The sequence below is a fragment of the Perognathus longimembris genome, chromosome 24, assembly GCF_023159225.1.
Source record: "Perognathus longimembris pacificus isolate PPM17 chromosome 24, ASM2315922v1, whole genome shotgun sequence".
In the NCBI taxonomy this organism is placed as follows: Eukaryota; Metazoa; Chordata; class Mammalia; order Rodentia; family Heteromyidae; genus Perognathus; species Perognathus longimembris.
In genome coordinates, this window is record NC_063184.1 from 18606589 (window position 1) to 18750767 (window position 144179).

The window sequence follows — 144179 nt, forward strand, 5'->3', positions numbered from 1 at the left end:
TACAGATTTAAGGATGCATCTCCATGTTTTAGAATGTGTTTCCTTAACCAGAGTGATAATAAGGAGGTGAGAGATTCCTATTGGAGTAATACCAGGAATTTAGTTATATAGGGGTTGGAAGGGCATTAAGCTTTATAGGAGAAGTTAGTGGAAGGTACAGTGAAGTGAGCAGCAGAAAAGAAGTAGCTAATGTTATGTTGGGTTAGGAAGTATGGAAAGTGAAGAGAGATGGGTATACCCACACAAATAAACAATACAGACACTAGATAACACTAATGATCAAGGAGAATAAGAGAAAACAGGTAAACAAAACAGAAAGGAAGGAAAGAAAGGAAAGAAGGAAGGACAGAGCTGGGCACAGGTGGCTCACACTTATAATCCTAGCTACTCAGGAGACTGAGATCTGATGATTGCCGTTCAAAGCCAGCCTGGGCAGGAAAGACTCTTAAAGTACAAAGTAACCAACAAAACCAGAAGTGGTGGTGTGGCTCAGAGTGGTAGACTGCAACCCTTGAGCAAAGGAGCTCAGGGATAGCACTCGGGCTCTGACTATAAGACCCACAACTGATAGAAACAGGAGGAGGAGGAGGAGGAGGAGAAGGGGGGAGGAGGGGGGAGTAAGGGGGGAGGAGGGGGGAGGGAGAAGGAGGAGGAAGAAAAGAACAGAACAAAAAGGGGAAGTGGTGATGTGACTTAAGTGGTAGAGCACTAGCCTTTTGCTGAGGAGCTCAGGGACAGTGCCTAGGCCCAGAATTCAAACTCCACCACCAACACACACACACACACAGAGAGAGAGAGAGAGAGAGAGAGAGAGAGAGAGAGAGAGAGAGAGAGAGAGAGAGAGAGAGAGAGAGGAGAGAGAGAAAGAAAAGAAAAACAAAGTTGGATTGGCTCACCCCTGTAATTTTATCTATTCAAGAGGCTCAGATCTGAAGATTGCAGTTCAAAGTCAGCTAGGGCAGAAAAGTCCCCAAGAAGCTTTTATCTCCAATTACCACTCAAAAATTGGACAGGGAACTATGGATCCAAGTGCTTTAGCACTAGCCTTCAGCAAAAGTGCTCAGGGACAGTGCCCAAGCCCTGACTTCAACAAGCCCATGACCAACAACAACAAACAACAACAAAAAATAAAAAAATAACAAATGATGTTTAAACAATCTAGTTACCAGGTAAGAGTTTAGGTACAGTGGAAGATTTAGGGGTGGGGAGCCTGGGGTAAGACAATAGCTCCTCTGATAGGTATCTGGAGGAGATAAATAGGAAGGGGTTATGAGAAGGAGATGAAGCTAGTTTGAGGGAGAATCTACAAAGAGAGGTAACAGGGTATAGATATGTTGGTTTTAGGCGAAAGGAAGGGGGAGAAGCCAGTTCCAAGATTAAATGGGAGGGGGTAACAAATCTATGTTAGCATGTATTCATTACAAGATAAACATTCTTTATGAGATTTGCCGAAGAGAAAAAAATGATACAGTTAAACAAACTTGAGTCCATATAAGAACAACACAGGCTTATCTACAAATACAAATGTTCAATTGTTCTTGTATGCCTATATTTGTGTGACTATAACATAGTTTGTAGCAGTCTGCTTTAGGCCTGTGTGGAGGGCTTGGCTTCCCTCAGATGACCTTCCATAGCACAAGGCTTCTGAGTTCAAGCCGATGGCAGATGCTGTCTTAATGGCTAGGCCCAGTGGGGCATCCCAATGCTGCTTTGCTGCAGGATGTGGCGCAACTCTGTCTAGTGGTGGGCTGTGCTGGCCTTTGTCTTTTTTTCTTTCTTTTATTTATTTTGTGCTGATACTGGGGCTTGAACTCAAGGCATAGGCACTTAGCTTTTATACTCAAGTCTACTGCTCCACCCCTTGTGCACAGCTCTACTTCCTCCTTTTGGGGAGGAAGGGGGTAGGTTAATTGGAGCTGAGAGTCTCAGACCCTTTTCTGCTTAGGCTGACTTGAAACCTCAACCTTCAGATCTCAGCCTCCTAAAGTAGCTAGGATTACAGGCGGGAGTCATGGCACAGTGCTTATGCTGGACATTTTTGAGCTGCTGTAACTTGGTGGTGTGCACATTTTCCATGGTGGGACCTATTGCCATTGTCCTTGTGCCTCTGCTGTGCGCCTCTGTCTTCCTGGGACTGTAGGCCACCTGTTTCTCATCACGTCTTGTTTCCTGGCTGCAGCCTGGCTTCCAGCAGCTTAAACTGATGCTGTTCCCTGCCACGGGCCTGCTCTCCCTCTCACACTTCTTATAACTGATTTATACCCATGTTCTGTGGTAAAGTGTCCTGTAGATTGTCAGCTGCCATTGCTTTCAGTCCCTGGGCTCCTAGAGAAACTTTCTCAAGATGGCGATTCTCTGTCACACTTTGTAACATGGCAGACACCAAATGTCTTCTTTCCCACAGTGTAGCATTTCACAGCAGAATCATTCCCTAGCAGGAGTTCCTGGTCTGCTGGTAAGACCTTAAGGCTGTGCTTTTCCTGAAGCTACATTTGGAGATCTCTGGATGAAATCATTTTGTTTAACCTTGTATAGTAAATTCTTAATTACCTACAGCCAGACAGACAGAAAGGCTAAATTCTAGTTCCAAACTCTTTTCCACTTTCCTTCTGCTTCATTGCTTCACTGTAGTTGCCTGGATTTCTCATAAACTCCTTACACTTTCTCCTTTGGTCCTCCCTCTCTCCCTCCTCAGAATCTTCTCCCTTGGGTACCAATGGATTTGTCTCATTTGTGGACAGAAAATAGTAAATGTCTTTGTCATCTTATTCTGTCTCACTTCTAAACTTTATAATGTTTGAATAAGATTGCTTATATTTTGTTGTCCTTTGTACTACTTTAGCCATTAAGGAAAACATAATACCTATGAAGATGAATATTTTTTGGTTATCTACTATCTGAAATCATCTCTCTGAGATGTGTGGGAAGGAGGGCAGAGGATGTGGAACTAAGCCCCAGAAGCTGCCATCTTGAAGTCCAGTGGGGATAAGGCAAGAAGAGGAGAGAAACAAGGCATCTAGAAGTCAAGAAAAGTGTGTGAAGAACACATCACAGAGAAGGCAAAAAAAATCTGCATTTGGTAACTTGACAAATGTTGCAGCGAACTGTTTTGGAGGCCTGATGAGAATAAAAGCCAAATAGAAATGAGTTGGAGACTTGGTGAAAGTCGTCCATCTGCTTAGAAAAGATGATCGTTGAGCTGTACACACGTGGTTCACACTTGTAATTCTAGCTACTCAGGAGCTGAGGTCTGAGAATTGTGGTTCAAAGCCAGCTAGGAAATAGCCAAAAGTGGAGGTGTGGCTCCAGTAGTAAAGTGTCAGCCTCAAGGTATAAAACCTAAGGGACAGCACCAAGGCTCTGAGTTGAATCCCCAGTACCAATACACACACACACACACACACACACACACACACACACACACACACACGGGAGAGGGAGAGAGAGGGGGAGAGAGGGAGAGAGGGAGGGAGGGGAGGGAGAGAGAGAGGGAGAGGGAGAGAGAGGGAGAGAGAGAGAGAGAGAGAGAGAGAGAGAGAGAGAGAGAGAGAGAGAGAGAGAGAGAGAGAGAGAGAGAGAGAGAGAGAGAGGAGGTATTCTTATAGGCTGGGCAAAACTCCACAGTTCTCCTGCCTCTGCCTCCGGAGTGCTGGGATTATAGATGTGCCCCACCAGGTCTACCAACTAACCCTTTTCTCTTTAGTATCTCAGGCAGTTGTTGTGATAATAGAAAGCTCAGAGACACAAGATGGAATGGAAGTTTATCTAAATAAGGCCTAATGTCACTGTGGTGAAGGGAGACTTGGCAGGCATGGAAAGCTGGGCTAGAACTCTCTACTTGTTGAGCCGGTCTACTTCTTCTACTGGTGGAAGTATGTTGGAGACAGATCAAATGCGTTTCCTGTTGCTGTTTATTAAAGGAAAGTTGTCGTTTTTATTTTCAAAGCCCTTTGTAGCTCTTATGTCATTAATTAAATACAAGATCTTTAAAGAACTATTCATTGTCTTTCATGTGGTTGCTTTTTAAGAAGTCAGGACAATGAAAAAAAGTTTTGTCTTCAGTTGTCTCTCCATGATTTACAACTGTTCATTAGTACAGGATGTCTAGCTGGTTGAACAGTTTCTTAAAAAGCTGAGCTCAAGTGCATAGCAACACTAAATACTGACTGCAGAACGTATTATAAATTACGCAACAAAATCCAAGTCACAATAAGCTGCCTAGTGCTTCTTGGTATAGAACACAATTTGCCCGTGTGTGTGTGTGTGTGTGTGTGTGTGTGTGTGTGTGTGTGTGTGTGTGAGAGAGAGAGAGAGAGAGAGCATGCAGGTGCTGGCTCTTGAACCCACTAGGAGTACAGACATGAGCCACTGGCTCACCCATAGGTTTTTAAGGGGATGAAACTCAAATGTTGAAACTGAAAGTCACATAAACAAACTTACCATATGAAAAATAAGACATAAGAATAAAACAATTACTTTTTTCATATTATGAAATGCTTTCCTAACTAGGCTACCTTTTAAGTGGAAATTTTCATGCATTTATTTCATTGTACAAAAAGAAATGTACACTTTACCTGACTTATGTGACTATAACCCCTCTGTACATCACCTTTATAATAACAAGTTAAAAAATTGCATGTCAATGTAGGTAATTTTTCACTGTGTGTGTGTGTATGTGTGTGTGTGTGTGTGTGTGTGTGTGTGTGCGCACATAAGTCCTGGGGCTTGAATTCAAGGTTTAAGCACTGTCCCTGGGCTTTTGTGCTCATAGCACTCTACCAGTTGAGCTCTACTTCCAACATTTTTTTTTGGTGGTTAATTGGAGATAAGAGTATCATGGACTTTCTTGCCCAGGCTGGCTTTGAACCACAATCCTCAGATTTCAGCCTCCTCTAAGTAGCTAAGATTACAAGTAGGAGCCATGGATGCCTGGGTAATTTTTCACTTTTATGAAATAAAAATGGGCTACATAAAGTGTTGTCAATGACAGTTCTTTGTGTTAATATTTCATGTTGATACCAAGCATTAGGGTTGTAAAAGAACCTCATATAGCTTCTACAACTCCATTGTACTCAGAAATGTATTGTTCAGGGTAAATTAGATGAAGGCTTCTTAGCTGAAAAATAAGTCAAGTTCAAGTTGTCTTTCATTCTACTACTTCATCACGACAGCTTATGTTCTGTTTGTTCAAGTTCCTTGCAGTTGATGAATTGTGTTTTTCCTCTGTTCTTCCTACTATCCTTCGTGTCATCTCTTGCCCTCTCCTCTCCCCTTTTTTCCCCTTCAGTGTAAACTCATTTCTTTTTCTAAAACTGATACATTTTTCTCATGCTTGTGGTCTGCAATCTTTTTGTTCTTATATAAAACCCATTGGAGACCTAAAGCAATATTATTTCAAAAGTTCACTTGAAAACATTGTTTTCACTGTTAGAGTAGGACATCAGTTTAATTCTTATTTATTTAACCCAATTTGTTTTCAATATTTATAGATGGTTATTAATTTTTAATAACATTTACCATATACCAAAGCAAAAACCATGTTTGCTTCCATCTCTACCCTTTTTCTGGCAGAAAAAAATTTGAATTTAAGAACATTTTCAGGGCTTAAATTTATCACATTTTACCACTTGAGCTACACTTTCACTTCCAGGTTTTGCTAGTTAATTGGAGATGAAAGAGTCTTGGGCTGGCTTTAAACCATGATCCTCAGATCTCAGCTTCCTGAGTAACTAGGATTACAGGCCTGAGCCACCAGCTCAGGATTTTTTTCTTTTTTTTTTTGGCCAGTCCTGGGCCTTGTACTCAGGGCCTGAGCACTGTCCCTGGCTTCTTTTTGCTCAAGGCTAGCACTTTGCCTCTTGAGCCACAGCGCCACTTCTGGCCATTTTCTGTATATGTGGTGCTGGGGAATCGAACCCAGGGCCTCATGTATATGAGGCAGGCACTCTTGCCACTAGGCCATATCCCCAGCCCCTTTTTTTCTTTTTAAAACAGAAATAAATATGTAGTTTCTTACTCCCACCCTCACACACAGATACCTTTTGCAGCCCTGTATTTCTTTGACTTAATGATGAATGCTAGAGATCACTCCATTGTAGGGTGTAAACATGCTCTTTCTTCATTTTCACAGCTCTCTCTCACTCCACTGCATTGATGGCCCATACTGACTATTCTTTCAGTGATTATTTTCATTTTTTAATGTCTTGCTATTACAAATAATGTAATTTATAACCACATGTGTATGTACTTTTGCATTTTTGCAAAATAAAGTCCTTCTAAAAGTAGCTCACAGCCAGGTGCTGATGGCTCGTGCCTGTAGTCCTAGCTATTCACGAGGCTGAGATCTGAGGATTGGGGTTCAAAGCCAGCTTGGGCAGGAAAGTCCACGAGACTCTTATCATCAATTTAACCACCAGGAAACCAGAAGTGGCACTATGGCTCAAATATTAGAGCAGTAGCCTTGAGCTGAAGCGCTCAGGGACAGGGACTAGGCCCAGAGTTCAAACTCCATGGCCGACAAAAAAAAAAGCTAGTACATATAATCTTAGCTACTCAGGAGGGGGAGATTGAGATAGAGATAATCATGGGTTCAAAGCCCATCTAAGCAAAACAGTTTATGAGACTCCATCTCAACAGAAAAGGCTTGACATGATGGTTTGTACCTACTAACTCAGCTATGATGGGAAGTGGTGATAGGATCATAGCCCATGCCAAGTGGTATAGCACCTGCTGAACAAGCAAGAAGTTCTACACCAGAAACTAAAGAATAGACAAGAATGAAAATAAGATTCTTCCTCTTCTTCTTCTTCTTCTTCTTCTTCTTCTTCTTCTTCTTCTTCTTCTTCTTCTTCTTCTTCTTCTTCTATCTCCTTCTCCTTCTCCTTCCTCTTCTTTTTCATCATTGTCAGTTGTGGGGCTTTAACTCAGGGCCTGGGTTTCTTCTCAAGGCTAGCTCTCTACCACTTTGAGCCACTTCTACTTTTCTAGTGGTTAATTGGAGATAAGAGTCTTACAGATTTTCCTGCCCAGACATGCTTTGACTCAGATCTTAGTAGAGTAGATAGGATTAAAGGCATGAGCCACCAGTGGCCAGTGAAAATAAGAATTCTGTAGTAGAAAATTTATGTCAAAATGTCTTCAAATAAGACTACCATCCTAATAACAATGGATTACATACATACCCTTCATACATAGTTTGTGACTCAAGTTTTATTGTTTGGTAATGCAAAATGCTGTAACAAACAAAATTATGATGGCTTAACACAAAACACAATTTAACCTCTTTTCTTGCCTTGGAATCACAGGTGCAAAAATCTCATATATGGTCAAAGAGGGTAAACAGAAGAGACATGCCTACTTAAAAAAAAAAAAAAAAAACCTGGACATAGAAACGACTTATTACTTCCACACACAGCAGCAAGATCTGTCCCATGGTACCACTGTGCAAAGGAGCAGTAGCTGGGGTGGGATGGAGACAGTGGTGACCCATTCAGCACTCTCATTATCTACTTCACATCCATGAAGCTAACTGGACAGCAAAGTCCACGAGACTCTTGTCTCCAATTAACAATCAAAAAGTTGGAAGTAGGACCATGACCCAAAGAGATGAGTTAGCCTTGGTGTGAAACAAATGGAACCCAGAAGCTATGACAGGTGTAATCCTATAAATGTGTATATTTTTTAATGCTAATAATAGTTCAAATGCTCATTACCAGGCTGGGAATATGGCCTAGTGGCAAGAGTGCTTGCCTCCCAAATGTTCATCACCTATGGGTGGCTTGGGAAGATTTGGCTGTCTCCAAAAATAATGCAGTTTGAATTAAAATGTTTTGTAAATCCAATTTCAAAATATGTATGCCTCCAGCCTTTGAGGCCAATTGATTGACAAAGTCAACCCAGAGGAGTGCTGCAAATATTTCCGATCCTATTTGTTTGGATTTTTCAGGATATCATTAGAAGATGAACAATATCTTGAAAGAACATTCACAAACCAATGTAATAGAGATAAAAAATGCAGACACTTTTAAATATACATCTTAAAATTTATTGAACTTGGAATTCTTTGCAATATTTTATATTATAATATTATTATTATAAATTCCCTTTTGTTTCTGTTTGTTCTTGGCCACATTGGTTAGCAGTATTCTTATATGAAAGTATTACAAATTTGTTACATAATTATGGATCTCATATATACTCTATCTTAAAGTGCTCGAGTAAGTCATAACAGTCACTAATTTACTTTTTTTTTTTTTTTTGCCAGTCCTGGGGCTTGGACTCAGGGCGTGAGCACTGTCCCTGGCTTCCTTTTTGCTCAAGGCTAGCACTCTGCCACTTGAGCCACAGCGCCACTTCTGGCCATTTTCTATATATGTGGTGCTGGGGAATCGAACCCAGGGCTTCATGTATACGAGACGAGCTCTCTTGCCACTAGGCCATATTCCCAGCCCACAGTCACTAATTTAAGTGAGCTCTTTCTGCAAATGAGTCAACTTTTAATACCTTACAAAAACAATGATGGGAAATAGATACTTCCAGAGTAAAACTATGTGCAACGGCACTAATTGCTAGATTTCCCCCCTTTTCCAAGGATTAAAAAAAAACAACAACAACTTTTGAGCTTTCAGTTTAGTTTGGAGACAAAAAGTGACGTTTCATCTTTGAGTATTAAAATGAGCATGCTCTTTTAACGTTAAAACAGGAAATAAAGTCACAAAAACCCAACACGTAAATTTCTATACTCTGTGGTAAAATGATGAATGACACAGACAGCCTTTGCTTAGAGTTGTTGGACTAATCTGATAATGGAGGAAGAGATCTTGAGGTGCTTCCTGTTGGGATTCTGAGTCATTGAGAAAGTTTGCTGAAGAAATTAATGACTGCCTGGCCAAACATTAGGATTCCAGAAGACAGTGAAACCAATATTCATCTAGGATGACACTGATGTCGTAAGTGTTAAAGTTTATGTATTTTCTTTAAGGCAGACAAAATCACAGGCATATGTAGACATCATTAATCAAATCATCTTCAGAGAGGTTTTTAATTCAAAAGCACAAAGCCATAGAAAGAACCATAGAAAGCCATAGAAAGAGTGGAGAAACTGCATCTGGTCCTAATATGTCTCATGATATTCCCTAAGTCCATTTGTTTGACATTTTTAAGTGGTGATAAGCAATGCTCGTGTCTACTTTAAGTGTGCCTGCCTGCCTATACTAGGTCTTAAATACAGTTGAACACTGAACATGGGCACTGTCCATTAGCTGTTGTGCTCAAGGTTGGTGCTTTATCACTTGAACCACATTTCCACATCCAGCTTTTTGGTGGTTATTTGCAGATTTAACTCCATGTGGAAAACCTCATGGGCTTTCTTGTCTGAGCTGGCTTTGAAATGTGACCCTGAGATCACAGCCTCCTGAGTAGCCATTACAGGTGTAGGTTTGGGGAACTTTAGATGTTTTTAGGGGCCTTAGGTGCAAATCCATTGAAAACTCTTCAAATGCCACAGGAATAGAAATGATCAGTAGGGAGGTTTTGTTTTGGAGCATTTGGTCACACCTCAAACATCTTAAACTTTGCACTCTTTGTTCACTATCTGGCCACCATAAATCTTCTATATGCAGTAGTAACACTGTCCTTTCTCATTGCCTAATACTACTAGGTCTCCATAACTATCAACTTGGTAAACTCCTCAAAACAGTTGCAATATTTAAGGATATTCTCTGATACAGAGTAGCTTTCACTCTATTCTACAGTGTTAGCCAATGGCTGATTCTAAACTGTCTCCTCCACACCCACCGCCCTGTGGAAGTCTTTATATGCTTTTTGATCTGGAATCTAAATCTGTGGAAGGGGTGCATAGTCATGTTGACTTTAACTCTTGTATTTCTTTGCTCTCTTTCCTCCATTAGAATAAACAGGACATTTGGACTCCCTTTGGTACTAAGAAAACTGTGGGGAACTTCACATTTACAGAATGGATTTGTCTGTTATCACTCCACTGTAACACAAGGCATAAGATATTTACATAACAATGGAGAGTTTTGGTTAAAATCAAAATTAGCTATAGAGTCTACAGCACTATCATCATCTTCAGTAAGCAGAAGATGGTGTTAAAGATAAAAGTAGATGAACATTAACATCTCAGTGCCACCCCGGGCCCTGGCCATGAATATATAAAAAACACATGGTATACTACAAGGAATTTTCTAAGGTAATGAGATGTCATGGTATGCACCAAAGTGCCAGGCTTTACTCTTCTGCACTGTTTTCTGAATGATTTTCATCTCCCAATTGTATGCATTCTTCCTCTTCCTAGTCTCACCTAGGTCAGAATACTCCCTGGGATATAACTTTCAACACAATTTAAATAACACATAGTAAATGTATACATTTATGGAGTGCACTTTATTTCAACACATATATACAATGTTCAATGATGATAACACAATAGGTTAATCTGCATAGCCAGTGCCTCAAGTATTTATCATTTCTTCCTGTTAGGAACATGCAAACTATTTAAAATGTACAATTAATTGCTGCCAGTTATCCTATCACACTACAGAACAGATACTACTTCTCCCCACACAGCTATACCTGGGTACCTATTAACTAGGCTCTACCCAGCCCACCCATGAGTCCCTGTAATGGCTATCGTATTAAATGTATTGTTACTGCATTCATGTATTCAACAGCCCTTTCATAGTAGCCCACCACCGAGTCCTAATGTCGACATTATGAGCATCACTTCTTATTACTGAGGTACAATATAACATCATAATAAGAAAATGAATGTGTTAAGATGTTTTGAGAGGGACCATGTTCACATACTTTTCATTATAGTTATTGCTCCATTTTGTCATTATTGTCATCTTTCTTCTTATCTTTCTCATGAATAAGAAAACCAGCATATAGTTAGCTGTACTATTTGTGGTTTCAGGCATCCTGCAAGTTTCTTAGAATGTATTCTCTGCCTATCAGCAGGACCACAATTCTATAAGTGGTTAAGTCAGGATTCTGGTGGAAGTGACGGATGAGCTTACATAAAAGTGGCTGAAACAAGATGGGTGCCAGTAGCTCTCTTGCCTATAATCCTATTCAGAAGGCTAAGATCTGAGGATTGAAGTTCAAAGCCACCTGTTGCAAGAAAGTCTGTGATATTGTTATCTTCAATTAACCATCAAAAAGTCATAACTCGAGGTGTATGTAGTTCAGAAATCTAAGGGACAGTGCCCAGGCCCTGAGTTCAAACCCTAGTACCAGTATTTAAAAAGTGATCAAACACAATAGGTATAAATGTAGAGATCCAATGTAAAATAATCCATTGCGACAAAAATCCTGTTCCATCTTATTCTCTCAGGTGTGACCTACATTCCCCACAATTCATTTCATGGTCCAAACTGTTTGTTGTTTTTTGTTGTTGTTTTTTTTTAATCCTAGCTACTCAGCTTCCTGAGTAGCTACAGGAATAGCATCAGTGAGGCACTAGTGCCTGGCTCCAAAATGATTCTTGAGCTTTATCTTCATTCTAGTTATCAAGAAGAAAAGGAGAAGAAATTGACTCATTTTACATAGGAACTTTCTGGACATTGCACTCATCAGTGCTGCTTACATTATTTTGTCCCAAACCCAAAACTTACTTTGATGGCCAAGGGTCATTTTATTCTAATGACTATTGGCTGATTTCAGTGTTTTTCCATCCAATCTCAAACTAATACTGTAAGGATGTTAGGAAGAATGGATTTGGGGAGATGATTGAATCAAGTGGTAACTGTCTACATGAATAGATCAGGAGCTCTATCACCACCCCCCCACTTTTGTGTCCTTTTTTCCACTTCCTTTATTCTTTCTTTTGTGTCAATACTAAGGCTTGAACTCAAGGCTGTAATCTCTGGCTTTTTCACCCAAGGCTGGTGCTCAACTCATTTGAGTCATGCCTCTGCTTGAAGCTTCTTGATGGTTTAGGAGTCTCATGAACTTTTCTGCCTGGAGTGGCTTTAAGTTATGAGTCTCAGATCTCAGTTTCCTGAGTAGCTAGGATTATAGGTGTGAACCACCAATGCCTGTGCCCATAAAAGGCAATGAGGAAAATGTTGCCATGTATTCAGCAGACTCAGCATTGTGGACTTGATTTTTACCTTCTTCCATTCCAGTACTGTAAGAAATCAAATTCTGTTCATTATCAACGATCTACCTCAGGAATTTTCCTATAGCAGCACAAAATGGACAAGGACACCATTTATACTACTGAAAATTGGCAGTTCTAAGACTAATAGGGGATGGGAAAATGTAATGTTATCACCAGGAATCTGCCACATGTGCCTTCTAAACTGCCACTTCTTTATACAACCTGCCATTCCAGCCAAACACCTTCCTTAGTTCCATTCAACATAAGCTCTTCCAAAACATACCAGTTCACAATTGTCCCCATCTTTTAAACTACTAATTTGGCAGCCAATCAGGTACTACCTTGGTAATGGTCTTCCTAATGTGACCTTAATGATTAAAGCATTATCTGAATTGTCCTCCTAGTTTAATGTCTCAGCTAGATTGAGGGAAGGACTCAGACCTATATATCCTGTCTCCCAATTGTTACTGCTTGGCAAATAGAACAACTGGATCTCGATCTTTCCTAACCATCTGGCAAAGCCAAGCTGCTACTGTGACATATTCCACTAGCAGGGAGTGGTTATGTCCTGGGTCTTAATGTATGGCATTGTATTCTGTTTGGCTTTGAAAAAAAAGGACTGAATAGTGCTGGCCTATGACATACATGTATTATCATGTACATGTACACATGTACTATTATGAACACAAATATGGAAAAGATAAGCCAACAACATTAACATGTTTGCATAATACGGCTTTTCTAGGGCAGGGAAAATAGTAGAGCTGTGAAAATAGTCCTTGCTTTAAGTTTTGCCTATATTAAGCTAATTTTGGATTTCAGTTGGAATGTGGATCCCTGGATTTTGTATCCCTGGGGCAGGCTTCAGGTTTGTTTGAATATCAATGGTAGCAAATATACTAGTCAGGGAAGGAGATTGGGGGATAAAAGATACTCTCATCCTTCTCCTAGAACCCAGTGATTTGTTGAGTGATTACTACATTAAGGGGGTTACATGCTATATGTACTTTTTTTCTATGTGCCAGTTCTGGGGCTTGAACTCAGAGCCTAGGCATAGTCAACTTAGCTTTTTTGCTCAAATCTGGTGCTCTGCTACTTGAGGCACACCTTCACTTCTGGCTTTTTGGTCATTAAGTGGAGATTAGAGTCTCATGGACTTCCCTACCCAGGCTGTGATACTTAGATCTCAGCCTTCTATGGTAGCCAGGATTATAGCTGTGAGCCACAGGCATTTGGCTTATCACGCACTTTAAATATCAACTCCATGAATCTTTGAACTACAGTGTGGAAAGCACTACCATACCCTTTCCACAGAAGAACTAGAGGTTGACAAAAGGTAACTATTGTGACACCAGAAGGTACAGCTTCTAGAGGAAGGAGGAGGCTATTCATTGCTTCTGCAATGAAACAACAGTAATTTCCTTTAGATGGACTTTATAGCAGAGTTCATAAAGAATCACTTAAATTCAGATACTCGTGTTGATTTGTGAGGAAACATCAGGAAATCTCACTGGAGCCAGGGATAGTTATTGGGCCAGGCTTCCTAGAGGTAGGGTGTGTGTGTGTGTGTGTGTGTGTGTGTGTGTGTGTGTGTGTACCAGAACCAGGACTTGAACTCAGGGACAGTTATTGGGCCAGGCTTCCTAGAGGTAGTGTGTGTGTGTGTGTGTGTGTGTGTGTGTGTGTGTGTGTACCAGAACCAGGACTTGAACTCAGGGACTTGAATTCTCAGTCCAATTTCTTGTTCCCAGCTGGCCTGCTACCACTCGGGTCATACCTCCAGTCTTGCTTTTCCCTGGTTAACTGGAGATTTTTGTCTCTAGGGACTTTTTTGTCCCAGCTGGTTTTTGTGACTCTCCAGATGGCAACCTCCTGAGTAGCTGAGATTATAGGCCTTGAGTCATTAGCAACTGACTTTCATAGTTATATGTCATACCAACTTGTTGATGATATCAGAACAACTCCTTAGTTCTAAGGAGAAGAATAAGGTTTAGTGTCAAACTTTCTGGGAATCTTTTCGCTAGCATTAATCGCCTAGAAACAGGATGTCTAACAAGATAAAAATCTTTCAAACTGAAACCCAATCTCAGTACCCTGAGTTTGTTTGACAATTCTCTTCACGTTGAAACTAATTACATTAATAGGGTCACACACTATTATGCACTATAAATAGCTAAGGTTCAGACCATTACACTCTCCAGGAGGTCAGAGATGTCCACAGGTGTTATTAATCTATTCCTTAGGAGCCTGAGTAGCTGGCATGATGACAGTGCTGTGTGTGCAACACTATTTCTTTTTAAGCCCACCATTTGTAATTGATTACATGGGCCATCTGTAACTGCTCGCGATTCGTGTTAGTTACCACAATTGGCATTTACCGATCATCCATCATATTAGCAAAATGTTTAGAGCAGAAAAGTTGACACATCATTGCTTTGATGTTTCACTCAATCAACTTCACAGACAGCAGGCTACAGTTACAACTCAATGACATGTAGTTTGCAGCAGAAATGTGGTGGAAGCGGAGGTGGGGGGGGTGGGGAGGAAGGACAAGGAAGGAGGAGGAGGAGGAGGAGGAAGAGGAAAGAATTATTTATCCTCAGCCTAAGCTTTCTACATGAGGATAAAATCATCTTTAGCGACCAATGAAAGTAGTGTTGACTTGGTCCCACCGTTTGTTGCCTCGCAGGGCGGGAAGAGTGGTGAGGCTGAACACCAAGAGACCAAGAGGGTGGCTGAGGACTTGCCCTGAGGAAGAATCAGAAATGTCCATCAAGGTTGTGCTTCGTGGAGGGGTCCGGGAGACCCGAGTTGTTCTCCACCAGACGTGTTCGCGCCACCTGTCAGACAGGAAGAGCCCCCCCCCCCCCCGCACCGAGCGCTAAGGCTGGGGCCGATGAGGGTGACTGCGGAGAGGCAGATCTCAGATGGCTAGGAAATGGGGGAGGACTGGAGTGAGGGTGCTAGACCTGGCGGAGCCTTCACGTCGGTTCCCGGAACCCACACTGTGGCACCGGGTGGGGTAGGTGATACCGTGACTGAGAGCCCCTCTGTTGCCTTTCCAGCTCCTCCTCCCAGACACGTGACCGCGGCGGGCCGGTCTGTTCGCTCCCGCAGCCTCGCTCGCAGTGTTTCTTTCCTCCCGCCGCCTTGCCCTTCTTCTCCCTCTCGTTACCGTCCCTCCGCCTCCCCCACTTCTCCCTCTTGGACCAATCATAGCTCGAGTTGGGAAGCGCCCGCCCCGCTGCCCTCTGCTTCGCTTGCTCATTGGCTGACGCCCCAAGGACGCGTCCCGAGGGCGGGTGGCCGCCATTGGTGGGATGAGCAATCCGAGTTCCCGGATGAGGGAACATTCTGCGGTATAAAGGGAGCAGGGAAGGCGGGAGACAGCGCAGTTTGAATCGCGGTGCGACGACGGAGTAGGTGGCCGAGGCCTCGCCGTGTGTCCGACTAGCCTTTTCTCTGCCTTGCTAGCGTGAGCTTCAGCAGAATTCGAGATGGTAAACTTCGCGGGGGCGCCGGATGACTCCGCGGGTTTTTGCCGGCGGGAGGAAAACCCGTTACCCAGGCGGGGAGGGGAGGGGGATGGGGGTGAGATGGTGACGGTTGGGGACGCGCGGAGCCGGGGTTTGGAGGCGCGGTGGGAGGTGTTTTGTTGGCTGGGAGCGGAGCAGCCTGGGATCTAGCGGCGGGCGGCGGCGGTTGGGTGGCGCGCGCAGCGCCGCTGGGGGCCGGCGGGCTGGCGGCGGCGCGCGGCCGCGGCGGGCGCGCGGCGGGGGCCGGCGGGCGGGGTCGCCCTTGCGGCGCGCGGCGGGCCGGAGACCCCGGCGGGGCGCGGGCGCGCGCGGGCGCCTGGGACGCGCGCGCGGTGGGGGAGGGGCGGGCCGGGCCGCGCCGCCCTGGTAATCCTAGATTTCTCCGTTCCTTCTCCGCGCCCGGGCGTTTGCGCGCCGCAGGCTGGTGGTAAGGCTGGGAAGGACTCCGGAAAGGCCAAGACAAAGGCGGTTTCCCGCTCGCAGAGAGCCGGCTTGCAGGTAGGTAGCTGGGCGCCTGAGGTCGCGAATCGTGGCGTTTGCTTTTGCATCCCCCTTGTTGATCCGAGCTCCAGATGGGCGTTTCGCCTTTGCGTGCGTTCGGGGTCGCCCCTCGGCCTGCCGATTTATCGCTGTGGTAAATCGGGGGCGAGGGGGGCCCCCCGGATCACGTGCGGGCGGGCGCGTTGCAGCGCCGCGGTCCGTGCCCCTTGCATTGGCGCGCGTGCGATTTCCCCATCTTGGACTCGATAGCGTTGTGCATTTGTGTTTGCTTTTTCAAGTTCCCAGTTGGCCGTATTCATCGACATCTGAAATCTAGGACAACCAGCCATGGTCGTGTGGGAGCGACTGCCGCCGTGTACAGCGCAGCCATCCTGGAGTACCTCACCGCAGAGGTAAATGGGTGTATAAGCCTGTAATCTGGAGAAGGTTGGTGGGGGGGGGGGGGGAGCGACAAGAGGGAAGGAAAGTGATGCAAGAAAACTCCCAGACCCTAAGCGCGGCAGGACCATTAAGGACGCTAGAGGGAGCTAAGGGGAGCCTACCGGGCCCGAGTCTGCTGCTCTTGGAATTGTAATTGCGTGCCTCTTGAATAGCCTTTGCAAATCTTTGCCCATTCAGGTAGTGGGAGGCGAATTCCTTAAAGGTTGATTGTGGGCTTTAGTTTTTTGGCAGTAGAGTAGCCTATTCGATTCTGCCTTCTAGGTACTTGAATTGGCAGGAAATGCATCAAAAGATTTAAAAGTAAAACGTATTACCCCTCGTCACTTGCAACTTGCTATTCGTGGAGATGAAGAATTGGACTCGCTCATCAAGGCTACCATTGCTGGTGGTGGTATGTAATCTACAGCAGCTTTAATTTAGAAAGGAGGAAAAATATTTTTAAATTTACATTTGTTTGATACATGGGATTTGGTTTATGTAACTTTTACTTTATATTAGAAGCTGGTATTTTTTGAAGACATCTAAGTTGGATCATAAGCTATCTTGGTTTCATGTATTGTGATTTTAAAATATTGATGAACTGAAAGTAGAATTAATCCCTGTCACTCTCCTAGGTGTCATCCCCCACATCCACAAGTCTCTTATTGGGAAGAAAGGACAACAGAAGACTGTCTAAAGGATGCCTGGATTCCTTGTTATCTCAGGACTCTAAATACTCTTTAACAGCTGTCCAGTGTTGGTGATTCCAGTGGACTGTATCTCTGTGAAAAAACACAATTTTGCCTTTTTGTAATTCTATTTGAGCAGGTTGAAAGTTTAATTCGCTTTCCAACCAACCAAATTTCTGCATTCGAGTCTTAACCATATTTAAGTGTTACTGTGGCTTCAAAGAAGCTATTGATTCTGAAGTAGTGGGTTTTGATTGAGTTAACTGTTTTTAAAAAACTGTTTGGATTTTAATTGTGATGCAGAAGTTATAGTAACAACATTTGGTTTTGTACAGACATTATTTCCACTCCAGTGGATAAGCTCAATAAAGGTCATATCCCAAAGTAGTTGCTTTAAACTTGTCTGATTGTAACAAACTTCTTTTGAAAATCTCCTGTACATCTTCTTAGGAATTAAACGAGTCAATCTGTCAATAAGGTCAGATAACCCAAGCACAATTTTTAAATATTTTATAGTAGTGGGAGCTGTTGAAAGATTATTAAAAATCGGCAGAGGCTAGAAATGGATAGTAGGTATTTGTTCAATTGCCTGTGTGCCATTTGTAAGAGCATAATAGCAATTGTGCACCTCGATGGGTTAGTGGGGAATCCTGGAAGTCGCTGCAGTACAAATTCAGTGTAGACTAGGTACACTGCATGCAGTCGAAATACTAAATAACACTTGAGGGGAATGCTGGTCCTTTTTAAAAAAAGATTTGGTGGTCCTACTGAGTTAGAGTAGTTGCCAATTGACTAATAAAATTGGTAAGATTTGATGTTGGGTTAAGTTTGAGCATTTCCACACCAGGGGTCATGGGGTCAGGCAAGTAGCTCCTTTCACAGAATTTGTGGACACTGATAACAGTGCCGAGCCTCCCGCGATGCCTGGGAGAGGCGGTGTTTCCCCGGGGCAATGTTTGCTTAGGTGAAAGCTTACACGGCTGCAGCTTTTGGTCCTCCACCACAATTGCAGGTTGCACGCGCGCCTGCTAGGGCAGCATAGCCCGGGGGGCGGCAGGGCGGGAAAGTGGTTAGGGTCCCAGCCTGTGGCGCGGCGAGGCGCGCCGGAAGCGCTGGGTTCCCGGCGGCCCCGGAGCCGCCTCCCGCGAGTTCCGAGGACGAGGGTCCGGGTCCCGCGCAGCCCCGCCCTCGTCCCGCCCCGGCCCGCTCGCTCGCTGGGTCCGGGGCCCGGAGGGCTGCGGCTCGCGCCGTCGCGGCCCGCGGGGGGCGGGGAGGCCGCGGAGAGGAGGCGGAGCTGCGAGGCCGGGCCGCCGCCGCGGGGCCCTGCGCTCCGCCCCGCTCGCCGCCGCCCGCCGCCGCCGCCGCCGCACGCCCCCTCCCGGGCCCGCCTCGCCTCCTCCGCCGCGGCGGCGGCTTCTCCCCGCGTAGCTGCGCTACCGGAGGAAACGGAAGAAGGCGCCCGCCATGGAGGGGAACCGGGATGAGGCGGAGAAATGTGTCCAGATCGCACGGGAGGCCCTGGACGCCGGCAACCGCGACAAGGCCCAACGCTTCCTGCAGAAGGCCGAGAAGCTATACCCGCTGCCCGCGGCCCGCGGTGAGCCCCGCGCCCATCCCCGCCCCGGCGCGCCCTCCCCCCCCCCCCCGCTCGCACCCCCTCCCCGCCGCCGCCGCCGCCGCCGCCGCCCCCGGCGGGCCGCACTCCCCCCCTCCGCTTCACTCCGCTCGCCTCCGCTCGCCCCGCACACTTGTCAGGTTGGCTCCTGGCAGCTTTGCGGGTGGGGGCTCGGTGGTGTTTCCCCCCCTTCCCGTCTCCCCAGCCCCCCACCTCCAAAGTGCCCAGGCCCTAAGGGAGGGGGGAGGCCGGGGCAGTCCCGAGGCCACCCTCAGGCTCCGCCGTGTCCGGATTGTGCAGAAAACTGTTCCCAAAGCAAACATCTGGGAACACCTGAGATGACATTGCTTTTCCCGGGGAGAGGGAGCGAGGGGCCGAGGGAGAGGCAGAGCCCTTTAAAAGACCGGAGCGCACGGGCGGCAGGAAGGATCGCGAGTTACTAATGGATTGCTAAATCCTACCTGACTTGTTAGCACCATTACCATCAGCAAATCAGGTAAATGAATCTCCGAGGAATAAGGAAGGAGTTGAATTCACCTCTTTCATTGTCCTACTATCCAGACTTCAAAGTAATACACTGAACCTTGGAATACTTGCAAAGTGCCAAGAGTTCTTCTTGGCATTTTGTGTGAATTATTTCATTTCTTTCTCAGATCAGTCGTATACAGAGGATTCGTTTGATTGGGACTTGGGTGAATGAATGAATGGAGAAAGGAAGAAGGAAGGAAAAAATATCTTACCCAAGGTCACACATTAAGTGACATAGGCAGAAGAGTGGCTGAGCTTTTAGATGCAAAATGCCTTTAGCCAGTACACCATTGCCATGTCAATAGGGTAGCATTTGGCTTCAGGTTCAAAGTACTCCCAGAATAAGGAGGTTAAATGAGAACGTTGGGCTTCCTGTTAGCTCGAAGGCACTGTATCGTCAGAGGACAGGAAATGAAGTGAAAGAAAAGTTAATATTTTAAATTTTAATAAAAGCAACAAATTTTTACCATCATAGCTATTCTTAAAGCATATCATTTAATAGTGTTAAGCTTCTCCACATTGTTGTGCAGGAGATCTTCTGTACCTTTTAGCTCTGAAACTACCAACGAAATCACCACCTACTCCCACATCCTTTCTCCAAACCATAGCAATCACAAAATTATACTTTCAGTTTTTTTGTTTGGTTATCTTACATATCTGGTGCAAGTAGAATCAGTTATACAGTACTTCCATGACTTTACTTAGCCTCATCCATTTTGTAGTATGTGACATTCCCTTTATTTTAAATGCTGAGTAATATTCCATTTGTATTTTATATACATGCCTATTACGTATATTCAAATATATGTGTGAATATATGTCTTACCTACACTTTATTTCCCTATTCCATCTGTCACTGGACATTGGGGTTTCTTCTAGTTCTTGGCTAGAATAATGTGAATGTTGCTACTAAGTGTGAGTGCAAAGGTCTTGCTTTGAATTCTGGCTATACACCCACAAGGGGTTTGCTTGATCATGTGGTGATTCTAATTTTAACTTTTGAGGAACCACCATACGGTTTTCCATAACTGCTGCATCATTTTCATATTCATATCAACAGAGTACTCGAGCTGTATTTCCTCAACACTTAATTTCTGGCTTTTGTTTGTTTTCATAGTAATCTATACTGGGAGGTGATGTTTCTATTTTGATTTGTGTTTCTCTGATGTTTTTCATGTTTTTCATCTGCCTTTTGGCCATTTGTAGAAATCAGGTGATTTACGTATCAGACATATATATAGTTGGATGCTATTTTCTCCCATTTTATAAGTTATCTTTTTGCTGTGCTGATGATTGTGTCATGTGATGATGAAAAGTTTTTAAGTTTTATGTAGTCCCATTTGACCCTTTCTGCTTTGTTTTCTATTTTTGGTGTCATCTCTAAGAAATCATTTTTGGGAGTTATGACTACCCCTTCTGTATGCAATTATGATTTCATTTAGTTGTTGTCTAGTTCTAGAGACACAGTTTTAACCTTAAACAAGTAGGCAGTGTGTAAATAGAATTACATAACTTGAGGCCTGGCCCATTACTACCTAAGAATACTCACTTAAGTTAGACCACCTCTTTAGTCTCTGTCTTTTTTCTTTTGTGTGGAGGAGACAACCATCCCCTTGCTGCTCTGTGGGGATTAAATGGGTAAATACTTAAGTAAATAATCAGTTGAGTTTGACATCATCTCCTTTTTACAAGTTTGAGGATTTGAGAATTTTTAAAAGCTTACGCAGTCTATCATATTTCTATCATATAAACAACACGAACCAATTTATTGTAGGACTTCTTGTATGACCTCGACACTTACTGCTTTTAAAACACCAATGTAAGAGTGAAAGCTAATGGTACAAATATGTTATAATGATGCAGGTAATCACCAAATAAAGAGACGGGGTCTAATAGTGGGGTAGTCTAAAAACCTTACTTCAGATGCATTTTGTCTCTAACATCTTTGTAATCAGGACAAGTTACTTTTTTTCTAAGCTTTAATTATACACAAAGTGGAGATGTTATCGTAGGTTGATGTGACCCAAAATAAAGCTAACTTCCAAGTACTTTGAAAAGTATATTTTACATAAAATATTCCCAGAAAGTATTGATTGGATTTAAGAATTCAAGAGAGGAAAGATCTAGATAGGACATCTGTGAAGATCTTGATAAAAAATTTAGTGTAGAAGGGATTAGAACTGTTGGCTACACTGAGATTTAAAATTTGTATCCCAGAATTCCACCTAGTTTTGACAACTACCAAACTCATAACTCAGAAAGCTGGTGAGCTTTAAGGCAAGAGAAAGTACTGCAGTTTGATTTCCATTTTTTGTGCACTTAAGGAAATAGAGAAGCATGAGACCATATTCTAGATAAGTTCCAAGTATTTTGCCTTCTTAAAATTTTACTCTTGTCAGGCAGGAAAGAAGTCTTATTGATAAAACATTTTAATTAATTGGTGGCAGTTTTCCTTGAGGAAAAATAGTCTCTAAATGGACGTAGAACATTGTTGTTTTCCATGTTTTTAGTTGAGTATGTCATTTTAGTGTACTTGTTTCAATGGATTTCTTGAACTGTATACATTTCAGATGTTATGAAGTTTTGATTTAGGTTTGAAAGTGTTAATATGCATGACAACTGCCAGTTAGAAAATCTAAATATTCTGGTACAGTAATGTCAATGTTAGGCAGAAAATAAGGCAGATTTTGGCTTCTAAAACTGTACTTTTGTTGCATTATTGATGCTTTGAACTTTTTTTTTTCTTAGCAGGGATATAGTCTCATTGTTTTAATGCCTTATTTGCGTTGATATTGTAATCTTTTAATTTTTGTAGTAATTAGAGGACAAATTGAAATAGCTAATTTTTTCTTTTTTTTTTTTTTTTTGCTCTTTTGTTCTAGACATTGAACTCAGGGCCTTCTGTCTGCTAGGAGAGCCCTCTACCTGTTTTCTCCTGTTGCTTCAGGTTGGGTCCTGTGTTTTTTGAGCCCAGTCCAGATCCACCTTCCTGTTGCTTCCCGCATAGCTGGGATTAGAGAAGTGCACACTCACTTTTAAGATATTCTTTTCTTTAACAAACTTATTTCATTATAATGTATGGATTAGTACAGCTTATAAATTCAAAATAATTCCATATCATCAAGTGAACTGATTCAAAATGATTTCCAAATTTCAGTTGGTAGACTCATTCAGGTGTTAAAGTTGAGGGCAGAAATATTAACAGTATGACCTAAGGTATGCCATTTAATCTCTTGAGCCTTAATTTCTTTATCTACAAAAAAGGATTCATTTGTTCAGCTGTGCCAGGCAGTATTCTAGGGGTGCAGTGGATAGTACAGTCTTTGCTTCATAGAGTTCACATTTTAGAGGAAAATTAAGTATCTGGTGGACATAACATTTCCATTCTGTCATTTGGTCTCAGCCTCATTTTTCCTATCTGGAATCTCACAGGATTGTTGTGAATATCTTCATTGCTGTTAACATTGTCATGTATTTATTACATGACAAAGATACTTGGATAGTTTATTACTGTGACAAAACTACTGGGATCATGCCTTGGAGTTCAAAGCAATTTGAGAGGCTGAGATTGGGAGGATTGAAATTTGAGACCAGCCTGGGCAGGAAAGTTTGTGAGACACCCCTCCCACCCCCCTTCTCCATGAGGAGCTGAATGTGGTGGCATGCATTTGATATGATAACTACAAGGTGAAGATCAATATAGGTGATTCAGGCCCAGGCACACACCCAGGCAGAAAGTAAGACCCTAGTTCAAGAAAAACCAGCAAAAAAAGTAGCTCTGGAGGTGTAGCTCAGCATTAAGAGCATCTACCTAGTAAGCACCAGGCCGTGAGTTCAAGCCCCAGTACTGCCAAAAAGAAAAAAAAAAAGTCTGAATAATGAGACAGCTAGGCAGCTAGAGTAATGGATTAAATATATAAAAATGATGTGATTTTGTTTCTTCTGTAGGATTTTTAAGTGATTTTTGTTCGTTATTTAGTATGTATTTGAGCGGAATCATATTAATCTCAGACATTTTCTTCAGTAGTTACTGCAGAAAGATTTCCTAACAGTTTTAAGAATGATGATACTGAAATTGGAGCCTCAGAAATAGAATTTATTCAAATCTAAACCTGATAGAATCAGAGTGTTCAGTGCAAACTTGAGCATGCTCACTCAGCTGTAGTTGGCAGAGAGCCCCTGTGCCTACAGTTGTAAGGAAATTTTCAGAATCATAATTCCTGAAAATCTCAAACAACCATAGCACCGTACCTCAGCTGTATCCAGCGTCCAGCATCTAACATGGATGATGTAAAGAGGAACTTATTTACGCTGAGAATGACAAGGCACAAACTGCACACAGGATTTTCCTGGCCACCTTTTACATTTTAAATATAAGCAGTTTCATGTCTGCTGCCACAATCTTTAGAAAGTAATTACTTCATGTTAGCTGAAACTTGTATTCCCAGCCATTTCTCCCATTGTTTTTATGGTTTAGGGGATAGTCATTATAACTGCAGAATTGCTTTAGTCAGATTTCAAGGAAAGGAGCAGGCTCCCTTTCTTTATCTAAAAATAGCTAGTTAGGACTTTTTCGGTCTTTGGTCAGTGGAAGCCCTTTATCATAGTTCCTGAGTCTGTTCTTTCGGTTCAAGATCCAGACTTGAGCTAGATACCTGATAGTTTTGTATATTGACTACCTCTCCACCAATTGAACCATGCTTCCTATCCCTCCATGATTCAGGCTCTCTCATACATTGCCTGTACTAGACAGTGGAGTCAACCACATCCCTAATAAACTTGATTTCTGTTGAAGTGGTGTCTCAGCACCCTAGAATGGCTGCTGGATGATTATTTGAAGGCTTTTTCATTGCATAAGAATTAGGAAATAAAGCTGGACGCCTGTGGCTCATGCCTGTAATCCTAGCTACTCAGGAGGCTGAGATTAAATATAGCAGTTCAAAGTTAGCCAGGGCAGGAAAGTCCATGAGACTCTTATCTCCAGTTAACCACTAGAAAACTGGAAGTGGTGCTGTGGCTCAAGTGGTAGAGTGGTAGCCTTGAGCTGAAGAGTAGGGATAGTGCCTAGGCCCATAGTTCAAGCCCCACAACTGACACACACACACACACACACACACACACACACACGTAATAAGTGTATTTGAAGATAAATAGCTTATGATTTTATAATATTATTTCAATTCATATTAAGTACTTCAGAGTTTTGCTGAAATTCTCTTAGCTTATATTTCTGTCTCTCTTCTTTAGTAGCTTATAGTAATTGTCTATGCTTAGTTTGGCCTATATTAGTTTTGGTTCTTGAAGACATCGGAAATTACAGATATGTCATGATTACTTATTTGCTTCATGCTGCCATGAACAATAGATTCAAAATGGTATATTGTCGGGCTGGGGATATGGCCTAGTGGCAAGAGTGCTTGCCTCGTTACACATGAGGCCCTGGGTTCAGTTCCCTAGCACCACATATACAGAAAACGGCCAGAAGTGGCGCTGTGGCTCAAGTGGCAGAGTGCTAGCTTTGAGCAAAAAGAAGCCAGGGACAGTGCTCAGGCCCTGAGTCCAAGCCCCAGGACTGGCAAAAAAAAAAAAAAAAAAAAAATGGTATATTGTCAGTACTAACCATTATAATAGTTGAACACACATTTCCTTTATATCTACTCTCCCTAACTTTCCCATTTTAATGTTGTATAGCACAATATCAAGTGTGGACTGCTCATGTAGTGGTGGGTCTTCAAGGCTACACTACTCCATGATGTGAACTTGTGTGCCCTCTGTGTTCCTGAAGTGGCGAAATAGCCTGACAATACTTTTCCTAGGAGATATCCTCATTGTTACTCCATATATGACTATCAATGAAAACAAAGAATAATACACATTCCCATATATTATTCACTTAAGCAAATTGAAATTCTACACACAATTTGTTCTTTATTTCTTGTGTTTTTCCATGTACCAATTAAGTGTCGTTATGGACCTGGTCTGTCACATTATCCCTGCATGATTCAGGTGTATTTTTTTTTTCTTTTTTGCCAGTCCTGGGGCTTGGACTCAGGGCCTGAGCACTGTCCCTGGCTTCTTTTTTTTTGCTCAAGGCTAGCTAGCACTCTGCCACTTGAGCCACAGCAACACTTCTGGCCATTTTCTGTATATGTGGTGCTGGGGAATCGAACCCAAGGCCTCATGTATACGAGGCAAGCACTCTTGCCACTAGGCCATATCCCCAGCCCCCAAAAGCATTTTTGATGACCATAATAACCTAGCTATTTTATAGAATTTCCCTCGATTTATATTTGACACTTCTCATATTTTTTGCCAAGAATACCATAAGGAGTGATGTGTAAGTATATCAAAAGACATATGAGTTTTGATTTGGTCCTTGTTAGTCTGATTACTTTGATCTCTTAGTAGAGTTGGTGATTGCCAAGATTATCTACTATAAAGTTGATTCTCCTTTGAATTGTAATTAGTAAATATTTTCTAAGGATATACTTGAAGTCATAAATGCCTTGTTCCTCAACAGACTTTCACCATTTCCTTGTAGTACCCATAGATACATCTTTCCAGAATTAATTTCTAATAGTTTCCAAGTTTTAATTAAAATTTTTTATCATTCCTTGTACATTTATTAGTTGGCATTTAGTCTGATCAGTGTGGATTCAATACAGATTCCAACTTGCTCTTATCCTTACTTATTTTTATGCTCAGATGTAGTCAGTGGGCACTCCTTCAAGTTGGCTCTTGTATCTTCTGAAATGGCTTCATCTCTTGACCTTAATTTCTAGCACAAACCAATTTTAAGACAATTTATCTGTCATCGGAACCAGCTACCCTCCCAGGGAGCTTGACTCTTTTTAGTAGACAGTGACATTTGGAAACATATAGACACTTGATAATCTCATTTCTATAGAAAGGGTCATTTCTGGGCTGGGAATGTGGCTTAGCAGTAGAGTGTTTGCCTAGCATGCATGAAACCCTGGGTTCAGTTCCTCAGCACCACATAAACAGAAAAAGCCGGAAGTGGTGCTGTGGCCAAAGAGGTAGTTCTAACTTTAAGCAAAAAAAGAAGCCAGAAACAGTGCTCAGGCCCTGAGTACAAGCCCAAGGACTGGCCAAAAAAAAAAAAAAGAGAGAGAGAAAAGAAAGATGGGGCTGGAAATATGGCCTAGTGGCAAGAGTGCTTGCCTCGTATCTATGAAACCCTGGGTTTGATTCCCCAGCACCATATATATAGAAAACGGCCAGAAGTGGCGCTGTGGCACAAGTGGCAGAGTGCTAGCCTTGAGCAAAAGGAAGCCAGGGACAGTGCACAGGCCATGAGTTCAAGGCCTACTGGCCAAAAAAAAAGGAAGGAAGGAGTCATTTCTTCTGGCCCTGTAAGTGTGTAGAACAGGTAACTATGCATAAGCATGAAAGTATGTGTATGTATACATATGCATGTCTGTATGTGTGTTATATTTGTTTCAGTGTTGGCCTTCCTGTGCATTCAATTGCTATAGTAATGTTCCTATATTCAGTTATCTGTAACACACACACACACACACTCCTTTTTCAGTCCAGTACCAGAGTTCATTCTAGTACTTTCCTTTCCTGTGTGCCTACTCCTATTCTCTGACAATGAGAATCATGGTTCCCACTTGTTTATACCTTTCCACTGTGTGTAGCAAGGTGCCTTCTTGACCACTGCTTTCTGCCTTGGCTTTGTTTTTGGCAATAACTATCCTTGGCCCAAGTCTCACAGATGCTGCCAGGCTTGGCTGCGAAAATAAAACTAAGAAGTCATCAAGTAATTTTTATCCCCCCATTTAAAAATTACTTGAACTGTGTCTATAGGATCAGAATGTAACATCATTAACATACTCTATGCCCTCCGAAGTCTTTTAGTCTTGTTTCTGTAACTGCCCATTTGGTCCACTTTACCATTTTGATATAAGCAATAATGTCTATGTAATTTTGGATTCTTGAAGTTTAGTAGATTTCCAAGGAGGGCTTGTGGGAACTGTTTCCTAAATTCTAGAATGTTGAAAACAATTCATCTTGTAGCCTTACTCCCTGAAGTTAGATTGGTGGATACAAAGTCCTTGGCTGGCATTTTCTTTCCTTGAGTATCTAAACATGTCACTCCATTGTTTTGTGCAAATACTACTGATGAGCAAAGCCTGATGACAAACCACTTTTTTATTTCTTGATGTCATTTGACCTTTTTTGCCTCGCCCAGTTAACTTTATTTGAGTATGTATTAATTTTCTTTGTAATGTGCATTACTTGTTATTAGTATTCTTTGATATGTGGTTTTTCACTTTGTTTATGTAGCTTCAGATGTTCTTGTTCATATGTTAGTAATGTTTTTTCCCCCAATTGTTTCATTTGTTGTATTGCCTTACATTTTTCTTTAGGATACTTATTCTATTAATATTGGATTTTTTTAAACTGTCTTCAATATTTAGTACTTTTTTCACATTTAAAACATCCTTTTTAATATATTCTTTTTTGCTAATTGTTTTGTTTTGTTTGCTATATGGTCTCATTATGTATTCTACTTGGGCCTTGAATTTATAATCCAACTGTCTTCTGTCTTCTAGTACTAGTGTTCCAGATGTGTACAATCACATATGCCTTAGTTTGGTCTTTTTTTTCATATTCTTTTCCTGAATTGTACCACCTGATTATGGATAATTTCTGAAATGGTTGTCCTTTCACATGTCCAAAGGTTTTTTTTGTTTGAGTTTGTTTTTTTTCTTCTTTCTTTTTGGTGTTGGGGTTTGAACCTAAGGGCCCAACACTTGGGTGACATTGTTTTTTCTTGGCTGGTGCTCTACCATGTGAGCTATATCTCCAGTCTGTCTTTTTTCTGGTTATGTGGAAATGGAGTCCAGTAGACTTTTCTAACCATCTTTCAGACCTCAGTCCCTTGAGTTGCAAGGATTATAGGCACAAGCTACTGATACCTCGCTATACCTTGTTTTATGGCCTTGTTTTCAAGTAGTTGTTTATAGTGTTCATCTGTTTTGTTGACAAGTCTGTAAATCACTGCTGTGGTTGTCTTTAAAGATTTTTTTAGATATTGGTTTTCTTTTTTCCTTCTAAGAATTTATATCCAATTTTACTTCTGTCATTTTCCTTTACTCATTTTTATGTGCTATTAGTCTTTCTCAATGCACTTTTTGTATTTAAAAATATGTTGCATAGCTACAGAAGAACTTCTCACTTTCATTTCAAGTTTATCTTTTTCCCCCCTCTTGTCCCTGTCTTCTTCCATAGGGATCTTGTTCCCAGCAGTTTCACTTTAAAAGAACTTTGGTTTTGAGAGTTTGTAGTAACTAAAGTGTTTTTGTGCTCTTAAGGCTTAATTGTAGATCCTTGTACTCATGTACTAGTGCAGTAAGCAAATGCTATTCCTTTTACACACTTTTCTCCATTTTGCCTGCCATGGTATAAAGAGAGTTTATTATTTTTCAATTACTGTTATTATTTGGTGTTGGTGGTTCTCAGAGCTGGAAAATACCCCACTCGGAGCCTGCTGCTTCTCATGAAGATATTAGTAGGCGTTTTTGTTGTTTTATCCCTGCCTTATATGGGAATGTTGGATAGGAAGTTTTTTGTGGGTTTCTTTTGGGTGGGGGCATTAGGGTATGAAGTGTTGATTTTGCTACTTAATTGCTTTGAGTTTATGAGAGAAATTATAGATATTTAAATTTTAAGCTCCTGGCTGGGCTCAGTGATAAGACTTCTATAACCCCAGCACTCTGGGATAGAGCAGGAAGATTTTGAGGCCAAGTTGTTGTACTAGATAGTAAGACCCAAACCAAACCAAACAGAAAACGAAGTTAATATCTAAGTTATTGTCATAGCTTTGATTCCAGTACACCCACAAAAATGTTAATGTTTAAATGTGAAAAACTACCATGCTGGTATCCATTGTGATTGTGTTAAGTACAGACTAAACTATAGTTAAGTGTTGTCTATATAATACATACTATATTTGTTTTTGTCAATGGCTAATAGTTTGCTATCTCATTTAGTACTTTTCTTACTGGCTACAACTAGATTGTTTGAAAAAAACCTAATTTTTCTATCTTGGACCGCATTAAATTTATTCGCCAAGAAAATAACATGGTATAAAGAAGTTTATATATATAATAAGTACATATTTGCAAATTTGCCAAAGCACATATATGAGATGTGACTTTTGATATAACATTTGACATATCCAATATTCAGTAGTTTTATTGGGAGTATAATTTGCATGCCATATAATTCATTTATATAAAGTATGTAAATAAATGGCTTTTTAGTATACCCACAGATTGTGTAGCCATTCTGACAGTTTTAAAACATTTTCTTAATTCAGAGAAACCCTTTGGCTGGGGGCATGGCTCACGTGGTTGAGTACCAGCCAGATGCAAGAAAGCTGAGCAAGAGCTCCAGTCCTAGTACCAGAAAAACAAAAAACAGAGAACAAAACCCATGCTCAGTCCTCATGCTTTATTTCTTCCTGGTTAAACTCGCTAATCTGTCTGTTGCCCTGAGAAACAGCTAATCTGCTTTCTGCTTGTGTAGATTTATCTATTCTTTACCTTCCTCCTCCTCTCCCCCCTTATCCCTCTCTCTCCCCCTTTCCCTTCTCTTCTTTGTGCTGGGGATCAAACCCAAGCTCTTTAACATACTAGGTAAGCTACATCCTAGCTTATATGTGTTTGTCATATAATTGAAACCATATACTATGAGGACTTTGGTGACTTCTTTCATTAAACATATTTTCACAGATGTCAATACTTGGTTTCTTTTTGTGGTTTTTTGTTTGTTTGTTGTTTTTTCCATTCCTGGGGCTTGAACTCAGGGTCTGAGCACTGTCCCTGGCTTCTTTTGGCTCAAGGCTAGCACTCTACCACTTGAGCCACAGAGCCACGTCTGGCTTTTTTTCTATATATGTAGTGCTGAGGAATCGAACCCAGGGCTTCATGTATACAAGGTGAGCACTTTACCACTAGGCCATATTCCCAGCCCAATACTTGGTTTCTTTTTATCTCCAAATAATATTCTCTTGTCTGTCAAGTTTATTTTTGACTCATTTGTTGCTAAATATTTTTATTGTCATTATGACTATTGTTGCTATAAATATGCTCCAGTTTTTGTAATGATGTATTTCCAGTTCTCATGGATATTTACCTAGGAATGAAATTATTGACTCAATGTGGCAATGATATCTTTATTGTCATTTAAAGAATCATCGATGCATTTTTTCACCATTTTATTTTCCACGGGTAGCATATCAATATACTAATTTCTCCTCAGCCTTGTTAATACGTGGTATTGTTCATCATTTTATTATAGCCATACTCCTAGTTATGCAGTGGTCTCTCATTGTGGTTTTGATTTTCATTTCCATAATGGCTAATGATATTGAGCAAACAAGTCATGTTCTTACTAGTTTTGTTTATCTCTTTTGGAAAAATGTCCTGATTCTTTTCCCTTTTAAAAGTTTAATTAGTTATGAGCTGAACATTAGTGGCTAATGCCAGAAATCCTAGTTATTCTGGAGGCTGAGATGTGAGGATAGAGGTTTGAAGCCATCCTAGGCAGACAAATCTGAGACTCTTATCTCTAGGACTTTTATCTCCAGTTAACCAGCACAACACTGGAAGTAGACCGGTGGTTCCAGTGGTGGAGTGCCAATCTTGAGTAGAAAAATCCAGGCATGAGTGCCACGACTTCAAGCCCCAGTACTAGCACACATATATACAAAAGTTTACTTATACAATTAAAGACTGTGTTTTACTGTGTTGCCCAGACTGGCCTTGAATTCATGGATTTGGGTGATCCTCTTTGCCTGAGCCTTCTGAGTGATTAGTTGGTACTGTAGGAGCTCACCTCTGAGCTCAGCTCACTGTCCTTGTTTTTAAATTGCATTTTCGTCCATCTTAAATATTGATGTGTAGGGACTTCTAAAAAAATGTGTTTTAGATAGGTTTCGTTTATCAGAAACATGATTTGCAATTTTTTTTCTCCCATCCTGTGGATTGTCCTCTCTGTTGATGATAGGTTTTAAAACCAAAAGTATGAAGTGTGGCTCAGTTGTTGGAGCACCAGCCCATGAGTGAAAGTATCATGTCCCAAGTTTTGAGTTCCAGTCTTAGACCAAAAGCAAAAGTAGTTTAGATGCAGTTCACTTAAAAAAACAAACAACCTTTTTCCCTTTGTCATTTGTACAAATATTTGTAGAATATTTTGCCCAAACCACAGTCACTAAGGGTTATTACTCTCATATTTTCTTCTTAGAGTTCTGTAATTTTAGTGCTTTTTAAAATCTCCTTAGTTCATGTTAACCTGTTAACCCTAGTGGCTGGGATGGCAAGTGCACAACACCACATCAGCTTTTTATTGATTGAAATGAGGTCTTGCTAGCTCTTTGCCTTGGCTGGCCTGGAACAGTAACCATCTAGGTCTCTGATTCCCAAGTAGTTTAGTAGGAACCCTCCATGCCTAGCTAGTTTAGTTTTTAATATGGAAAGTTTCAAGCTTATACAAAGGAAAGAAAGTTCATTAATTAATGATCAGTCCCTATAACATTGATTTTTTTTTTACCAGAATGAATGCCCACTCTTATTTCCTATTTCCCTCTACCCCATGCTGATGCTCTTTTCCCCAAATTATTTTAATGTACGTCTTAGACATAATTATGTCTAATACATCCATTGTTTGTTCCTACATTTTACTTTATTTTTTTCTGCTCATTCATGTTTGCATGCCAGCAAATCTGGAAACATTTTCCCTTCTGTCTGAAATGTAAATATTACAGTATTCTTTAAGGCAAGCGTTCTGTTTTTGTTTTTTAGGTACTGGGATTTGAACTCAGGGCCTTGGCCTTGTTATGTGGGCACTCTTCCACTTGAGCCAGATCCCTACCACTCTAGTGAAAGCCTTTCGGTGATGAAATTTTCTCACGTTTTCATTTGTTTGAAATCGTTTTACCTTGTGTACTTTTTGGAAAAGTAATACAGAACTCAAGTTGAATTAAGTTTGTTTTCCCTAATTATTTTAAAGATGGTATTTCAGTGGTTTTTGGTTCCTCTTGTTCCTGTTGAGAAACAAACAAGAAGTGTAACTCTTCTGTGGTTTTAGGGTTTTTTGGTTTTTTTTTCTGTTTTGTTATTTGGTGGTAGTACTAGGGCTTGAACTCAAGAACTCATACTTGGTAGGCAAGTGTTGTATCAGTTGAGTATGCCCCTAGACCTTGCCAATTATCTCATTTAAAAGCTGTCTTTTTCTTAAGAATTTGTCAGTTTCACTGCATGACTGAAGTATGGTGGTAAAGAAGTAGTAGTTTCAAGTTATTAACTTTTAACTTTCTTCACATTTTACTGCTAGTGGCAGTCGGTATATAAACAGCTAGTTAACTAAGGTAATGCTTCGATTCCAGAGATCTGCTGCAAATCTTTTTGAAGGACACAGCTGTATAACTTCTCACCATCTCAGGTATGTTCCTGGATGTAAACAAGCACAGTAATACTTTTATCTTTCTGCAGCCCTGTTGGAGATAATTATGAAAAATGGAAGCACTGCTGGAAGCAGCCCTCATTGCCGAAAACCACCAGGAAGTGGTGATCAGAGCAAGCCTAACTGCACCAAGGACAGCACTTCTGGCAGTGGTGAGAGCGGGAAGGGCTATACCAAAGACCAAGTGGATGGAGTACTCAGGTATGTGCCAAGATGACTCTGTCTCCACTCAGGCTGATAGTGGTAGAATTAATAGAACAGACACAGAGGGACTAACTCTGGGTGTTTCTTGGCTTCATATTGGTAAAAAAAAAATCAGCCTGTAAAATATTTTACTGTGTGGAAAGTTCCTTTTTTTAAATCAACTATAAGTCACAAAGGTTCTTTGAAATACATTTTCAAGAGAAAAAGTATTTGAACTTTTGGCACAGTAGATTGTTTACGCCATCGTATTGGAAAGGGGATGAATAATTGTTTTGTCTTCAACATGGATGAAAGTGAGAAAATTCATGAAAGGAAAACTAAGGATAATTGCAACAGCGTTTTAAATTTCCTACTTAAAATAATAAAGGATATCCTATTTCTCTTCTTTTTCTAGATTGTCTTTGTAGATGTGCAACTTCCATAATGCCCTCCTTTTTGAATGTTTTCCTCTTATTATTCTCTCTGCTTAGGGCTATTTTAGTCTTACATCATGACACACTTCTTCTGAAAGCAGAGGATTGGATGGACTTGAAAAATTATGAACTGGGTTTTGGAGTTATGGCCATACTCATAAATAAAAACTGTTTTCTGGGAATAAAATGAACCTCTTGAATAGGAAACATTAGAAAACGGACTGTTTTGTTTCTTCCTGCATCTTCAGGATGTTGTCTTGATGTTGTACAGATGGTCTCCCAGGGAAACTGAAGATGGTGGACTCTGAGCAGTGATTAACCTGGTAGTCCTGATAGGGAGTAAACTAAACCGGATAGAGCTAGCTTAAATGAGAGCTGGTTAAAACCAATCAGACTAAGTCTTTCTTTTTGCCCTTTCCTGTTTTCTCTTTTAATTTTATTTATTTTCTCACCCCCTTTTCCTCCATTGTTACTGTTTACATATTGTAACTGTACTTCAAGTGTACGTGGAGGTGCCAGTTTTAAAATTGACCCATTTTATTTGTATTTTTGCTTTTTTCTTTATGATTAAATGCTAAAGCTTAATTTTAACACTTTAACTGTATGTGATAATAAGAATATAAAATTCCCTTTTCTCCTATTAGCGAAGCACTTTTGAAAGTATAAACAAAACCACTAACCATTTTTACTATCATAGTACTGTGTCACATGTGGCTGAGTATATGAGAACAAGCAAGAGATTTTTCTCTGGATTTCTTTCAGAAAAAGCTTAAAGCAAGCAATGTACTAAAATACAACTGGGAAAAATCAACCTGAAACAAACTGCATTTTCTTATAGGCATTCTCAGTGAATAAACTAAATGAAATTAATGGATTATATAACTTTTTTTAATACTTATAGAATCAACCAGATATTTGAAAGTTTTGGAGAATAATTTTGTTTTGTTTTTAATTGACACCTTTATTTCTTCATTTCCTCCATCCTACTCCTGGATGTATACAGAGAGAGTCCAAAAGTATGGTCGAAATTTACAAGGGAGAACAATATTATCTCTTTGTTTTAGCATATATTGTCCAGAAGACTTGGCTGTAGGCAGGGGGACATTTTGAAAATGGAAGATGAAAAATAATGTTAGGTATAAATACACCTGTGTATTATTACCACAGTTGAACAGATGGAGACATAAAACATGGAGAGAGCTTCTGTCTGCTAGCTTCTGTCTTCTCTGTGAGACTGGAGACAAAGTTGTTTTCTTGGAGTTAGAAGAGATGAAAGCTTGAGGAGAGTAGTAAAGTATGCAAAAGGAAAAAAGGCTTCCAACTTAGCACTGAGGGCCCGACCCTGTTTGAGACCCTGAATCCATTATGGATCGAATTACTTTTGTTTGTTTTGCCAGTCCTGGGGTTTAAACTCAGGGCCTGAGCACTGTCGCTGGCTTCTTTTTGCTCAAAGCTAACACTATGCCAACTTGAGCCACATCCCTACTTCTGGCCTTTTTCTATATATGAAGTGCTGAGGAATCAAACCTAGAGTTTCATGTTTATGAGGCAAGCACTCTACCACTAGGCCATATTCCTAGCCCCTCAAATTACTTTAATAGTATATCTGTATTAAAGATTCTCTAAGTGAATGGTTTTATTACATTTTGAAGTTATATGTATTTGTATCTATATATTCCTTCTGGGACCAATTATGATTGGAACATAACTCAGAATCTTTAAGACACTGGCTTATGTGTAAGAGTTGCCTGGTTGAATCATGGGCTACTTATTCATAATTTGGTCTTCATGATGGTTGCTTTAGTGAGGTAGCAGATCAACGGCCAAAATGTACATGCAGTATGTTTTTGGTTTTTGTTTTACCTATACACAAGGGACTTTTCTCAAGAAAGCATGTTATCTTGTTGGTTAGCATGATTATGCAAACAAGTTGCCCAGTGACAATTTGGCTCAATGGGGAGAAGCCATGCAATAATACCACATCCATTGCATAAGTAAGAGCTTGCTTACAGTAAGACTTTTAAAGAACAATTGTGTAGCTTCGTAAACTAACATTCTGTGAAACTGAGTTGAAATATAGTAACATACTTTTTTGAAGATGTTTTTAATATATTACTGTGAAATACCATCTCCTATTTGAAAAATAAGAGCCCATAAAGTCACCAGTTAAGCTATTATATTTATCAGGAAGGAATTTACTGTATAATTTTTACCTCATCTGAATTATGGAGATTTGAATTAAGATTTGATGTAAGTTCTGTTTCTTTAAATACAAAGAAGATAAATCATTGTGCTAAAGTCATAAGAGAAATAATCCGTTGTCTCATGAATTTTGAAGTATTTCCTTAAGCACCAATTAAGTCTGAAGTCTGTTTAAATAATCAGCTGTAGCACATGGATAAAAAGCGAATCGAAAATCTCTTCTCTCCTGAATACTATTCCTTCAAGCATGTAAAAGAAGACAAGAAGTGTGATCCTGACCCACTTTATCCACTACTGCGCTCCAGGCAGATCTTTCTGGTCTTGTACAAAAGTTTTCTTCAGTGATTGGTCATGGGTTACACCTGCCACTGCCTCTGCTCCTCCTCATTTTGGGGATGAGGGGATCTATCTGTTGATGTCTTGCTGGCAGGGCTCCAAGGCACAGCAGGGTATCAAATGCAAAAGACAAGGACAGCACATGTAAGTGAACTGTCCCTTTAATATAGCTTTCTTTCAAAAATTACTTGGAAAGGCTGAAGGTTGACTCTTACAGAAAAAAAAATGGACTTTGAAAAGTGACAAATGCATATCATTGGAGAAAAGGAGCATGATGAATGACAGTACCGAGTAGATGTATAGACAGTAATTTCTCTTTCAGGTGTGACAAAGTAAGCAAATGAGACTCTTTGGAGCCTTGCTTGAAATGTATCATCTTAGCCTAACCACTGGTGGTTATGATTTTATATTCTCTGCTGACTTCTCAAGAATTTTCCCTCTAATATGTCATGAAAAGTTCAGAGCAGGAATAATATGGTAGAACTGGATGCAGCTAGGAATTAGTGCGGTATTTGTTTGTTTGTTTTTTGTCTACCTCTTTATTCTCTCTGTAGCAGTTCTTAGTTTTATCACCCAAACTAGAGCATTGAGAACTCTACATTGTCCTTCCTATGCTATTTAGCAACCCTTCCCTTTTTTCCATTGCTTTACCTTTTGTGTTAAGGAGATATCAATAAAACAATTATAGTATGGAATATAATTAAATATTGTATCCATTCAGATCAAACAATGGCTTAAGGAGTGTTTATCACAACTTTTTATTTTCTCCATTCCAGTATTGTCTTCAGTGTTTGTAGCATTGTTCCTTGTCTCTTTGTTTCCTGCTTTATTTTGTTTCTCCTCTATTCCAAGTGAGTTGTGGTGCCAAGTCCATTTTTTCACTGACATTTATTACCTTAGATCTGAACATGTCCTTTTAGATCCCCTGCAGGTATCCATCCATTCCTGCTGCCCACCTGTCCATCCCTCTATCTGTTTACCTTCCCAACACAGATGGTGAAGAGGATGTAACATCTACATCAGAGAGACTTTAATCCAAAGAGTAGGCAGACAAAAAAACAAAACAAAAACATGGCAAAGCCTTCTGAACTCTGCTATCAAATGCACATAAAGAGGGTACCAAGCCCAAGAATTTGGATACTTGGGGAAAAGAAGAGCTGAGTTCTGAAAAGGATGTAGAAACTAGCTAAGCAAGACAGGAGGCAGAAAAGGAGCTTCTGGCGTCAAGATTTGTAAGAGTTTAGGGACAGCATCTGTGTAAAGTGTGATTGTAAGAAGGGAAGGAGAGAGCCACTGAAGTATGACGAATGCCTTTTCTTCTATGTTCTGGTTCCAAGACAGCAAGATTTTCAAAACAAACAGATTTGAATTTGTATGAGGCTTCTCTGATTACTCTATTTCAAGTATTAGGTCTACTCTTCCATCTGCCATTCTGCTTTGCCACTTGATTTTTTTTCTCCAAATATTCACCATGTGATATCTTTGTATCTAACATATATATATATATATATACATATATATATATACACACATATATATAGTTTGTCCCCCCTCAGCTTAAATTTAATGTGATTAAGGTTTTTATTTTTTCTACTTCATTCACCATGATAGCATCTGAAACAGTGCCCAGCACAAAGTAGGTGGTCAGTATGTTTTACTGAAAAAATAAGTCCTGATTCCCATTTATTACTTGATTTTATGGTAGAGGCAATTTATACAACCATTCTAAGCCTTTGTTTTCTCATTGGTTAATTAGGTAAAATAATACCTATTAATAAAGAATAAATGAGGTATTTTTTGTAAAAATAAATCAATATAATTCTTTAGAGTCTTTTATGTGAAATACTTGTAGTTTAAAATTTAGATGCAGTTTAAAATTTAGAATTCTTTCTCTTCATTTAGAATAAAATTAGACATTATATAATATCTAGCAGTTGGGGCTGGGGATATGGCCTAGTGGCAAGAGTGCCTGCTTCATATATATACATGAAGCCCTGGGTTCGATTCCCCAGCACCACATATACAGAAAATGGCCAGAAGTGACACTGTGACTCAAGTGGCAGAGTGCTAGCCTTGAGCAAAAAGAAGCCAGGGACAGTGCTCAGGCCCTGAGTCCAAGCCCCAGGACTGGCAAAAAAAAAAAAATATCTAGCAGCAATCTATAGCATTTTGGCAGCAAAACATAAAAACATTCACACAAATGAGATAAAGATTTTGTAGTACTTTTTACCCTTTCAAGCAGGTCTTTGGCTCTAAAAGAATTTAAGCCAGGTGTTAGAAGCACTTTAATTTTTCAGAGCTTTATGGATATTGAATATGGACATGGAGTTCTGCGCCTGTTCTGAATGCACATGATTTAGATGTTCTGTAAGCAATTTCCCATGCCCCCCCCCATTCTTCCAATATGTCACACACTTTATTAATATACCTAGCAGAGTGAGTCTCTAAAGATGGAAGTTCTGTTTGTTTGCTGATACAGCTCACAGGTCTAGCACACTGGGACATTCTTGGTAGTCAGTAAGAACTATTGAATAAATAAAGGAAATGTTTCAGTTTTCTAAGAAAAATTGGCTTGTGTTAATTTTAAATATCTAAAGTAGGAAAAAATCCAATATTAAGTACTATTAATAATAGAGGATATGACAATGTTTTGGTGATGTGATTATAAGAAAATGGCTATATACATCTATAATTTTGTACAAAGCCTCATTTTTTTCCACCCAGTCTATAAAGCACATAATGAATGCTTTCACCATAAAGGGAGTGGTAAGGCTTATTCACCTCCAAGATATTTACTGAGAACCTGTATGTGCTAAGCACCATGGTGGTTAATAGGTTTAAGGCTTTTTGTTTTTAATCCAACTTGTCTCTATTATTACCTCCCCCTCCCGCCCCAGATGAAGTCCACCTGGTGCATACGCTCACCACTGAGCTGCTCCTCGATCTATATGCCATGGTTTATATGATGCTCAATTAATCAGGTTGTGAGAGAATGTACATATTGCTCCATATTCCATTCAGAGTATTTCTTTTCCCGTAAATATTACAAGCTTAAATCAGTTTCACATTTAAGGTATAAACCGTGTAAGTCATCTTTAGGAGTGTGTTCATCAGAATGGAAATTGTGTATAAGAAGTATTTTTGAGTTCCATGTTATATTTCATTCACAAAGGATTCATGGCCTTTTTCAGACAGTGACTCAGATGCTTAATGGTCAAATCATAAAGTACTATATAGTTGATTTCTAGACACTAAACTGTTGCTTTTATACTTGGTTAAGTCAACATTACACAATTAACAAAATTATTATAAAGTAATGGATATGTTTTTAGCCATATTAGTTTTGAGGAGCTTAGAATTTACTTTATTCACTTCCATACTATACTTTTTTTTTTCTTTTGTGCTTGAACTAGAGGCCTGCATGCTGTCCCTTAGCTCAAGGCTCTCATTCTACAACTTGAGCCATAGCTCCACTTCTGGCTTTTTGGTGGTAAGTGGAGAAAAGAGTCTCATGGACTTTCCTGCCTGGATTGGCTTTCAGCCATGATCCTCAGATCTCAGCCTCCTGAGTAGCTAGGATTATAGGCATGAGCCACCAGTGCCTGTCTTTATACAATTGTTCTTATATTCTTATTTTAGCCATAGTGAATGAACGACCTTAATCTACAATTATTATGAGCCTTATTTCTCTGTGGTTGTGGAAATTGAACTAAGGACATTTTCATAGCTTATTCCTCTTAGACTAGGAAGAAGTAGAAGCAATGGTCTATAGCCAAAAGAGAGAATAAAGCAATTAAGCCTTAGAGGAATAAGCTATCATTAGACTTTGAGATATAATATAAAAATAGTTCTTTGTACTATTATAATATGTTAAAAATTAGAGATATTACTTGACATTCTTCCTTGGAATTTACATTATAACACACTTGCTTCTTCACAGCATAAACAAATGTAAAAACTACTATGAAGTACTTGGAGTTACAAAAGATGCTGGTGATGAAGATTTGAAAAGAGCTTATAGAAAGCTTGCTTTGAAGTTTCATCCAGATAAAAACCATGCACCTGGAGCAACAGATGCTTTTAAAAGTAAAGTAAACTTTTTAAAACAACTCTTAACTTTTTTTTTAAGAATTTACCTTACAATGTTTCAGAATAGTGAATTCTAGTCTTTTAGAAACTAGCATAAACAAGGGTCTGAACTTTAAGTTTTAATTCTAACTTACTTTACTTGGAGCCAAGCAAATGCAGTTGGGTTGCCCAGCAGTAACATGTCAGCTTGCCATGGTCCTAAGCAGCCCTCCCAGCAGGTAGATGCAGTTTTGCACATGCTTGTGTAGCATAGTGCCCTGTGGTTGAGGTCAACTGAAAGCAATATGCAGTTTTTATGAGGTTGGTTTTGTTTTGTTTTCAGTACTGTGGTTTAAACTCAATGCCTTGCATTTGCTAGGCAGATGGCTTATGACTTGAGCCCCAGCCCCAGTTTTCTTATATTTCCCTTAAACCTGGAGAGTGTTAACATTATTTATATGAGTTTCTAGCTACCATGGTTTTCTTTTAAGAAATTGTTTCTCTTGCTTATATTTTATTTTCTTTCTTAATGATCTTTGGTGGGTTGTTGTTTTTTTTTTTGCCGATTTAGTAAATTAAGGTCAGACACCTGATTTTATCATTTCATTACAATTTATTTGTAAAAGTTAACTTAAAATTCATAGTAAAATACTTGAATTTGTGATAAGCTTGTGAGTTTGACATTCATAGAGCCAGTATATAATGTTTTTAATGTTAGGGTTTTAGAATAAGAGGAAGGAGATGCTCATTTTAAAATGTTTCAAAAAAGGTAAAAGACTCAATTGGTCCTTCATTAAAATATTATTCAAATTATTTACAAAACAGTTTTAAAAGTAATTTTGTTATTATTAAAGTGTTGAACAGAGGGACTACCATTTCCTAAGTCAGGTAATGAGTGCATTTCTTTTTATGGACAATGTCACCTCTTCCTTTACTTTCCCCCCATTTCCCCCCTCCATCCCTGCTCGCAGAGTTACCAGGTCACTTACCACCTAGTGTACACTAAATAGCATGACTGCATTCGTTCACCCTTCCTCCCTCCCTTTCTGTGCTCTTCCCCTTTGCCCCCTCAGAAGAAAAAATAACAATGCAAAAATAAAATACCACTACCACCACCATCACCACCAATAAGAACAACAACAAAAACAACAAAAACCCGTTTTCATTTCCTGGAGTTTGTTTCAATAAATAGTATTTTAAATGCATAGAAAAGTTACATCTTTGTGTTCCTCCCTAAAGGTGTTCTCCTTTAGTCTGACTGTTTATGTGTGAGTGCCTACAGTCTTGTATAGGTACTTTTATTGGGGCTGGGGTGCTTGCTTAGCGTGCATGAAGCCCTGGGTTTGATTCCTCAGCACCACATAAACAGAAAAAGCCAGAAATGGTATTGTGGCTCAAGTGGCAGAGTGCTAGCCTTGAGCGGGAAGAAGCCAGGGACAGTGCTCAGGCCCTGAGTCCAAGCCCCAGGACTGGCCAAAAAGAAAAAAGTATAGGTACTTTTATTTTCTGCAGGAAGTTGTCAAGGAACTATATTGCAATAAAGGCCTTGCTGAAGCTATGCAGCTGGAAGTAAAATACCACTCAGCTGAGCCTTCTCAGTGTACGTTGAAAGTGATATGTTGAGAGTGTAGGAAAAGTTACTTTATCCAAAATGGCAGCTTATGAATCACGTTTTTCTCAGTTCATTATGTGAAGAAGGTGTCCAGAAAACAGGGTCATTATTTTTTGTTTTTTTTCAAATATATACCTTCTGTTATTAACACAGGTAACATAGACAACACTTAAGTAAATTTCCATTGTAATTGTACCACAAGTTGGAAAGTTTCTGATATAATTTTTAAGTAGGATAGATGTTTCATTTGTTTCATTATTGGTGCATTGTTTCTATGAAGAATTTTACATTTTATTTATTTAAATTTTAATAAATGCAACATGCTTTTCATATGTGCAGCCAGAGAAAAACTAGAAATGTGGCATTTTCAACAGCTATTAGCACACATTCCCCTCAAAAGTAAGTTTCATCTTATGAGTAAAAAACATTTAATTTTTTGGTATCTTAAAAATATTTTAGGGCTGGGAATGTGGCCTAGTGGCAAGAATGCTTGACTTGTACACATGAAGCCCTGGATTTGATTCCCCAGCACCATGTACATAGAAAACGGCCAGAAGTGGTGCTGTGGCTCAAGTGGCAGAGTGCTAGAGCCTTGAGCGAAGAGAAGCCAGGGACAGTGCTCAGGCCCTGAGTCCAGGACTGGAAAAAAAAAAAAAATTAAAGTATTTGGCAGGGGGTTATTTTCATGTGTATGTAGGTGCTTTCAATGTGAATTTTTCATTAATGTTAAAAAATGTTAAAATGTTACACTGCTGGATCGAAGGCATGCTAAGCTAGCATTGGTCTGGGACTAATACTGGGTGGTAGTATTTCTTATTTCTACAGCTGCATTTTGAAGAGGTGAAGAGCACAATTATTGCCCCACCACCCCCAAAGCTTGCTAGACAATGTGATTTGACAAAGATGGTTGTATTTTGGTGCGGTCATTCAGAGTTTAATGCTCTACTTTGCAAATAAGAAATAATATTTATCAACATGTTTGGAGGTTACTTATCTCTAGAGGAGCAGCTCATATTATTTAATACACAAGAGATTATCTGTAAGTCAGAATGCCAATTTATTAGTTCCAAAGAGGATCAGAATTGGGAAACTATGAGCCACATTTCATTGTGTGGAAACTACATAGAAAAGCCTGAGTTGGAGGCCAGGAATAGTGGTGCACACCTTGAAATCTCAGTAATTTGGGAAGCTGAAGCCAGAGGATTTCAAGTTTGGGACTGTCTCTAAAAGAAACAAAGCAAAAGAAAACCCAAGTTATAACCCACGGTTTCCAGTGAACAGATGTAATCAGGAAATCTTTTTTTTTTTTTTTTTGCCAGTCCTGGGGCTTGGACTCAGGGCCTGAGCACTGTCCCTGGCTTCTTCTTGCTCAAGGCTAGCACTCTGCCACTTGAGCCACAGCGCCACTTCTGGCCATTTTCTGTATATGTGGTGCTGGGGAATCGAACCTAGGGCCTCATGTATACGAGGCAAGCACTCTTGCCACTAGGCCATATCCCCAGCCCCGTAATCAGGAAATCTTACAAGCTGGTGTCATCAGAACAGAAATGACAAGTTGCATTCCTTAAACACATAAGATTTTGTTCATATTTTCTGAATCATCCTTTTCTTTTTAACCAATCAATTTTAACTTACACTTTTTGAATACTAAGCTGTTTATCTCTAAGCAGAGACATGCTTTGGTCTTTTATGTAAAGCCTAAATTATAGATTGATTGCTCCTAGTTTCGCCTAGAAGACTGATTCTAATTAAACACAGAGCAGAAAACAGGGTGCCTAAAGAAAAGTCAGAAAAATAAAGAAGTAGCATTAAGATCAAAATAATTAGAGAAGGTTCCTATAGTAGGTAAGAATGAAGAGTTTTCTCCAGATAATGATTTCTGTGGCTACAGAAGAGAGGATGGCAAAAGCTGGTAATAAGAATGAGACAGGCAACTGAAAAACCAATGAGGACTTCTACTTTCAGAAATATAGCCTAGATGTTTGTGTCCCTTTTCCTCTCATTAAGTGAAGGTGAAAACCTTGAATATTATACATTAAACAAGTAAGACAGGCATGGGAAGACTGAAAGGTGGAGAGGTAGATGAGTTCAGTACTCTTCAGCCCTAAAGAGGTCAGTGAGTTGCTGAGGTATTTTTGTGAATTTTTAAATTGTGTGTGTCACACGTATTTCAGATTTGGTGCCTTAGGATCTGGCAGCCCCCAAGCCCCAATGGACATAGACATAAAACCTCCAAAGTATCAGGAAAGAGAGACGACAAAGACAAAAAGAGTAATAGCCACTTTGCAGCTACCCCTGAAAAAATATGGCCTCTCCTTGACCCATTCCAGGGAAGGCTCAGTGGTGAGCCTAGAGCCTAGAGCTCTGACTGCTCTCCACGCTGGTGACAGGGAAGCACAAGTCAGGAGCCTTAGTTTTCATACAGTAGAGGGAAAGCAGAGAAAGGGAGGAGCCAGGGTGGGATCTAGCCCCCAAGGACATGACCCTTAATGTCCTACCCTGTAAGCCACACCTCCTACCTTCTACTGCCTCCCAAGACTGCCATCATTTTATGGATCCTTCAAGGAATGAATCCACTAGTTAGGACAGAACCCTCATGATCTTAAGATCTCTGCAAATGCCCTCGAAGCCATACTAGGAGATGGGCCTTAATAATCTTGTGAGGCATTTTTCAGTATAATCACGTTTACAATTAAGAGAACCGTCAGGGTGGTATTTGAAGTGGGGTGGTAGAGTGTTAGAACTTTGAGTACCATTCAGAGGTAACAAAAGCATATTTCATGGTGTCAGTGGAGCTACAGAGAGCAGCAGTGGCATCCCTTCTCCTAACCAGGAGACTTGAGTGGAGTCCTGACTGGAAGTTAAAAGCCCCCATCTGCCTGGCAGTAATAAAAATTCCCAGCCACACTTCTGCTTAGGTTTCAGTCAAAGGGGGGCCTGAATGTACATCTCTACCCCTATTTTGCTGGAATGAATGGTGTTGGAGGCAGAGGTTAAACAAAAAAAGTTAAAAGAGCCAGAGGCTCATAATAACCAAAATACCAATTTTCAGTTGAATGTCACCTTGTTTACACATCTAAAACCCAGAATCTCAATCAAGGTGAATTTTAAAAGTCAGTAACTTAGTTGTGAATACAGTGATAGAAAAGTTAGAATTGCCAAGCAAAGGTTTTAAAGTACATATTATGTAGTTCAGTGAACAATTACAAATATATTAGACAGAGAAGAAATAGAGTCTCAGCAAAGAAATGCAAAATCTAGCATAGAATGAAAGGCATAAGAAATGTGACAACATTGCAACTCAAAAATTGAAAATACCATCGCTTCATGGAATAAACAGAGAGAATCAAATGGTTACAAGAAAGAAATAAGGAGCTAGAAAGCAGAAAAGTAGATATCCCCTTGGAGTAGCAGAGGAAACAAGAGGGCATTACAGAAGACCTAATATTTAGGTTATCCTTGTGAAAGGGGGAGAAAAAGAGAGCTATTAGGAAGTTGAATGGACCCCAAATAGATACCGCCCCCCCCCCCAAATCTATACCAGAACACAACAGTCTTCTGAAAACTGAAGCCACAAAAATCAACTATAGTTAAGAGGTTTCAGGGTCTCCTCAACAATTGGGATGATTAGAAAATCATCAAGGATATAGAACTAAATGATACCTTCACCCAGCAAGATTTACTAAACATTTATAGAACGCTACAGATTAACAGTAAACTACAAATTCAGGTGCTCGTAGAACATACACAAAGGTAGATCACCCCCGAGTCATAAATTTAAAAATGTAAAATCATGTGAATGTGTTCAAACTACAATGAAATTAAAATTAAAAATGAACATCAGGCTGGGTGCTGGTAGCTCACACCTGTAATCCTAGCTGCTAAGGAAAAGGAGGCTCAGAGCTGAGGATTGCTTTGAAGCCAGCTAGGTAGGAAAGTCATTGAGACTTTTATCTCCAATTAAGCACCAAAAAAAAAAAAAAAAAGCCAGAAGTAGAGCTGTGGCTCAAGTGGTAGAACACTACCTTTGAGCAACAAAGTGCAGGCCCCGAGTTCAAGCCTCAAGACTGGCACAAGCATACACACACAAAATCAAATAACAAAACAAAACAAAAAAACAATAGAAAGATAGCCAGTCACTTAGAGTGAACATGCTTTAAAATAATCTATGGGTCAAAGAGGATGTGGCAAAGGAAAAAAAAATTTTTTTTTTTTTTTTTGCCAGTCCTGGGGCTTGGACTCAGGGCCCGAGCACTGTCCTTGGCTTCTTTTTGCTCAAGGCTACCACTTTACCTCTTGCGCCACAGCACTACTTCCAGCTTTTTCTGTTTATGTGGTGCTGAGGAATCGAACCCAGGGCTTTGTGCATGCTAGGCAAGCACTCTACCACCAAGCCACATTCCCAGCCCCAAAACTTTAAAATTTATGGGGGCTGGAATTTCCAGCTGGGGCTGGAAAAGTGGATCAAGCAAGCCAGCCAAGCAAACTCAGGACCCTGAGCTCAAACCCTGGTATAGGCAAAAAGAAAAAAAAAATACATGGAACTGAATAAAAATGAAAACATATCCCAATTTGAGAGGACCAGCTAAAGTAATACTGAAGGCAAATTTATAACCCTAATACATTTAATAGAGAAGAGAAACAGCTTCAAATCAGTTTTCGATGCTTCCACTTAACATATAGGGAAAAAGAAAAACAAAACTGGTTGCAAGAAAAAGAAAAGCAGCCAGTAAAACAGAAACAGAATAACAGTAGTGAGCACCAATGTATCAAGAACTAGTTCTCTGAAAAGATTAATAAATTTGACAGCCAAGGACTGCAAGGAAAATAGAAAATAGCTAGAGTGACCATTATTAGAATGGCATATCATTAGCATCCAAAGAAGAAAGTGAGAATACTATGAACAGTTCCACATATAAATAAGCAGTTTTAGGCTACCTATGGTGGATCAATTCCTCCCCCCCCCCAAAAAAAAATTCAAGTGAGTTTCTCTGAAAGAAATATGTTAATAGTTGTATAGAACTGCTTAATAAATTTATAATTATGAAATCCCCAAATAGAAATTTCCAGGCTCAGATAAATTTCCTGTACAATTTTCTGCCCACACTAATTTTTCATTGAAGCAGGGTCTCACTGTGTAGTCAAGCCAGCTCTCAAACTCTCAGTCCTCCTACCTCAGTCCCCTAAATCCTGGATTATGAACAAATTTTTAGAGAAATAAAAGCAATTCCTCATCACTGTTCCTTGAAAATAGGAAGAGGAGGAGCCCCATTTCACACATTGTGCTCAGATTGAGCTGTTCTTTCCTTCTATTTTAACGATTCATTTTCTTTAAGGCAGGTGACTTGATGAGAGTGGAGACTGTTGGTATTGTCTCCACAATGTCTAGGAGTCCGTCTTTAAGATAATAACTTAATACATTGCTCAGGTTAAGCTGGCCCTGAACTTGGAATCCTGCTATCTCAGTAGCCTCCTTACTTCTGGGACTACAGGTCCAGCCACCAGGTCTGGCTTCATTATGGTTTCAAGCAGGTAGCCCTCAGTTTTCCTGTCTCACTTAGCTATTTCATAATATTTATTTATAAAAATTTTACTCATCAAGTCCCAAGTCCAAAAGCAGTAACAGTACACTGGTTTCAAGAGTATCGTCAGGAGACAATTCAAAAAAGCTGTAATACTTAGCATATAAAAACAGGTACTACCTTATTTTCATACTGACATTTTCTAATAATCATTTCATAGATACAGCTTATATCTTATACTAGATTGCAAGCCTCTTGCAATAAATACAAGCTATTTTAAAAATGCTTTCTGGTTCCCCTGTGGTGGCTGCCATAGGTACTGTCCAAGCAAATAGATGCTCATTAGGTGGTTGTTTTTAGATGACTGCATAGTACGGTGAAATTAATTTTACACAGACACTGTAGGGGAACTTCTATTGTGTTACAGTAACTTGAAACTAGAATTCAAAGAGCTTTCAGGTATTCCACGAGCATCATTCTATGAAATGTTAGCAGATGATTCATCTACCAGAGGAGATCTCAAATGATTTTCAGATTGTGTGTGTGTGTGTGTGTGTGTGTGTGTGCAGCTGGTGATAGAATCCAATGGCTAGGTGAATTTTATGTTTTTAATGTTACTTTAGTGTAAAACCTGAGCCAGAGGTCAAAATATCCTTATAAATCATGTCAAGCTATTAACATACATCTAAAAATGAAGCATAGCAATCCATCTCTGCTAACTGAACCTCTAGTAGTAATATGAGTTTTAGGATTTAACATCAATATACTACTGCCATAGGGTTGTTTTTTTTCCTACTAGCCCCCAGCCCCCCTCCCCTTTTTTTTTCTTTTTGTGGTCAGTTGGGCTTGAACTCAAGGCCTGGACAACATATCTGTCTCTTAAGAAAAAGACTCCAGACTTAATGCTGGACTCCTAGACATTGCAGAGAAAACACCAACACTCACTGTGTCCACTCTGACCGAGTTGAATGCCTTAAGGAAAGTGAGTCATTCCAAACGGAATGAAAGAACCGCTCATTCTGGGCACAGTGTGAGAAAAAAGGTTTCTGCTGTAGGTTGTGTGGAAGAATGGGAGTGTACATGACCTACTAAGAAGCATCTAACTTGAACAATTTACTTAGCCCGTTGAGTTAAGGTCCTCATCTGTACAGTGGGAATAGTAATGAATAATGATATAAAGGACCTGATGCAGAAATAATAGCTACTCAATGAGAGAAATTCTGTTAGTGGTTTGTTGGTTTTTTTTTTTTTTTTTTTGGCCAGTCCTGGGCCTTGGACTCAGGGCCTAAGCACTGTCCCTGGCTTCTTCCCGCTCAAGGCTAGCACTCTGCCACTTGAGCCACAGCGCCGCTTCTGGCCGTTTTCTGTATATGTGGTGCTGGGGAATCGAACCTAGGGCCTCATGTATCCGAGGCAGGCACTTTTGCCACTAGGCTATATCCCCAGCCCCTGTTAGTGGTTTGAACAGTCACCCCACCTGCCCCATTTTTGTTTTTTTGATATGGTTTTCCACTTCAAGGGTAGCCCAGGCCAGCTTTGAATTTGCAATCCTGCTCATCCTCCCAAGAACTGGGATTTATAGGCATGTTTTCACCATGCTCGGCATGACATTTGAACAAGCCTAATAAATGTCTATATTAGGGTTCTCAGAAAGAAGGAGGCAAAATTTTAGAGGATGGAGCACAATTTTAATAAAAGATCATTAAACTTTCCTTTATTTCCAAGGTAGTCAGGCGATTTGCTTGGCTATTATAAAAAGTTACGTTGAGGACTGGGGACATAGCTCAAGAGATAAAGCACTGGCCTAGGCACAGTAATAGAATAAAATCAGTAGTAATTTTGAAAGGGCATGTGTCCAATACTTGAATAAGATAGGTGTAGTTTTTTTTTTATCCTTTTAGATATTGAAAGGATGGTCGTGTCATGGTGTGGTGCACATGTGTAATTCCAGGGCTCTCAGTAGGATTGCAATTTGAAAGTAATTCTGCACTATAAAATGAAATGCAGATGAGCCTGGGCTCTCAAGACTCAAAAAACCAGAAAAAAAACAATGTATATTATAGGTGATATATGTAATTGAAAGAAGCACTTATTTGTAAAAGAAATTACTATAGTATTATAATTTTCTTGACTGGCTTAAAGTTATTTTTTTTAAGTGACACTGGCTTATCTGGAATAACTTCTTTAAAGCACTGTTGAGGTTCCTCAAAAGGCTAAACATACAGTTCCCCCTATGTCCCCGCAACCCCACTTTTGGGCAAGACCACACTAAAGCTACCAGCACAACTATGTTACTGCAGCACAATTTACTATTGCTAAAATATGGAACCAACCCAGATGTCCTTCAGTAGATGAATGGATCAAGAAAATGTAGTGCATATACACAGTGGAGTTCTCTGCTTCTATCAGAAAGAATGACATTGCCCTATTCATAAGGAGATGGAAAGACTTGGAAAAAAATCATACTAAGTGAAGTGAGCCAGACCCAAAGAAACATAGACTCTATGATTTCCCTCATTGGTAATAACTGATGTATGTCTAGGATAGTCCTGGCAGTAGATCACAGTAGCTCAATAGCTATTTACATATGAACACATAAGATGATGCTAAGCGAAATGAACTCCAAGTTATGGAAACAAGCAGTTTATCATTGCTTTTGTTATTTTCAATGTACCACGTGAAATTATTACCTTTTTCTTTTGTCTTTCTTCCCCATGGTTTTACCTCTGATGTTGCTGTAACTGATTTTGGTACCCTGGGTATTGTATATATTTATGGGAATTAGGGAAGGGAAGGGGAACATCAAAATGGAGAGACAAGGGGTAAAAGTTGAGCCGATGCAACAGCAATACTTAGAAGACATTTTGCTGTAAATCAACTGTACAACTTTAAAGGTGGGAGAAAAATGAGGGAGGAGGTAACAAGTTTAATAAGAAATGTACTCACTGCCTTACATATGAAACTGTAATTCCTCTGTACATCACTTTGACAATAAATAAATTAGTTAATTTTTAAAAATGGGTTTGCTAATTTTTGTTCATTTCTTTTTTAGAGATTGGAAATGCCTATGCCGTTTTAAGTAATCCAGAGAAACGAAAACAGTATGACCTCACAGGCAATGAAGAACAAGCCTGTAATCACCAAAACAATGGCAGATTTAATTTCCACAGAGGCTGTGAAGCTGATATCACTCCAGAAGACTTATTCAATATATTTTTTGGTGGGGGATTTCCTTCAGGTACTTTAATACTAGTTATGAATACTATGTTTTGTGATGTTAAGAGTTGTAGTTTAAATTCCCATTAGCTGCTTAGAGATTTATCTACTTTCTCTGCTACATTTTTTTCTTTTTACTGTGTTAGGGTCCTATGATGACGTTCTGTAATGACTGGAGAAAAAAAGTTAGAGTTACTACTTTTACTATAGTCTGCTTTTTCCTAGAACATATTTTTATTAAAACCTGAAGTACAAATATTCTGTATTGTTTTCTAAAGCTGAATAAAAGGATTGTGAGAGGAAATACAGTGGCAATGTCTTACAGAAGCATCCTGATCTATGATGACCATTTGATATTGTTCTCTGGAGATCCCTATAAATACTTGATCAATAACATTATAGTCTACTCATTTATTAGATGGGCCTGGAGGTCCTCATCTGTATTCCCACTAAAATAGTAATTCATCTGATTCATGTATAGTTTTGGGGTTAAAATTTTTTTGTTATTAAGACAGAAATCCTTGACTAGACTATCAAACTGAAACAGTGTAGTAATTAAGTAATTCCACTAAGTAAGTCAATTTTACAGAACCAACATAAGCAGTATTGAATGCTACTTACATTTACTAAGAGTTGCTTGTGTTGGAAGTGAAATGATAGTCCTGGCTTGTTAATAGTTTACTTAAAGTGCTGAGTTAAACATTCAAGATGAGGAGAATCTTTGTGAATATAATATGACTTAACCTGTGGCCCTCACTGACTGTTAAGAAAGGCTGTAATCATTGATGGGATGTTTTTACCAAAGATCCTTGAAAGAAAGAGGATACATGTAATGACTGAAAATACAACCTGCACTTTGGCATATATGAGTACATAATAACTTTGACAGAAAAGTGATCAAAACTAGTAATTTTAGCTAAAACTGTGTTAAGAACAATGAAAGGTCTTTGAGGCAATACTGAACTGCTTTCTATAGCTGATTTGCAGTTATTTGCTGGTTATAATGTAGTTTATTTTACCAGTAATAACTATTGTTGTTCATCACTTTATTTGAAAACAACTTGAATGACCATATGTGGTCCATATATTCTGATATTTTAGACAGTCTTTTTTAATAAACATGAATTAGATTGCTATCTCTTGATTTCGAGCAATGTTTGTGATTCATTTAAGGCCGAAAATCAAACTTTCAGACTAGTGATCTGATCCAAAGCTTGCTTTTTAAAAAAGAAAACAAAACACTATGCCCAGCACTGGTGGCTCGTGCCTGTAATCCTAGCTATTCAGAGAGCTGAGATCTGATCATGTTGGTTTAAATCCCTGCAGGAAAGTCCATGAGACCCTTATCTCCAATTAATGACCAGAAAAAGGCAGGAGAGGTGCTGTAGCTCAAATGGTAGAGTGCTAGTTCGAGTCCCAGGACTAGTGTGGGGGGAAGGGGGACACTACCATAAAAGTATTCATATATGTAAACATTGCTAAGGAATTCTTACCTTGACTTTCATAAAGAATAAACTGTAAGTTTCTGACACCTCTTTAAAGGAGGCAAAAGTCTGGGATGAATCATTCCTATTTCCATTTACTCATCAATCTTAAGAGGAGATAGTATATATCCATTGCTCAAAATAACCATCTCTTTTTCTCAATAATTTTCAAGAAAGAAAATACATTGTTCTGATTAGAATTATGACACCCCTAATTTTACATTGCTTCTAATTTTCTAGGTAGTGTGCATTCATTTTCAAATGGCCGTGCTGGCTATAGCCATCAACATCAACATCGACACAGTGGACATGAAAGAGAAGAAGAACGAGCAGATGTATGTTTGTCATAGCTTAGAAATTATGAAATAGCCATTTTCTGCTTGGGAAAAGCAATTAGGGTTGTCTAAAAATAGGGAAAGCTTTTTCTGACCAGAGAAAGCTTCAACAGAGACTAGAAAATCCCATGGGGCTACTGCAGTTCCGGGTCAGGATACGGGTGTTTGGATAGCATGATAGCTTCAGGTTTGGCATTCCCCAATTCTAGTGAAGATCCACTATGCTACACATGCTTTGAAGCTCCCTTCTTTTTAGTCCTAAAGTGTATAGAATTATGCAGAAACATTTAAATTAAAAGTGACTTTTGTTCTAATGCACTGGTACCTAATTGCCAATAGTAATTAAATTGCATGAGGTAGAGAGAGTTAAAAAGCCTAGACCCTGTTTCCTTCTTCCACCCTCACACCCCAGATAAAACGAGTCTTGTAATCTGCAGTATGTTGGTAGTTTCTATGTGTATGTGAGCGAGAGACAAGGACATCCTCCTCTGTAAAGTGAGGTTGAATTCAAACACTAGAAAGTTATATTTTGAAGGCTCAGAAAGACTTGAAAGCAGTGAAGATGATGATCTTCGTTGATGATTGAAATGTGATAGAAAATATCCGTTTTTGCCAATGAAAGTACATAACTGTTGGATTATTGACAACCTACATTTAGGTTATAATTTGTTGTTTGATTTTTTTTAATAGGGAGGTTTTTCTGTGTTTATCCAGCTGATGCCCATTATTGTATTGATCCTGGTGTCATTATTAAGCCAATTGATGGTCTCTAATCCTCCTTATTCCTTATATCCTAGATCGTAAGTAGCTAAGTTTTACAAAAATTAATTCTTACTCTTTCTTACCTCACTTCTGTTAAAAGGCTTCATGTGCTAAAATTTTTACATGTGCATTTAGTACAGATGTACTAACTTTAAAATTTCAGATTTATGTTTTTAGTTTACATTTATTACACTGTGAATGACAGACGTTCTCTATTAAACTTACGTTTACTATGTTGACCATTATGTTGATAAGCTGTAAAAGAAAAAAAAAACTTTAAAACAAAAAGAGTAATTGATGTTACATAGATTTGTGTTATTAAGTGGGAAATTACTAAGAGGTCAGGACATAACAAGTTTATGCAACACTTCTAGACAACTTGAATGTTATACAGTGAACAGGCAGTGACTTTATAATGACTAAAAAACAAGCTTAGGGCTGGGAATGTGGCTTAGTGGCAGAGTGCTTGCCTTCCATGCATGAGCCCTGGGTTTGATTCCTCAGCACTACATAAACAGAAAGAGTAGGAAGTGGTGCTGTGGCTCAAGTGGCAGAGTGCTAGCCTTAAGCAAAAAGAAACCAGGGACAGTGCTCAGGCCCTGAGTCCAAGCCCAGGACTGGCAAAAAACAAAACAAAAAGTAAGCTGAGTCCACACAAAAATAAATATTTCTTCAAATTAAGACTTCATTAATTAAAAATTGAGAGAACTTTGTAAGAACATAGTATTTTCAAAGTGTAATAATATGAAGTATCATTGTTTTAAGCAATTGAGAGAACATAACTATGATTAATGTTATCAATTTTTATTACTTTAGTCTGTAGTAGCATATTAGAATGTCTACTTTAATTTTTAAAAAATGATCTTGTATCTCTTTTACAGTGGATCAGGGCAAACAATTAAAATGCAGACTGAAAACCTGGGCGTTGTTTATTATGTCAACAAGGACTTTAAAAATGAATATAAAGGAATGTTACTACAGAAGGTAGAAAAGAGTGTAGAAGAAGATTATGTGACTAATATTCGAAATAATTGCTGGAAAGAAAGGCAACAAAGTAAGTCTGTCTAATATTTAACATCTTTTAAACTTTTTAGTCTTTGGGATTGATTACTATAAAATCCCCTCATCAAAAAATGGCTCTGGGGGAATATGGCCTAGTGGCAAGAGTGCTTGCCTCCTACACATGAAGCTCTCGGTTCGATTCCCCAGCACCACATATATGGAAAACGGCCAGAAGGGGTGCTGTGGCTCAGGTGGCAGAGTGCTAGCCTTGAGCGGGAAGAAGCCAGGGACAGTGCTCAGGCCCTGAGTCCAAGGCCCAGGACCGGCCAAAAAAAAAAAAAAGGCTCTGGAATTTCCTAGCACATAATTGGAGTTTAGTACACAAAATAGTTATAGCCAAGTCCTTAAATCGGAGGGCTCCTCGTCTACTGATCCATAGAGACAAACACTTGCAGATCAAAAAGATTCAAGGAGAAAAATTACATCTGTTGTAGAGATGTACACACTTTTTTTTAACCATTCTGTTTTTTTAAAATAGTACTTTGAAATGCACTGATAGAAAGAATATAAGGTCAGGAATTGGAGATTTAGATTTGAACTTAGGTTCTGTTATTCAGGGTGAGCTTTGTTTTATTAACTAAGGGTTTGGGGGCTGGGGATATGGCCTAGTGGCAAGAGCGCTTGCCTCATATACTAAGGGTTTTGGGGGAGTGTGGGGTTGTTGTTTTGGGTTTTCTCCATTTTTATTTCTTTCCTTTTTTCCTCAAGGCTAGTGCTTTAGCACTTGAGCCACATCTTCACTTCCAGGCTTTTTTTATGGGGGAGGGGAGACTAGGGGGTTATTAATTGGAGATGAATCTCATGGGTGACTTTCCTACCTGAGATGGCTTTCAACAGTGATCTTAGCCTCCTCAGTAAGCTAGGATTACAGGCGAGAGCCACCAGTGCCCAGCTAACTGAGGTTTTGTGAAGTCATTTTACCAGTGTATTATTTGTAAGTAAAATGCATAGAGTATTGAGTGAATTGCTAGTCCTAACTCAGCTGATTGAATTATTACAAATGGAATACTACTTTTTTTTTTTTTTTTTTACCAGAGTATATATTAAACAGGGTCCCACTGATACATGTAGACCAGGTGGTCTCTATTTTGGCCACTGTCTTCTATATAAAGCAGTTGCTCTCCCCTCTTCCACTACTCCCTTTTTTATTATGTTGTTTCCAAGTACTCCCACTTTAAAAAAAAATAAGTTTCGGGGCTGGGGATATGGCCTAGTGGCAAGAGTGCTTGCCTCGTATACATGAGGCCCTGGGTTCAATTCCCCTGCACCACATATACAGAAAACGGCCAGAAGTGGCGCTGTGGCTCAAGTGGCAGAGTGCTCAAGGCCTTGAGTCCAAGCCTCAGGACTGGCCAAAAAAAAAAAAAAAAGTTTCAAAATGACTGTTGGCTGACAAGTTAGCAGTGAGATGGCTGAGAGGAACTGAGGATTTCTCTTGTGGCTCGTGTATTTGTCATCAGTAACTGTGCTGTCCTCACACTGGAGGACATACAGAAGTGCTTGCCCGCTCACTGAATGTCACTCTTGTAGTGGTTCAAGCTTTTTCCTCTGTGTTCCTTCAGTACTAGTGTGTATATTTTTATGTAAAATCACAGCAGGATTTTGAACTTTTCTGCTTACGTTTTGGGATTATCTGAAGACTTAACAAAAGATTACAACAAAACCAACCACTGCCTGCATGGAATGGCATGTTTTCAGGGGGAGGCTTTCAAGGGGTGAGTTTCAACCCACTGTGTTCGAGAGTGGGGGGAAGGGTCCCGACAGGCACTAGGCAGGATTCTAAATCCTTATTTCTTTTCTGCTCCGGTGACCTGCTAGACTTTAGGTAAGGTTTTCATTTATAGAAACCTTTTTCTACTAATAATGGATTTTAGTATTGGTACTTGGATTTTTTTTTTAGTCAGCCACTGAATAGAAAGATGTTGAAAATCTTCTATGAAGCATTTGCATGTAAGCAGTTGGGTGATAGGAATTATGACTTGATTCGCAAACATGTTTTTGTTTGCTAACAGAAACAGACATGCAGTACGCCGCCAAAGTATACCGCGATGACCGACTGAGAAGGAAAGCCGATGCCCTTAGCATGGACAACTGTAAGGAGCTGGAGCGGCTCACCAGTCTCTATAAGGGAGGATGAACTGGAATTCATGTTTATACCTTTTAGTATACTATTTATGGTTTCTGTAAATTTAGTTTCATCATGAGAGCTGAAGAAAAAGATTTGATATTAAAAACTCAACTGAGTAGTTGGTTCCTGAAATCCTGGACTATTTATGACCTATTATTGGCTTTTTTAAGTCATAAGAACTGAAGACTAAAATTATTAACATTTCAGTATGCATCTGCAATTATTTTTCATCTTAAAAGCTTCTATGATTCCTAACTAAAAATGTCTGAGAGGATTATCACACCTGTAGCAATTTCCAGTTTTAGTGATTTACCCATTATTTCCCTCATCATGTAAATACTTATGAAATGATCATTTTGTGTACAATACAGGTATTGCCTTTTTATTTATTTTAGTGTTTAGCTTCATGAGACACCTATTTAAGTTGATGGAATACATGCTGTATGACACAGTAACATTTTCCCCGCTAGGTGTTGAGTATATGGAGCTTAAACAGTGATACTTTTTTCAACCAGAAAAAAAAATCCCCAGTTTTAAGTAAAATCTTATAGCATTATCTCCTTAGAAAAAAGCGATATTTTAAATATTACCATTATATCCTGAATACATATTGAGATAAATGAGCTGAGTATGACTTTGCTCTTTAGTTTCATGAATTGCTAAGCCATACATAGAAACAACATGCAATACTTACAGATTTTCAAGAAAATATGAAGAGTTGTCAACAGAGAATTATAGTTATTCCATTTGCAATTCCAGTAACTAAAACTTAGCCCCAAGTGTTTCTTTACCCTGCCTTTGAAGGCTGCTAGAGTTTATGAAGAAAAGGACTAACTTTTCCCCCATGGAAATCTGCATTCCTTAGTGACCATTTTATGCAGGATTCAAAAGCAAGTAGATTCTTCTATGAATAAGTAATGACAAGAATTACTATGAACATACAGCTTTGTGCCTTTTACTGCTGACTCCTAAGTAAATAAGTATATTTATAGTCACTGACTGACCAGAGCATGATTGGTTTGGCCACATGCAACAGTGAGCAGTAACAGTGACATAGCAAGGCATCCGTTAAAAATTCAGAGCTAAAATCTATTCTCCAATGAGCATTTTGGTTAATCTTATAGGAATAAGCTCCTTATAATTAAATCCATAGAATAAATTAGGAAAAAAAGAGTAAGAAGTCAGTTTTGGGTGCCTATATATTAGATATGAAACTATTTGATTTGTTCTGTTTAACAGTTGTATTGTTTTAATGATTTTGCTTCATACAGTTAATGAAACATTAAATATTTTTGGTAGACTTTTTTTTGCAAGTGAGAATATGCTAGGTAGACTGGCTTTGTTATTTTGTTTAAAGAATTTTTCTAGGTCTAGTTGACTCATGGAATCTGTTGAATAAAACCACTATGATAATCTCTTAAAAATGTTCTCTTCTATCCCCTTTTCCATGAAGGTCAATAGAAATGTTTAAGTTAGCAGCTGCAACTAAACTTCTTGTCCTAGAAAAACCTAAACCTTTTCTTGAGCCTATACAATAAGTTTTGTTTATTTACAAGTAAGATTATAGTTGCAATTAATTTTGAAAGTTGAAATGTATCAGAAAGTTTGTATAAATTTGAATGAGAAGAATTATTTACCTTTCCAGTTTTAATGGGAAATTTGCACTTTGATGGATACTAACATAAATTAAACTTTATTGATTGATTTTTTTTTTCTCCTTAAATCCCAGCTTTAAAGGGATAGGTTAACTTGAGTGAAAATAAATACACATCATAATGGCATACCTGGCTTTTGGACAGTATTATGTTTCAGGTTCATTGCTACATTCCATTATATTCCATAATTTATTATAAGAAATGTGTTTGATAGAATAAAAATTTCAGACTATTGTGGGAAGTGATTGAGTGCCTGGCAATTTAAGCTATGTGTAAAGTATGCAAGTAAAGACTGAGTCCTTAATGTCACCTATGTCCTGGTGTAATGGCCCAATAAGTGTCTGAATTTTAGGTTAATTTTACAAAGAAGACTTCAGATAGCCTGAGGTGTAAGATTCCCATGTTTGCTCCTCTTTAACAATTTTTTTTTAAAAAACAGCATTTTTGCTGTTATTTTTAGCTATAAGAACTTTGAAGTTTCATTTGATTGTTTAGTCACTGCTTAATGCCTTTGACTTAGCTTATTAACCTAGTTCTTTAACTTGTATTTTTGTAAGTTTGGCAGCAGTTCTATTTATTAGTGCGTTATATTTTTATCCTTGTGCACATGCACAACACACCACAATATACAGCAAACACATACTACACACCACACACTATTATTATTGGAAAAAGAATGAGTACATTTGTCCTTGTCTTTTGATTTGTTTCCAGATAGACTAGTAGTCAATCATTTGCACATTTCAAATTTATTTTGATCAAGTAAAATGTTTGAATCTTCAATTATGAGAAATTTTAAAGTTCTCCATTTATAATTGATCTAAGTGGAAATAACATCTTTTGAGAACTGGTTGCATTTGAGTACCTAAGTGATCCTAACCATTACTTTTGTGTGTGATTTGCAAACCTTTGGAGGCGGAAGGTGCTGTCCTTTAGGTATATGTCTGCCAGGGTATTCTTCTCTGTTTCTGTGTCAACTTTAATTCCACTTTCATGCTTAATTTTTCTTCCTGTTCAGCTTTTTCCACTAATATGTAAAATAAAGAGAAAAAAATGTGATTTCCCTTATGTGCCCCATATTTTATAATGCAACTATTTAACCCATGACATGCTAATGTTGCTTACTGTATTCCTATTTCATTAAAAAAAAATAAATCTTCTGCCTTTTTAAAGCAGTGAGGACCTGAGAACCAAGAGTCACCTTGTCCATTAAACAAGTATTATCACAGAGGACCAATGGTTCAAAGAGGAAAATGGGTGCACTTATTTAGCATCTTCTGAAGCCTGGTCAGCACGCTACCTGTATTACTATCCATCTTTCTACTGCATGAAGCAACTGAAAGGGAATTTATACTTTCTTTTTTACCTGAACAGGAGAACTAATGAAAATGAACAATAAATATGAAATTTAATCTTCACGAAACGGCTTAAAACTTCTTCTCCAGTGGCCACATGAACTACCTGAAGTTCATAAGATGCCTATAGACTGGTGAAAACAAAATAATAGTCTTGATAAGAACCTCCAAATTTTTCCAAAACTAGTTTTCCAAAACAACAAAAAAGTAGATAGAATCTGGAAGTGGAGGTAGACACTTAACATCCTAGTACCTGGGAGGCTCGGGCAGATGTGAGTTTTGATTCCAGCCTCAGATACATAGCAAGACCCTGTATCAAAAATGACCAAAAAACCCCACAAAAAACCCAGGGCTGAAGGCATAGCTCAGGTAGTACAGCGCCCAGCTTAGCATGTGTGAGATCCTGGGTTCAATGCCCCAAACTGTGTTAAAGTGGGAGGGTGAGGCTCTGAAGGAATTCTTGCACACTCCAACTGGCAGGCGATGCAGTCCAAAAGTACAGATTTCTTTGGTTTCATTTTTACTAAATAGGTACTTCCATATAAATGGAAAAATTCCTCAAAACATTAATTTAAAACATACTCCTTATATTAAGGATTATGTGACCACATTTCTTTTCTGAATTTCCCTGTGTGTAACTTTTTCCTGTTATGTGATTCCTTTAATTATCTGCTGGTGTAGGGGCCAATAGATTTGTGAATATTCTGTGATGTGTCCATGTATAAATGTATATATATTTTTCCAGCTAATACCTCAAATGTGTGATTGTTTAATATATACTACTGTATTTGCACAGAGCAGGGCTTCCATTAGCTATGGGTATTTTTCTGAATTTGAAATCAGTTTCGCGAATTTTATTGGTGTGAATTCTTTGTTGCTTTGTTTTTTTTCATGCTTTAATGCAGATATTCCTACTAGAAGGCCCATACTTGACATATAATTGTATCATTTTCAATCTAGCAATCTGGAAATGTGTAAGGATGTTTCTTGAAATGTTTACTAACCTGTTAAAAATGGGGGTGGTGGTGATTGGTTGCTAAGCTGTCTAGTCATTTACATAGCAGATGACACCCTGTTAGGTTGGAGCAAATCAGTCACATTGGCACAAAACTGCACTTTCTATACTGATACTCTGCTTTGCCACCTGAAGATACCATTCGAATTGTGAGATTTTTCAGCAACATTGTGATATTTTTAGTCTTCACTTTTGAAATGAACTTTTTTGAGTTGAATGACTATAATAGGAAACAATTGTTTTGTAATTTATTTGTTAAATGCTTTTTGTTGCTTTGCTTTTAGTTTTTAGATTGCTCTATAAACCGTTTCCACTTAAAGTTTAATATTAGTTTGTGTTTTTAAAAGCTACAGGTAATTTTCAAGGTGTGATGGGACTTTAATGGAAGCCTTGTATAAGTTAAACTGATGAAAGACATATTACTTTGTCTATAGTGCATTAAAGATTATATAATTAGGCTTAAAAATAAAGTGTCTGATTTATAAAGTATTTAAGGTTATATCAGACTTACATAAAATAAAATTTTGTGAGAACTCTTAAAGGAAATGCATTTGATTTTTAATGAATGTTCTAATGAATGATTTATGATTTTTTTGTCTTTCAGTCTGTAGTTTATCTCAGTATATTAATAAAACAGGTTTGTTCTCATCATAAGATTTGTCATCCTATTTTATACTTTAAATATACTCTTTATTCTTTTTATTCAACTATTCAAAAAACTACGGAGACTATATCCCAGGTAATGAAATAGGTGCTGGGAATTACTCCTTGAATAAGATTTTCTTTTTTAAATCTATGAAGTTGACATAGCAAAGAAACACCAAGTAAACAGTTACAATTTTGATAAACGTGACAAAAAGAGTAGACAGTACAATGAGATCACGTATGCAGGAAGACCTCAAAAAATCTGCTAGAGTCAAGGAAGGTTTCTCGGAGAAAATGAGCTCCAAGTTGAAAGCCGCAGATGAGGTAAGCAGGGGTACAACGAACACCTGTGGTTGAACACCGGTGCAGACCCTGGGCTGAGGCCCTCCGAGACTCCCCACCCCCGCCTTAAGCTTGCAAATCCTGCTTTCTGGAAGCCTAATAGCCAAGGCACCCGAGGAAAGGCCCGGAAGGAAGTCTCAGCTCTGCATAAAAAAGGAGCTCGGGGCACCTAGGGCCCCACCATCTGGAGACAGCTCTGAGTACAGAGCAGGGACGGTGGACCCGAGGGGGGGGGGGGGCAGGCCAGGGCCCCAAAAGCCGGCGTGGGGACAGTGGCTCAAGTGGCAAAGCCTCGAGCACGAAAAGCTTAGGGGCAGCACGCAGGCCCCGAGTTCAAGACCCGGGACAGGCACACACAAAGCCCGGGGAAACAAGTGAAACGGATGCATCTTTTTCGTGCCAACTATGCCCTTTAGCACCAACCGTCCTGGCGACTTCGGCGGAACTCGGAGGGCAGCAGCCCCACGCACGTCCTCCAGCCTACGGCCCCCGCCCTGCGGCGACAGCGCGGCGCGCAGGCGCAGACGGCAGCCCGCCTCCGCCAGGAAGGGGCGGAGCGTGTCGAGCGGCCGCGCGCTGCGCTCGCAGTTCCTGCGCGGGGTTTCCCCGGAAGTTCTGATCCCTTGGCCGGGAAGGCGTAGCAAATGCTTCCGGGAGCGCCGACGAGGTCACGAGTCATGTGACAGCCGCTTGCCGGGGACTCCTGTTTAGCTCCAGTGCGGTGGGGATAGTCCGGTGGCCGAGCAACCCAGGTAACCGGTGCCATTCTGCCGGGTTGCCCGGCCCGGGCCCGAGGGTGGGGAGTTGGGAGGACGAAGGTCGCCCTCACTGCCCCGCGTTAGGCCTGGACTTTAAGGGGCGGCGGCTGGGCTGACGCGGGAGGAGGTGAGCGGGCCTGGCCGGCCACTTGCTGAGAAACTCTAGCTCCTTCCTACTCCCTGGCCCGAGGTCCCGAACCGCGGCCCGGCCTGGACCAGGGCGATCCGGCCTACGCGGGCTGGGCGTGGGAGAGGGGAGAGTCACGGGGAGTTTCTCTTCCAGGCGAGCAAGATTGATCCTGCGAGGGAAAGGGGTTCGTCATGGCGGATGTGAGTTGTCACCCCCACACTAGAGGAAGAGGGGGCGGGCAGTAGGGTTGGAGGAGACTCCTGAGTGTGGAGGTATAGAAATGTTGCTCATTTACCCTGGCCGCCTCTCTTTCCCCATTAGTTATTTCCTCTGCAGAGGATCGCCTGTGGGATACCCAAATAGGAGTGAATTGTCATGGTTCTGACCCGAAGCCTGAGGTTGAGAAAATTCTGTTCTTTCCACCTCCTAGTCTGGCTGGGACATAAGAAAAACTGTATTTAGCATGCGAAATTTGAAACAGTCGTTTCCTGCCCATATGTGGTCAGTAGGACTTGTGCTCTGAGTCATTTTTTTTAAGTAAGTGGTCACACTGTCTTCAGTAGGTGCGTGGTAGCAATCTGAAAAGATCCCTAACTGATACCACTTTAACAACATGGGTTGTTTGTGTATGTATGTGTTTAAGATGAGAGCAGAAGTAAGATAGAGGTGGTACGAGAAATTACCAATTGGAGAACAGAATCTGATTCTTTGGGGTCATAACTGATACTTGGTTTGCCAGTGAAAATTCCCAGAGAAGAGGTTTTTTTTCTAAAGAGGTTCCCTGTTAAATAGTTGACATGTTGTCATTTGATTAGTCATGTGAAGACATTTAGAAAAGTTAAGCAACTTAGTATCATTAGAAATAATGGTAGAGGGTGGTGCTGTTGCTCAAGTGGTAGAGCAACTGCCTGGCAAGTGCCAGGCCCTGACTTCAAAACCTAGTGGACCAGGCCTGTTTAGGGGAGGCTTAGGCATAAGGATTTCGAGTATAAGGTCACCTTGGAGTACATAGAAAGTTCAGGACCCATTAGGAATACAAAGAGAGCCTTTTAAAAAAAATGGCAAAATGTTTGTAGACATGGAAAAAGCTTAATATATTCGTAAATGATTACATTAGCCACAGAATATAAAGCATTATGAAAAGTGCTGTCTAATTTTGCAGCTCATATGAATTTGTGTCTCCTATGTCCACGTATGCTAATAATACATCTCAATAAATTTTAACAGCATTGTCATGCTGTAGATTCTATGATTAGCTCTATTGAGCTGATATTGAGTCTGAGACTTAGAAGGAAAGGTTAGTTAACTTGCTCCGGTTCATACCAGCAAACATCAAAGCAGAGGAAGATAAAATACAGTAAGAAAAGTTGTGAATGGTGACTTAAAGTCCCTAAAAAATAGGACAGGTATAAGAAAGCAGAGGGAGGCATATTATAAAGATTTTTGATATTGTCTTCCAGGACCTAAAACGATTCCTGTATAAGAAGTTACCAAGGTAAGAAGCTTATTCAATAAGGAAACTTTTATATTTTTATAATTATTTAGAATAACATTTCTGTAACATGTTTCTTTTATGAAGTATTTTATTATTCCTCTTTAGACTCATATTTGTGTTACTATGCAAATTTATCATTTTTAACTAGTGTAACCGTGGATATTATAAGTGATGTCCTTCAAATTTGTAGATAAATAACATAGGCCTAGAGAAGGTATGTGATTTGCCTAAGGTTAAACAGCCGATAAATGCTTGGGATAAGAATTCAGATATTTTAACTATTAAGTTCTCTAAAATATACTGTCACAGCAGATAGCTGGGTTATACTTTGAAGTGTTAAGGGGAAATATTATTAAGAACTTGTCTTAATTGCAGAGCCAACATCATCAAGAACACTAGGTTCACACAGCTGTTCATATTTGAATATCCATAAGACTTTCTTTTTTCTACCACAGTGTGCCATTTTAAGAAAGGCTCTTGTGTTATGGTTAACACACTTCCCTTCTACATATTTTACTAGAGAACTTTGTCACTTGATGTAAAAGACACTATGATAAGTGCCACTTTTGTCTGCACTCAAAACTTTACAAACAATTCAATTCCTGAGAGTTAAGGACATGAAAGAGAAGTGTAAGACTTTAAGCATGTATTTTCACATTTCAAAATGAAATGGTTCAGAAGTCAATTGAATAACTGTTGAGGTAATAAAGCAGAATGTGTGATGAGATCCTTTTCTCTTATCTCCCAGTCTGAAACTATGTTGAAAGTTGTGGGTATCCGTTTATTTTTATAGTAAGGAAAGAAAAATTTCTTCCTTGGCAGTAATGGAATTGGGAACTCAGAGCCTCCTACTTACTTGTCAGGCAAGAATTGTACCACCTAAGAGACACCCTGCTTTTTTCCTTTCCTCCAGTACTATGGCTTGATCTCAAGGCCTGGAGAGCTCTTGATTTGCTTTTTCTCTCACATTCAGTTTTTTTGCTCACTTTTTTCCTCATGGCTTTCTCTGCCACTTTTGTCACACTTCTACTTCTTTATTACTGGTTATCTACTCAGATTTGTTTTCCTGGGCTGCCTCCAATACTCCTGGACTCCCCTCTCTTGATACCCCTAGCATTTATTGCTTTAGTTATTTTTCAGACAAGGTCTTATACTTTGGCCAAGGCTAGTCTTGGATCACCATTCTATCTCTACCTCCCAAGTAGCTGGGATTACAATGGGGAACAATCCTCTTGTTTGGATTTTTGCTTGATTTATTTATTGTCATTTATCTATTGGCTGTGTCTTTACACTGATTGCAGATCACTGGAAACCATTGATACTGTTTTATAGTTTTATTACCATATGTTTTTTTCTTTTGTATTGAAGAAGAAAACTATTGAAGTATTATATGAAGTAGTGGTTATTATTGATTTCATGCTAATGTCATACTTATTTATATTCTCTTCCTAAAATTGGCAAACTATGGACAAACTAATTCTAAAATCAGGAGTACAGGTAGTCATAGCTTAAATCTGCTGATCCAGAACCATAGAAATGACCTTAAAAGCTGAAGCTTCAAAGAAATTTTAATAATCAGTGTGAAAAATAATATTTGTTTTCAGATCTGTGAAACTTTTTTCAAAACATTAAAACTGGGAGTTAATTACAGATACTTAGAGGAATAAAAGCCAATACTAATTCTGTATATTGATGTTGTAAAATAGATCTGAGATTCCCCTTAATGTACATTCTTTATGTCAGTATCGCTTTCTCTGGGATGATTTCATCACAACCGTTTTTCTTCTTTATGTCAATAAAACTACTTCCCCTGTGTTCTTGACCTGCCTATTGGAACAGCTCTAATGTTGAATAAAAATAATTTCTTCTTTATGATGTTTTATCTGTTAAACGAAAGAGGAAAATCATGTAGGTAGGTAGTACTTATCCAAGAGATAGATTCAATTTAAGAATATTTGTAAAGTTTAGCTACCTGCTCATTGGTAAACTACTTGCCAAGCACAAGTAAGGTTTTGATCCCTAGCACTACAAAAAGTTTTTTTTACAGATAGTTGGAAAAATGTAATGGCAGAAAAGGAACTTGCCTTTTTTTTTTTTTAATTTGACTGAGTCCATTGTAGTTGTGTGTGTGTGTGTGTGTGTGTGTAGGCCAGTCCTGGGGCTTGAACTTGGAGCTTAGCACTGTCCCTGAGCGTTTTTGCTTAAGGTTGGTCCTCTTCCACTTGAGTTTTCCTGGCTTTCTGGTGGAGACTTTCCTGCCCAGACTAGCTTTGAACCTTGATCCTCAGCTCTTAGCCTCTTGAGTGGCTAGGATTACTGGCCTAAGCTACTAATACTTGGTGAAGATGATTTATTAAAATTTAATTTCAGCAAACTAACATTGGGTAAATATGAATCATTCACATACTCCTTAAGTTAAAACACTAAAGCTGACATGGGAAGGTATAATTTCAGGGAATAGTAGGAGCATTAAACATCTCTGAATTGTGCTTTACAGATAGTTAAAATGACTTCACGTAAATACTAAAGTTTAGGGAATGTTTCCTCATTGTAGTTGTTAACACGCTACTTTGTACTCTACAGTGTATATATATATATATATATATATATTTTTTTTTTTTTTTGGCCAGTCCTGGGCCTTGGACTCAGGGCCTAAGCACTGTCCCTGGCTTCTTCCCGCTCAAGGCTAGCACTCTGCCACTTGAGCCACAGCGCCGCTTCTGGCCGTTTTCTGTATCTGTGGTGCTGGGGAATCGAACCTAGGGCCTCGGGTATACCGAGGCAGGCACTCTTGCCACTAGGCTATATCCCCAGCCCCTACAGTGTATATTTCTTAATTGCTAATTTTCCAACGAAAAACTATTGTTTAACTACACTGATGGTTTAGTGCTTAAACTGCAGTGATAAATTATAACTATTACCAGCATATACTTTATAAGCATTATCTTATTGCATTCCTTCCACAATAGCCAAAAAATACCATTATTCTCATTTTCAGATTGCTACACTGAGGCCTAGGGAGATGTTCTAACTGACCACAACCACATAATAGTAAGCAGCAGAGCCTAGACTAGAAATCAGGTCTTTTTAACTTCATAGCTTTGACCATTTTAGCCTATTACTTGTTGAAGTGCAGCTGAAGGCTTTCTTTCTTGCTGCCAGCATGTTGCATTAGCCTAGAGTGATCTTCCCACTCTTCTTCTATTACTGGCTGCCATAAGATCTCTGCTGAGATAGCACCTTCTAGGGGAGCCTTCTCTGACCCAGCTGCCTGCATCAATCCCCTCTTTTGTAGCCTCTCATGTTCCCATGGATCTCTTAGTGGCACTTTCTCACAGCTGTAGCCTTACCTTTGTTTTCCTGAGATTTATAGGTTGATAGGCACTTGGCTTAGATGGTAAGCTGTGTGAAGTCAGTGCTGGTTTTTGCTTATCAGAGCATCATGAAGTATCAAATGCCATAAATACTAGGCACTTGGTATTGGAAAGAATGAGAAAACATAAATACTAGGCACTTGGTGTTAGAAAGAATGAGAAAAAAGGAAAAAGGTTTCTCTCTCTCTCATTTCCTGTCACTATAACCACTGTCAGTAGCCTTATCTGTTTTGGCGATCATGGGATAATTAGCAATTTTAGTGGAAAATAGGATGTTTTTAGATCTTCATCAGTAAACTGCATACATTTGAAAAGAATATGTGATGTGAATCTGCAATATACATTTGTTTCATTTCTGGAAAAGTTATGAAAGCATAATTATAATATTTAACTTTCTGTCTTTGTAGTGTTGAAGGACTCCATGCTATTGTTGTGTCGGATAGAGATGGAGTACCTGTTATCAAAGGTAAAGCTGAGGGCTGGGGATATGGCCTAGTGGCAAGAGTGCTTGCCTCCTACACATGAAGCCCTGGGTTCAATTCCCCAGCACCACATATACAGGAAATGGCCAGACGTGGCGCTGTGGCTCAAGTGGTAGAGTGCTATCCTTGAGCAAAAAGAAACCCTGAGTCCAAGCCCCAGGACTGGCAAAAAAAAAAAGGTAAAGCTGAGTACTGAAATGCAAAGATCATGCTTGCTTTGAACTAAAAAGGTGTATGTTTACGTCTAGGTATTGCAAAAGGCAAGGATATCAAGCTTATTTAACAAAGCTCATCATGGTTTTGGAGGAAATGTTTGCTTCTGCAATTTCAGCATAGATTTATTACAGGCCCAGGTTTCTATTGAACTTACTCATGGTATATTATATACCACTGGTACATCTAGGTGATGAAAATGAGCAGACATGTAGAGAGATATATGTTATATCCATTTACAGTTACCCGTGTATGTATTGTTTGTATATAAATCTTTTTAAAAATTTTAAGTAGTTTTAGGATGGCTTTCTTATTTGACTCACCGTATTTTGTTTCATTTTCTTACTAGAGATAGATTTTTTAATGTTTATATAAGTGCATAATATATAATGTTTAAACTAGTTATAAGAGGAGTTTCATTTTAACATGTCCATCTATGCATACATCTTGATTATAGTCACCCTCCATCCTTCCTAACCCCTCTCTTTCCCTCTTCCCAAGCCAATCTAATTTTCTTTTCTTTTCTTTTTTTTTTTTTTGGTTTATTTTTATTTTTCTTATTGTCAAAGTGATGTACAGAGAGGTTACAGTTTCATACGTTAGGCCTTAGTACATTTCTTGTACTGTTTGTTACCTCCTCCCTCATTCCCCCTTCCCCCCTCCCCAATCTAATTTTCATGTTTCCTTTTTATACCTGTTCATAATACATTTTGATAATAAGCACAAACACATACATATCCTGTATGTGATAGGTGTTTTATATTTTTGATCTGACATCACATATGAGGGAAACCATGTGTCCTTTGTCTTGTTGAACCTGGCATACTTTACTTAGTGGATATATAGTACTTCAGTGTGTGTGCATACACATATACATATAAATTTTTTTTCAGTTTTCAGTTGTAGGGCATCTGTGCTGCTTCCTAGTTTGGCTATTGTGAATAGTGCTACAATGACCATGAACATGTAGGTTCCTCTGTTATATCCTGACTTAATGTTCCTTTGAACAAATGACATTGTAGTATCATAGGACATTTTGTTTTAGGCTTTTGAGGAACCTGTATACTGATTTCCATAGCGATTACACTAGTTACATTCCTACCAACAGTTCATAAGAGTTCCTTTTCCCTGTATCCTTGGCAAGATTTGTAGTATGCTTGGTGATAGCTACCCTGACTAGAGTGAGGTTGGGACCTTAGTATCTAAAACCTTTTATATTCATGATTTCTTAGTTGACCAAAATCCAATAAATTTTTGCCTAATTTTCAGCTTTTGTTATTGTTAAGTATATACTATATAACAGAATAAATGTGAACTCAGTATTTTTAGTATTTCCACCTTTTGGTATGATCAACGTGGATATTTTTAATAATAATTATATTACCAAAGATTAAATAATGTCCATTTGTTTTGTCATGCCAAAGATCAAAACTGAAGCCTTTGCACATGATAGGCAAGTGCTGTATCACTGAGCTACATTCACTTCCCTGATTACTAAATTTCCAATTTAAATTGATGAGACCCAGTAAGTTAGATATCATCTTCAATACTGTGAAACCTAATTTGGGGCTCATTGTTAATAAAGTAACTATTTTAAGATGTTCTTAAACTTTTCTCTATCATCTTCTCAGTGTAATTTTTATTTAAATCACTTACTCCTCCAGTGGCCAATGATAATGCTCCTGAGCATGCTTTGCGACCTGGCTTCTTATCTACTTTTGCCCTTGCAACAGACCAAGGGAGCAAACTTGGACTTTCAAAGAATAAAAGCATTATCTGTTACTATAACACCTACCAGGTAAGTTCATAATTATCAAATGGTTTGCTTAATTCAGTTACTATTTTATATCCTTCATGCAAAAAAGCTTTTGTTACAATTCTAAGTTTTAACTTTCAGAAAAATGAAATTGAAACATTTAGCCTTGAAATTGGTTATGCTCAAATGGGTAATTTTCTTTGTTTCTATACCAGGGAATAATTACTCTGGAAAAATACTTAATAGACTTCAAAGTAAAAGCACATAATATCCTAAGAAGGATTAATGAGATCACTGTTCACGCATTACCTGAAGATGAGATTCTCAAAGGCCACCCGCTTGTTGTGGCAGATAAAACATTTTTCTTGAGAGTCAGATGATAGGCTATTTAAAGTTTTTATTTGTGAGCAAGAGGTGAGTTCCTAGGTCATGTGTTGATCTCCAGCTGTGTGTTCTTAGAAAAATGTCATCCTTTTTGCTTTAGAGTGATGTTTTCTGAAATCTACCACTGATAACACAGTGACCAATTTTTTTTTAAGTTCGATATTTGTAACATGGAGCAGGAAAAGGAACCAAACTAACTTTGCCAAAAGAATTAGGTTGACGTTGTTTAGATACTTAATTTAATTGACAGTGATAAAAGGAAAATAAAACTGTCCCCTCTCCCCTTTGATCACAGGGGATTTGTTCCTACCTACACAAACTTACAGTAAAGTTTGATTTTCAGATTAGAGGTACAATAAAAAAAAAAAGATCAACAATAACTGACTGAAGATTTTAACATCCTCAGCATAGGATTTTTCTTCTCTTTCTTTGTTGAGAATTGTCTCTTAAAGGAAACTCTGTGGCTTCTTTTCTGCCGTAGTTGAAGATGTCCCTCTTCTTTGCACTTGCATGCCATTATTAATCAGGATGACTTGAACACAGCACTGCAGTCCTGTGACGGTTCTCCTGATGATCAGCCAAGGTGGCTGCCAAACATACCAGACACAGGGTGACTGACATCCCTCACAGCACAGTATTTCTCATGCTACCGTGCTGTGCTTCTAGAACTTTCTGTTTAACACATTTGGACAATGGTTGACCTTTACATATAACTGACACTTGGCTTTAGAGATTAAAAGATACACAGGGGCTGGGGATATAGCCTAGTGGCAAGCGTGCCTGCCTCGGATACACGAGGCCCTAGGTTCGATTCCCCAGCACCACATATACAGAAAACGGCCAGAAGCGGCGCTGTGGCTCAAGTGGCAGAGTGCTAGCCTTGAGCGGGAAGAAGCCGGGACAGTGCTCAGGCCCTGAGTCCAAGGCCCACGACTGGCCAAAAAAAAAAAAAAAGATACACAGGCATGGTTCCACTTTGAAAAATTTTCAGGCTAACAGTATTGTTTCTAGGAAATAGTATCTGTTTTATGAAAGTGCTTGCCTTCCACTTCTCGATATTTCATGTTGTAATACCATGATGCTATGCTAATAATACTAGCCATTTAAAAATTTCTGAAAGTCGAAAAAAATTTCAGCTAGGTAATATTACCTTTTTACAATGTGACTTGTTATTTACATCTTACGTTCTTTTTAGGTAGTTCAATTCAATCGTTTACCTCTTGTGGTGAGTTTCATAGCCAGTAGCAATGCCAACACAGGTATGTTTTTAATTAAGTATGGTTTTTAATTCTTTATATTACCCTGTCTGCTGGTATAATAGTAGACTTACTGTGAGAAAGTTTGAGTGTGTGGCCTATCTCCATCATCCTGGTTATAGCTGTATAATGGAGTAATAATTGCTTTCTCTATCTTGAGGGCCTATTTCCAGTTGGTGAGAAAATGTGTGAACATCTTTTTGAAATAGGAACAAAGGAAATTCAATGTTATTTTGAGTGATCCCAGTCATGAGGTTTGAACTCAGGGCCTGGGTGCTATCCCTGAGCTTTTGTGCTCAATGCTGTACTCTACCACTTTGAGTCAGAGTGCCACTTGTAGTCTTTTGGTGATAAATTGGAGATTAAGAGTCTTACAGCCTTTCCTGTCTGAGTTAGCCTTGAACCAAAATCCTCAGACTTTGGCCTCCTAAGCAGCTAGTATTACAGATCTGAGTCACCAGTGCCCTGCAAAGGTAGGGTTTTTAAGATGTTGGAATGATTAAGGACAAAATGAATGTGATTGAGAATTTAGAGCATGAATAGTATGAACACATTTCTGTTTTTAAGAGCTGTTTTTGGTAGGAAGTGGAACTTGAATAGTAAAATCTCATTGTATCTAGTCCCCTTCCCTGGGTACTTACATGTAGAAGATGACAGTATTCAGTTGCATTGTAGTAGTACATTTACTTCCTTTTGGACAAAGTATAATTTTTTTTTCTTTAGAGATCTGTCATTTTCACATTGCATTGAGAGCTCTTACATATATCTTCTACTTTGTGACCTGAAGATAAGTAGGTTATTGTAGCCATATCACTGAGGCCCACTTTCCATAACTAAGTTTTTAAAATTGGTTTATATTTGATGACATGTGCAACTTGTACTGACATCGAGATAATAGTCACCCTGATCATCATGTACTTAATCATTAGTTGTTACGTACTGTGGGAACATTCAGAATTACATTGTAGTCTTTGGAACCCTCCCTAAATGTTTTTAATACTGTATAAAACAGAGCAAGATCTTTGTTATTTTTGGACAAAGGACACTAAGGTATATAACCTTCACTCTGGCAAACTAAGGTAGATAGGCTAATTTTTAGTGTTTGTCATATTAATTTTTTATACATGTAAATGTGTTTTATACTATACCATTCATCTATATATTCTGGTTAATTTGAACTATCCATTTATGGTTTAGATTTGTCAAAATTATAAAATAAATTTCTGATTTTCTTTGCTCAATATTAGGGAAAACTGATTTACCTCTTGATATAATGTTAAAAGTTGCTATAAAAGTATGTTATAAAAACCATGTGTATCCTGAATCAGTGCATACTTTGAAAGTGAGATGATTTTGCTTTCAAACTTCTTAACAAATTCCAGTGCATGTAAATCATTGCTTCTATTAATACAGAAGTTTATAGTTTATCAATTTACCTTTTTAATTTGGCAATACTGACTTGCTAGATTATGAAAATAAACTTTATAATTTTGCCTATTTTATTCAGATTTATAGTCTCTCATTTTAGATATAGAGAACAAACTGATTAACTTTTTTGTAATTAAATTTTGGACAAGAGCATATGACTTTCAGAAAAATGTTTCTAATGTATTTTTAAAATCTCTTTGTTTTAGGACTAATTGTCAGCCTAGAAAAGGAACTTGCTCCATTGTTTGAAGAATTGATCAAAGTTGTGGAAGTTTCTTAATCTGATGATGGTTTTGATGTATACCTTATCTTATAAAAACACAAGTCAATCTAGCAATCTTTAGACCACAATAATACTTTTCTCTATATGTATGTAAGAAAGGGCCCCTTTTCCACCTTACACTAAAGAATCTGCCTATAGGTGTACTTTATAGACAGATCAGGTATTATATTTGCTTTGTAAGGTCTTTTCTTCTTTAGAGAGATCTGGGGATAATGGGGATGATCTGAAATGGTTCAGTCTGTCACAGCTCCCATGGAGTTAGTGCAGTCACCACATACAGATGGGATCTTATTCAGTGGATCAGAATCAAAATGGTGCATTGATCCACTTGAGCCACTGAGCGCTCCCTATCATACAGGACTCCCAGGCTGCAAGCATGCAGCAGGCCCTCTTATTGTGAATAATATTGAGGATATATTTTTCTTCCATTGTATTTTATTTCTTTGCATTGAGTGTGAGGAAGATAAAATGGCTTAGTAAAAGTAATAAAATCAGTACAATCACTAACTTTATATATGTATTACTTTGCACTGTAGATATATGTCACTAATGAGTTCTTTTCAGAGGGTGCTTCTCTTTAATGAAAAGGAAAATTATAGCTTACCCTTTTCTTCCTACTCTGCTCTCTATAACCAATCAGTGTTTTAATGGATTGTTCTTTATAGAATTTAAATATGACTTGTTACAGAATCCTCTTTTCAGTATGTATATAAATGTGATAGTTTTAGCCATTTTTTCATACATGAGTATAAATAAAATAGTATTTTTAAAAATACAGTTTGAGCACTGTACAAATTTTTTTTCTTTTCCAACTTCTACCAAGATGTTTAGTAGCCTTCATTGACTTAATCCACCTTTTCAACCACATGACTGAGCCGTGACTGTTCTGAAAGTAGGAATTTGTTTGGAGATTGTCTTACTCTTTTGTACACTGTCAGAAAGTAAACCTTGTTCTTGAACCTAACTTCAACAGTTCTGGAATATCTCTCAGGCTCAGGAATGTGGTCCACAGATCATTCCAGCAATTACTTTCCTCCTAGCTTCTTTGGCAGTTTGTCTCTGATAAATTCAGTACATACACATTGAGCACCTTCTCTGTGTGATCACCAGTGCTAGCACAGTACTCAGTCCTCCAGCACTGTTCACATGGTAGTTCTGTGCTCCAATGGGATTGCTGCACCTAGAGGTTGGCAGTGAGACAGTCAACCAAACAGTGTGCCACTTTTCCTTCCTTCCATTTTCCTATACAAATTAGAGAGTAATTGTTGGTTCCTTTAAAGAACTAACAGTTCAGTAAGGGAAGAAGTTATAGAAAGATTATGGTAAAGCTGTACAGAGTACAAAATAGGCACAACATTAGAAACAGCCCATTACAAAAAAGTAGAAGAGATGGTGTTTTATTTGCTGGGAACTATAAACACTAATTGGTACAAGCATTAGACACCTGTGAAAGTACAGAATTCCCATTGTCTGAGTTTAATAATATTTAATGCGCAGGAACTTGTTGCCAGCAACACAGTGCATGAAATAAGAGGGTATTTTAGGGATGAAGTGATTGAGTTTCTATTTGCAGAGAGCAGTAATTGTGTATCTTAAAGCCAACTGTGGTAATACAGACTCAATCCCATCTACTTGGGAGGCTGAGATAGGAGAATCCGAAGTTCAAGATCTGGCCTGGGGGCGGGGGCCAGGGGCTGAGAATGTGGCTTAGTGGTAGAGTGTTTGCCTTGCGTGCATGAAGCCCTGGGTTTGATTCCTCAGCACCACATAAATAGAAGAAGCTGGGATTGGCGCTGTGGCTCAAGTGGTAGAGTGCTAGCCTTGAGCGAAAAGAAGCCAGGGACAGTGCTCAGGCTCTGAGTCCAAGCCCCAGGGCTGGCAATTAATAAAAAAAAAAAAATCTGACCTAGGCAATCCATATTCCATAACAAAACATTCACATCCCAAGTCTTTCTAACTTACAGTAGATTCTTCTGCAAGATCTTTTACCTGCCGGTTAGCTAGACCTGTGCTACCCAAGATGTAGCCCATTGCTTTGGCTGTTGTGAACATGGTTCTTAGCAAGTACAAGCTGATGAGTTTTTTTAAAAACCTACCAGTTTGACACATGGTAACTTTATACCTGTTCAATCTCAAAATAAAGGGATTTGGTACTTGTATCTTTTATTTCATTTTTCTAATTTTTATTAAATTTTACAAAATTCTAGATTCATAGGTCAGAAAGTTTTTTTAAAAATGAAATGCCATCCTCTATGCATATACTGTTTAAGAAACAGACCAATTTTGAATAATAGAAGTGTAAGAGTTTATGTGGAAAGAACAATAGAGGAAGTAGTCTGATGGAAGTATAATATATTTGAGGGTGAAATGCCACAGTGAAATTAACTAAGAACTGGAGGATAATTTCCTCAATTTCTGATCCTTTGTGGCTCCTAGTCTGAAGCACCGTTGCTACTTATGGTATTAATCAGGCTATTTCTTTTATTTGTTTCGTTTTTGTTGCCAGTCCTGGGGCGTGGACTCAGGGCCTGAGCACTGTCCCTGGCTTCTTTTTGATCAAGGCTAGCACTCTACCACTTGAGCCACAGCGCCACTTCTGGCTTTTTTCTATATATGTGGTGCTGAGGAATCGAACCCAGAGCATCATGTATAGGAGGCGAGCACTCTACCACTAGGCCATATTCCCAGCCCCAGGCTATTTCTTTTTAATGACAATAATAAAATGTTTGAGCAGCAAAGAAGTTTGTGGACAATTAAATTATATTCTTTTTTATTTGATAAACAGAACCAAAAGTATAAATAAACATGTTTTACAGAATGGCAAAGTATTACCTACACACACACAAAAACACCAGCGTTTCTAAGACAACAAAACAAAACCATCCAACTCAAAAAGGGCTCATTTGTAACTTCCCTTTGCTAACTTGACACAATCAACTTGACATTTGCTTTATTTCCATACAAACCATACCAGATACATTTAAAAACCCTTTTTTGGCGCTGGGAACTGATGGGAGTTAGCACCAGGTGAATGGCAGGCAAGTGCTTTACCACTGGGGCCACATCCCCAGCTGGGGAGCCCTGTTGAAATGCACGAAAATGTACTGGAATATCTGCCTCTTAGATGTTTAAATAATACAAGGAACTTCTTTAGCAAGGCATCTGTGATGAGTAGTCTTGCTTGTCCACTTGATTGGATGGAGAAACAACACAAGGTTATTAGTAAGGTACACCTCTGGGTATATCTGTGAGGCATTTATAAAGATGATTAGAACACTGAAGGGCTTTGACCTAAATAGTGGTCTAATCCAATGATAGATTCAAAATTCGTGTAGAATGTTGGCATCTGGTGGGATTGTGGAAGGTGGGCTCAGTAGAAAGAAAGAATTAGGCCACTAGTAGTTTATGGTCTTGCCCTGGCCTCTCCTGTCTTTTTGTCTCTGATTTGCTTCCTAGCTGCCACAGGAGAGCTGCTTTGCTCTACTGTGTTCCTGCCCTAGGCCATGATCTGAAACCTACCAAAGTAGAAGCTACAACAAATAGTACCGCCCTTTATCTTGGTCTCTCAGGTATTCTGGTTGCAGTGACTGACAAAGTTAACACATCCCTTTGCTCTGAACAGTATTACAGCCTTAAATTCTATTTTTTTTATTTTCGTGTTACTTTTTCTCTCACTTCAAACTCTGAGAAACTCTGAATAAAAGTAACAATCTGTTCATGAACATTGGACGCCAGTATTTCATTCCCATTTCAGTCTTCTCATTCTGGTTTGCAAAGGCTATGCAGTGTGGTATTACATATTATATGTACGTGTTTTAGTGTTACTCCCTCCCCTGCATCAACGTTGCTCTTTAGTAAGGCAGGCCTGCATGCTGATAGAGTTAACTTGACAGAACTAATTCTGGGGATGAGGAGGTTATAACAGTTTTTTTAGAATTCTTTTTCAGTACATCTGGAGAAATGTCTGGAAAAGATAACTTAGTGCTTATAAGTACTCTTATTAAAATTACATTATTGAACTCAGGGCCTGGGTGCTGTCCCTTAACTTTTTTGCTCAATGCTATCACACTACTACTTGAGCCATCTTTGCTTCCAGCTTTTTGCTGATTAAGAGGAGATAAGAGTCTCACAGACTTGGCAGCCTCCTGAGTAGCTAGGATTACAGGAGTGAGCCACTTGATCCTTGAATTTTTTTCTCACCCTTGAAAACATTTCACCAAAATGGCAAAGAAAAGGCTTTAAAAGTTTTAAAAAGCATTTAATTATAAAAATGCTCTTGAAATTGTGCCTTCATTTTCCTTTATTATCCACGGGGTAGTTACTTCTTGTAGTATCATTAGAAGTGAAGGACACTAAATAGACTTCTAAGGCTTTTAAAAAGAGAAAAATGAATGCAGCAGACCTTTTCCATTTTAGTTTTGAAAACCATTTGGGCTTTTATAGTTGAACAAAAACAACCTCTCATTTGGAAATCCTTGATGTTTGTTATCTCAGTACACTTCATAAAGCCGTCTGAACCTCCCGAGTAAGGGTTGTTTACTTCCTGCTTCACAGCACAACCTGGAGATTGGTTTTGCTGACCTGGTGACTCAGAGCAGGGGCTCCAGGCAACTCATGTCAACAACCTTGGGACACCCAGAGTGACTTTAACAAGGTCCTTGGTTCTGCCTGGTGGTTAATCAGTTTCCATCAGAACAGCAAGCACTGCAGTGGTCTCAAGGAGACATTGTCAAGGACAGCTGCTTTCCATGAATCTTGTAAACACCATTTAGGTTCCCAGTCACCCTCTGCTTTGATGTACTTTTTTAAAGAAAATCCTCAGTGAGTTTGCATCTGAAGCCTCCTATGGACCACAGCACCAGGAACGACCCACCCTGCCCTAGCCTGAGACCCCCAGGGCAATAAAGGTCTACTTGAAAATGAATGACCGAGATCGGATTGTGCCTTCCCCATGGTCCAGCTGTTTTCTTATTTGTGACTGTAATAAAACAGATGTGCATTGGTTACTGGGTGAGTTGAAGATAATGAACTCTGAGATATTAAAACGCGTTGATTAGTAAGGAAGATATGCAACTATAAGTATCAGTCTACCCATCCCAGGTTTTAATCTGTTCCCCCTCCCCCACCCTCAGGAGACATTGTGAAATGTAAGTTGTACCATGTGAAGTTTGGGAATGAGTCTAATACTTACAGTAAACCAGGACATGGAATGTGAGTCAAAAGGAAGATTATGGATGTGAAATTGTTCAGATGGAAAGATGTCTATAATATATTGTTGAGTGAAGGATGTAACACCAGAGAATGCATCGATTTTCTTTATGAATACCCATCTACACAAGAAGAAGTCTTGAAACTGTATTTGATATATTTTTACTTTAAATTTTCGATAATGTGTCACTTGGATAAGTGCAAGGTCGAAGGAGTAAGGAATTAATTCACATCAGAACAAAAGTCTAATGTAGAAAAAATTCACTTAAAGTCAGTTACATTGGAACAACCTCCAAGTGAGTGGTGTATTAACTTGGATTTCAAACTAAAAACATTACCAAAAAAAAAAAAAGTATCTACTAAGGGATATTTGACAAGATTTTTTCAGATTTCTTTCTTGTTTTGTAAAATGGGAGTGGGCTGTGGTTTGAACCCAGGGCCTCCTACCACTGAGCTATAGTCCTAGACCTTAGATTTTTCATTTTGTAGAATCATTTGTAGATTATATAATTTCACTCACACACAAAGATGCTGTGCTTTTGAAAACCTCAAGCGCTTCAAGACAATATGTCTTGAGAGTGTCTCTTAAAGGTCTTTATTTAAAGACTTGGTTCCCAGGGTGGCAGTATTGGAGGGGATTGGGACCTTGAAGAGGTGGACGGTAGGTAGTGTGAGGTCTTCAAGTCATTGGGGTACAGCCCTGGGAGGTGAATGTGGTCCCCTGGAGTGGATTTTGCACCATGAGAGTAAGTTGACCCCTTTGAAGACTGAGCCTGACCCCTGAGTTGCCTCTGGCTTCATGTTTGTCATTGTTGATTTTCTCTCACAAATTCGTTAGAGTGTTCTGCAGTCAGGTAGGTCATCACTAGAGCTCACTGATACTACTTCTATGCGCTTGAAACTCTCTGAATTAAATAAGCCCCATTTCCTTCATGGGTATTTCATGATAGCAACAAAAATGGACTAATGCATTAATGGGAAATTTTAGTAAGTCATGAGTTCAAGCACTTGTCTAGTATCATACAAAATTGCCAATATATACAAAAAATATCTGATAATGGTGACTTTTTATGAGCACTCTGACATCCTCTTAGGAAGTATATAGCAAGTGGATAGAATACCTTTTTTTTTTTTTTGCCAGTCCTAGGCCGTGAACTCAGGGCCTGAGCACTGTCCCTGGCTTCTTTTTGCTCAAGGCTAGCACTCTGCCACTTGAGCCACAGCGCCACTTCTGGCCATTTTCTGTATATGTGGTGCTGGGGAATCGAACCCAGGGCCTCATGTATATGAGGCAGGCACTCTTGCCACTAGGCCATATCCCCAGTCGTAGAATACCTTTTGTCTCCTTAATGCAGACAAGGTATTGCTTGTGGGAAACTAAATTCAGTTGCTTCAGCAAGCTCCTCAGACAATTGGAAAGGTTTTTCAATTAGAGAAATGTGTTTACTGGCCTCTAGGAGACCTTTATGTCCCAAATTTCCTCTTCCCAACAAGACTGGATTAACCTGCAAACCTGAAAGGCATTTGGGCTGAGACCTGAATATAGCTCCTTCATTTCCTGTCTCCATCTTTTCTCATGTCCCCAAAGAGGGGGCAGGTTATTGCAAGTAGACTTGCAAATATTCTTTTGGTTCTTGGCAGTACTCTGCCTCATTAGGAATATGGTTGAAATCATCAACATGTTATTTCTCAGGCCTGAGACATGAAGACTAGTAACTTACCATCTTCCATCGAAGTATCTTGATCCATTCATCAGCTTCTACTCCTGTCTTTGCACAGAGATAAAATGTCCTGAATGGAAATACTAAACTAACAAAACAAACAAAAAAGAACATAAGATACTCCAAATGATTACTTCAGTTGAGCAAGCATTACGATATACCAAGGGGAAGAAGAACTGAGATGGGACCTTGTTAAGTAGTCACAAAGAGCAGTTACACAAGAAGTAACTTGAAGCTATTCCTGCCAGCCAACTGCCGAAATTAGGTTTATATTACAAGCAAGATTTGTATTCTCTAAGGAGCCTCCAAAGAAGGAAATGTCCAGGATACCCCCAGGTCCCTTTGCTGTGCATTCTCTAGGAAGAATGTAACTCATGTGTTTACTCAGCTGAATATGATTCAATGATGAATCCTGTGCTATGATGCAAAGAATAAGCATGGCAGGCAAGAGAGAGCTCTCTGAAAACTCACTGTGTTAGCTCTGCTTCCTGTGGCTGTAGGTAGTTTTCAACTATGTATAGAATAGGATAATAGGACAATAAAACTCCATCGACTAGTTATTTTGCCTATCTCTGGCCATGAGTTAGTGTCTATGGGAAGAAAAAGAACTTTTCTCCTGGCCCAAAGGACTTCCTGGATGTAGAATAATTCTTCATTTTACTGCCTCTGATTATTTATAATGGAAGTTATTAGAGTGATAGTTCTAACTTAGATCTTCTTTTCTCTTTTTTCTGTACTTCACATTGAGTTGAGACAGGGCCTGCTGGTTCACACTTGGAGTCCTAGCTACTCAGAAGGCTGAGATCTGTGTGGTTTTGAAGCTAGCCAGAATCTTATCACCAAATAACTGCCCCAAAGCTGGAAGTGGGCCATGACTCAAGTGGTAGGTTGCCAGTCTTGAGTGAAAAAGCTCAGGGACATGCCCAGGGTGTTGAGTTCAAGCCTCTGTACCAGCACTAGCTTAAAAAAGAAGTTGAATTGAAAAATGCTAAAAATATCTTCTCATTCCTAAGGGGAAAAAAGGCCTGGAATTGAAATTCAGAAGTGTTTCTCCTATCCTGAAGATTTTGTAAATAACAGTCATCAGTGTTGAATAGTTAAGGGAAGAAGGCAAAATCTTGAGTCAGGTCCCATGCATGGGTGAGTTCGGGGAAGGAGTGAAAACACCATTCATTCCCAAATTATATGGATTATTTTCATACCTTTCTTCTTGCTAACGGGACCCCAGACAATAAATCTGAACTACCTTAGCAAATGATGTTATGTTATTACTCTTCCTTCCCTTCTCTTCAGCTAGTGATAACCAGTGAGAGAAGGGGATACCCAGTGGGAGTTTCCAGGGTGACAATGGCCTTCCTGATTAAAAATTAAAGGAATAGATATGGCGAGGACATTTCCACTTCTTCTTCATCCTATGAAAGCATAAGATCTGAAGTTGCAGTAGCCACTGGGATCAGAAATAACCAGCCTGAGGAAAGGCCTGGAAAACTGTAGACACACTCAGCTTTATCTTATCATGGAGGCTGCCTGCTTCTCCAACTCTTATAAGAAAAATATACCTCTGTCAGCTCATAGGGTACCTTTGGGTGACTTTGAAACAAATCTCCATTGTTGAAGGATGGTACAGAATTAGTTGGTTTTTCACAGGTGTAATGATTTTGTAGTTGTACAGATATTTTTATTCTCAGGGGATACATACTTAAGTCATTTGGGGTACAATGCCATAATGTTTGCAATTTATTTTCCATTTCTTCCAGGGAGGGGGGAAGTGGATACACAAAGTTAAAGCAAATATTGCAAGTTATTGAAGCAACTGGTAAAGGACTGATGATATAGACTTCTGTCTACTATATATGTTTGTAAAACTCTTAAGGTCTAGTTGGCAATAGACACTCCTTCCACTATTTAGTTTTGAAGATTTTTATTATCTTTAAGTAGTTGCAAAAAAGACTTCCCATTCCCTGAAGCAGTTTATGAATACAGTGCATCTTAAGACACCTGCCCTGGTTAGAAAATGGCCGTGCTATGCAGATCATATTAGAACAACACGTTTCTTTAAGGTGTCAGGCAATGTCATAACATTGTAAATCACCCACTAATGGAGCCAACAAAACAATTAAAATGAAGAGGAAAACCTAACAGACATAAAGCTGACTAAGATATGAATGTCTGGATGTTTGTCTTTGTTGTGCAGTACACAGCCTAAACCCAGCCAACTTGCCTCTTGTTTAAATTGCTCTAACTGAGGTATTATGTCCCAGGCAGCTGAATAAACTTCTAACATGCACCTATGTGATGGGCTAAGCATGCCTCCTTCAGAACTATACATTGTAGACATGAAAACACTCATATTTTTGCTTCTCACCTAAAATAGAAGTCTGGTAATAAGACTGGGGGGTGGGAAACACAATTCCTTTATGCAAAACAACTTACCAAAAGCAGTTTACCCTTTCTTGTGAATAATCAAATTGTACAGCTGAACACTCTGTCAGGTCAAGGATCCGAATTGGTTCTGGTGACTTTAAAAAAGGGAGGAAAAAAGAAAAAGCAAACTGTCACAAAAAGAACACACAAATCTACCCATCACATATTCCCTTGCAAAGTGTCTGCCATATATAACTGTTCATTTGCCTCCCACCAGCAGCTCTGTGAGTGGACGGCCTTAGAAAGGGATGTCACTTGGCTCCTCAGGAATAGTCATTCCTGAAATTTATCAGTGGAATGCCTTTTCAGATTTACCTTTGGTGGAGACAGACTTTTAACCCATAGAAGGGAAGTCTCATTTTTTTTCTCGTATTTTTTTAAAAAAACATCTACTTGGTCAGAAAGCAAAAAAATAAAGTAAAATTGGCATGGTGAAATGGGCATACAAAATAGACAATTTTAATGGGAGAAATTGTTCCAGGAAAAGAAAGTTATAAGTTGGCTCTCTCTCAAAAGAATAATTTAAAAAAAAATTTTTAAGAAAAAATCCCAGCACAACCTCCAAACCCACAAGAAGGTCTGTGTCCCTTGCTGGCAATAAACAGTCCTGTTTGACAATCTAGTCCAGCCTGTAAAAAGTAAAGAAAGGAAAATTCCTTTCTCCTAAACAGAACTGAACTTTAGCCAGCCCAGGACAGAAATTTCTGGGCATACATATTCAGGAAAGGAATATTGCTCCTAGCAGGAATCAAAACCTCATGTCTTGGTTCTCACCTGTAATTGTATGAGACCTGGGGATTTGGGCTTGTACCCAGCCAGGATACACAAATATGAGAGACTCGTATCTCCAGTTGACCCAGGAAGAGGAACTAGAAAGCGTGGCTCAAATGGTAGAGCTCCAGACCCTGAGTTTCAAGCCCCAGTACTGACACACAAATGAACAAAAACAAACCCATTATGGGGCTGGGGATATAGCCTAGTGGCAAGAGTGCCTGCCTCAGATACACGAGGCCCTAGGTTCGATTCCCCAGCACCACTTATACAGAAAACGGCCAGAAGCGGCGCTGTGGCTCAAGTGGCAGAGTGCTAGCCTTGAGCGGGAAGAAGCCAGGGACAGTGCTCAGGCCCTGAGTCCAAGGCCCAGGACTGGCCAAAAACAAAACAAACAAAACAAAACAAAAACCCATTACATCCCTAGAAATTTAGTCTTTCAGGGGGACAGAGGGAAGTTTAGGGGGGAACATTAAAGGCAGATGCTCCTTTGATCTGGGGAGGTAATTTTTTTTAGTATTTTTTATTGTTCTTATAAAGGTGACATACAGAGGGGTTACAGTGACATCGTCAGGTAAAGAGTACATTTCTTTTTGACAATGTCACCCCTTCCCTTTCTCCCAGTTTTTCCCTCCCATCCTCGCCCACAAGTTGTATAGTTCATTTTCAACATAGTGTCTAGTGAGTACCACTGCTGCATCTGTTCACTTTTTGTCCCTGGGGAAGTAATTTTTAAAGGAAAAATTACCACCATGTATCTCACCATTTGGTCTTTGAAGTATTTGAGTTCATTCCTGTGCAACGTGAACCATCTTGTTTTCCAGGTCTGAGGGGAAAAAATAGTAACAACATAAAAGATGTAAATATAGAAATGCAATGTTTGAACTAGATGATGTATTTCATTAGAAATTAAATAAAATAAGCCTTAAGATAATCTAGTGTATCATTTCTGACAAGGAAAAATTTCAAAATATCTACAAACATTAAAATTATTCCATGATTAAACAAGCTCATAATAGAGATATCATTAGATAAGCAAAGAGAAGTAGCATATCACCCAAATTCTATTTTATTAACTTTATAATAATAAAGTTGAATGTATTTTAAGCATTTAGAGTGAGCTAACATTTATCCTTGGGAAAATATATATATTTCTCTGAAAATTTATGTACATAAAATTTCTATTTACACACACATATGCATACACACAAAGAGCTCATTCTTAGATAATGTCAAACATTATTTTTATTCTATAAACAAGCCAATTGAGGTTCAGAAACCTCAAAACACATGTTATTCTATTCTGGGGATGACAATGCATTAGTTTAAAAAAAAAAGAAAGAGAAACAAGATTTAAGAATAAATATGTGGGCTGGGAATGGGGCTTAGTGGTAGAGTGCTTGCCTAGCATGCACGAAGCCCTGGGTTCAATTCCTCCGCACCATAGCTGGAAGTGGCGCTGTAGCTCAAGAGGAAGAGGGCTAGCCTTGAGCAAAAAGAAGCCAGGGACAGTGCTCAGGCCCTGAGTTCAAGCCCCAGGACTGCCCCCCCCAAAAAAAATAAAGAAAAGAAAAGAATAAATATGCAAGCCGGACACCAGTGGCTCATGCCTGTAATGCTAGCTACTCAGGAAGCTGAGATCTAAGGATGAGGGTTCAAAGCCAGCCTGGGCAGAGAAGTCCAAGAGACTCTTATCTCCAATTAACCATCAGAAGTGACGCTGTGGCTCAAATGGTAGAGCACTAGCCTTGAGCTGAAGAGCTCAGGAACAGCTCCCAAGCCCAGAGTTCAAACCCCAGGATTGGAAAAACAAAAAATATTTTTAAAATGCTAGGAATATGCATATCCCCCATACTCAGAGGACATTGAACTTAATGTTCACATTAGATCGAAACAAGCAAATCCCAAAGAGACAGGTCAAGTACCCTACTCCTAAAGTCGCAGACACATGGCATGAAGAGTCAATGACTTGTTGAAATTAAATAGAAACGCTTTAAAGGTAGAGTCACACAAGGGGAGGGGCAAATGGACACAACAGATTTATGAAATCTGAAACTATATTAACCTTGGGATTTATAACAGTGTCAGTGCTGGTTTTGGCATGCCTTTTGGTAGGCATTATGTACAACTCTGTTTTTGTTTTAAAAGACAAAACAGCAATATACTAGAGTTCACTTACTCTCTGTATCTTCAATTGCTTCCATTAAAGAATTACATATTTTCATGAACATGAACTACTGGCTACTCCCAAGTCATTTTCTAGAATTCTGACTAATTAGTTCTAAGAATGAACTCTTGAAACAAGTAAATATTGTAAAGTGGGTCAAAATGAGTTGGCAGTTAGTTACAAGAAATAGTACAGATGACAAGCAAATCTCCATGACGTGTCTTTTTTCTTTGTGGTTGGCACACTTCCTTACCTTGACCAGGCCTCCCTGCTTGGTGAGGTAGCCTTCCTTTGTGCCCAGCTGAAAAAAGAAAAGAAGCTAGAATAAAGCACAGAACTGTTGCAACACGATGTCTGATTTTGCATCACTAGCATTAGTAGTAATATTTATTAAAGTGCTGAAGATTTAACCCTACCCGTGGCAGACAAACATTTTGCCACTGACCTACATCCTCAGCCCTTCTGTCCCATTTTGGGAAGAATGAGTTTGTCTTTGCTCTCTGACGGATCATCTTTCATTCTTCACTTGGGTACTTAGCACTTTTCCATCTGCCCAGAGAGACTATTTACGGATTGAATTATCTGATGTTTTCCCACAGCAACAGGTAGTGATAAAAAAAGGTTCTCTACTAGCTTGCTAGCAATTTGCAAACAATAAACCACATCAGTCTGCTTATGAAAGGCAGTGCTTGTTAAAGTGCACTGGGCTGGGCTCTGATGGCTCACACCTGTAATGCTACCTAATCAAGTGGCTGAGATCTGTGGATCATGGTTCAAAGCCAGCCCTGGCAGATTTTACCTCCAATTAACCACCAGAAAACTGGAAGTGGTGCTGTAGCTCAAAGTGCTAGAGTGCTAGTCTTGAGCAAAAAAAGAGCTCAGGAACAGCTCCGAAGCCCCAGAGCTCAAGCCCCCAAACTGACAAAAAATAAACTTAAAACACAATAATAATAATAATAACAACAAGGTGCACTACGGGAAACCAGGCAACCTGTATTGTGTGAGGGGTATTTACACATACACACAAACACACATACACATACACACCCATCTGTGATCAATACCCATAGTTAGTGCTCAATACCCACCATAGCCTCTACATTGTATTAAGTGTTGTAAGTGACCTAGAGAAACTCAAAAGTACACAGAAGATGTGCAGGTTTATGCAAATGCTGTGCCATTTGACATTAGGGACTTGGGTATGGGAGGACAGGGGTATTAATATGGAGTATCAGCACCAGCCTTACAAGTTCAGAGGGGTGACTATACATTTAAATTCAAGAAAAGAAGATCTTTTCCTTCAGATCTTCCCTGAGTTTATACTTGGCTAATATGCTTTGTAAAATTTTAAGAGGGAAGAAATAGCTCTGTGGCTCAAAATGGTAGAGTGCTCACCTTAAACGAAAAAGCTTAGGAATCTGAGGATCATGGTTCAAAGCCAACCCTGACAAGGCAGTTCTTTTTTTTTTTTGGCCAGTCCTGGGCCTTGGACTCAGGGTCTGAGCACTGTCCCTGGCTTCTTCCAGCTCAAGGCTAGCACTCTGCCACTTAAGCCACAGCGCCGCTCCTGGCCGCTTTCTGTATATGTGGTGCTGGGGAATCGAACCCAGGGCCTCGTGTATCTGAGGCAGGCACTCTTGCCACTAGGCCATATCCCCAGCCCCTGACAAGGCAGTTCTAAGAGACTTTTATCTCTAATTAACCACTAGAAAACTGGAAGTGGTGCTGTGGCTCAAAGTGGTAGAGTGCTAGGCCTGAGCACAAAGAGCTCAGGAACAGCACCCAGGCCCCAAGTTTTAGCCCCACAAAATAATAATAATAATAATAATAATAATAATTTAAAAGTGAATCTTAGAAGCAGCATTTCTAATCTTTAATCACATAGTCATCTTCCTTCCCATCCGTACACTCTCAATTTCTCCTCCTCTTCCACTGGCTCATATTTTTTTTCTATGAGGTGGATATTTAATAGTGCAAGTTTACTTATACCTGATTTATTCCAAAGAGGTTTGAAGTATAAAGAGGTCATTTCTTTTAACTCACAAATCATTCATTTGCAAGTAAAGACGAGTATGGCTGAGCAGTGAAAGGCCCTGCCTACTCAGAGCCTCTGCTGCCACGTGTTTTAGGTTGGATAATTGACTCAAGTGGTAGGCTTCGTAAGTTCAAACTTCTGCACTTCCACAAAAGAAAATTAGCAGCAATATTTTAGCACACACATCCTTAGCACCTATGATTTAAAATGAACAGCAAGAGCTGGGTGACTAGAAATCCTCAGAAGACTAGGACACCAAGATCAAGAAATTTATAATGTCATAAATTTCTAAGGAAACTGAATTCTAGGATAGCTTGTTCTAATATGACATAGTGTGCTTTATTTGTAAGTAAAAAAAATGAATTAAAACTAGGAAATGCCTGGGCTGAAATCAAGGTTCTTTTTATGGGAGTTTCCAGAGTATTTTTTCCCCTAAGACCAATTCTTCCTACTGAATAAAAAGAGGAACAACTGTACAAGGGATCAAAACAAGAAATATATACAACCATTTTAGCATAAAGTCAGGCATACACCTGTTACTCTCTTCACTACTGAGGCAGAGGCAGAAAGATCAAGAGTTCATACTAGCAGCACTTAGGTAACACCAACCTGTCTTAAAAATAAGAAAAATTCTTATGGCATAAAGGTAAGGATAGGGGCTAGGAATATTGCCTAGTGGTAAAGTGCTCGCCTCGTATACATGAAGCCCTGGGTTCGATTCCTCAGCACCACATATGTAGAAAAAGCCAGAAGTGGCATTGTGGCTCAAGTGGCAGAGTGCTAGCCTTGAGCAAAAAGAAGCCAGGGACAGTGCTCAGGCCCTGACTTCAAGCCCCAGGACTGGCCAAAAACAAAACAAAACAAAAGTAATGATAAACTCCCAGATGTTCATTTAGATAATATTAAGAAATATTAGTGAGTTTAATTTATTTTACTGTTCTCAAAATTAAATTCACTGAGTTGAGCTTAGGCATTATATTAAAATGGCCAAATTACCATTTGGGGTTTCCATAAAAATAGAATAAGAGTAAATTTTTAGATAAAAGACCTTCATAGAATTAGGCACTAAGGGCTAGGAATGTGGCTTAGTGGTAGAGTGCTTGCCTACCATGCATGAAGCCCTGGGTTCGATTCCTCAGTACCACATAAACAGAAAAGGCTGAAAGTGGCTCTGTGGCTCAAGTGGCAGAGTGCTAGCATTGAGCACAGAGTCTTGGCCCTGAGTTCAAGCCTTCAGTCGGACAGGCAAAAAAAAAAAAAAAGGAATTAGGAACTAAAAGCAAGCTAAGGAACAGTGCTACTCAGCCATCTACTTTCTACCCAAATAACATACTATGAGCCTCATATTTTCTATGGTTTTGATAGGTGAGGGCTACATATAGAAGAACTGAGAATCTTAATTCTGTCCAGGATTTAAGAAATGAAGCAATTCGGGCTGGGGATATAGCCTAGTGGCAAGAGTGCCTGCCTCGGATACACGAGGCCCTAGGTTCGATTCCCCAGCACCACATATACAGAAAACGGCCAGAAGCGGCGCTGTGGCTCAAGTGGCAGAGTGCTAGCCTTGAGCAGGAAGAAGCCAGGGACAGTGCTCAGGCCCTGAGTCCAAGGCCCAGGACTGGCCAAAAAAAAAAAAAAAGAAAGAAATGAAGCAATTACACAGTAGATTTACCTTAAAACAAATCCATTATCTGAAACAGTAAACATGTTTGTAAGGGCACCAAGTGCATGCATACAGCTTAAATGTTTAAAAACATACTATTAGCCTACATGGCTGCTTGTTTTAAATGTACTCAGAAGCCTTTGAGTGGAGTGAAACAAGGTAGGGACTGGGTAAGTACTATTCATCAGGGAATTGTTTGTTTTTGTTCTTTTACTGCAGGCTAGAACTCTACAACTTAAGCTGCAGCTCCACTTCTGGCTTTTTAGTGGTTCATTGGAGATAAGACTCTCACGGACTTTCCTGCCTAGGTGGATTTGAACTGCGATTCTCATATCTCAGCCTCCTGGGTAGCCAGGATTACAGGCATGAGCCGCCAGCTCTAAGCTTTGATCATGGCTTCTTGAGGACAGTTTATGCCTAACGGGGTGGAGACCAGTTGGGAAGGTGGTGTCTTCAGTAAGCTGGGCTAGCAGTGGCTGGAACTGGGTATCAGAGCATGAGTTGGGTGTTGGGGTAGAGGCTTAGGATGATGGGTAGCAGGAATAGCAACTGTAAATTGCTTACATTCAACCAGTGATTATATATATATATATATATATATACACATATATATATATATATTCATTGAGAATAGTCGAATCCATAATCCCCACTGTTGGTATTTATCAAAATGGAAAGCTAAAATGGCTTGCATGGATTTTGCATGAGCACACAGAGGATTGAATAGATGGATGAGCTATTTCCCCATGGTAACATGATTCCTCCCTTTCAGTGACATCTCTGCTCAAATGTTTCCTCAGAGATTCCTCTCTCACTTCCCTTCTCTCCCTTACCCTACCTTTCCCTTTATTTTTACTCCTTGGTCTTAAAATACTAGGTGGATTACTCTCTTTGACTCCTCACTAGAACTGACGTTCTAAAAGGGGAGGGCCTTTGCTTAATTTCCTACCAAATTCTAGTGCTTAGTGCTGAGGGCATGGTAGATATTTACAAATTATTATTTAACAAGTAAATTACTTGAATTTAATCTTATCCCAGGAATCCAATGACCTGTTGATTTCCAGAAATACATAGTAATGTCTTCAAATGCTGTTTTTCTAAAGATGCTCAATAGTTTTATACAACATTTCTCTTTCTAGACAATGGGTCATCATTTTTTTTTTGGTTGCAAGTAAGTTCTTTTTCCTATAAATATCCATGAATTCTCTTCCTCTGGTGACAGTGCTTACACAAGAACTCCAGGCTCCAAGAGAAAGAAGACCGCTTCCCAAGAACTCTCAGTGCATGGTGTGGCTATTTGGGAAAATGAGTGGAAGCTGCCTTCCCTATGCTTAGTGCTAGAGTGCTTGCCTCGCATGCATAAAGCTCTGGGTTCGATTCCTTAGCACCACATACACAGAAAAAGCCAAAAGTGGCTCTGTGGCTCAAGTGGCAGAGTGCTAGCCTTGAGCATAAAGAAGCAAGGGACAGTGCTCAGGCCCTGGGTTCAAGCCCCAGGACTGGCAATAAAAATAAAACAAAAACTGTTTAGTCATCTGGGTGAAAACATCTACCACTATTCTACCTTTAACTTGCTTAGCCATTTAAAGACAGATTGAAGTGTCATTTTTGTTGCAGAGCTTCTTGAGTAGGGAAACATGGTAGGAAATGTTGGGGGGAAGAGAGCTGACTCCATCTTGATTATTAGGTCAACCTGATCCCAAAATTCTGCTTCTGTAAATTGCTTGCTTAACTTGTTATTTGCTCTACCCCCTGCGTCAAGCCCCTACATCTGTGCTACCTTTATAAACCCCAATTTGAGGACTGCTCGGGGTCACGGTGGCAGCTCCTGAGTCTGTGCTGCGTCCCTGGCCCGGCGGTTTGCTTTTTGCTTCCCCCAATAAATCCATAAATCTTTTAGCTTGAGTCTGTCTCTGAGTGGTGGACTCTTGGAGGGACGGTGAATCTCCTCCCTTGAACCTCATAACATTTCTTAACCCCGTAACAATTTTCTAAGTTTTTTTTTTTTTTTTTTTTTTTTTTGGCCAGTCCTGGGCCTTGGACTCAGGGCCTGAGCACTGTCCCTGGCTTCTTCCCGCTCAAGGCTAGCACTCTGCCACTTGAGCCACAGCGCCGCTTCTGGCCGTTTTCTGTATATGTGGTGCTGGGGAATCGAACCTAGGGCCTCGTGTATCCGAGGCAGGCACTCTTGCCACTAGGCTATATCCCCAGCCCAATTTTCTAAGTTTTATCACTAAACTCTGTGTGTGTGTGTGTGTGTGTGTGTGTGTGTGTGTGTGTGTGTGTGTGTCTTTATGCTGCTGAGAATTGAACCCAGGGCCTTCGGCATGCTAGGCAAATACTCAACCACCAAGCCACCTTTTCCAACCCATGCACTGTACTATTCTTCGGATTTAGTCTATACCAGAGCAACAAGATTGTAGCTTTCAGGTACTGTCCTTTCCAAATTTTATAACCCAAGTCCGAATTTTTATGCTCACAGGTGGACTTGTACCCTGCTGTGCTTGGTGGCTTTCAGACCGTGTTTTTGATCAGATCAGTGGTTGCTTACAGAAGGCGCGGTGGGCACGAGGTCGCTTTCGCTCCTCCCTGTCTGCATGGCTGTGTGAACCCGCACCGATTCGTAGATGGAAGGTTCTTCCACTCTTCTTGGATAGGGATGTTTCAGAACAATCAGAGTACCTGAATCAAGATGAGAGAATAAACATAATCACATAGGGGCCCTGGAAGGAAGATCTGGATGTTCCCTAGCCACTGTTTTTCATATATACATTTATTCATATTGTTAACATTCACAAGCTACCAAAGACACACTAGACGCTTAAGCTGGGCACTGAAACATAAGCTGAAACAGACCATTGTTGGCCCCCTGCTGATGGAGATAGTCATTCAAATGAGCAGGGCGATGAGGACAGTGGTAGCGATGTGAGCCAAGCAGGACAAGGGCATCTGAGAGCCACAGAAGTGTCTTTTTTTGTGGAATATTCAGGAACATTTTCATAGAGGCAGTTGCTATTAGGTATAAACCTTGAGCAATAATGAAGGTGGGCTTTATAAAAAGCATTGAAAATAAATCTACACTAATGCCTGGACACACAAAGACCTATTCCATTTCCTTATTTCTTACCAGTTCCGGAATAAACTTGTGATGGACCACGGCATCTTAAAAAGTAGATTCATGTCCCCCCCCACCCCCCACTAAACTTAACTAAGTGGAGCCTTTGCTTTTATTAAGTGGGAAGATCACAGACAGGCTCATCTACAAAGATCTCCACATCCATCTGCAGAAAGGGACCTGGCAGATAAGGGGTTCAGCCCAAGAGACTGTGCCCTGAGGCTAGGGAACTTCATTCAGAGGCTTAGAGAATGTCTGACTAGACACTTCCCCTTCTGCAACTTTCCCCTAAAGAATTAGTCAATCAGAAACTAGAAACCTTGGCTACAGAATCAAAACTAAAGATTTTTTTCTTCCTTGTGTTGACTGCCTGTTTTTAATTTCACCATCTTTTCTATGGCAAGTGTAATCAAGATTTTACTGGACAGTGAAGGAAATGGAAAGAATTCAGCCATTCACTAATACAACACCTATTTTTATGTCGCCCTGTTGTGTTTCAGCTCTAGGACTATTACAGCTTGCATTCCAAATTAGAGACCAGAAAAGCAATGGGGGAAAAATGCATGAACAAAATAGGGGGAATGGATGGCGAGTTGAAAGGGCAGGGTGGAGCAAGGGTAATATTTTCCTCAAGTAGTCATCTTTGAAAAGATGATTTGAAAGCTTGTAGAAAGTATTGACCTTGAATCAAGGTAAGAGAGAAAGAAAAATACCTTATTATTAGGAACTCCTAATACAGATGTTTGATGCACACGTACACATCATTTTATACTGTTAGTGTATGTACAGTGTCTCATTGTGAAAACTGACCTGTGCTTTCAGATATGCAGGCCCAGGTCCTGTACAGACATAAAAGAAGCTATGTTGCTAAAAGCCAGATGAGGTTGGAATGAGAAGGGTGGGACTCTCCCCTGTGTGGATCAGTAGCACTGATCTCACAATAAAAGGGGCTTGGCCATTCTCAGAGGCCTCAGCCCGGCTCTTGCACATTGTCTGTGATCTCCTGTCAGTGCAGCCCTTCCTGAGAACACATCCAGTGACAGTTTCACAGTCAGAATGAAAACAGTGACATGTAAATCAGGAGCAGCCGTTGAGCAGGCTCAGGGGCTCAGCAAACACCATTGCAGTTGCTGTGTGGTCCAGGGCTGGCTCTGCCAGAGAGAAAGCCCTCCCTGCCCTGTGTTGTGCTGGCCACTTCCCCTGATGTTATAGAAAGATCCCTGGACACAGGGAGAGAGATTCATGGGCTGCTACCATAGCCCCTCAATACCTGTTGAACTTGGACAAACTTCTGCTCTTCTTCTGACTGAAAATACCTATTCTTCCTTCACAAGGTTGTTTTAAGATTTAAAAATGTTTGTGAAACAACTAAGAAAGTGGTTGATGTTATTGTTGTTTGATAGAGACCATTTTCAATCCCTTAAATGAAATCCCAATAATCGCATCTTGGGAAACATGGATTTTTAGGTTCCATGAAAAAAAAGGACCTAAGCTAGGAGCTGCTGGCTCATGCCTGTAAATCCTAGCTATATAGAAGGCTGAGATCTGAGATTGAGGTTCAAAGCCAGCCCAGGCAAGAAATTCTGTAAGATTCTTATCTCCAATTACAACCAAAAATTCAGAAGTGAGGTGTGGCTGAGTGGTAGAATGCTAGCTTTGGGCAAAAAAAGGAAAGCAAGAGAACAAGGCCTTGAGTTCAAATGCCAGTTCTCTCTACACACACACACACACACACACACACACACACACACACACACACACACACACACAGCTATAGCAATTCTATTGGTAATCACTGACTATATTCCAAGATAAATTAATGTCCCTTGAACATTTCCACCATAGAGGAGAGAGGGCTAGAGCCTAAGACTCAAAACTGCACATACACAGCTTCTAAAGGGAAGCTTTAGTTTACATATTTGTTTTATGCAGTAAAATTTGGGCTTACATTACACATCCATAAGATGGACTAGAAACTATTTCAGAGCAAGAATTATTCATCCTTCTATATTACTTATTGATGACTAATAACATCTATCTCACTATTGACACTCAATATATTCTTATCAAATTACAATAAGATCATATCATTTGTGTTCATTGCTGCCTTCAGGTTCAGAAAGCAAATTTTCTGGCTGACATGATTGATTCCTCTATCCGCTTTTATCAGCTGAAGTGGCTTTCTAGGGGCTTCTACAGGAATAGTCAAAATCTTTCTCGTTCCTTCTTTGCTCCTTTCTTTACAAATAAACATTAGCCCAGGTTTGCTTATACCTAAAGGGGCTTTCCAATTCCAATTCTAGTCTCTCAAGGACAGAAATGCTAAGGGAGAGGAAGAAAACCAGTTAGCCAAGGCAGGAAAAGATTCTGTTCAAATATCCAAGTCAAGATGGGCTCATTATTTTTGGTGCGGTCTCTTGATTCTACCATTTATATGAATCCACTATGGCACCTGCTCAAAATCTAAGGACGCTACAAATACATGACTTACACATTCACCTTTCCTTAAACTAGCACTTCTTGACATGCTAATATACTTTGAACTCTGGCCTTCCAATCAGATGGAATTATTCACCACCAGTGAGCCTTGTTAAACAGCAATGGTCAGGAAGGGAGATGTCTCCCTACAAAAAAATCATTCTAAATATTTCATGTGCTTAGTGCATCTCAATCTTTGCAACACAACATGAAGTAGGAACTATTTTTAAAGGATGATGAAGCTAGAGCTTGGAGGGGTTTATAGAACTTCCTAGAGGACGAAGAGTTAGCAAATGACAGAGGCTCGAGTTGAACAAGGAATTCAGGTGCTAATGCATTACTCTAGAGCCTACACTCCCCACACATCTATGGCAAATAGATATGGCACATGTTTGTACTCACAGTAGACAAGACTTCACATGTGCAAATCAGTTAGAAGAAATGGTAGATTCTTTATTTGTTTTGTTTTTGTTGCCAGTCCTGGGGCTTGGACTCAGGGCCTGAGCACTGTCCCTGGCTTCGTTTTGCTCAAGGCTAGCATTCTACAACTTGAGCCACCACACCACTTCTGGCTTTTTCTATATATGTGGTGCTGAGGAATCGAACCCAGGGCTTCATGTATAGGAGGACTGCATTTTTACCACTAGGCCATATTCCCAGACTCAAATGGTAGATTCTTGAAGAGGAAAGGAGATGAGAGTTTTTGCCTCTTCTCACCAGGACTCAGTTTCTTTACTGGTAAAGGAGAAATTAAATGGCCCTAATGCTAACACCCTGCAAATCTCACTAAACATACAGGCTCAAGTGAGGAGAAAGAGCATTAGGAAGCTTTTTGTTTAGTTTGTTTTGTTTTGCCAGTCCTGGAGCTTGGGACTCGAGGCCTGAGCACTGTCCCTGGCTTCTTTTTGATCAAGGCTAGCACTCTACCACTTGAGCCACAGCGCCATTTCCGGCTTTTTCTATATATGCGGTGCTGAGGAATCGAACCCAGGGCTTCATGTATATGAGGCGAGCACTTTACCATTAGGCCATATTCCCAGCCCCCATTAGGAAACTTGGTAAGCAAAGATGTGCCCTGCTTATAGCAAATGCACCGTATATACTTGAAATGCTTTCTTGCCGGTATCCTTTTTCCTCTGCCTCCCACTTCCCTGTCTGTGCTCTTGCTCTCTCAGACTTTAACTGTTACTTTGCCTTATTGTATAGTTCCATAGGCTGTCTGAGGTCCTTTCTGGAGAGATTTAGCTAACTTTGGCTTAGGTTCTTGGTGAATATTTTCTGGTCAACCTTACTGTTTTAAGATTTAAACCAGAGTAAGCCATAGGACTATCCTATGTAAATCTTACAGTGTGGCACATCCCGTGACTGGGAAGGTCCTCAGCAAATGCCTGGAAGCCCTACTGAGCTGTGACAGAACCGCACTGCAAGGTGCATGGATAGAGCCTGAGCCTGAGCCTCAATGGGCGTAGACTTCCATCTCACCTTAGAAGTTGAGGGGGTGGATAACCGAGAGCGGGTATCTGAAGCCCTCCCAGTTTTTATTTCCTCATCTGCAAATGAGAACACTCTACTTGTTGTTATGGGTAAGAGAAAAGATGAATTTGATATACAAAAATGTTCAACAGATGGCCCAGGACTTAGTAAACACCCATGAATGTTGGTTTTACCCACTTCCTTGCCTATTTTTTTTCCTTTGCAAATTCATTTTATCTACAACTAAAATAAAACAAAGTAAAATAACAACAAAGAGGTATTAATTTTTGGCTACCCTAAACTGAAGAAGTGATTATTGTTTGTGGTTTGGCAAACTTCCAAGTCGTCACTAGTTCTTTGCAGAAGTAGCACACAATTCTTAAAATCAATTTGAACTTCATTAGTTTAAAATGCCACCTGGGCAAAGTGGTTGGTGTCATGAAATGAAATAATAGTTCTAACTATTGTCAAATGGTTGGGAATTTCCAATTCAAAACAAAAAGAGAAGTGGAAATTTGACATTTATGAAAGAATCAGATAGATTCTTAAATCCAAGAACCAACCACTATAAAAGGTAGTTATGAACACAGCTCTTGACTTGTGCTATATATATATTTTTTTTTTGGCCAGTCCTGGGGACTGGACTCTGGGCCTGAGCACTGTCCCTGGCTTCTTTTTGCTCAAGGCCAGCACTCTGCCACTGAGCCACAGCGCCACTTCTGGCTATTTTCTGTATATGTGGTGCTGGGGAATCGAACCCAGGGCCTCATGTATATGAGGCAGGCACTCTTGCCACTAGGCCATATCCCCAGCTCCGACTTGTGCTATATTTTCTTCTGTGGACTACAAGGTGGTTAAAATCAGTATACAGTATAAAAAACTGTACATGACCATTTCATTTTAAAAGACTTAAGATGTGAACAAAGGGTAATTATTACTCTGTTTTGTCTACATTTAATCATAAAGATAATTGTTGTTTTCATTTTAGGTCCAGTAGGAAAAAAGTCATTAATGAACCAAAAACTTTTATACGAGGAAAACAGTTCTCAACTATCCAAATCTGCTGAGCATAGATTAGAAGTCATAGATATGAAGATAAGTTTTGTACAATATCTTATTATTACAAATGACAGGCAAACTCTGACTTTAATCTTCAGTGAGCATATATGCCTTTGGCAGTTAGAATACAGGAATTTTCTAGTGGAGCTGTTGATACACAGCCCACAATTCACTGATGACAATGGCGTACCCACCATGAGACTGTGGAAATGACTAGTGTTTATGCTCTCATGTTCTGAAATATAATCAAGAGACAAAACTGACAAAATCTTTCTCCCTGAGGAGTTTACATACTAATGTGGGAAGAAAGGTATTTTTTTAAATAAATGAATTTTACAGTACATGTGTGTATAACAAAGGGATGCATAGATTACATGCTTGGGAAATGAATGGGTTTGGTGGATTAGAAGTGTCTTAAGAGTGCTAAATGTTATGGAGAACTTCGAGTGAGCATAAATTTCAATGATGCTTATAACAAAAGCAAGGGAAAAACTACAACAATAGAACCCTTAAAGTTGGCAGAAGAATAAATCCAGTTTAGGAAACCTTAGATTAGAAAACAGACATCCTCTCAATTTAAAGAGTAGAAAACAGGAAATGAAGAGGGAACCACCACTTAAAAATATTATTCATTCCTTTCATAGTTGCTTTTGCTTCTCTTGAAAGCAACTTCCTTATGGCCCCAAACCAACGATTCAAGCAAAAGCAGGAGGTTTGGGTTATTTGAGTATGGCTCTATTGTCTTCAGAGCTCGCGCTATGCCTGCCAGGAGGTGAAAGTTTCTCTTTAATAAAGGGAACTCCGGGAACTGCAGAGCGAGTCAGCTGGGCTGGCTTGCCGGCATGGTCAGATACCTTCTGTCAAAGTCTTCATTCAGGGAACCCGGAGGAAAGTGCTGGGCCAGGGCCCCATCCCCTTGTGGTCAAATGCTTTTCCTGGTGATTTCAATCAAATATACTACTGAAGCAGAAATTGTACCTCATTTTATAGTGCAAAAGAAAGAAATCCACAGAGGAGTAACCTCCTGACCACTAGGAGCTGATATCAGGAGTGGATTGTTTGTTATTTTTGGCCAGTCCTGGGGCTTGAACTTAAAGCCCTGGGCTGTCCCTGATCCTCTTTGTGCTCAAGGCCAGTGTACTACCACTTGTACCACTTCCAGCTTTTTCTGAGTAGTTTATTGGAGATAAACGTCTGATGGACAGGAGTAGATTCTTAAATAAAAGAAGAAAAGATCTGTTTTTAGACTTTGACCTTCCAGTTTCCAGAATTCACCATTCTTCATAGGGAACAGTGGTGACTGTGACTTCTGAGGACCTTCAGGGTGTGAAAGTCCTTGTGACTAAAGCACACTTATCTTGTTTCCTGGGGCCTTCAATTCCACAGGAGGCAGATTAGAATACTCATTTGTCATGAGTTTTGCCCTGGTCCCCAGACTCAGCATCTTGTCTTCATCTGGCGGGTCAGATGAGAGGGATAGAGTTACCAGAATCTCCCTCAAGGGCTTAAAGCCAGCAAGTCAAGTACATATCCATCAGCACTAAGAGCTGGAAGCAAGAATTCAATTAACAGCAAATTCTTCATTAGCTAATGAATAAAACAGAGGAAAGGCAGTGGGAATAGCAACCTTACTTTCCTGAGTTTCACTATAATAATATAGTATAGCAGTATTCGTGTATTGCAAGTTTTAGCTTAGGAGAAACTACTATAGGAATCCTAGTTAGAAAGTCATATGGTGGGGCTGGGGATATGGCCTAGTGGCAAGAGCGCTTGCCTCATATACTTGAAGCCCTGGGTTCGATTCCCCAGCACCACATATACAGAAAATGGCCAGAAGTGGCGCTGTGACTCAAGTGGCAGAGTGCTAGCCTTGAGCAAAAAGAAGCCAGGGACAGTGCTCAGGCCCTGAGTCCAAGCCCCAGGACTGGCAAAAAAAAAAAAATAATAATAATAATAAATAAATAAATATTGACAGAGTGCTAGTCTTGAGCAAAAAGAAGCTAGGGACAGTGCTCAGGCCCTGAGTCCAAGCCCCAGGACTGGCCAAAAAAAAAAAAAAAAAAAAAAAAGAAAGTCATATGGTTCTTAAGTCATGAGCTTCCTTGAGTCAGAATAATTTAGTCGAAATAATAATATATTCAAAGTTTTTATATGGAAGATGAGCACTGTCCCAAGTGCAGATTCTTTACTTTGGAGCAGCTTATGTGGTTCTTTGCTGAGTGAATGAATGGGTGGGAAAAGCTCAATCAGAAAACATTTACTCAACTGCAAAGTGCTTTGAAATCTGCCAGTACATCCTTTCAATTTAGAGAAGGTCCAGGAAGGATCATAGAGAATGATAAAGAGTACGGAAAATAGTCTAGGAATAGTGTTTAAAAGAAAGCTTTGCTTGGAGAGAAGAGAATGACAGAAAGGTAACTACAGTGTTGTTTCAGGCTTCCAAGTTGTACTCATCCATCCATCCATCCATCCATCCATCCATCCATCCATCCATCCATCCACTCAAAGAACCTGCCCTGGGTTCAGGCTCTGGCAGATATGGAGAAGAATGAATAGAAGTAGTCAAAACAAAACTCTTGGTTAAAAAAATCCTCTCTCCACTTTCAGTGACTGACAACTAAATAAAATCAATTGTAGGGTTGGACACAAGTAGTAAGTCCACCTGTGCAAATGTCTGCGAAGCCAAAATGTTTACCAAAGCCAGGGTAGCAATGGAAATAAACACCTCCCCATTGGACATTCATTTCTAAGAACAACTGTGGGGTTAAATGGTAAAGTTTTAGGGAGGACTGGGAGACTTTCAACCGGAATAGAAAAGATCATAGCTGAGAACATTCTACCACAAACTTAGTGATGTCTGTATTAAGAGAACCAACTGTGTCATGGTTTCTATAGTGTTGTTTTTTAAATCGTATTCAACACTGCAGGATTCTGATTAGGGTCTATCTAAGCCACAGAAGCAACAGCAAAGGCAGATGCTGGTTCTGGCATCTCTTGCCTCCACAGTGATTAGCAGAAAGGCCACTGCCAAGTTTACCAGGAAAACAAGTTTATACAAGTTCATGGTAACAGGCTGTACTTTAAGTCTTAAGTTTCTCTGTGCTAGAGGTTCTTGGAATTTCCAAGCCTTTGATGCACTGAGATTTATTTCTCACCATTTAGGACAAAACAAGTTATCATTCTGTACCACAAATATAGAAGTGACCCTGTTATGATTTTGTTTATACAGACAAGAGGGACAATGTGTGCTATAGTTTGGATTTAGTAGTCCCTGAAAGGCATATGAGGTAAAAGCTTGTTCTCCAGTGAGGCCCTCTGAGGAGAGGAAGAGCATTAGCAAATATGGCTTAGTGAAAAGAACCTAGGTTTTGGGAGGCTTGCCCTTGAAGGCAATATTGTGACCTTGTTTCCTCCTCTTCCTCTCCGTTTCTCTGGCTGCCATCAGGTGAGCAGCTTAATCTGCCTCAGGCTCCCTGCTGTGACCGCCACAGGGCCAAGCAATCCTAGAAGAGTCAGCTCTTCTGTGGCTTTGAGCCAAATAAAATGTTCCTCCTTGAAAGTTAGTTTCTGGTCATTTGTTACAGTGATGCAAAGCTGACAAAGAAAATGGATTCTTCATCTTACTATTATTATTATTCAACATGAAGTTTCTGGTACGACTCCTAATTTTTCCAGCCATATCTAAGTCCAGTTGGAAACTAAAAAGAAATCAAGGCAATATAAACATAATTTTATCACTCAAGAGGATACTTTCTAGTCAATATTTTCTAGTTAAGTTCAATCTTTTCTGTAGACATTTAAGTGTAAACTTAATTTTTTTAATTTCAAAATTATATTCCATAGGTATAAGCTACATATAAGTGATTCATATCTGCCATGGTAAGGAAGCAAAATGTCTTTACTTACTCTTGTCTTTCTTTTGTTTAATGTATATATTATAAAATAGATTATTTAAAGAAATTAAGTGTATTCAATCAATACATTAAATAATATGGTTTGAGTAAATATTTTGTACAAAGTGCATTGTTTCTTCCTAAAGATAATGCTGAGATGCTAATATATACTGCTGGAGCAAATGAAACAATAGGAAAATTATTTATAAATATATCAAATTGCAAATTATATTAACAAAATTCAATAGAAGTGACACCTAAGAAATTAATTGAAACAATCCTTGATTCTCCATACTGAAACATTATCTCACAAGTCAAGTAACTCTTTATAGTAGATACAATGGTTCAAATATTTTTTTTCTCTTTCAACTCTCATGTTGAAAGGCTGGAGCCAGTATTGTGCAAGTAATAGAACATTTGCTTAGAAAACATGAGGCCCTTAGTTCAAATCCCAGAGCTGCCCAAAACCTCATCCTGAAATGTAATCTCCATTGTGAAATATTCTGAGGAGGAATCAGACGGGGCCTTTTAGAGATAATTAGGGCCTCATGAATACATTAATTTTGTGGGCTTAATGGGTTAATGGACTACTTGGGAAATGAGTTTGCTATAAAAGCTCTTTTGGCTACATCTCTTACCATGTGGTGCTTTTTGGCAAGACCCAATCCAAGCAAATGTGGATGCCATACTCAGACTCTCCGAACCATGAGCTATATAACCTTCTTTTAGAATGAATCAACCAGCCAGACATTCAGTTACATGAACAGAAAATAGACTAAGGCAGCTTACCTGTCTCACTTCCAACCAAAGGCTCATTTGCAAAATGTTTGACAAAATCTTTTATAGATGAGTATTCATTAAAGCCAAACTTAAATGAATATCCAGTATATTCAACATGGAAGTGTTTGACTGAGTCTTTGGCTCTATAAGGGAAAAAAGAAGTGTTAAATGTTATTTAACAAATTAATATCTTCTTTTTGAAAGAGCATCACTAATGGCAAAGCATGAGCCTTTCAATTTCTCTCTCTACTGAAAGGCCAGGGAACAACTTTTTCTACTGTTTTCAGGTTTGGTGAAATTGTCTTTGAACCCTCTTGCAGGACATGAGTTTATGAAGCGCAGCAAACAGATATAAATGGCATGCACCAACCTATCTATCTTCCCCTCTGTACTTCATGCTCTTCCCTGACTTGTTTGGGAATTAGAATTTTGCTCTGTCAGTTACAGGAGCCCAGATCTTTTCCTCTCTTCTCTGTTTTAGTGCCTACTAAATAAAATACCAAATTTCTTATGTTGCTCTTCTCCTATTTCATTTTTGTTTGTTTTTGTGCTGGTGCTGGGGCTTGAACACAGGGTCTCAAACTCTGGCTCAACTTTATGTTCAAGTCTACCACTCAACCACTTGAGCCATACTTCCTCTTCTGACATTTTATTGGCTAGGTGAAGATAGTCTCTTGTCTGCCTGGGCTTGCTTTGAACCAAGGTCTTCACATCTTAGCCTCCTGAGTAGCTAGGATTATAGGTAGAAGCCACTGATCCTGCTTTCTTTTTCTTTTTATATATATATATATATTTATTATCAAACTGAATTACAGAGAGATTACTGTTTCATGCATTGTATACATTTCTTGTACTGTTTGTTACCTCGTCCTTCATTCCCCCTCTCCCCCATCCTGCTTTCTACTTCATGTTTTGAAATGAGGTAGAATATAAAATTAACTATCTCTCTGTACTTTCCCATCATAACTTCCTAGCCCCCACATTCCACTCCACAACCCATCTTACTATGTTAACTTGCATCAGAATCACCTATCCGGACTGGAGCGGAGGATTTATGTTCTAACATGTCCTCAGTTGATGTTGCTGGTCTAGGGAGCATATACCTAGGGAGCATTTCTGCCCTGGACCTACTATTGTCTCCAGAACTTCTTCCTCCTACTGTTCCTTTCATATGCAATGTCTCCCTCCTCATCTCTGCTGGGACAAATACCAGCTACTTACCCACCATGACTTTAAATACCTCTTCCTCCTTAAGCTGAGTGGTTTTCCTCTTCTGAACTACCCCCAACATTTCTTTTATGTTATCTACTATGCTCTGCTTTCTAGTAATTTTGAGGTGTTATTGGCCCTTTGAGACTGTACTTCCTGAAAATAAAGTCTTTACACCTTCCTCAATACTTATTCATGTGAGTGATGCAGAGGGAATGTTTGAAATATTTAATCTTAAAGGAATGAATGAATAATTGAGTACATATGATTAGCTTCCTGAACTGGCCTATGGCTTATGCCACTTCCGGTAGGTTTTGAAATAGAATTCTTAAGTACATACAATGGGAAGCAACCATTCATATTTTCATGTTTCATAGAGATGAAATACATATGCCACTGATTCACAGGGAGTTTATTCCCTAACCATTGAGATGAGACATGTATACATGAAAAGTTCATTAAAATACTTGATCCAATAATTCCACATTGTGACTTTTGCACCATCCACTTAACAAAGCACTTGCAGCCTAATCATCTGACAGACTTTCAACAGTGCTGCTGTCAGTCAGAGAAAACAAAGGTCTGACTGCCACTCAACTCAAGCCCTATCTTGGATGAGTGAATGTTCCATAATTATTACTTTGAACGTGGATAAACAAAATGTGGATACATGAAAAATATTTGTGGTTTTTTTTCCTTTTGAACTCCCTGATTTTCTCCATCATTGACTACTTTCCCTCTCCTTTTCAAGCAGGCCTGTAGATCCATTGAGGGCAATGAAAGGGGCAGCAGAGCATTCTGGGATGGGGTACACACACCATGCTCCAATTTTTCAGTCAAAGCCTATGCTAGATAAAGTTAGCAGGGGACTTTACAGAACACCAAGCTCCTAAAATGATTTATCTTAATATAGGAAAATTACATGTGTAGGCCTGCCCTTACCACATGAACTCTGTGAAACAGGGAATTTTCCTTGTTCACAGAAAAAGACATCAAAGAGGTGTGCTTTGGCTGGATTTGAAGATAGCAACCACCAGGGCATTAACTACCTATGGAGGCCTTGTGCCAGGGGACTGCAGTGGTCTCATGGGGTGTCATGGTCTCTGGATGCCAGTTGAAAGGGGCCTCAGTTATTCAGCAACAACAAGGGAATGAAGAAAAAAGCAAGACATGAAGAAGACGGTCCTGAGCTCCTCTCAGCCAACATCTTGATGCCAGCCTGGCAGGATTCTAATTGAATCTGCACTGGGTCTGGATTTCACAGAAACTGGGAAATGATCAACGTATCCTCTTTGAAGCTAGTAGGTGCTTTTGGTGATTTATTATGCATCACAGAAAACATTCAGGAGGCTCTAAAGACCCAAAGAGAAGCTAAGCATGTATTTATGCCTTGGCTTTTGAGCTTATTGAAGCTTGTCACCAATTATCCAGAGAGCTATTTTCTTAAGTAGTCTTGTTGCTCTTTCATTGAGAGAAGAGATTAAAACAAAAACACAAACCACCAAAAGCTGTGGCTGATTTGGATGGAAAGAAGGCTTAAGACAGCAGAAGGAGGTCCTGCCATTGGGTGACTGACAAAGAGGCAGTAGCCATGTCATGGAGGACAGTACAGAAAAACTTTCTCATGCCAGCTCATTTTGAGAAAGTATAATGTGAGGAAAAACTGACTTCCTTCCAGGGGTACATGGAGGTGTTATTGGGATAGTCATACACTGGCAGTTGGAGTTAAATGGTAAATGACAGAGAGGGATTTGTTGAAGCTTCATATCCCCAGCGTAATACTTGGAGAATTGCCTGAAGACTCAAGGGACTTGCTGCATATGCATCAAAGTCAGAGCGACAGAGGCCAATGAGAACCAGCCACCTCCCCCGAGGACATAAGCTGGGTTGGTTCTCCTGGGTCTGGGATGCTAGTTGAGGAAGAGGCTGCTAGAAGAAACTCAGAAAGGACTTGACAGTCATTACATGGTTATGTGTACCTGGTATAGACTAGTTAACTTTCTTACCAGAAAACTAAGCCTCAAAAAAGAAAGAGAGTGTAGGGCACTGGTGGGTCACACCTTGTCATCCTAGCTACTCAGGAGACTGAGATCTGAGGACCACAGTCAAAACAGAAAACCAGAAGTGGCCCTGTGACTAAGAGACAGAGTGCTAACCTTGAGCAAAACAGCTCAGGGACAGCACCCAGGCCCTGAGTTTAAGCCCCACAACTAACAAAAACAAAGCCAATTTATAGGAAATAGAGTACACTACTATAATCAGACTACTAGAGAAATGGATCATGCTTTGAGGCCAGCCCCGGCAAAACTAGAGCAAGATCGTATCTTTAAAACAAAACAAAGCTAGGCATCAGTGGCTACACATCTGCAATCCTAGTTGTTCAGAAGCCTGAGATCTGAGGATCATGGTTTGAAGCCAGCACAGGGATGAAAATTCATAAACCTTATCTCCAATTACCCAGCAAAAAGTTGGAAACGGGCTGGGAATATGGTTTAGTGGTAAAGTGCTCGTCTCGTATCCATGAAGCCCTGGGTTTGATTCTTCAGCACCACATATATAGAAAAAAGCCAGAAGTGGCGCTGTGGCTCAAGTGGCAGAGTGCTAGCCTTGAGCAAAAAGAAGCCAGGGACAGTGCTCAGGCCCTGAGTCCAAGCCCAGGATCAACACACACACACACACACACACACACACACACACACACACACACACACACACACACACACACACAAACAAACAACAAAAAAAACTTTACAAAAGCAAAAAGAATGGGAGCCTGGACCAAGGAGTCAAAGATTCAGAACTTAGCAAGCAGCCAGAGACTACCCTCTCCCTCCTGAAAGTTAAATATCACCCACTTTTGTTTATGTTTGTATAGTCACAAATCATTCTAGTTTCCCAGGTTGGGCAGCAAGGCATAGCCAAAAAGGCACTCACGGGACCAGGTCTCAAGGATTTGAATACTGGTACTATTTCTAGTGTTGATTCATTAGATGTTGGATGGCTCACCTTTTGGTTTTCATGCTCATCAGTCAAATAAGAGATTGAGATGGAAGAACATTCTCCATCTCTTTCAGTTCTCACATTTTTTAAAAGCAGTTAGTGGATGAAATCCTTTAGCCTGCTAGCCCCACAACAAACCAGGGAGTTTTGATCTGGGAATCTGAGGGATGGTAAAGTGAAGTGTGGAATTGACTCTAAAACGCCCCACCTGACAGAGAGAGAGTACTGCCCAGAATTCTCGCCGCTGTCCCTCAGAAGGTAGCTTCCGTCACGTCCATTAGAGAGGAGGAGAGCCTCAGCCGCATGCCGCGTAAGGTTGCCATGATACCATCTGAAATAGAAACAGCAAGACATTTTTACTAAGGGCAAAGCAAGATGATTCCTCCTTCAGTGGGGTTTCCTTTCAGACACGCCCCAGCAATAGTTCCCTCCATGACTAGGCCACAGACCATACATTTAGCCCCAAGGTCAGGACAGGGAGACCCCTAGGTGAAGTTGAAGTGGTAGTGTTAGAGTTATGGCTGAACTCCACCAGGAAAATTCACATCTGAAATCATCACACCCCTCCCCCAATACTATAAAATGGGACCTGATTTGGAGATAACGTCAAGGTTAAAAGAAATCATTAGGGTGGGCTCAATCCAAGACAACCAGTATCTTCTTATAAAGGGGAGACATTTAAGACAGACTCCCTACACAGGGAGAAAACCATGAGGATGTGAAGATGGTCACCACAAAGCCAAGGAGAGGTTTGGGAGGTTCCTCCGCTCCTCAGGAGTGACCAGTTCTTTCAGGCCTCTGGGACAGTGAGATAATAGATGTCCATTGGTTAAGCCACACCCTCTGTGTGGTACTTTGTAAAGCACCTCAGGAAACTAAGAGTGTTGCTTTGTAGGTAGAAAAAGGTTTAAAAGTCTAATTCAAAATAGTCATAGGATTAGGCTTTGAAGCCAGGTGCTGGTGACTCATCCTAGCTACTCTGAGGATCATGGTTTGAAGCCCTGGCAGAAAAGTCTGCAAAATGCCTGACTTGATGTGTAGCTCAAGTGATAGAGTACCCTGTCATGAGCTAAAAAGCCACGCCTGTTACTGGCACAACATATAAGGAAAGAAGATAAATAAAAAGCATCGATCCATGTTCTCTGTTTATTTTAGTCTCCTACAATTTGTTTGCAAGTTTGGGACCATTTCATGGGGACACCATTGTGCTATCATACTAAAATGCAGAGTTGTGGATGAGTTGGCTTCCTTGCTGGCTGCAAGGAATCTGACGTTTCATAGTGAACACAGGCCCACCAAATGCTGCTCCAAACTGACCATTATGTGAAGAGTGGGGAGAGGCCCAAGGAAAATCAAATTGGTGTGTGTGTGTGTGTGTGTGTGTGTGTGTGTGTGTGTGTGTGCGTATTAGAGAAGGTATGTTTAAAATATCTGGGCAATTCAGAAAGGAGACATAGTGAAAAAAGGTGAGTTTTTTTTTTTTTCCCACCTACACCCTTAAGCCCCAGTTTCCCTGTTTCTCCAGAAGACAACAGTGATAATCACATTCCTGCATTTCCCCCTGAGAGAAAGCCTGTCCATCAGGTTACTGTCCCCTCACTTCTAATTCTATAGGCATTCTGAGAGCATTAATTCTAAGAGCTTAATTCTAAAATGAATTGGGCCTTCTTTGATCTTTCTTGCTTCCTCCTAATGACAAGTTCTTTCTAGTGACAGGTATTTTACAAGATTTTGAAGCAGCACCTCCTTGTAGTGTAATTCCTCTTTGTGGGGGGAGGGCAGAGATATCTTTATTTTGTATTAGAAATATAGTTCATGGATGAAAGGTAAGTGAAGATTCAGCTAAAGAAAAACCAGGAGAGAAGAATTCTGTAGGAGTGAGAGATCAGGATAAACTTGTTCTGAGAGTCTGAGGAATGAGGCCAGAACTTCTGGAAGGCAGAAACAGAGAGGTCGAGATAGAGTCACAGATTCCAGCACAGGGTTTCATGAAGAGTCAGAGATAAGAAAGTCAAACACCTTGTAGACAGAGAGACAGCTAGGAATGGTTCGGCAAGACTCAGAAGGCTGAATGTGTTTGAGGGAATGGAAAGAACAGGATGAAAACACACAGAGACTCACAGAGCCCACTTGAAGATGGCTCAGCAGACCCAGGAAAGTCTGAGACTTGGAAAGTCCCGAGGGACACAGCCACTGACTTGAGGGAGGAGTGTATATTGTATCTCACACAAGTCCTTCCACTCAGTCCCCATAGCATCTGGTGCAACACAGCAACCAAAAAACAAACAAAATCCTTCATTGCTTCCCACTGGTTGGGGGCATAGAATGCTTGCCTTGGACTAGAGAAAAAAGTTTGTGTGTGCATAAGAACTTGAGGATGACTAGACTAGCAAGACGTGGATCTAAACCCCAAGTTTTGCTCAAGAGGAATGGAATCAAATGGATTCTGTGCTCACTCTGATTGCTCTTATACCCTGTCTGTCATAAAATGCTAATTGGAGCTTTTCTTTGGACTGTAATTGCTATTGATGACCTACTATTGAGGGGAGAAGGAAAGAATCCAGACTTGGGGGAAACATGAAAATATAGGCAGATCTTCCTTCTATGGGCTGAAGCATATGGCCTTAACCCCTTAGTGCATCAGAACTGACAGTCTGCAGTCCTCAAATTGTCTCCAAAGCTCTGACATGATCTTGTGAGTCAAGTCAACCATAAGTATACAAGCTACTGCTGGTGGGTCAGGAAAGTGGAAAGAGTAACACAAAATCAAATGGCTTTAGAAATTTACAGTGGTAAAGCCAAGAACAAATTATAGGGCACATGTTAGACAACATTGGATAATCACTTGAGTCTTTAAAAATACCCTGGATTCCCGATTGAGAATGTGGCTTAGTAGTAGAGTGCTTGCCTAGCATGCATGAAGCCATGGGTTCCATTTCTCAGTACCACATAAACAGAAAAAGCTAGAAGCAGTGCTGTGGCTCAAGTGGTAGAGTGCTAGCCTTGAGCAAAAGAAACTCAGGGATAATGCCCAGGCTCTGAGTTCAAGCCCCAGGACTGGCAAAAAAAAAAAAAAAATGCCCAGGATTCCACTTCGAAAGAAATGCACCAAGTAGCAAAATTCATTTTAGGTAGTAGAACATGATTGACAGTTTTGGGGGGTGCTTTACTTCCTTGATTTTTAAGAATTAATGTACAGTACTATAATTTTGAGTATTTTGAATAATTTCAGATGTACAGGAAGATTGTATAATGCCTAAAACCAAAGAATGTTTGTACTTTAAGTAGATTAATCTCAACCTTTCGCCATATTTTTTCTTCATGTAGCTTTCAATGAACATATTTAAAATATATCAGAGATACGATGATCATAGAACCTTACATAATTCAACATGTGTCCCTAAAACCTAACATTTGCTTACATAATGATCATACTTGTATCAAAATAAATTAAATGATGGCTCTCACATGTTTTTAAAGGCATAGATATTTTGAAACAATACAGAAAAGGGGCGGGCACTTGTGGGCAGAGCTTCAGGAGGAGAAGCAGAAAGTGCAGCCAGTTAAAGTCTCCAAGCTCAATGGCCACAAGCAAGATGGGGTGGGGTGGGTGGATTGGTGTCAGACAAGACCCAGCAGGGAATGGAAATAAACATAGGTCCCCAGAGTACCACCCCATCCTTCATAGCCATTACTAGGAGACAGAAATTAACCCAGGCTTTATAAACTGGTTTGGTTATGAACATAGAAGTGTATGATGAAATCCAGGAAAAGCCATGGATTCTTCCAGAACAGGCAGACTGCCCAGAAGGGCCCGAGGGGCTGGGGAGTGGTGAGGCTACATGGATTCTGTTTCCTAAGCCATCCTGTTTTGCTACTTTTACTCCTTAACTCCTCCCATTGTTTGTTTGTTTTTTGCCTTTCTGTATAAAATGTCCTCTTTTCTAAGTTGAGCAGACAAAACTCACATTAGGGGTTGAGAACATGGCTTAGCGGCAGTGTTTACCTTATATGCATGAAGCCCTGGGTTCAATTCCTCAGCACCACATATACAGAAGTGGCGCTGTGGCTTAAGTGGTAGAGTGCTAGCCTTGAGCAAAAAGAAGCCGGGGACAGTGCTCAGGTCCTGAGTTCAAGCCCCAGGACTGGCAAACAAAACAAAACAAAAGAAAAACTCACATTAGTTCCAAGGCCAGTGACCTCCTTCCTTCCTGAGACAAGCCTTGTGTCTCTCTCCACTCCCTGCAGACATTTCTTCCTTATTTCCATATCCCCACATGGCCTTGCATAATGTCCTTCAACCGGTGGATTTATGAATGAATGGAAGAGATAGGAATGCGGTGCAGCATCTCCACCCAATAGGGGGGGAAAATAGGACAGTTTTCCACTTGTAAGCAGAAAGAGGCCACCCACAGGAGGAACAGAACAACACAACCGAGGAGGAAACAAACTCCCTTGAGCCCGGTGCACTCGATACACGCAATCTGCTGGCCACAAGAGTCACTGTCCAATCACCACCCACTTCAAGAATCCAGAAATGAGGGCTGGGAATATGGCCTAGTGGCAAGAGTGCTTGCCTCCTACACGTGAAGCTCTTGGTTCGATTCCCCAGCACCACATATATGGAAAATGGCCAAGAAGGGGCGCTGTGGCTCAGGTGGCAGAGTGCTAGCCTTGAGCAAAAAGAAGCCAGGGATGGTACTCAGGCCCTGAGTCCAAGGCCCAGGACTGGCCAAAAAAAAAAAAAGAATCCAGAAATGAGCATGCACGTGGAGGAGACAGAAGGTTTTCTGCTCCACTCAGTGTGTGACCTCTGTAAAACACTTTAAACTTTTCCCTTAAACTTTCTAATTCTCCCAACCTGCTTAATTCTTTCCCTTGTCCAGAAGTGAATTTGTCTACAACATTTACTAAAAGTCTCATGCAGTAGGATATGGGCGGGGCTCTGTGTACACCTGTCCTAGGCGCAGAACACACAGCCTTGTATGAGAAACCTGGTTGGTTTAGTAATCACAGAACTTCCTTTTCTTCCCTCTGTTCACACAAGCACTAACAAGTTGCACTTGTTGAATAAAAAGACAGAAGTTTGAAAACTAGGAAGTTACTTAAACACGTGGGCTCTGGATAGGAGGGTGTACCAACATGTAAACCTGGTGTGCGGCTAGAGCCCCTTTGCTGCATCTCCCATCTGCTCGAGTGAGCACAGGCCGAAGCCAGTGCCCTGCTGGTATTAGAAGGTAGGCTTCTGAGCTGGGGTCTCTACTCAGCAGCAGTGCAACATGGGAAGTGCACTAACTCTAAGGTCAGCTCTGCTGCTAGGATGTCTATGAACTGGGCCACATCCTTGACTAGCCTCCCTCGCTGCATCTATGAAATAAGAGTACCAGCAGTCCTCACGGAGGGTGAGGTTGGGAAAGGAAATGGCACACTGCATGGGATGGCACCGTGTGGTGCAGAGTGGGTGGGAAGTAAATAACCTCTCGCAGCAGAAAGGCCGCCTGGCTTGGGAAATAAGGATCCACTTTGGACCCAGGTATTCTGAGTCTTCAAGGAGCCCCATTTCTCCACTCTTGAGTCTCCTATGTTGAGCTGGACCATGGATGTTTTTGGAAGAACAGAGCTGCTCATGTGGTAGAGGTCTCTCTGAGCAAGCATTTATTCCCTCAGTCAGCAAGCCATCAGCAGAAGGCTAATCTTGCTCACTACCTGCTCAGTATGACAGAACTAACAGAGGCCTTGTTCTGCTTTGGGGGTTTTGTTTTTGTTTTCACCAGTCATGGGCCTTGAACTCAGGGCCTGAGCACTGTCCCTGGCTTCTTTTTGCTCAAGGCTAGCACTTTACCACTTGAGCCAGAGTGCCACTTCTGGCCATTTTCTGTATATGTGGTGCTGAAGAATTGAACCCAGGGCTTCATGTATAGGAGGCAAGCACTCTTGCCACTAGGCCATATTCCCAGCCCCAGAAGACTTGTTCTTTTGAAGATTAGCTGGACCATTAAATATGTGTATAAAAGTTCCCAGGTCTCTGATCTACTTTTTTTTTTTTACACATGTGGACATTAAGAGACTTTAAAAAAAGCAATCAATTTCTCACTTGAGGGAATGTCTGAGTAGAAAATTAAACATTTAATTTAAAAATAGCCAAAATCATTTTTACCATGTCCCTTTTGTGTCTGTAGCTACATATAACTATACGGTTCCCACATTTTCTTGGGTATAACAATTCTTTTGGTGTTCCCCCAAAGAACTGCTGGGGTTTTGAGTAATTAGCAGTTCTGGACCAGTTTCTTACTTATATGATGTCTCTAGTACTTATTTGTTGTTTTCTTATCCTTCTCTGCAATGGCATTTTGTTTATATTTGGGGTAACAAAAATCAGCTTGAATTCTAGTACTTAAAGCTATATGATGGAGAATTTGCATAGGTAGGCGCTGCTCTGAGGCTGGAAAGGTACTGATGGAGGCATAAGCTGTAAGGAGAGTTGCTGAGGGCTTTTCCTGGCAGCCGGACACTAAAGCTCAAGGAATGCTTAGAAAAGAATTCAACAGCAGCCTTTCTTTTCTTTTGCATCCCAAGCTGGTTCTGGGGAAGGAGGCCATAGTCGTTCTAGTATTGCTGGGTCAGTTACAGAACACTCTGCCTGTCTTTACCCTTGTCTTTGCTGACATCTTCACTTATTGCTTCCAGTTGCCATGCCAACTGCATCCTCTCTTCTTGTTTCCTGTTCCTTTGGTCCAGCTGTGCCTTACTAACCTGTAACTGGGAGCTCATCAGGAACCGTTATTCTGAAAATCTACCCCTGAAACAGAATTCCTCCATATCATCCCTATCTGTATGGACAGGAGAAACCTTCCTGGTTCCCCATGGCTCTCTCATAGCTCCCAACTCTTGTCCTCCTGGATGTAAAGTATCTAGGGGCCGTGAGGTAGCCAATCTTGTGTTGCTTTGGGTGGCACACCTCTCCCTTCCCCCCCAGGATGGCTCAGGATTTGTTACAAATAGCACTGGACAAAGTAGATCCACCCAAGATGGCTGCCCTGTGCCACAAGCAGGCCTTGTAGATACTGCAGGGATAAGTAAGGTACCTCCTCCACTGTCCATCACCCTTTTCAACTCCTGCAGCCTGGCCATCTCTGGTATCCATATCTCCTCCTTAAAGGAGCAAAGTGTGAACACCCAGAGCTTCTCAGCCCTGGCCACCCCCACCCTGCTCCTCTCGGCACCAAGTGTGAAGCCAAGCTACCAAGATGGTTTTATTTCTGCTTTGCTTTGGGGGCACATTGATGCACTGAGGATATAAGATATGACCTTGCACTTTCTTTCTCTTGTAAACGAGGCATAGAAATAATTCGAGCTGTTTCATTTTAGTGACTAATAGTTCTGAGTGATAGATTTGCTATATATAGTTCAAGGTCTAAGGATTACACATTGCAGAGCCTGAAGGAGAAAAGAAATCAAAGAACCAATACTTTTTCAAATTTAACCAAATTTAAAGTAGCTTCCCCTATCTATAAAAGAACGAACATGAGAACTTACCTATTTAAATAAGCCACCGAAGTAATATAGACGTAAGCCATGAGACAGTGAGCATGGTGGTTGACACCTGTAATCCCAGCTACCAAAGCTGAGATTAGCTTTCATGGATGTGTGACATATAAGCAAGGCTTTCATACCTGGTAGGTGCTATTTTCATTTTGCTTGTTCTTTTCTTTTTTAATTGTATTTTGTCTTTTTTTTCTTTTTTGATACTTGGAGTTGAACCCAGGATGTTGCACTTGCTAGGCAAGTGTTTTGCCAAGGATCTGGTTTTCCTCTTTTGTAAGAAGATGGTAGCAGGGCCTATGCCATTGGGTTGTGAAGTTTGATAGCTAAGGATCCAGATCAAAGATCTAAGTTTCACCTAACTGGAAACACCGTTCACTGTTGCTAACCCAGCCTTGTAGGGGGTGTATGGCAGAGTTTAAGTGAAAGGGTTGATTTCTCTAGGAAATTCCCTTCTTATCTTGTGTAATCTTGCTTCTTTTGCTAAATATCCTGATGGGTTGTAACATCAAGATCCCTTTTTCAAGGCAAGATTCTGATGGTGCCACTCACCTAAACTCACTGGAGGCACAAGTTTGATCCTGTTCCTGCATTGTTGGTCTTTAAAAGGTTCAAAGCTGTCCCAGCACAGAAGCACACACAATACACACAGGATAAACACCCCCTCCCCCACACACAGACATACACATACACACCGGAGAACCGGACTGCTGCAGAAACTTCCTCATTCTCTCTCTTTTGAAAAAGTCCCTCTCACTGCAGAGCAGGCTTTGTGTTTATGGTACCAGCAACACCACCTCCCTGTCAACAGGGCAATCATTGGAACTCTTCCCCAACCAGAGCAAGAGCAAAGAAACCAAGCTACAGGACTCGAATGTCCCAGCTCTGTCCCTATTCCAGAAGCACGTTCAGCAGTGAATTGTAGCCACATTTGCTCCACCTACCCAGAAAACTCACCTGTGCTTCTTACAATGAATTAGCTCCCCTCGCTCCCCACAAAGGAAGATATCTCACAGACACAAATGACCAGGCTGGAAGATCAGGATAGACAAGAGAGTATCAGGATGGAAAGGCTGGCCATAATCACAGATGAAAAGTGAACTGCCCGTTACATCCATCCAAAAAGCATTTTGTAAAAGAGATCAGCTTTCTTACCCCAAGTCTTGGAGCAGCTCAGCGTCCCCATCCGATCTGCTCCACAAATCTGAGGGATCCTGAGCACTCATCTTTCTTTCTAGAAGTTCTGCTCTGCCCATTCGCACCCTTCAAGTCTGTCAGCTGAGCCCTCACCAGATGCTGTGGGAAGAGCTCCCATCTGCCTCCTACTGAGACAGGAGCCCGCTGGGGCTGAGTCTCCAGCCAGCAAGGAAATGAAACTGATTACCCCGCCCACTGAGAGCCACCCTGGCCTCCGGCACTGGCACGAGCGTGCTGTCAGTCAGGAAGTATGCAACTGAAGATAGGCTCCTCTAACACCCACCGGGCATCACCATCAAGCAGTTTCGGGCAAGAGACACAGGAGAGACTGCGCACCTGAAATCCTGCTATTGGCTCCAACCCTTCCTACGAGGCCAAAGCATAGCTTTTCTAGTGTTCCCAACCTGGGGTTGGTAGAGGAGGGTCTGTGAGCTTTCACCCTTCAAGAAGCGTCAGGATAGACACCCTCAGAGTTGGTAAAGAAAGCAGAGTCCCACTTGGTCCTGCATTTGGTTTGGGGCATTGTCTCAGTTTTTCTGCATCACTACCCAAGTTTTCCAACATGCCCTGGATGCTCAGGTTGGACACAATTATTTGGCCCACCATGGAGGAAGAGCTTGGTGAAAGAAGGGAGGAAATGTAGAGAGTAGAGGTCATCTTGGGGCAAGCCTATCCAATGAGGCAGTTCACTGGGATTCTGTCCTAATGGCTGTTCAGATTCATGCTTGAAGAATCACATCTGCCTGAAAGTCCCCAAGGGAAACTGACTTGGTCCTTGGGAAGTAAAGCAAAGTGCCCCAGTGTGTACCTGCAGGGAAGAATGTGCATCTGTCTGGTTGCTCTCTCTCCCCTACTCCCTTTCTTCCTTTCTCTTCTCCTTCCTCCCTCCACCCTCCCCTCCTTCCCCTTCTTTCTCTTTCTATATACCTAGACAAGTTAGGATTCCTAGGATGCTATATAAGTTGGCATCAGGAAGAATTTGTTAGGATATAGGCTTTCAGGGGTTCCCTGAGTGGCAAAGCTTGAGCTGGGGCCAAGCTACTGGACACCACAACAGCACAGTGGGTCCTAGGAGACTCAGATTGTTGCTGGAGGTCACTCTGTTCCTACCATCCTTTGGTTCTTTACTGTCTTCCCTCAGACCTCTACTTGCTCCCCTTTGGTTTGGGAGACCCTGGCTTGCTCTAGTTGTGTGTGAGAAATTTCTGAGTGCTGAGACACCGCCAGCAGGAAGTACACCCTGACAGCACACCCATAGCTGATGGCAAAAGCAGTTCAAGTTCTTTTGGCAGGTGGGGTTTTGCAGAGCAGAGCGGTTGGGGGGGGGGTTGGTGGTGGAAATGCCAGGGTTCAGGCAGCAGCGATAGCAGAACCGCTGTGCACCAGATTTCCTGTTCTTTTTCTGTAGCCCCCAGTTCAGTGTGTTAGTATCTATTTCGTTCCCGTTTTAGCAAATTCTGGTTTTACTTTTGCTTCACTTTTTTTTGGTGAGGGCGAGGAAAAAAGTAGCAGAATTTGCTACGATGACCTTCCCCCACCCGCTGTATCATCTTTCTACACCTGTTGCCTTCTCCTGTGATGTCATCCTTTCATGTGTCACACTTTCCCAGTCACCCCATCCTTCCTATTAGATCATCGAGGTGTCATTTTTTATTAAAGAGACAACAGGTTCTGTTTTCAAATACCTTCCCAATTCACCTCTTACAAAGGCGTACAATGGAGTTAGGAGAGATAGACGAGAACAGTAGAAGGGGTGATAGTGGTCAAGATGTCTTCAATCTGCCATAACTGACACGCTGAATTGAAATCCCTTTGTACAACTACTTAAAGATACTTTATTTACTTTACTTACTTATTTCTTATTGGCGACTAACCCCAATGGTGGTGGCACAGGAGGCCCAGGCTTTGGGGGGTGAGGCCACGAGGATGGGGCCTTTATAAATGGGGGTCAGTGCCCTTGGAAAAAGGACTAAAGAGAGCATTCATCCCTCTTTCCACCAGGCGAGGCTATAGTGCAGAACTGTCAGGCTATGACCTGAGAGAGGGCTCTCATCAGCATCAGACCACGTTGTCCCCTGACCTTGGCCTTGGAGACTCTAGAATTGAGAGACCTAGTCAAAGACACATAGTAAGAACAGCTTGAATGGCTGAAGACCACGGTTTCCTGGAAGACTTCAAATCCTGGAAATCCAAGCCCAGCTGACCCAGGCTGTGAACTCCTAGATGCTCAGTAAAGGTGAACTGTAATCACTAAGATATAAAATGGCAGTCAAGGGGAGACGCCCATATGCAGATGAGTATCCAAGAGGTGGTGAGGAGAGGCCCTGGGGGCCTAGGTGGGTCACAAGTGATCACGGGTCTCTGTTGTACCTGGCCACCCTACTCTTGACAGATGCATTAAGTCCTGTTTCCTTACTTGCCCCCTATCTTGTGTCAGAAGGCTCACTTGTGTTATTTTCTTTTACTCTCATCCCCCCTCTCCAAATAGCAGCACAATCGGACATCTGTGCAAAGAAAGAGAAGCAGAGGAATTGGGTAGAAAGACCACCAGATTGTATTCTAAGAGAGTCAGTGCCAGGGATTGAACTCAAGGCGTTGTGCTCTCACTTGGCTTTTTTTTTTTTCCCCTCTCTCACAGTTAATGTCTAGTGTTTTGCTGGTTAATTGGAGATGAAATCATGTGGACTTTCTTACCTGGGCTGGCTTCAAGCTGAGCTCCTCAGATAACAGCTTTCTAGTAGCTAGGACTACAGGTGTGGGCCACTGGTACCTAAACTCATAAATCTCTGTGTGTGTATGTGTATGTATATATACATGCCTATGTATATATACACGCATATACATACACACATATAGAATCTATATACATACATATGTATCTCTTTATACATTTATATATAATCAATCTATATCATTTCAGGGGGGCAGCAGACTGGCTCCTTCTCAGATTAGTTAGGGAGGGCAGAGGCGGGCTCCATCTTCACTAAGATCTCCCCACCCTATCTGCTAGAATCCAGGGAAGATTCCCCCTGGCTGTGAACAATAGAACCCCCCCCTCCAAATCCTAACTAGAATGATAGGTTGGTTTCAAGCAGATACTATGTGGTAGATTGTAAGTCCACTGGCCACTTGCGTGTGACCTGGCATGCTCTGTAAGTGTTGTAACCTCATTGGCCACCTGCATGTGGCAGGCTTGACCATGTGGTGTTTGCCTTTATAACCTTGCCCCAAGCCCTCATCTGGGCGAGGTCCCAGCCCCCAGGGCTGCGCTGCAGCCCAGGCCGCTCAGTTCACTTTTTACTTCCTCAATAAATCCATCTTGTTCATCTTTTTGCTTGAGACTGTCTCTGAGTGGTGGACTCTTAGATGGACGAGGAATCCCCTCCCTTGAACCCCATAACATTTCATATATATATATATATACATATATATCTCCCCTTTATCTATATCTAATACCCATATACACATGCCATAGGCCCTGTTTCTCTGGAGAATGCTGATGTTCACAGGCCATAAAACAGGGGCTTTCACCTGGAGCAATATGGCCCCCTCCAAGACATTCGGTGTGGTGCTTGAGCTGCTCATTGGCATGTGGACTGTAATTGTCTTTCCAAGCACAGGTAAATCCCTGCAACAAGGAACTAGCAAATGGTTTGTCTTCCTCAAGCAGGTGTTTTCTCAGTCCCACAATCCCTTGGAAACTCTAGTACCATAAATCCTTGGAGTGTAATAGGAAAAGCAGAGGTGAATGAGATCGAAAGCCTGCCCTTTCCAGAAGCCACTAGGGAGGGTGTGCAGGCTCCAGGGCGCCTCTGCCTCTTAGGAGAGGCCTGAGAGGGACGGAGAATGTCAAGGAATGCCAACCCGTGATACCCAAATCCATCTTCATCCTACGTCCAGACTTATCACTGACATTCTGTCAGTTCTGCCTGGTGACAGAAGCTAAGATGATTCCAGCAGGTGGTGTTGGAATAGATACAGATTTGGCTCTGGTTAAGAAATGAAATCCTTAGTGGAAATAAAGGAAGAGCTCCCCCTGCTGGCAGCAGATTAGAATAGCTGTTCTTTTCTTTACTGTTTGTATTCAGATTTTCAATGAGCACACACTATTGGACGTGGGGAATTTCATTGTGATCCTTCAGCACTTGCACTCAATAGACCTCATTAGCCTTACCCCCCCTGTTACTCTCCTTTACCCCATTTTTCCCCTTCCTGAAACTGTATCAACAGGATTCATTGTTCTAGTTCCATATATGTATATATAAAGTGCTTTGGCCATATTTATCCTTATTCAGCTTCTCCCCTTCGATATCCATTTTCCCCTTAGAACAGACTTTTTCAAAGGAAGCAAAGATCAATATTTTTGACTGAATCAGAATTTGCAATATTTAAGAGGTTCTGGACGATCTAGAAAGAGATGTGATCGGCAAGAGGAAGTTTAGCTGGAACAAAAAAATTGTATTTATCAATTATGAATGACCATAATTTTCATTTGAACATTACAAACTTTAGGTTCATGAGACAATGCAGGTGTTCTTTTCCTTTTTCTTTCTTTCTTTTTTTTTTGACCTGGTACTAGAGCTTAAACTCAAGGCCTTGTGTTCTCACTTGCATTTTTTTCCCTACTGCCTGACTCAGAGCCTCAACATCAGCTTTTTACTGGTTAGTCAGAGAGAAGAGTCTCACAGACTATTCTTCCTGTGCTGGCTTCGAACTGTGATCCTCAAATCTCAACCTCCTGAGTGGCTAGGATGCGTGTATGAGTAAAAATTAAGCCACCATTGTCCAGCTCATTATTTTTTAATAGATGAGAAAACTGGGCATCCCAAAGAGCTCTAAGGTTATAGAACATTCTAGAAATGTGCAGCACCAGGAGGAGGCACACCAGTATCTACTTAAGAAGAGAGAAGCTCCTCTAGAATTTCATCCCGGGGGGAGGGGGTGGATTAAAGGCAAGAACCAGGTAGAGAGAGGTGGGAGGAGGGAGGAGCTGGAGGCAGATCACAGAGCTTTGAGTTAGCCAAAGCAGTTGCTGGTGAACTATGCAGTACGTGATCCCCCCTTTCTCCTCTGGGGAGCTCAGGATGACACTCATTTGATGCAGCTGAAACCTGGCATGCATAGATGCTCTGGAAGCTTGCATTTGTTCACCGTTACTGCTGCTCGTTCCTGCTGTTGGAGGCCATGTCCAAAGTAAGGAACAATTAAAACAAATATCTTCCTATCTCTAGTTTCTTAAGTTTGCAAATTCTTTCTGGTAAACAGAGCAGTGAAATGTATTTGCTGGGCTTTCAGTCTCTGGTGACACAAGGGAAGGGGCTGAAAAGACAGGAATGGAATGGAGAGGCAATAGATGAATAACTCCTTATTCATTCTTGATTCTTCACCATGCCTCATTTCTCCTGCTTTGTTGGGGTATGCTGACTCGCTATTTTAGGAGACCCAAAGTGCAGTAGGTAGTACAAGGGAAGTTTGTTTCTTACTCACATAACTGAACACCGTGGGAACGTTCTACCTCTCAGTCATTTGCAAACCAAGCCCACAGGAGCTGTGCCATCTTTAACCATGAGTTTTCACAAGTTCCATGAACCCAGTCAGCAGCAAGAAGCATCCAAAGAAGATTTGAATGGAGCAGGCCCAAGAACAGACTACTCATAGGCAGGCTTTGTTCCTCTGAAGGCAAACTTATTCACATGGCCCCACCTGGCTGCAAAGGAAGCTGGGAAATGTAGTTGACCTGCATTTAGTTGACCTGTTCTGGGAAGAGAATGGATTTTCTTGTTCTATTGGTAATGTCTGCCTTACTTGTTGGATCATTTAAGCACAGAAAAAAGAATGTCTTGAGAAGTTTATATGAAAAAGGGTGTTTACTCACCATAAAGAATTTGTGAGTATAACAGAAAAGGAACGATTAGGCACATTTTAGGTAGCATTCATAGAAAAAAATAGCAGTATCAACATGAGTTCAGAGTCCTGGACTATTCTCCTAAGGAAACTAAAGTGTAATTACTATTACATCTCTTTGTGTCACTGCTGTAAAGGACATGAGTGGATATTTAACTAATGTACAGCTAAGTTGGTGAAGCAGCAGATAATTCTGGAAAGAGAAGACCACAGAGGGAAGTAGCACGGTTGTCCATAAAACCTGACGCTCTGTGATGGAAAATAGACTTCGAGTGTGTGGCTCCAGAGGCAGCTCTGCTAGAAGGGCAGGACACAAGGTAGGAGGGAAAGTTACCCAGGCACACAACCCTGTGAACAACAGTGTTTTCTTCATACAATTTCCAACAAAAAAGCAAATTTAAATAAACTACCATCTATCAAGGCAAAGGACTGGAGGAGAAACTCATGGGAAAATGCTAAGAAAATTCCTCTAGTATTCAAAGAAATGCAAGTTGTAATAGCAATGGGACACTTTTAAAAAATAAAACTAACCAAACCTGCCAGGCGCCAGTGGCTCATGCCTATCTTGGCTACTCATGAGACTAAGTTCTGAGGATCATGGTTCAAAGCCAACGCAGGCTTCAGTGTTGTTCATAGGATGTTGTTCCTAACTAATGGTTTCTCAATGATAATAAAAACCAGACTAACTTCTTACTGGCTCCATTAACACTCAGTTCTTCCTGGCCATCCCTTAGCTGAACTATTCCTAACCCTTTATTTGGCACCTTACCCATATATATATATATATCTCCAGCCGAATATATATAAAATATATAATATAAAATATATAAGGATATATTATATATTATATATTATATAATATATAAAATATATTATATATATTTATCAATATATTCGGTTGGTTGTGGGGCTTGAACTCTGGGCCTGGGGCTGCCCCTGAGCTCTTCAGCTCAAAGCTAGCACTCTGCCAGTTGAGCCACAGCTCCACTTCCCTTACCCTTATATTTGGAGGAAAGCTATTTTACGTTGTCTTTAACATTCCTTTTAACTTTGACATGTGACTTTCTTGGAAAGAAACATTTGAGCTTGCTGCTGCCTTGTTTGTGTGCATATCCAAAAGTATACTTGGTGGTGATTTGGGAGCTCTGCTAGAGAAGTGACTTGGCACCATTTTAGAGGTGACAGTGTTTATACATTATGAAAGTAATTCAAACTTAAAACTACACACAGGTGTAGTTTTAAGAGAATGGTTCTTGTTTCCTAGAACTGGGTTATTAATTTCTTAGCAGGTAATGTGACCAGATCAAGTGATAGGAGACTCCCTTCTGCCCAGCCTTTACTCGAGCACTTCCCTTACCAATTTAAGACATAGAGTGTCATAAATATGTGCATATCTGCACTTGAGGCCCGGGTGACAGGTGCTGTCTGTGTATGTGGAGGGTGGTGCTGTCTGTATGGAAAGGTCATGCTGAATTGCATTGGCACTGATTTCTGAGCAGTGACAGCAGGGAATGAAATCTTGAACTCACCAGCTAGTGTGTCTGGGTTTGCCAAAGCAGCTACTCACTCAATGAAACTCAGCCACATTGTACACTCGTGGGTTTCACCGGCGATATTCCAAATACTTTTGTGCCTTCTTGCTCAAAATGCATGTGAAAAAACATCAGTCAGTATCGATGACATGCAACAAGCATTTTTTTAAACCAACTGGCCATTTGTGATGACTTCTGGGATTCTTAGCTGCTTGGAGACTCCCAAGGTGAATTCAGCCATGGAAATGGCAGGCCTTGAATCCACCCTGGCCATTGGGAGTGAGTGCAAGAGCTAAGCCAACATGTCCAAGCCTTTGCTCCACCTTAAGCAGCAGTAAAGAAATGAATAGGAAGTGTCTTAGAACATTGCCTGGAGACAATCTTAAAGAGGATCTCCTTTAGTTACTCTGCTTAACAGGTTGGGGGAGTGAGAAAAGACATTTGAGAGTATTTGCCTGAGCTTCTGTCACTGATTAACATGTCTGAGCTATTCCTTATTCCAGGGATACGAAGTTCAGCAAACCCTCATTCCATTTTTAAAAATCACAAACTGTTTTCTAAGGCAGAATTAGATGAACTGGAAGTTTGGACCTAAGATAGATGTCTCCTGTGTATTTGGACCTTTTATAACAGAAACTATTTAAGGGTAAAATCTGTCCATTACATGTCCTTGTATGACTTTCTTTGAAATTGCATCAATAAATATATATTTCCTAAAATAGTCCTGGAAGCTATGAAAGTTTCCATAACAGAAAATACCATTATTATCACTACCGCAGGCCTTGAGTTGTGCAGTAGCAGGATCCTTTGTAGTGAGGATATCCTACCACTAGGTGGCAGTCACACTGCATTGGTGCAGGTGCGCTGGTTTGGGTTTTCCTCTTCTGCAGGACATTAAGTGGTGCTATTCAGCGTCGTATAGCTTCTATAAAGGAAACCAAACCAAGCTCTTAAGTGATTATGCTACTACCTGTCTCACCATACTTTTACATGCGTTAATCCTTAGTTCTACTCTTCCTTCCAAACATGGAAATCTTTACTAAAAAAAGAAGGAGGGGGAGGAGAGGAGGAGAAGGAGAAGGAGAAAAAGGAGGAAGAAGAGGAGGAGGAGGAGGAGACAAAAAACTAAGTAATTTGATTCTAAAACTTCAATTTATGTCTAAAAATGTAATTTCTGGACCCTATAAGTGTAATATAATTTAGTGACTTCCATTTTTCTTAGCCTTTTTAGCAAAGTATGAAAGTTCACAGTGTTTTATTTTTTCACTTAAAATAAGGAATGTAAGAAGGTGTGGTGGTGCACTCCTGGAATCCCAACAGACAGGAGGATTTCAGAGCTGGAAACCAGCCTGGGCTACAAGAGAGTGACAGTTTCACAAACCCCGAACAGAAGTAGGTGACTCTGAAACTGCTTGAGCAGGATCCTGTCATTAGGTAGTGATTGGAAATAGTGAAAACACCCCCTTTTGGGTTCCTAGCACTCCACCGGGAGCAGTTTGGGAGCAGTCTCCAGTGACAGGGAGAATGATGTGGCCACAGGGAAGTGTCCAAATTAGAAAGAAGGAAAGAACTGTAATGGATGAGAAGTCATTTTCAGAAAACCGCAACAAAAATAACTGTACAGGGAGCAGAACGACTAAAAAGGAAGATACAGACTAAGACGATGCAAAGGGACCAAGGCAATGAATGGACCAGAAACTAAAGAAAGCAGGGCTTGGGAGGGAGTTGGGGGCTCTGGAGGTCCTGAGAAAGCAGAAGTCATGGCTTCAGAAGAGCCGGGATCCTGGGGGCTTTGGACTTTAGCACACTGGAAACGAAGGTCAAGGGCTAGAGCTGGGCCTCTCTAGAGTGGGTTGTGGACCGAACCCGCCACCCCAACATCCACAATATCCCCCTGGAATATGCATCTGTGACAGTCACCCCAGGTGATTCTTTGTCCTCCAAACATTGAGGGCCATGTGGGGTGACCGTGGAAAAGCCTGCAGATCACAACACTGGGTTCTTGGGTTCGGAGGCCCCTGCATGCTATAAGCCAGAACCCAAGGGAACAAAGCGCCTCACAACCCAGCCAACCGACCAGGTTCCTATGGTCAGCACCAACAATTCTGTCCTAGAGAGGGCGCAGTCATTGCTGGACCACCCCAAGGGAAGGAGAGAAGGGGGAGCTTCCTGCAGGAAGGAGGGCAGCTCTGTTCTTGCGTGGATGGTGGCGTTTAAGGAAGCCCAACTCTTCTGCCTCATCATGGCTGACCTGGGGCTCACCTGGGGGACTCTCCGTGCACTTTCAGCCAGCAAGGCCTTTTGGGGGTGATGGAGGCTTGTTAGTGATGACCCCTGGGCCCAGAGGTCCCATGGGGGTGGGGGCTGAGTGTTATCTGGAGTTAATGTTTTAACACATGCCAACAGCTTGACAGGCCGGAAGCTGGGTGAAGGGACGGACGCTGGCTCCGGGGACAGGAAGAGTCCTGGGAAGAAGGGTTTACCTGCAGGCGCAGGCGCAGACTCAGGCTTCAGGGTGGGCGGGGCGAGCAGTCTGGCCCACCCTTCCGGCCCTCCCTGCCCCTAGCTCAATCTAACCCTGCTCACTCTCTAACAAGAGTTCCCCTTCTTGGACGAAGGGCATCTTCTTAAGAAAAGATCTATTTAGGGCTGGGAATGTGGTTTAGTGGTAGAATGCTTGCCTTGCATGCATGAAGCCCTGGGTTCGATTCCTCAGCACCACATAAACAGAAATGGCCAGAAGTGGCGCTGTGGCTCAAGTGGCAGAGTGCTAGCCTTGAGCAAAAAGGAAGCCAGGGACAGTGCTCAGGCCCTGAGTCCAAGCCCAGGACTGGCAACAATTAAAAATTAAAATGAACGAGTTGCTAAATAGCAGGCGTGGGTAAAAACGGAAGGGGTGGGGAGTCACACCATAGCACAGCTCACTAGAAGCGCTTCAAGTGGATGGGCAGACTCTCATCTGAGTCTCTTCTTCACGCCACACGGTCTGGTGATGCACTTTGCCCTCTGGCCACTCGGCCACCAGTCCCTGCCATCCACACCGGTGCCCCTTGTCCAGTGCACTTGTGACCGTTTAAAGGGACACTCTCCCTCCCCTGGAGAACATTAACCACCACTGGGGACTGTTGGGTCTCTGGTGAAAGGGGGTTGTGAGAGAAGGAAAGAGGAGCAACCATAAAGGTCCTGAAAAAGAAAAATCCATTTTTATCCAAGCCAGCCTGGGCAGGAAAGTCTGTGAGACTCTTTATTTCTAATTAACTACCAAAAAGAAAAAAGCCAGAAAAGGCACTGTGGCTCAAAGTGGTAGAGTGCTAGCCTTGAATGAAAAAGTAGAGGGACAGCACCCAGGTCCTGAGCTCAAGCTCCAAGACAGGCATAAAAAAATAACAAAAAACCAAGAACAAATCCATTTTATCCTCAGTAACGCCAGTAACAAAATCTATAAATAAATTTCCCGCTGGAAAGTTCTTACAACTGAGTTTGCAGTGCAGTTCCCTGCTAGTCGAAGACTCTCGCACCTACCCGCTCCCTTGCTCCAGGGGCTCACAATAGCATTTCAAGAATTATTGGGGCTGGGTACTGGTGGCTCAGGACTGTAATCCTTGCTACTCAGGAGGCTGAGATCTGAGATCATAGTTCAAAACCAGCCTGAGTACAGAGTCTCCAGGAGACTCTGATCTGCAATTCACCACTCAAGGGACAGCATCTAGGCCCTGAGATCAAGCCCTACACCTGACAAAAAAATTGTTAGATTCCAGGCTCCATCTTTTAATTATAGAATAAAAAGAGGAACAGTTTGAATCATGTTCAGTGAATGAGATTGGGGATTATTCTGGGCTAGCCTTCAGGGCTTCTAACCAGCCTAGAAGGTCTGCCAACTAGGTTTTCATCCACTTGCAAGCCCTCCTTTCCCAGGTCTTCTCAGCCCCAGGAAGTTATGACAATGCACGCAGGCCAAGCTCTGTGCCAGCTATTTGTTGTGGCATTAGTAGCAGCAGCTGTTGCACCTTTCTCCAAAGTGAGACATATATTTAATCCTGGCCAGCATGAGGGGCTGCTCCTCCAGCTATTCCTTTATACAGCCCTGTGTGGAACAACTCCCAAAGAGTTATAATTAGAATTTTAAAAGCTCATAAACAAAATTCAAGCCACCCAGGCCTGCCTGATCGGCCTCAGGAAATCTAAAAGTCTCAGAGGAAAACTTTTAAATTGCAACTCCGATGATGATAATAATAATAGAAAACCTTTTGAGCAACAACAAAATAATTTGTAAAAAGAAAACACATAGCATTAGACTTAGACTGAGACAAAAACTGGTCAGACAAAAATGGAGCAAATGACTTGGCAAAAAGTATTTCTTTATTGAAGATTATGTTTTTGTTTGTTTTGATCTTGTGCTGGTGCTGGGGCTTGAACTTCGGTCCTAGGCGCCATCCTTCAGCTTTTTCACTGAAGGTTTGTGCTCTGCCCCATGGATTACAGCTTTACTTCTGACATTTTAGTGATTAATTGGAAATAAGTCTCATGGGCTTTCCTGCCCTGGCTGGCTTTGAACAGGGATCTTCGAATCTCAACCTCGCATTACCCAGCTTTGGGACTGTGCTTAAAGGGGGACATTTAGCTGGAGAGAATGAATTGAAATTTGGGGAGCTCCCTGGGCTTTCCCTGCCTTCTGGGACCTTCTTTAACTGGTGGCTGGAAAAACTCATTTGGAGGCTCGGATGGGCTGGGAAAGTCAGCTTGTAGGCTGTATCTGTGCAGAAATTCCTTAACAACAGAAAGTCCACCATGCACCTGCCAGTCCAGCTGAGAGCTTACTGAACATTAGGGAAGCAGGCAAAGGAGTTCAGAATGTGTCACTCTGGGATGTTAATTGAAAAAAATGACACTGAAAAGCAGCACACAGGATAAGTGATCTCTGGCCTTCCTTTTTTCCCTCTTCAAAGCATGTGAAATGTGTCCTTCCTTGACAGGAGACACAAAAGATGTGTGTGTGTGTGTGTGTGTGTGTGTGTGTGTGTAGGGCCTATAACCTCCTATGTAATCCCCTTTCACCTTCGAGGGTAAGCCACCCCTCCCCCAGGCGGCAAAGCTGGAGTGAGGGCTAGGTGCAAGCCTTGGGTTTATATGACAGTAATGGCGGCAGGAGTCACTAGTGATAGGCTGATCTGGGCTGTCCATCACAGTGATGTCACGAAACTTCCCCCAGAGGCAGAGATCACAGCCCACAGGACCGCCCCCTTGGGCTCTGCTGGGCGCCATTATGATATCCATGTGCTCAGAGCCAGAGGGGAGGCGGGGCTGGTTTGGGCCAATAACAGCCATGCAGCCCCAGGGCCGGAGAAGGGGCAGCCTCTCAGGACTTCCCTTTAAAGGTATAGCCAGAGCCCAACATGTGTGTGTTTTAACCCAAGAAATGGAGTAGGGGTTATTTGCCCAATCACTTTGCAATAATGTACTCCAGGATAAACCTAGTATTTAGGCCTTTGGTGCTACCTGCTTATTTGGGTCTTCATTTTTCTTGTGAGGTGTAACAATTTATTGAAATTATTTTGCTCCAGGCATTCGAGGCTCACAACTGTAATCTTAGCTATTCACGAAGCTGAGATCTGAGGTTCACAGTTTGAAGCCAATCCAGACAGATAAATCAGTGAGACTCTTTATTTAACTAAGAAAATGCTAAAAGTGGAGGTGAAGCTCAATTGGTAGAGAGCTGGTCTTGAATAAGAAAAGCTCAGGAAGAGCTCAAGGCCTTGAATGTAAGATACCAAACAGCACCTGAAAATTGTTTTGCTTTTCTCCTGTTAATATGTGATGTTTGTGCCAGCCAGGGGTACTAGGAGGTCAGAAGGAAGTTTATTTTCCCTTCAAAGGCCAGGAGGCCTGTGGAGTAGCACTAATGGTCAACAATGTAAAGGGCCACTTCATCAACTGTGGGCCCCAGAAATGAAATGCTTCTCACTCCCCTTTCTGGAAGAAAGAAGGGCATCTGACTTTAAATTGAGAGTCAAACTGAAAAAGCATACAGACAAACAAAAAAACGAAAGCAAAAGGATACAAACAAAAATCCTCCAACACAAGGAACACTGGAAATGCCGATGAAGAATAGAATGGCCTCTGGAAAGTTCTTGTAGTCATAAGTTACTGTCTGTGTGATCTCATAAATCATTGCCATTTACAACATTAATACCACCCTATACCTAAAGATCCATTCCTAATATTGTATATCAAGTTGTTCTACTAGTGTATTTTAGATGCGACTAGAGTGGTGGAACATACCTCTAATCCTAGTACTTGGAGAGGCTGAGTCAGGAGGATTTCAAGTAGGAAGCCAGACTAGGCTACATAGTGAAAGACAATAAAAAATATTTTATATCCTTAGCCCCTTTATTAATTGGGTAGTTGTTTCTTAAATCATTTATTTGGGGGGGTGTAATATTTTTAGTTCTAGGTATATTTTAGATATGAACAATTTTTCAGGAGAAGAAGTAAGAATGGCCAATAGACACATGAAGAAATGTATGTTCAACATCTTTGGCTGTAAAAGAAATGCAAATTAAAGCAATATTGAGATTCCATGTCAGCCCATTTAGAATTTCCATTATCAAGACAGATGCTGATGGGAGGCAATACTACTACATTGTTGGTGGAAATGTAAAACTTTTCAACCACTCTGGAAAACACTGTGGAGATTCCTCAAAAGACTAAACATAAAGCTTCCTTGTGACCCAGCAATTCCACTTCTGGGTATTTATCCGATTGATTACAAACAAGGCCACACAAAAGCTACTAGCACAACCATGTTCACTGCAGCATTGTTTACCATAGCAAAGATATGGAATCAACCCAGATGCCCCTCAGTGGACAAATGGATCAAGAAAATGTGGCATCCATACACAATGGAATACTCTGCTTCCATTAGAAAGAATGATTACCATTCGTAAGGAAATGGAAAGACTTAGAAAAAATTATATTAGGCCAGACCCAAAGAAACATAGGTTGCATGCTTTCCTTCATTTGTTGTAACTAAAGTACCTATAAATCTACAAATAAACACACTGAATTTGTAAAAGACAAAAAAGTACATTTGATCATGATAAATTATACAGGACTCTAGGCATACACACAGTGAGATCAAAGGAGAATGTTTTCAGGAGAGGGTCACAAAGGCTCAATAGCTATGTGCATGTGATCATATAACATGGCATTTATCAAAATGAACTCCAAGAAATGGAGATGAGGCTTGTGGGTTTTTTCCCTTCTCCTTCATTGTTGTTTTTGTTTTCTGTATCTTTTGTCTTGTTTGTAAGTTTACCTGTTGGGGGGAGGGTAAGGGGGAGCATAGAAATGGTGGGATAAAGGTTGATCACATGCAGCAGTGATACTCACTAGACACTATATTGAAAATAAATAATACAACTGGTGTGTGTGGGTGGGGGGTGGGCAGGAGGGAAAAACTGTGAGAAAGCAAGGGAAGGGTTGACATGGTTCAAAAAGAAATGTACTCCTTACCTGTCTTATGCAACTGTAACCCCCTCTGTATATCACCTTTACAATAACAATTTTAACAAGTATTTTAGATGTAGTTAAAGTTAACTATTGTTACCTAAATTGTTCAAGGCCATCCCTTAGCTACTATATTTCCCTAAGGTATCTTTGGTACTAGTGTGAGTGGTGGTTATGTTTACCCTTGGAGAACTTCTTTGAAATATTCCCTTATCTGATCTCTACAGCTTTTGCTTGAAGCTATTACCAATTGTGAAATGGAAAGTAACAAGCTGAGGCTTGTATATGGAATTAGTAGAAAAGGGAGAGCCCTGGTTGATACTCCATCTGTCCAACTTTATATTCTTACAGGAATCTATCTGCTCTACTCAAGAAGTTTTGAGGCTCCTGGGAGAGTTCAAAAGTACATTGCTAAAGCCAGGTGCTGGTGGCTCATGCCTGTAATCCTAGCTACTCAGGAGGCTGAAATCTTAAGGATCGCAGTTTGAAGTCAGTCCAGGCAGGGAAGTCCATGAGACTCTTATCTCCAATTAACTACCAGAAAACCTGAAGTGGTGCTGTGGTTCAAAGTATTAGAGTGGTAGCTTTGAGCCAAAAAGCTCAGGTACAATGTCCAAGCTCTGAGTTCAAGTCCCAAGACCCACAATAAACAAAAACACAAAAAACCTTGCTGGGCTGCATACTGGCCTCTCTTCACTTGCAAGTGCCTGCTGGATGCAAGGTAGGAAATTCTGAATGGGAGATAGATGGAGAGGATTCATTGCAGAGCCCTGTAGATGAGAATCACTAGGAATGGTGAGTCCATTGCTTAAGGTATAACAAAACACAAAGCAAGTTCTACAAAGGATATCAAATGTCTGTGACAAGTTAGAACAAAGAATCAAAGAAAATCAATTTTCAAAAATCACTCCCTAGCAACTCAGGGAAGTTGCCTTCACATTTACCAAAAATAGCCACCCTGTTTTTCCTCCTCTTCACCATAACCTCTTTTCACCCTGAATTTGAAGCAACAACAACAACAAAAAGACAATGCAATCAACACTTGATGTTAACCTCATTAATGGTTTATTTTTGGAAGAGGGTTAAAAGAATTATGTGGCCCACCTGTGACAATTAAGCATCCTCGAATGCTCGGTGAGCCTGGGCTCTGGTGTCCTGAACCCTGGCTGGCTTCCAGTTTCCACTCTATATTTAGTCTGATGAAAAGTTCTCCTCTGCAGTTTAGCCTGAGGCCATCTTATCAGTTCCAGAGTTTGCATGTGGGGTGACCCATTTCCTCAGGGGGCCAGCCTACCTTCTGGGCTCAGCTGTGGCATTGCTCTGTAAGGGAATTTCACAGGGCAAATCATCTGATGCCAGGAACTCCAACTGACCATCTATATAGCACCTGCCCCAGGAATAGGTAATGACTGGAAATCTGCAGTACGATATGTCCCCCATGTTGTCCTGCCTTAGGAAGAAGGGAAGCAACAGGAGGGCCTGGCAATTCTTCATCATGTGTGTGACCTGGAGGAGCTGTCACATTTAGACAATTTTTAAGAGAGGCCCCTTGTTGGAAGCAGGGAAGACTTAATGTGAGCTGGGGTCCAAGGTTTTGAGAAGGGCCACCTCCCAATTCTGTTTCACAGTTATGTTTTTCTCATTCAAGATTGGTTTGTTGTTGTCCCTTTTTCTGTCATGGGGCTTGAACTTAGGACCCAGGCACTGTCCCTGTGGTTTTTGGTTCAAGACTAGCACTCTACCACTTTTGAGCCACAGCACCACTTCTGGTTTTCTGGTGGTTAATTGGAGATAAGAGTCTCATGGACTTTCCTGCCTTGGCTTGTTTCAAACCATGATCCTCAGATCTCAGCCTTCTGAGTAGCTAGGATTGCAAGCATGAGCCACCAGTGTCTGACTCAAGATTGTTTTTTGTATTTTTTTCTGCAATAAAAGCAAATGCCATTGACTTTTTTTTTTCTAAGATAATTACCCAGATGCTAAGCAAGATCATTTTAAATGATTGATTGTCATGACAGGAGTCTTTCAAAGGTTTTGGAACAATAAATATTTGAATATTTTTTTCTGGAAGTACAGAAGGGTGTTCACTTTGCTTTGAGAAATTTAAAACTTTTCAGCGTGTTTTCCTGCTTACTGGATCTTCCACTTTTTCTGGGGTCAGTTGTTAGGTCTGAGAGTCAGCTGCCACCTCTGTCCGTGAAGAAAGTAACAAAGGTGCCCTGTGCAGAGGTGTGTTTCTGGGGTGCTAGCTCCTTAAAAGCTCCCCAGGATTACAACTGGCACGTTTCATCACATGCCTTAGAATCTTGGGGAACAAGAAGATTCTGGGGCAGGTTATAGATAAGCATGACTTTACACGTATGTATTGCAGTGGTATAAGACACAGGGTAATGGCTTCTGTAACCATGGCAATGGCTACTGTAAACAAAGGTCAGCCTAGCTGAAGTTGAAATGGTTATACCTTGCCCTGTGATATCAAATAGAAGGCCTGATCTCATGTAGTTCTGTTACAAAATTGTAACCAACATTTGCCTCAATATTCTGCTAGCACTTTCTAGAAAAGATTCGGTCTGCAAGAACATTTTCCATCTTCTTATCTGCAATTTGGATGGTTTGTGAAAAACCAGAAGTCTCCTACATCCCTAAATATCATCTTAACTATTCACAAGGGTCCAATCCAGCAGGCATTTCCTTGTGACAGGCATGTCTGATGGCCGTTGCGTGAGTTCATGAGCTCCTTGTCAGTGACTCCACGCAGCTTAGTATCAAATGTCCCCCCATCTTCCTCCATGAATTGTCTCCTGCTACTGTTTCATCATTGCCCGGTGTCTCTGTCTCCAGATCTGAAGCCAGATCTTTGTCAGTCTGAATCTACAAATAGCTAATTGTAGATCTAGATCGAGATCTGCAAGTGCAGGCCTTTGTATTTGGGGAGGCTGTGGTCCTCTCACAGGAGGGTGAGGTGCTCGTGGACAGTTCTGAGGACTGTGACATGGACTACGCAGACTGAGAAGTTGGAAGCTCTCTACCCTCTGTATTGTAGCCTGCTCACTGAACCTGCCTCCTCCTAGCCATGCTCACTGTTCCTGGAGCAGGTCATATCTCCATCATTTTACTCCAAGAACATGAGACTTTGGTCCTAAAGAAGGAATGTGCGGTTCGTCATTCACATCTCTGGGAGCATGCTGATACCCTTGTGTGGAGGTGCTCTACTGCCTGCTCTGAACCTTGAGTGACGAGCAGTCACACCTAGGAGAAAGTGATGCCAATATTCTTCCCATTCCATCATCTTCTGCTTCCTTGTACGCTTTTCTTTGTTGGGACATTGGGGTTGGAAGTTAGAGCCTTGTATGTGCCATGCAATTAATATAAGACACAAGCCACTGTCTAGCCCACCACCTGCTTTATCCAATACATTTTGCATTGTAAATCTTCTCTAAGCACCCAAGTCCCCATCACTTTCTGAGCAGACCATGCATTTGTCTATTCTTGTGCCTTCCTTCATTTATAATCTTCTTTCAACTGGAAATATTTCTTAGCCTAGTCAGAAAAAACAACAACAACGCCTATTTTTCCCTTCAAAACACAAGTTAAAAATACCTCTGATGAATCATCACAGAAAACATTCTTTCTAGAATCCTTCAAATCCTTCAAATTTAATTTCTCCCCAAGCTAATAGTTGTAACCCGGTGTCCTCATAGCGTATGCCATCCCTCTTAACAATCTCCATCTCTCGCTGGCCTACTTAACTTGCACTTCTTGTGTGAAGCTTAGATGGAGAATTTCCACTCTTTGAGAGAAGAGGTTGTGTCATCCGTGTTTGTGTTCACTTCTTTCTCCATCATTTGGCAGAGAGCCATGCATAGAATAAGTGGTCACTAAGCACGCTATGACAAACAGAAAAGCAACAGCAAATAAATACTAACTCATACTTTTGCTAGCCTACTCAGCTAAATTGTAGTTCTGAAAGGCACAAAAAGGAGAAGTCATGAGAAAGCTGGAAGAGATCCCCTGAAATGGTTTTCCCCCAAGTTCAAAGCACACAGGTATTATAGCCTCACAGCTCCATGATGCTTTGGGAACAAGATGTCAGACCTAGATGGAGCCATTGGCCGTGCTCATTAGTAAAATACAGATGTTCTCAGAAGCCATCTGCAAAGACAGCGATCTTGGGCCTGCGGCATGCTCTCTAATCCTGGGGCGGTAGAGGAGTGCAGTGTTGTTTTCATTCAGTTTGACTAGCAGCAGCTTTCTTTAGACACCTGCTGCTCTTTAGTAACCCAAGGTAACTGATAGCTGTGTGCTAGTACGTGCCCAGACAGGCATCCAGGTCCAAAGACTCAACTAAAATTATCTTTCTTGAGGGACCTATTTGAATCTGACATTTGCTCATTTATTTTCTTCAAAATGTACTGAAGAACCAAGAGCTCAGCTCATGATGACTCTGGCAATAGGTTTCTATCTATTCTCTTCACAAACATGCTTGGTTCAGGCCTGGGGTGTGAAGGTTTTCAGAACCCTATGGAGGCCAATTACCCATGCCTTTTGAAGGAATAGGGGAAGAAAGGCTGCTGACCGAGGAGAGGCTCTGGCCGGTGTTGTTCCTCTCCATCCCATTCTTTTGCTCTCAGTCGTGTGTGTGTGTGTGTGTGTGTGTGTGTGTGTGTGTGTGTGTGTGTGTGTTCTTGACCACTTGAGCCACAGCTCCACTGGCCTTTTTGGTGGTTAATTGGAGTTAAGAGTCTCTGGGACATTTCTGTCCAGGCTGGCTTTGAACCGTGATCCTCAGATATTCATCTCCTGAGGAGCTAGGATTACAGGCATGAACCAATCAGCACCTGGTTGCCCCTAATATTAATCACCCTCCAAGTTTACCTAAGACACATGCATCGTGGAGGAAACATTTTTCTGTATACCCTTAGGTTCGTTGGCTGGAACTGAACACAGATCGACAAGAAGGGAAACAAGCAGGTGAGGAGCATGAACAGCACATACAAACATAGAACCACTCATGGAGAAGTGACTTAAAGGCTGCTTAAGACCTGGGCTCATACACTACTTTTTAACTGAAGAAGAACAAATGTATAAAGAAATTATAAGACAAATAAAAGAAAACATATAATAAATATTAAACATATCAGTAAATATCAATATATAATATTTGTAATATATACATTTAGAAATGACAATAACCACAAGCCATAATCCTACTGCATTAGGCAGAGTAATGGCGCACACAAATGTCTACACCCTACTCCCAGGACCTGGGAATATGCTTGGTTCCATCACGAAAATTGAGGCTGCTACTCAAATGCCTTAAGGTAGGGAATCTATTTTCTTTTACCTGGGTGACACTGGCCTACTGTCACCACAAGGGTCCTTAAAAGTAGAAAGAAGAGGGCTGGGAAAAAAGCCAGAAGTGGTGCTGTGGTTCAAGTGGTAGAGTGCTAGCCTTGAGCAAAAAGATATGGCCTAGTGGCAAGAGTGCTTGCCTCGTATACATGAGGCCCTGGGTTCAATTCCCCAGCACCACATGTACAGAAAATGGCCAGAAGGGGCGCTGTGGCTCAAGTGGCAGAGTGCTAGCCTTGAGCAAAAAGAAGCCAGGGACAGTGCTCAGGCCCTGAGACCAAGCCCCAGGACTGGCAAAAAATAAAAACAAAAGTAGAAAGAAGATCCTATTGTGCCAGAGACCTGGCAGCTCCATATTTGTCCCCATAGTACTCACACTGAATATGGAGGAAGATGACCCAAAGCCATGCAATGCAAGCCTCTGGAAGCCAGAGAGGGTCCAGAGACAGATTCTCCTCTGAGGCTCCAGAAAGGACTTCCCTGAAGTAACAATGTTTTTGGTAATTTCTAAGAGTAGCATCAGAAACAAAAATACATAAAAATTTTAATGTATATTTTTGTGAGCAGATATGTATTTTTTGTGTGTCACTAGATATCTGAAAGCAGATATTTAAGGGGTTGCTTTAGAAGTGGGAAAGGAAGGAAAGAAATAATGTAAGTTAGGGCTCAGTTACCAGTCCAAGAATGAAGCCATCAGGGTCACTACTGTTGGCACCCGAGGCTGGCCTGGGTCAGCAAAACTCACATGGGAAGATCCTTCATTGGTTCTCGGAGCCCCAGTAACAGGGCCATGAGTAACCCCAAAACTTCTGAGTCAAACTTGTCAGAACCAACTACTAATAAGTTGAATCATGCATCCCAGACAGAGAGCAGAGCCACTGTGAAGCAGAATAAGGCAGAGGCTTATGACACAAAGCTTGTCTTCAGTGATGAGACATTTTCTCCAGATGAGACATTTTCTCCAGTTCCCTATCCTCCTTTCCCACCAGCCAGACCATTCATCATTTCCTCCCTGGACTTGGTGTGTGGCAGTTATACACACTCCAGATTGCCCTTTTTGCCTATCAGGCCAGAGAGCTTAAGAACCCTTCTTTCAAACCTTTCCTAATTTTCCTTTTCTAAATTAAGGTTGGCATCCATGACTCCATTTTGATTTGGACAACTTTCACACTTTATCCACACTTACATCCAAGATTACAGAAGAAGTAGGATCTTCACAAGATCATCCATGACTTTACATACCTGAGACGCTGATGATCTAACTAACCCTCATCCTAGAGGGGGAGCCAGTCACGTGACCCTCAGAGAGCCATAAGGATCTCATGAAAGACACTTGCCAGTCTTGGGAGAGAGAAATGATTGCAAGGTGCTGCCACGGCTCCCTTATAAGTAGCTGACATCTTTCTGTCATAAATTTCACAAAGGAGGTGCGTAATAAGAGCCAGTTATGGGTGTTGGCCTCCTGCCTGACACTGGGTGAAATGCTGTGCATGCCTTATTTCCTATGACATAGTTTTGTCTCGAAGTTCTACAGGGGATTCTGGGGGAAGCAGAGTTCTGACATGATCTCCATAGTCTCTGCCTTGTGTGGTGTGTCCTGGACTATCTAGAATCACTAGACTCTGTGACTTGCCTAGGTGCCAAAGGATGCTCTTGTTTAGGTTATATCATGTGGCAAAAGGCACATGGCTATGCGCCATTATTTAAGACTCCCATTTGCAGATAGAAGGTGGACATTCACTGTCTTTATTGGTTTCAAGAGGCAGCCATGTTGGAAAAATGTTAGGGACTTGTCCCTGACCTGTGGGATCCAAGGGCAGATTCCAGTTAATGGACAGGTAGAAGCTGGGGACTTTTGTCTTAAAGTTTCAAGGAAATAAATTCTTCTAATAAACTAAGGAAGGTGAGAAACATTCCCCAGACCCCACCTCATGGAAAGTGCATAACAGTTATGTTGGTGAAGCCACTAAATTTCATGGAAATTTGTTACAATGTAAAGGAAATGCAGACATGTTGTCCTCATGCTACACAGGAGAAAAATAGGAGTGTAGAAGTTAGTAACATGCATGAGGTTGCTGCTAGAACGTAGAAGAGGGGACACTCAGGGGCAGTCTGACTCTTGCCTTCTCGAATGCTACTTCTGTGCCCACTTGCTCACTACAAGGGCCCTGACAATAAAGGAGCTCAATCCCTTCTGAATGGAATAGTGGGGGACTGTTTAGAGAATTTGGTTTATCTAAACAGAGGACGAAGACAACAGAAGAAACTGAGCAATAAAGGTTAAAAACGTGGAAGAAAATAGTTGGGGATGGAAGGAGCTAGAGAAGGAGAATCCCTAAAAACAGGGTAGCTTGGATCATGTGATGTTTGGGTAGGCATTAGGAGGATCTCAATGTACACTCAATGTCAACGTAGTGCAATAGAGTTAGTGGCTTATAAACTCTACTGCAGGACTAGAACTTTTTCTAGGTAGGGAAGGCAAGAAACGGCAACAACAAGAAGGCAATTCACCAGTTCTGGGTGCAGATGGGTGTACTAACCCAAAGTTTTGCTACTAGAAAAGGACACATCTAGTAAATGATGCAGTATGGGACATAGTTTAGGGGAACCATAAATCTCCACAAAGTGAAAACCAGGAAAATGCAACATCAAAAAAATCTTTCAGGTCCAGGATCCAAACACTGGGAGAATGAGCCTGTCTACCCTTGTATTCTCTCTCAATGAGCCTTGTCTATTTACTTTATGGAACACATATATGCATATATGCACATACATTTGTGTATACATATGCAAATATGTATATACACGTATAAAAATACATATGCAATATATATGCAAAATATATATGCAAAAATACATATGCATCACATATATGTATTGTTTATTATGTATATGTATAATATGTATACATGTTTAGATTGTAATTGCAATTATATAATTATACATGAGACTATGCTTGTATATAAGAATTATATTACAATTCTATAACTATATATAAGAATATATGCATAAATTTTCTTATACAACCTTTAATTGCTTCTTTGTTTCTTCAGGTGCAATTTATTGGTGAAAGAAAACACAGGCACATTTTGAGACTTTTAATCCACATTTTCAAATTGCTCCCTCCTAGCTCTGACCTCAATCCTGAGTTTCCTTTGAACAATTCCAGCAAAATATGTCTGACTTCAGATCCTTCACCACCCTTGACAAAGGAACAGTGATTTGTAGCAAGACAGAGTTCTTCTGCGAATTAAAGAAACTGCACCTGAGCCAGAGGTCTGACATTTGCTTTTCCAGACAGTGAAACCTGAGAGAAGCTGAGTAGAAGTTTCTCGGCTTTGCCTCCTGTCTTTCAGACTGAGTGCCAACTGTCACCATTTTCTCACGAACCAAACCTGTCTTTTTTTTTTTGTAAAGCATTTGGTAAATGTTCTCATCTTTTATTTGAATCCATCTGCATTTGAATCCACCAGCATCTTTCATCATTATGTTGTATCCCTAACTGAAAGTGACATTAAAAAAAAAAAAAAGTCCATTACCCTTGAAAACCCCTCCGGTGTTGAGATTAGCTCTCACCCCCACACAGATCATCAAGCTGTGGCTTCCTTCGGGATTACTCACAGGAGCAAGAACAGCCTGCTTCGTGCATGGAAAGATTGAAAGCCACTAGTCCACGGAACTTAATTTAGAAGCAACCTGCAAAAGAGAGTTAGCAACTAATGAAGGTTAGCGGAGCCCTCCCTGGGGACAGCCCTCCAGGCTGAGCTATAACTGTACAAAGCCTTTCTCCTGCATTTGTGACACTCAGGAGGCCAGAGAGGGAAAGAGGACCAACACGAGAAAAGAGATCTAATTCTTCTGCCATGTTCCAGCTGTCCTAGTTAAGAAGAGCCAGTGTCAGGAACCAACACACACATTTTCAGACAGATATTTATGGCCATTCCCTCTAGATTAGAGCTCTGTAGTATGGTTATTCCCAGCCAGAACCAATTTACTTGTTGACTAAATTATGTACTAGATCGTTTGAACTACAAAATAATGATGGCATCTCGGTCATCTATTCAGAGGTTTTTATGAAGATTTCTTTTGGGGTTTTAAGGAATAGTCTGTAGATGTTAACATTCTTGGGTGAAGAAATTAGTTCAACAAAAAGGAATTCATTCAACAATATTTTTTTCCAGTACTGGGGTTTGAACTCAGGGCCTAGGCATTGTCCCTTAACATTTTACTCAAGTTTGTCACTCTACCATTTAAGCCATATCTCCACTTCCAGCTTCTTGGTGATTAATTGGATATAAGAATCATACAGATTTTCCTGCCCGGACTGGCTTTTGAATTGTGACCCTCAGATCTCAGCCTCCTAAGTAGTTAGGGTTACAGTTTTGAGCTACCAGCATTGAACTCAAGAAATTGTTATTAATCATCTCTGATGGACAAAGGACACATAGGTAACATGAATACTTATCTCTGAGAATGGATTAGAGTATGAATTAGGAAAAAAGTGTAAATTCACAACTAAACTGCAAAGCTTTATGGCAGTTGTCACCGAACATATAGGAATGACTGTTGCAGAGCCTTACACAACAGGTAGATAATATTCAGCATTACAATATCAAGTAGAGATTGATAAATAAATATGTGAATAGATGTGGGCCTTCTGAGATAAAGCAGAGGCCGGTAGTGGTAGGTGGAATTAGAATTTTACGGTCTATGATTTTTGATTAACATATGCAAATTAGGAGGAGTCCTGGGGGATGATGGGATGCTATATTTAGAAGTCTTGGTCAGGATCGTCAGCCTGGGATTGTTTTACATTCTTCACATTTGATATCAGAGGCAAAGGAGTCTCCAAGGAGGTGAAATGCCTGTCTGAGGTCACACAGCTAGTTAAGGAATAGAATACAAATAATCAGAGGGATTGAGACTTTCAAATATCACCAGTCCTTGTTAAATGTAACCTGATAGATAATATTTTGACATAAAAATTGTAAGTACATTCACCATTCCTTGAAATGCTAGAAGAAAATACTTATGGAACATACAACCAAGATATGTACAGCAGTATGCTCTGTGCTAATCAATAAACTCTTATTTTCCCTTTCCAGACAGCAGCTCACAGAGCAGTTACCATTGTAATTTCCCCTTTGCTTATGACTCATTTCAGACCCAGAAACTGGCAGAAACTGAATTACTGGTTCAATGTCACATAGGTAATGAGTTACACAGCTGGAATAGAATTAATTTCTCACCATAGGCTTTTAAATGTCCAACTCTGCCTCTCAAAACATTTCATATATTTTGAGAAGCTCATTACCGTGTTCAGGTGGTTTTCAAATTCTTAGGCTCTTAGAATTCTAAATATCTAGATTGGAATCTGTCCTTAGTGTCTGAAGAAAGCTATCAGTAATGCTTAATTATCAGTAATCCTTAAGTATTCGTACTTAGTTTCATTTCTTCATTAATTTATTCAGTTGGATATTTATGTGTCAACAGGCACAAATGTCTGTCTTTATAAAATTTACACTTGGGGTGGGTGATTTCAAGACCATCAAAGATGAATTGAATCCTATAATGTTGCTATGACAAAATACTGGAGCCTGAGAAATTTATCAACACAGAAACGTCCTTCCTTGGTTGTAGCTGGTAAAAATTCCAAGATCCAGACACTGGCAGATTCAGTGTCTGATGAGGATTGCTTTCCACCTTCAAGATAGCACCTCTTGCTCTGTTATCACATTGTGGAAGGATAGGGGGGAAAAAAGGAATAAATGCTGTGTTCTCACGTGGCAGAAGTAATAAATCAAGGAGGCAGCTCTCTCCAGCCCTTTTATATCCTATTCATGAAGGCAGAACCCTTGGGTTCTTTGAAGCAGATGTCCAAAGCCCATCACTTAGTTCCACCACAATGGGGAATAAGTTTCCATTTGAGTCGTCGTAGAGAAACATAGGCATTCCAATCAGAGTGAATGCTATCATTAGGTTGCTGATAAGGTCTTAGAAACTTTTCACTGGAGTAGAAATACTGTTTGTTCAATGCACCTAGAGAGAAAGTATATAAATCTTTTTTTTTTTTTTGGTCTTTTCTTTTTTGGTACTAGGGATTGAACCCAAGATGTTGCACTTGCTAGGCAAGCGCTTTGCCACTGAGCTGCTACATTCCAGCCCAAAAGTAAATAAATCTTAAGTGTTCCACTTGAAAAATCTTTTTGCATGAACACATCTATGAAACAAACACCCAGAAGGAGAAATAGATTGGGAAAGAGAGAGGGAGAGAAAGGGAAACCATTAGGTAGAGGAGGAAAAAGGGATTAAAAAGGAGCAGACATAACAAGTGAACAATAACTTATGGCCTATTACAGCATTTCTTGTTCCCATAGTGTCCTGCTCAAATGCTTCTTCTTTCCATAATGCCCTACGAGCCCACTCAACCAATGGAAAGCGCTGGAGTGGCGCCTAAACAAGCAATCAGTACCAAGTCTAGGGGGCGGGGCGGGGGCATGGGCGGAGCCTGTGCTCTGAGAAGACTTTATTGCCATGTTTTTGGGACCCAAATGAATGAAAGTAAATGAAAGCCATTCTGTTTACCTTAAACACTTCACTGCCTTTTATTTCTTTAATAGGTGGAGAAATGAATCCATTTCTCTAAATGCTATCACAGTTAGGAGCCAGAAGTCCCCTTTTGCTCCTCCTTCCATCCCCAGCTCTTTCTCAAGTTAAATGATATTTTCACATCTCGGATCTCATGTTTGGTTTTTAGCTTCATGGTGATGGAATCTCCAGAGTACAAACTCTTCCACATATGCCTTCTTCCACTTTATTATATTTACTTATAATTTTCAATTTTTATTGCTGTGTGATAATACGGTATATGAAATCTGCATTTTATTCATCCCATATATGATGAATATTTTATTAGCTTCCAGACTGTGGTGCACATCTGCACGCCCATCTGTTTAGAGGGTCAGAGCTGGGCCCAAGGATATTCTTGTGATGCAGAGATTCAGTTCCAGTAGATAACACCTGCTTCTGAAGTCACTGTAAAAATTTACACTCCCTCCTATCTCTCTAGCCTTGTCAACATTTGATATTGTCTGTTATCTTAGCCATTATGGCAAGTGAATAGTGTATCTCCTCATGTTAGATTTCATTGCTCTGATGAATACTATATTTGCACACATTTTCATATGTTTATGACCATTTATATACTGGCATGACATGTCAATTCAAATTTTTGCTCCATTAAAAAAAATCTCCTGTTTTGTTAGACTTGCACTACAGAATCAAAAGTCATTTCAATAATTGGTTTTACTAGAGGTAATTCAACCTTAATTAGTTTCCCTCTCATCAAAAGTTTCTGGAAAGGGCTAGAGAATTCAGTCAGGTGGGGAGCAAGCCAAGTTGTTTACCAAGCATTAATTTGCCTTTGATATTCTCTCCCTCACCTGGTTGGTTTTGTCCCTTTGATTTCTCAGTGATATTAGGCCAGCCTCTCTTATTCTGTATTCTGGGGATGGGAGGATGAAGGGGGAATAATTGGATTTACAAGAACCTCTTTCAATTTTCTCTTTGTTCTTTGTTCAGAAGAGCTGGGTATTGAGTTTTTAATGTGCAAAGATAGGCTTAGGGCTGCATTTGAAAGGGAGGACAAAAGAATTTAATTGAACTAGAAATGAGAAAAATTTGACTTGGAACTCAAAAGGACTCAACCTAGACAGAGCATATAAGGAGGAGGAACAGGAAGTGGAATGGGACTCCATCCGGCAGCATAACACTACCTGTAAGAAATTCCCAGTGGAGGGGGCTCTCAGTAATGATGGGTTTTTTTTTGCCCATACTAAGGATCAAACTTTGGGCCTTGCACTCTCCTTTAGTTTTTGTTGTTGTTTGGCTCAATGTGTTCTACTACTTGAGCCACATCTCCACTTTTGGCTTTTTGGTAGTTCATTGGAGATGAGAGTCTTGTGGAATTTTTCAACCAGGGCTGGCTTTGAACCATGAACCTCATATCTCAGTCTCCCAAGTAGCTAGGATTATAGACATGTGAGCTACTCAGCACCTGGCAAGGAGTTAGCATTTGGAGTGCAACTAAACTGGGAGGCTCAGCTCCTGGGTGGCCATTCACCAGAAACCTCTCACAGTTCCTTGCTAGGTGAGTCTTCATAGCTCAGCACTCATTGTTGTTTTATGGAGAGAAAACAGAGAAGCCACATTTTGAGAGGTCAAATTGGGAGTCTATTAGAAGGCCAGCAACTGCAGCTTGACTGTTTGTGCAAAGACACAAATACACTTAACACTGTCAGAAAACTGAGCTAAGAGAGCAGGAGAGGAATGAAAGAGCAGAAAAACAACACCAACAAACCAGACACTACCAATCAACTCCAATGGAGAGCTGAAGTGGAACACCATGTTGACCCGGAAAAGTGCCACGGAACAAGAGACATGTGCATGTCGTAATGGCGCCTGAACTGGTCCAGATCTAAATAGGGTCAGGTCAGGGGGCAGGGGCACAGGGAGCTTGAGAGTTTACAACCTAAGACTGGCAGGTCCAGTAACCTATTGGCAAAGTCCCTGCCCCTGTCACTAGGAATTCAGGCGTGCCCATCACCTAGGCAATGGGATATCCCTGCCTCTACCATGAAGACAAGATGGTGCTGGCCAGATTCAACTCCTTACCATCCACCTTGTGTCCAAGATGGAACTGGTTAGATTCAGCTTCCCTACTTCACCATGAGCAAGCAACTGAAAAGGCAGTGAAGGGGATAGAAAGGAAACCAAAGTCCTTGGAGAGCTAATCTCGAATTTAGCGTTTTGTTGTATGTGTTGTGTTTTATTTATTGAAGTGGGTTGCAATGTCTGGTTTACACATAGGAAGAGGGAACTCCATGAGCATATAATGGCCATCGGGTAGGAATGATTTTAGAGATAATATCAAACTTGTAATCGAGAAGTAGTGAGGCATTGCAGTAGATGGTTCCTTTGGACATGGAGCTAGGGAAATGGCATGGAAATGAAGACAGAATTAGAATGCCAGGCTTACAAACAGATTGGATGGGGAGAGCAAACAGGAGAAAGGAGCCAGGCCTGGTTGACTGGGATGAATGCCTGGGGGAGTCATGGAAAGAGGGAACACATGAGATGAAACAGATTTGGGAGAGACATCAAAATAAGAATGGGTTTTTAGCAGATTTAAGAGATTTCTCTGGGTTCTGTTAACCTGTGGCGCAGATGCTGGAGCAGGAACCGGGGCCCGAGAGACCTGGCTTCCAACAACAACGCTCTGTCATCAACACATCCCGCCCCTGGAACAATCTCTCCAGACTCTCAGTTA

The 144179-nt window shown here is 40.6% G+C and overlaps 4 protein-coding genes and 1 long non-coding RNA gene across 7 annotated transcripts; 4 read left to right on the top strand and 1 right to left on the bottom strand.

The window, feature by feature from the left end:
* The first annotated feature begins 15472 nt into the window (after positions 1-15472).
* LOC125341571 (histone H2A.Z) lies at positions 15473-17668 on the top strand. Its single transcript, XM_048333621.1, has 5 exons — positions 15473-15624; positions 16081-16158; positions 16440-16553; positions 16864-16993; positions 17217-17668. The coding sequence occupies exons 1-5, from the start codon at positions 15622-15624 to the stop codon at positions 17276-17278; spliced, it is 387 nt and encodes a 128-aa protein (XP_048189578.1). The 5' UTR covers positions 15473-15621; the 3' UTR covers positions 17279-17668.
* Positions 17669-18608: 940 nt separating this feature from the next.
* Positions 18609-58330, top strand: Dnajb14 (DnaJ heat shock protein family (Hsp40) member B14). Of its 2 annotated transcripts, XM_048333456.1 has the most exons (8): positions 18609-18867; positions 32937-33108; positions 40003-40148; positions 50317-50502; positions 52205-52299; positions 52990-53099; positions 53943-54115; positions 56136-58330. In XM_048333456.1, the coding sequence occupies exons 1-8, from the start codon at positions 18735-18737 to the stop codon at positions 56258-56260; spliced, it is 1140 nt and encodes a 379-aa protein (XP_048189413.1). In that variant the 5' UTR covers positions 18609-18734; the 3' UTR covers positions 56261-58330. The 2 variants fall into 2 exon arrangements, with proteins under 2 accessions (XP_048189413.1, XP_048189414.1); XM_048333457.1 differs by lacking the exon at positions 32937-33108 and having other exon boundaries at positions 18764-18867.
* Positions 58331-61899: 3569 nt separating this feature from the next.
* Positions 61900-73597, top strand: Lamtor3 (late endosomal/lysosomal adaptor, MAPK and MTOR activator 3). The gene is made up of 7 exons (XM_048333485.1): positions 61900-62015; positions 62305-62351; positions 63612-63646; positions 67428-67486; positions 69380-69513; positions 71051-71114; positions 72746-73597. Exons 2-7 carry the CDS (start codon positions 62343-62345, stop codon positions 72817-72819), a joined length of 375 nt encoding a protein of 124 aa, XP_048189442.1. The 5' UTR covers positions 61900-62015; positions 62305-62342; the 3' UTR covers positions 72820-73597.
* A 3450-nt stretch (positions 73598-77047) lies between these two features.
* Dapp1 (dual adaptor of phosphotyrosine and 3-phosphoinositides 1) lies at positions 77048-114662 on the bottom strand. Of its 2 annotated transcripts, none has more exons than XM_048333484.1 (9): positions 114516-114662; positions 106027-106149; positions 101619-101752; positions 91363-91493; positions 85367-85414; positions 83710-83772; positions 82185-82270; positions 79752-79834; positions 77048-77800 (listed from the first exon to the last, which is right to left on the bottom strand). In XM_048333484.1, the coding sequence occupies exons 1-8, from the start codon at positions 114614-114616 to the stop codon at positions 79783-79785; spliced, it is 738 nt and encodes a 245-aa protein (XP_048189441.1). In that variant the 5' UTR covers positions 114617-114662; the 3' UTR covers positions 77048-77800; positions 79752-79782. The 2 variants fall into 2 exon arrangements, with proteins under 2 accessions (XP_048189441.1, XP_048189440.1); XM_048333483.1 differs by having other exon boundaries at positions 79752-79839.
* On the top strand, positions 90281-91080 carry LOC125341438. Its single transcript, XR_007208979.1, has 3 exons — positions 90281-90421; positions 90730-90731; positions 91037-91080. It is a non-coding gene; the product is annotated as an uncharacterized LOC125341438 (long non-coding RNA).
* Positions 114663-144179: the final 29517 nt, after the last annotated feature.

Bases quoted from the DNA above. Each gene is read 5' to 3' on its own strand.
- LOC125341571 (XM_048333621.1), top strand. The intron at 16,159-16,439 runs GTAGGTAGCTGG...TGCTTTTTCAAG, and splicing joins CGCAGAGAGCCGGCTTGCAG to TTCCCAGTTGGCCGTATTCA. The intron at 16,554-16,863 runs GTAAATGGGTGT...TCTGCCTTCTAG, and splicing joins TGGAGTACCTCACCGCAGAG to GTACTTGAATTGGCAGGAAA.
- Lamtor3 (XM_048333485.1), top strand. The intron at 67,487-69,379 runs GTAAAGCTGAGG...TTACTCCTCCAG, and splicing joins TGGAGTACCTGTTATCAAAG to TGGCCAATGATAATGCTCCT. The intron at 71,115-72,745 runs GTATGTTTTTAA...TCTTTGTTTTAG, and splicing joins CAGTAGCAATGCCAACACAG to GACTAATTGTCAGCCTAGAA.
- Dnajb14 (XM_048333456.1), top strand. From the start codon at position 18,735: ATGGAGGGGAACCGGGATGAGGCGGAGAAATGTGTCCAGATCGCACGG. The intron at 33,109-40,002 runs GTATGTGCCAAG...GCTTCTTCACAG, and splicing joins CAAGTGGATGGAGTACTCAG to CATAAACAAATGTAAAAACT. The intron at 53,100-53,942 runs GTAAGTAGCTAA...TCTCTTTTACAG, and splicing joins TATTCCTTATATCCTAGATC to TGGATCAGGGCAAACAATTA.
- Dapp1 (XM_048333483.1), bottom strand. From the start codon at position 114,616: ATGGGCAGAGCAGAACTTCTAGAAAGAAAGATGAGTGCTCAGGATCCC. The intron at 83,773-85,366 runs GTAAGGAAGTGT...TTTTCCCCTCAG, and splicing joins AGCAGGGAGGCCTGGTCAAG to ACCTGGAAAACAAGATGGTT. The intron at 82,271-83,709 runs GTGAGATACATG...CCTTTTTTAAAG, and splicing joins AATACTTCAAAGACCAAATG to TCACCAGAACCAATTCGGAT.